The following is a 141275-nucleotide window of genomic DNA, read 5'->3' on the forward strand; positions in this document are numbered from 1 at the left end:
CTACAAGGAGCTGGAGAGATGGTTGTTCTTCAGGAGGATCCAGGTTTTAAATTCCCAGCACTTACCTAGTGGCTCATGAGGGGCTAGTGACTCCAGTTCCAGGGAATCTGACACCCTCTTCTGGTCTCTTTGGGCACTGCAATGACATGCTGCAAAGAAATACATGCAGGCAAAACACTGTGCATAAACCAATAAAGAAATAAATATTACTATTTACAAATAAAACCAAACAAAACAGTCAGCTTTCTATGTGCCATTGCAAACTGTTTGAAATGAAATTTAAATAAACCCAGTTCTGCCTGGTCTTCTCTTTCTCCTCAACAGCACACCACCAATGATGGAGACATCGTCCCTTACTGAGCTCCCTCTGGCCAGTCCCAAGTGCAGCTCACTTATGAGATGGTCTGGGAAGGCAAAGGTGTCCTCCTCTGCTGGACGCCATCCTTCTCACCCAACTCCTAACACCCCTAAGACCATTCCTCTGTGGTTACCATCAAAAGTTGCCAAATTGGAGCTGGTTCATCGGTTACCAGCACTGGTTGCTCTTCCAAAGGTCCCGAGTTCAATTTCCAGCAACCACATGGTAGCTCACAACCATCTATACTCTCTACTGCCCTCTTCTGGCCTGCAGGTAGAGCGCGTGCGCGTGCACGCACGCACGCGCGCACACACACACACACACACACACATTTTTTTTTTAATTTTTTTTTCTCTGTCTGAGACAGGGTTTCTCAGTGTAGCTATTGCTGTCCTGGAACTTGCTCTGTAGACCAGGCTGGGCTTGAACTCAAAGAGATCCACCTGCATTTGCTTCTGAGTGCTAGGATTAAAGGTGTGCACCATTACCACCCAGCAATAAATAAAATCTTTAAAAAAAAAAAGATGTTTAAAAAAAAGTTGTCAAATTGTCTATAGCTCCTTCCTTCAGAAGCTGGAGTCTGGCTGGGCATGGTGGTGCATGCTTTTAATCCCAGCACTTGGGAGGCAGAAGCAGGCAGTTTGAGGCCAGCCTGGTGTACAAAGCGAGTCTAGGAACAGCCAAGGCTACATACACAGAGAAACCCTGTCTCAAAAAACAAAAAACAAAACAAAACAAAAAGAAAAAAAAAAAACAACCCCCCCCAAAAAAAAAACCCCAAAGAAACAACAACCAAAAAAAAGAAGTTGGGGTCTGGGTGGGCAGCGGTGGTACATGACTTTAATTCCAGCACTCTGGAGTTATATGCAGACAGATCTTTGTGAGTTCAAGGCCAGCTGGTCTACAGAGAGCTGTAGTGCTACACAGAGAAACCCTGTGTTTCTTCAACATGGAGAAAACCTTGAAACTCCTCCACCCCCTCCCGTCCCGCTCCCCCCCAAAAAAAGGAAGGAAAGAAGGAAGGAAGATGAGTCCCAGCCACTGGGAGAGTGAAGATGAGCAAGTGCTGTTGAGTGTGGGGAAAAACAGAGTGCTCACATGTCACTGTGGGAATGTAGAACTGTGGGGAAAAAAACACTCAGGCCTTCTCAGAAAGCTAAACACAGTTCCCATGTGACTCAGAGGTTCCACTCTGAGGGATATAAGAAGCAAGAGAAATGAAAACTTGTGTCCACATTAAAAATGTGCACATGAATGCTCTTAGCAACACTGTTTAGCCAGAGCTCCAAAACAGACACAACACAAATGTCCTCTGGATGACGAATGAATAAATACACAATGATCTGTACCGGAAAGGAATATTACTCAGCCATAAAAAGGAATAAACAAGCTGGGCGTGGTGGCGCACGCCTTTAGTCCCAGCACTCGGGAGGCAGAGGCAGGCGGATTGCTGTGAGTTCGAGGCCAGCCTGGTCTACAAAGTGAGTCCAGGATGGCCAAGGCTACACAGAGAAACCCTGTCTCGAAAAACCAAAAAAAAAAAAAGAATAAACAATGCAAGGACGAGACACCACGGATGAATGTTGAGATGCTGTACTGACTGAAAGAAGCCACGTATGAAAGGTTAGCTGTTTGTCTGATTCCACTCACATGAGAAATGGGGCGGGGGTGGGGCAATGGCTTGGAAACACTTGTAATTCATTGTGTCTGCTAAGAGGGCCTTAAACCCCATAGTCTCCTGCCTTGACTCCCTGCTCTGCAATTGCAGGTATCCAGGACGGTGCCAGGCTCCATCCATCATATCTTTTCAAATAATGAACAGTTTGGTGTTCGTCAGTGTGTACATACAGTTTCACAATGCTTTCATCACCCCCAGAAGATGTGCCTTTAGCAGTGCCCTTCTTCCTTTGCTCTGAAATCTTACTGGCCCCCAACTTATAGACTAATCTGCTCTCTGTCTTCAAAGACTTGCTTCTTCTAGATGTTTCATATAATTGAGTCCTCGAGTGGACAGTGCAGCCTTTGAGTCTGGCTTCTTTCACTGCTAGTTCATGTCAGGGGAGCAGTAGGCCACAGGGTCACATCCCTAGTCCCAGCACTGGCAAAAGTGGAGTTCAAGGCCAGCCTGGTCTACAAAGTAATACCAGGACAGACAGAGCTACATGGAGAAACCCTGTCTTGAAGAACAAGCTGGGCGTGGTGGCGCACGCCTTTAATCCCAGCACTTGGGAGGCAGAGGCAGGGGGATCACTGTGAGTTCGAGGCCAGCCTGGTCTACAAAAGCGAGTCCAGGACAGCCAAGGCTACACAGAGAAACCCTGTCTCCAAAAAAAAAAGAGAAAGATACAGTGTTGTGTAAGCTTTATCTCAAAAATGTTTTAATTCAACGTCTAACATAAGGAATGACACTTATTACATCTTAGGTACCAGCTTCAAATTGCCGAAAATTCAAACCACCCAACACCCACCCCCCAAACTCTTGATCAAGAGCTTTTCCGGCAAAGACAGGCTCTCTCCTCTCTTCACAGCACGCTATGACAGACACAAAGGACCGTGTGCACCTCGCTGTGATGCTGCTCGCGGCTCTGCAGGCGATGGCTGCCAAGGCTCCGCTCACTGGCCAGGCCCCGAAAGACTCTTGTTCATGAACTGTCTCTTGACAAAGCAAGTCCACCACTGTCAAAGGCACAAGACAGAGCAGATGCTCACGGTCAGAGCACAAAGCACCCTCAAGGGCAGGCCAGCAATCCAGCCGCTGTATGACAAACAATGGTGTCTAAACAGCCTGGTGTCTTACATTAAACTCAAAGGCGACCCCAGCAGAGCAGGTACATGTGTTTGTCTGGCTCTCCAGGGGCGTGAGGCTTGCATGCACCCAGGAGGAAGGTGTGTGAGGCAGACACATGGGCAGTAAATACCCGTGGGCTGGAGAACTGAAGCCGGAGGCAGGAGGAGCTAAGGTCACCCATGGCTACACAGCCAGTTCAGGCCTAGCATGGGCCACCGTTCCAACCCCCACCACCCAGGGGTCCTGCCATGCACTGAACACACACAGAGACTGCTCGCTGTGCCTGTTCTCTGCAATAGAGCCACCACTGACGTGGCATTCACAGTGTACTCTGGGTGTGGGTAACTGGGGGCAGTTCAGAGCCCACAGAGGCTGCACACAGGTCATATACAAATACCATGGCATTATACAGAAGGGGCCAACACCTACAGACTGTGGATCCGTGGCTAACGGCATGAGAACACATCTCACATATACACCTGCTCACGGCTGGAATCTGTGACTGAGTATGGGGGACCGCGAACTCTGCCTAGCTGATGCCTAGCTGAGTCTTCCAGGCCAGGCAGAAATGAAGGCTTTTGGATGTAAACGTCAGTAGTTTAAAAGGCAACAGGGCAAAGGGCTCGGCTCCAATTAAACAGGCAGAGGAGGGTACCTCACCTTGCTGGGCTTATCATTCTGAGGGTCAAAAACTTTCTCACAGAGCCTCAGTCCAGTCTCTTGCCTGAGCTGCTGTAGGTACGCCCGCATCACTTCTGAAACACAGAGAAATCCATATGTCAGGAGGAGCTCTGCTAAAGCCGGCCCTGCTTGCACATTGGCAAGTGTCTGTATACATTCAGACAGCCTAGAAAAAGAAAGGACAGCCAGACGGGTTTCTTTTCATATTCATTTAGCTGCGTGTGTGCCCACGTGCGCGCTATTTCTTTCCTCCCACCATGTGGATCCCAGGGCTCAAACTCAGACTGGCAGGCTTGGAAGCAAGCCTTTCCCAGCAGACTCAGAATGCTTTTTTGGTTTGTTTGTTTATCGATACAGGGTTTCTCTGTGTAGTCTTGGCTGTCCTGGACTCGCTTTGTAGACCAGGCTGGCCTTGAACTCACATCAATCTGCCTGCCTCTGCCTCCCAAGTGCTGGGATTAAAGACATGTGCCACCATGCCCGGCCAGGATGGTTTTCTAAGTGCATTCATTTGGTTCAACAGTATCTGCATCTTACACTTGCTAGCAAGCTCTCTTGTGAAAGCCAGACAACAGGCGTGTGCTGAGCACCGCACCACCCATCTGAGCACCACGTAAGCGGCACGGGGAGAAAGAGCTGTGCACTAGGGCCAAAGCTCGACCCTCCAGCACGCACATGAAGGCAGCTCCAGCACAGTGGCTGGCCTGTAAGCCCAGCCCTTACAACCTGGCCAGTTAGACTTGCTCAGTGAGTGAGCCCCAGGCTCACTGACAGAGCCTGCCTGGGTATGCAATGTGGAGGATGACCAAAGACCTGACATTGGCCTCTGGCCTCCACGCATGCATGCTCACAAGCACATTCACCCCACACCCACCTGCTCACCACACCATAGACAAAAAAAAAAAAAAAAAAACAAAACAAATACCAACGCAGGCAAGAAAAAGCATGGGTAGAAAGTAAGTTGGAGACACTGGACATGACATGCGGGCAGAACCTTGTAATCTCAGCACCTAATGGGGCTGAGGCAGGAGGATCATGAGTTCAAGACCAGCCTAGACGACAGAGAAAGACGACGTCTAAAAAACAAACAAAAAACCATAAACCAACACCAAGAAAAAGACAGAGACAGATGGAGACACACACACACACACACACACACAGGCACGCACGCTCATGTTCATGAGCACAGTCCTGTTCTCACCATCCTCCTGTTTGTTTGCAGGTTTGGCATAAATGGCATTGAGAGGAAAGCCAGGCTCTCCAGGAATGGGGAAGTTCGTGATTCCTAGTGTGTACATTTCCTTCTCGCCTTGGCTCTTGGAATTGCACTAAAATCAAATCAAGGACACAGTTGATAAGAAAGAAAGAGTAATTTCTAGAGTGCACCCTTTCAGTGCAGGGAGCTGTCGGCAGTGGAGTGGGGTTTTGCGAGCGCCCTTCTGCCCTTCTGCAGCAGCTGAGCTTGCAGCCCTGTTCAAACACTGCTTCAAGGAATCAGACCAGAGAGAAACTACTGCAATGGCGTCCAGTAATTAAACACTGAACACCAAACCTGCCACGAAGGCACATGTTTCTCTTCATACATGCACACAATAATATTTTTGACACGGAGTCTTACTACATAGCCTTGACTGGCCACCTCCCCCAGCCCCTCCTCCCCAGCTCAAGACAGGGTTTCTCTGTGTAGCCTTGGCTGTCCTGGACTCTCTTTGTAGACCAGGCTGGCCTCGAACTCACAGAGATCCGTCTTCCTCTGCCTCCGGAGTGCTGGGGCTAAAGGCGTGCGCCACCACATGGGGACCTACAGTACGATCTTTCTAGTTGAATTCTGAGGCAGTGATGAACTGGAACACATTTCAAAACCAGCTCTTTGGAATATATGAGGACGGTGGCCTTTACGTGGGGAGACACTAACACCTGACGAAATGCCCAACTGTTGTCAGGGGATAAAGGAGGCTCTGGTCTTCACACGCACAACACCTCATAGCTCTCTGCCTTCATGTCAGTCCCCTGTGGGTTCAGAGACCCGCAGCAGAGAGACCTTTAGCCTGTCCTCGGGTCTTGGCAGACCCAGGTGGCTGCTCGGATAACCTATCTCTGTTGTGTGAAGAGCCACGTCTCGTTACCTTTTGGAGTTTCTTCAGACACTCAGAAATGTAGAGCGTGATGTAGATCAAAGTCCTGTCCGCTTCATTCTGCAAGGCAAAAGAAAACAACAAGATGGCCATGTGAGATGGACCCTCAGAGCGTCTCTGCCTCAGTTACCTGCTGGCAACCGCAGGGTGCTCGCTTTCTCCAAACCAGCTGAGTGGCTGCCCTGGCCGACAGCCCCTTCCTCACGCCCGTGTAAGGTGGAAAACAGTGGGGATGACCACAAAGGGGCTCATTTTTAAAAACCTTTTTCCCTTGAGTGTCTCTGAGAACAGGCACATCCCTTCCTTGGCAGTGGAAGAGGTCACTTCACATGTGACTAGTTCTGGGAGAGCACTATGGGTCCAAAGGAGAGTCTAAAGATGGTGGGTGACTACTGATCACAAGTGGCCTGTCCTCCAGGCCCAGCCTTACAGCTACACTCAGAAAAAAGGTTATGCATGCCTCCACACTCTGAGATAGGGTCTCTGTTACACACCCCTGCTTGGCCTCTAATTCATGGACAGTCCTCCAGCCTCTGGCTATCGACCTTGTCCCTGTCACACTCTCACCAACACAGCACAGGCTGGCTGTTAGCTACAGAAACGCTGTTCAGCGCTGGTTAGAGTACGTGTCCTGTAGAATCCTGGTATCCCAGAGTCGAGCACAGAGGACGAAGGCACATGGCTCACTCAACACTGTCACGAGCCTTCCTCGCCCGTCTTTGTGCCTGGCTTGCCACAGCAGCCAGGAGAGGTTGGTTTTGTGCAGCAAGGCTATCTTCTCTCCCTGTGAGCACCCTCCTCAAGGGAGGGGGAGGGAGGAAGCAGTCTCAGAAAGGACCAGGCACTCACTTTTCCCTCCCTCCCTCCCGCCCAGGCCCACCACACAGCAGTGCCAGTGAGCACCCCTGAAATTCTTGGGGCCAGAAGTGTTACAGACGTTGGAGTGCTCTGTACTTAAGAATATCTGCACAGACTCCACTGGTAAGCACCCCGATTTTGAAACACCCCAAAATCCAGTCTGTACTTTAGGACTCTAGAACACTTCAGGTTTGATTTGAGAGTGGGGGAGGGAGGGTATTGTTTTTATTTTTACTATTATTTGGGGTGGGGGCATGTTGAGACAGAGTTTCTCTGTGTAGCCTTGTCTATTCTGGACTGGCTTTGTAGACCAGGCTGGCCTCCAACTCAAGGGGGTCTATCTGTCTCTGCCTCCCGAGTGCTGAGATTAAAGCTGTGTGCCACCATGCCCAGCCTACAATGAATAATCTTGAAGAAGAAGGAGAAGGAGGAGGAGAGGAGGAAGAAGAGGAAGAGAAGAAAAGAGAGAAAAAGAAAGAAAGAAAGAAAGAAAGAAAGAAAGAAAGAAAGGAAGAAAATAAAAAGGAAACCAACAGCATTTCTCCTCCGGCTTTGTTCTCAAATTCTACAATCACACTCATCTCAGTTCATTTAACCCTCACAGCAACCCTGACTTCAAGGCGGATTTTTAGCCCGTCTGAAAACTAAGCATTCCCCGGAAATTACCTTGATTTCATAGTTCTTGAAGAAGACGTTGGCCTTGAAGTAATAGATGGCTTCATCCACAATATCTGTGTCTTTTGCTAAAGAGGAAACAAAGGCAGAGCCCATTACCGAAGCCAAACCGCACACCCAGAGCTGGGAGGACAGGTCTCCAGGTGTAACTATCACACGACTGCATAAAGTAAAACATGGCAGCGCTGCGGAGACTGCGCTGCTGCTGTTAGGAGCACTGGCAGCTCTTGCAGAGAACCTGGGGGTCTGACACCTCTTCTGGCCTCCGAGGGGAGGGCAGCAGGCAGCACATGCTGCATTTATGTAGTGCTGGGCAGTGGTGGAGCACACTTTTTAATCACAGCACTCAGCAGAAAGAGACAAATGGATCTCTGTGAGTTCCAGGACAGCCAGGGACACACAGAGAAACCCTGTCTCAAGCACGCAAACCAACAAACAAACAAAACAGAAATACAAATAAATACAAAATAAACCTTAAAAAAAAAAGGGGCTACTAAAATACAGTTTTCAAAACTATTTCTAAAAAAGGAGATGGTTTTTTTTAGTTTTACTATTTCTTTAAAAATCATGTGTTCATTAAAAAAGAAATTCAATCAATTAAAAAACAGATTGCCAACTTAAGTCCTATTACTCAGAAGAAACTATTATTGTTATTCAGAGTCCATTTAAGACATCAATGTAGGCTGGGCGGTGGTGGCGCACACTTTTAATCCCAGCACTTGGGAGGCAGAGGCAGGGGGACTGCTGTGAGTTCCAGGCCAGCCTGGTCTACAAAGCGGGCCCGGGATAGGCAAGGCTACACAGGGAATCCCTGTCCAAAAAAAAAAAAAAAAGACATCAATGCATTTACAGAAACGAACTGAGACACAGGCTAGCTTCTTCTTTTAAAAAACAAACAAAACCCTTGCATGTGTGTCTATGTGCATGCCACACGTGTGCACATGCCCACAGGGGTCAGAAGAGGGCAGAGGGCATCAGATCCCTTGCAGCTGGAGTCACAAATGGCTGTGAGGCCAATGTGGGTGCTGCGAACTGACCTCTGACCGCTGGAAAAGCAGGAAGTACTCTTAACCACTGAGCCATTGCTTTAACTCAGCAACATTTGACAAAGTGTTCTGAAGGGTAAAGAAGTATTCAGTGGGGGCTGGAGAGATGGCTCAGGAGTTAAGAGCACTGGCAGCTCTTCCAAAGGTCCTGGGTTCAATCCCCAGCAACCACGTGGCTCATAATAATCTATAATGAGGTCTGGTGCCCTCTTCTGGTGTGCAGGTGTACATGCAGGCAGAGCACGATATATAATAAATAAATCTTTTTAAAAAAGTATTCAGTAGAATTTTATTTGAACCCACATACTGCAATATTAGGGGAACATCTGGGGTTCAGATACCTTTTTTCTTTTTACAAAAACTGAGGCTTAAATACAGCATGTTCTAAGTGGCCACAAACCGAGGAAAGCCAGAAGCACCCTGTGACAGCGCAGATCTCATTACACAATGCCTTTGGCAAGCTGCTCGTCTCTCTTTTTCATTTTGAAAGGTCAGACTTTCTTTCTGGGTTTGATATACAGCAGCTGGCTGCAACAGCGACACCAAAGCCTCTTGTCCTGGGCTGCCAAGGTTCTCACGTTGTGCACCGCAGAGCCCTGAGGCCACAGCCCTGGACAACTCGTCACACCCTAGCCGGCTGCTCTGCTGAGGGATCCCAACTCTAGCCTCCTGTTCTCTGCATTCTACTCCCAAGAAAAGGAAATTTCTCCCGGGCATCTGAGAGGAGACAGCTGCAGAGCGGGGCCTGGAGCATAGCTTGAAGGCAGGGCCTCACACACACAGGCCTTATCACAGGGCCGTCCTTCTGCCCCGGAATCCAGCTCATCTGTGCTAAGACACTCAGCTCCCAGCAGGCACGCATTCCTACAGTTCCGGCCCCTCCGGGAAGAGGAGCAGCCATTCCTCCTTTGCTCAGTTCCTCAGGGCTTCCTTCTTCCCTGAGGAGTCAAGGATTGTGGAGGTGGTTGGAGTCTTCATCTTCCGGTGCAATATGTTTTTATAACCACGTAACACAGGGCTTGTCGGCCAACCTTCTTTTTCTCTGGGCTGTAACTTTTTAGTATTGCTGTTCTCCTCGGCTCTCTTTTTCCATCTGTTCCTTTTTCTCAGAATCAAGTAAAAACTGGTGATTCGCCAAATCGACTGAGTTTGTTTATGTTTCAACCAGTGTTGAAAACAAATTCATTTAAGAGGAAGTCAAGTCAAATCGTCTGGCAGAGGAAGGGCAAGCGGAAGGGGACACAGGTGGGAATTGTCACTGTGGTCTTGGGAACCGAGAAAGGAGCTCAGGTCAGACACTGCAGGGTCGGGGTGCAGTGTCTGCCACAGCAGAAATGACACTGTTGGCGGGCTATCTCAAGACGTGTCACTGTCTGAGGAGGGGCTTCCGGATAATGAAAAAGGGCCTCAGAAATCAAATGGGGCTAGAGTGCAGCTGAGGGCAGTGTGGGCATTTCACAAACAACAGCAAACAAACAGCTAATAAATGTGTGTAACCACAAAATTCTCAGACCAGACTGGGAAACAAAACTGAGACCAAATTTCAAAAAATCAGCCAGGTGTGGTGGCGCACGCCTTTAATCCCAGCACTCGGGAGGCAGAGGCAGGTAGATTGATGTGAGTTCAAGGCTAGCTTGGTCTACAAAGCCAGTCCAAGACAGCCAAGGCTACACAGAGAAACCCTGTCTCGAAAAACCAAAACAACAACAACAACAACAAAACCCGAACCCAAAAACCAACCAACCAACCAACAACAACAAAAAGCAGGGCTGGGGAGATGACTCAGTGGTTGAGAGCACTGTCTGCTTTTCCAGAAGCTTCTCTGAGTGAGCATGTATACACATATCACACACGTACAATAAAAACGAATAGATTTTTAAAATATTAAAACAAAACAAAACAAACAAAAAAACCCTTGAAAACTTAAGCATGGTCTTCAAAAAGCCTCAACAAATGTTAGAGCATGTAGGGACAGGGGAAGCCTCGTCAGTAATAGTCAAAGTCAAATTAAAATGGTCATTAGCTTGGAGGTTCCTCAATAATTAAAAATGGAGTTACCATATGATGCAGCTATTTACTCCTGGGCATCTACTCAGAGGACTCCTGTCCTGACAGACATAGTTACAGACGCCCGTTCACTGCTACTTTGTGACAGCAAGGACATGGAGCCCAGCTAGTTGTCCAGACAAGACATAGTCACATACAAAATGGAGTCTCATTCGGCCGTAAATGGAAATGAGATCGTGGAATGTGCAGGAAAGTGGGTGGACTTGCAAAGTAAACAGTAACCAAGGTGGTCCAAACTCAAAGGGGAGCATGTTCTCCCCACACCAGGATCCTAGCCCGGGGCACACTCCTGTAAGCAGGTGTAAGTGGGTACAGTGTTAACAGCCACAGAGGAGACCAGAAACAGTAGCCTCAGGTGACAAGGAAGGACAGAATGCAGGTGAAAGGAGGAGAGGACATACAGCTATTCTTCCTATTTTCAACTCTGTCCACAGAAGAAGTGCAAAACACTATGTGAAGCTTCACAGCTTCAAATGGCCGCTCGGACCACAGAGAAATTCACAGAGATGGGCAGAGGTTAGGACTAGGCAAGAGTCTGAGTGGTTTCCTTAAATCAGCTGGTTTTTTGGTTTTCTTAAAGAAAGAAAAAAAGAAAGAAAGAAAGAAAGAAGAAAACAAAACAAGCCACCACCATGAAAAACAAACAAGTTAAAAAAACAAGCAAACAACAAAAACAAACCACTAAGAAAGCAAAGAAACAAAATTCAGAAAAACAAAAGCAAGAATAGAAATAAACAGTGCTTCAAAGCACATGGCAGAGCTAAGATTGAAGTGTGGGGGCACATGGTAGTGCAAGTGTGGGTGCCCTTAAAACCTCAGTTATAGAGCTGGGCATGGTAGAGCATGCCTTTAATCCCAGCACTAGGGAGGCAGAGGCAGGTGGATCAAAAGCAAATCCGGAACAGCCAAGATAACAGAGAAACCCTGTCTTAAAAAAAGCAAAAAACAACAACAACAACAACAAAACCCCTCAGTTATAGCGAGGTGCAGTGTACGCTTTTAATCCCAACACTCAGGGATGCAGAGGCAGGTGGATCTCTGTGCGTTCCAGGCCAGCCTGGTCTACAAAGCGAGCCCAGGAAAGCCAGGGTTATTACACAGAGAAACTCTGTCTTGAAAAACTACCACCACCAACAAAAAAACCCCTCAGTTCTATTATGTAAACATGTTTCTGTTTTAATCCCAGGCATGGGGTATGCAGCTGCGTTAGACTGTGCACAGCAGCAGACTATTTGCCTTGTCTAGACTCTGAGAGGGGTGTGAACTTTGCCAGTTTAATTCTGAAGACTCTGAAGAAGGAATAAATGCTAGAGCCAAGAGAGTGGAAGAAGGCTGCTGCTGCTCCCCTCCTCTGCTGCTTCTCCCCTCCTCTACTGCTTCTCCCCTCCGCTGCTGCTGCTCCCTTCCTTTGCTGCTGCCCCCCTCCTCTGCTGCTGCCCCCCTCCTCTGCTGCTTCTCCCCTCTGCTGCTGCTGCTCCCCTCCGCTGCTGCTGCTCCCCTCCTCTGCTGCTTCTCCCCTCCGCTGCTGCTGCTCTCCCTTCCTTTGCTGCTGCTCCCCTCCGCTGCTGCTTCTCCCCTCCGCTGCTGCTGCTCCCCTCTGCTGCTGCTGTTGCAGTTTGATGAGATGTTGAAGATATCCTAAAACGAAGACTGGACTTGCCCCAAGGAACCCGGACCCTACCCAGCAGGAGGTAGCTAAAGAGAATTACGCCCCCTGCCCCCACCAACACTCTTTCTCTCTTACCTAGTGTCGGGGTGTTGGAAGGGAGGTAGAGATATAAGAAACCCAAACAAAATAGATCGAAACACAGGCCTGCAGCACATGCCTGTTATCCCAACACTGGGGAAGCAGGCAGGAGGATCACCACGAGTTGAGGCTAGCTTGGTTTGACCTCCAGGCCCATCAGGCGCTCAAAGGGAGATTTTCTTCTCACACATTGGGGTTTGGTAAGAAATTGATGAAAGGTTGTAGAGACAGCTCGGGGGGGGGGTGGGGGGAGCACTTGCAGAGAACGCTCAACCACCTGAGTTAGGATCCATGGGGACTCATGTAAAAAGCAGAAGTGGTCTATCACCATCTTCTCACCCCAGTTCTGTGCTGTGGCACACGAGGATCCTCACACACAAGCATCACTCATCATCAAAAGCAAGTGACCTTTTTTTTTTTTTTTTTTTGGTTTTTCAAGACAGGGTTTCTCTGTGTAGCCTTGGCCATGCTGGACTCACTTTGTAGACCAGGCTGGCCTCGAACTCACAGCGATCCACCTGCCTCTGCCTCCCGAGTGCTGGGATTAAAGGTGTGCGCCACCACGCCCGGCTGGCAAGTGACTTTTTAAGTTGACAAAAGAAGTGATAGCTCCGGTGGGGAAAGGGTCATTTTCCTTCTGCTTTTGGAGATGGGTTTCACTGTTGCTCTGGCTGCAGCCGCCTCCTATCTGGGCTTCCGGGGTACAGCACCGTGCCCACATAATGCTTTCTGTTGCTTATGTTTTTCTAGCTTGAAGACAGAAGAAGGCACGGGACCTGCCCCTCAGCCTGAAATGACTGACAGTGACTGTGGGGACTGTGGCCGGAATAAAACACATTTCCTCTTTCAGCGCACCCGAATATCCCGGAGGAGTTAGACGTGAGAATACAGTTTCCTGTGGAGTACAGGAGGCGGCGGCTGTGATGCTGACAGCCGTAAAGCAGACCACGCAGCAGAGTGAAAGCCACCCAAGCCAAGCTCTCCCCTGCTTTCAGGTCTGCTGGACGCTTTGAACACAAACAAAAGAATGTTGAGACTTACTCTCTCGAGGGGCAGGTCCTTTGAACTGGCTTCTGATGGGCAACAGTGCCATGTTGCCGATGAGCTTGGTGTCCGGGTCCATGAGAGAAGAATGGTAAGCCTGTAGCAGCAAGCAAGGGAGCAGAGAGAACAAGTGTGTCACCAAGGGACAAGGCCAGTCCTCCTAAGGATAACACTCCAGACCAGCTCTGGGAAGAGAGGGCTGGCAGCAATGGGGAGCTAGCTCCTGACTCAAGAAAACAAACTGAGCCGGGCGTGGTGGAGCATGCCTTTAATCCCAGCACTCGGGAAGCAGAGGCAGGAGGATCTCTGTGAACTTCAGGTCAGCCTGGTCTACAAAGTGAGTCCAGGACACCCAAGGCTACACAGAGAAACCCTGTCTTGAAAAACAAAAACAACAAACAAACAAACAAAAGCAACCAACCAGTAGATTCTGAGACATCTTGTGAGCTGGCTGATAAGCACAGCCACTGCCCCAAACTAAACTGGACACACAAAACAAAGGCAGTTAGTACCCACCACACCATTTTTTAAAAATTACATTTTACTACTGTCTATCTTCTTTTTGTTTTGACTTTTCAAGACAGGGTCTCACATGCAGCCTTGGCTGTCCTGGAACTTACTCTGTAGACCAGGCTGGCTTGATCCATTGTATGTTCTCATTCTCATGCATATGAGAATATAGATGTGTATGTGTGTGTGTGTGTATGTATGTATGTATGTATGTATGTATGTGTATAAAAAAACACATGTTTTTCAAGACAGGGTTCTTTTTCTATTACTATTTTGTGTGTGTCTCTATGAATCTGGGTGCACATCTGCAGAGGTCAGAAGTCAGCGTGCGGTGACTTCAATTGCTTCCCCACCTTTACATCTGAGGCAGGGGCTCCCACTGAACCTGAAGCTCACCAACTGGTTAGCTGGCCGGGAAGCCCCAGACCCCCTCCTGTCTCTGCCCCCCTAGCAGTAGGTTCAGCCGGACGGAGGCTCCACCACGGCTGGCTACTTTTGTGGAGTCTGGGATGGAACTCAAGTCCTCGTGCCTGGGTGGCAAGCACATTACCAACTGAAGTGCACCCCGGCACCTGCCCTTTCTGCCACAGGGTCTCACCAAGCTGACCTCAAGCTCATGGACATCTGCCTGTCTCTGCCTCCTGGGAATATATCCTTAGCTAGGAATGTGGTGTGGAGGGAAGTGCTTCCTCCGGTTTTGCATTCAGTGGCCTGAAGCAAGCAGCTGGCAGGAACTTCCCACTAGAGTCCACACAGAACAGGCTTCCCATCCTCCAGCCAGCCAGGACCCAAGCCCTAGTTTTGAAAGCTACAACTTCCTGTAGTCCCGTCTCCAATCAAAACAGCATGGTTCTACCTCGAGTCAATTCCCTTCAACCCCCACAGGTGTCACGTAGCCCAGGCTGGCCTCTCACTTGCTATGTAGGTAAGGGTGACTTTGAACTTCTTTTCTTTCTTTCTTTTTTTTTTCCTCTTTCTTTCTTTCTTTCTTTTTTAAGTTTTCTGAGACAGGGTTTTTCTGTGTAATAGCCCTGGCTGTCCTGGAACTCACTTCTGTAGACCAGGCTGGCCTCAAACTCAGAGATCCTCCTACCTCTGCCTCTCAAGTGCTGGGATTAAAAGTGTGCGCCACCACCGCCTGGCGACTTTGAACCTCTTATCCTCCTGCGTGGGATGACAAGTCTGGATAACCACAGTTATTGGTGATCAAACCTAGGGCTCCAGGCAGCTAGGCAAGTCCTCTCCCGACTAAGCTCTCCCCCAATTCCCACTAGCCTGTTTCTAAACTTGTAAAATGAGTCAGATACGCAACACTGCTTGTGAGTAGGTACGAGCTGCAGGAGAGGGAACATCGCATTGACAAGCAACTTCATATGCTGGTCCCTAGGTTTGTTTTCTGTGTCTCCTGTGAACAAAACATTCATCCAATGATTGCTCAGCGCCTTTTTCTGTGCAACATAGAATGAGTGACAGTGTTAATTCTTTCTTTAAAAAAAAATTTATTATGTGCCTGCATGTACACGTGCATGCCAGAAGAGGGCACCAGATCTCATTCTAGATGGTTGTGAACCACCTTGTAGTTGCTGAGAACTGAACTCACGACCTCTGAGCCATCTCTTCAGCACCGCCCCCCTACCCCCGCCGAGGTCTTTTTCTCTCTTTCTTTAAAACAAAACAAAACAAAACAAAACATTTATTTATTTATGTATATGAGTGCTCTGTTTTCATGCACACCAGAAAAGGACTATCAGATTCCATTACAGATGGTTGTGAGCCACCATGTGGTTGCTGGGAATTAAGCTCACTACCTCTGGAAGAGCAGCCAGTGCTCTTAAACCCGGAGCCATCTCTCCAGCCCCGGAGGTCTCTTTCTTACGTGCTTTCCACTTTTACTTTTGAGACATGGATCCTCAGGGATCTCTATACCTTCTCAGCTCTAGAATTACAGACAGGCGCTGCCTCCTTGAATGTTTGTTTACTCAATCAAGTGCTAGGCATCCAAACTCAGGTCCGCACGCTTGTGCACTAAACACCTTACACACTTAGACCTGGCTATTTTTTGTGGCAGTGTTTCTTAGTGAAACCAGAACAGGTGCTGATTTTTGGCTAGACTGGCTGGCCAATGGGCCCAGAGGTTTTGCCTCCCCAGGGCTAGGATCATAAACAGGTGCTGCTGCGCCTCCCCAGGTCCCCACTTCTTGTATAACAAGCACTTTCCCCAGCCTTCCCTATCCCTCCCCCTTTTATTTGGACATAAGCTTTACAGCTATGTAGCCCAAGTTGGCCTAGAACTCACTACATAGCCCGCTTGAGGCTGACATTTGCAATCCTCCTCCCTCTGCCTCCAAGTGTGGGGATGAGAGACAAGTGCCACCATAGGAGGCTATTGTCATCCATCTACTGTCTTCATGGCATTTGTTAAGATCTGAAACTACTTCCTATTTATATTTACACGGTTATTGTCTACCGGTTAAGATGTAAGCTTCTTGAGTGGGCCTTAGTCGTTGCTGTTAACAGTACCGGCTTGACACTTCAGTTCCAAGGCGGACTTCATTCAAGCATCCTTTAACTAATCTACAAAACGGAACCCGTGATGGAGACTGGCGGTCAGATGTTAAGGTCTACCAGACCATCATTTATTTCCTCCCACTCAAATGCACACGAAAAAGGAAACTCCTGGAAACGAGCGCTTACTCGGTGATCTGGGAGTAGGGATTTGTCTCAGAGGGGGTCTGCCATGGAAGTGAAGTCTGACAGGCGATGAGCAGCAGGCAGACCCACTCCCTGAGGCGGAGGAGGAAGTGGAAGTGACAAGGGGGAGAAAAAAAGGAGAAGCGGACCCTAGCTTTAAAAATAAATTTAAAAGCCTTAGTTCTTAGCTTCGAGACACTAGAGTAGGATCAGGAACACTACCGGACTAGGGGGAAAGCAGCGGGGCGAGGAAGGGAGCCGTGGCCGGAGGCAAACGGCTAGAGAGCAGGGCGGAGGTTTCGTCTTTCTCCCCGGCCTTCTAGCCTGGGCCTGCCGCCTGTCCTCAAGCCTCCACCCCGCTCGCCACCGCCTTCGGAGCTCGAAATCTTACCGGCATTTTGGCGCTGTCGGTATTCGATTCAGAGAAGCAGAACCCAGCCAAAGCCCAGCGTTTCCTGTGAACGAGCCTGGGTGGAGTGGGCGGAAGTGAGCCGGAAGAGGCGGGCGAAGCGAAGCGACGCACTTCCGGCCTGCGCTGACCGGAAGGTACGCCAGGGGGCGCTCGAGTGTGGTACATCGCTTTCAGAGGTTAATAATCTGCGCCCCCGACCCCCCTGTTTTTTCCTCATTTCCTTACTTTAGTTTCGAATCCAATACCACTCAGTTCCCTGGTTTACCCTTCTGCCCTGTCTAGTTTTTCATTCCTACTGCAGTGCATGTAGGGAAGTCAGCTTCACTTTCCAACATAGGGGTCTAGGGATGAACTCAGGTCTCGGAAACTTACCGAGTTATCTCGGGGCCCTTATTTTTTCTGAGAAAGACATGTTAAGTTCAGGCTGTCCTCAAACTATGTATGTATGTATGCATGTATGTATGTATGTATGTATGTATGTATGTATATATGTATGTATGTATATCCATATGTATGTGGATATGAATTTATGATCCATCTGCCTCCGCTTGTATTCTGGCATTACAGGTGTGTGCCCACCACTCCTGTGTTTTTGTTTAGTTTTATGACGCCTACTTTCGGTGTCCCTGTCTTCCTTGTCATATTAAGATAGTCAGGGACCACTATAGGGTAAAGGGCAGAAAACTTCTGGGCCTACGCCTTGGCCTGTCACCCACTAAGTGTGTATCATATATCGCCCCTACTCTTTCAGCAAGGTGTGGTGTCCGTCTTCCCCTACCATGGAAAGGACTAGTAGCCATGAAACCCCAGTGGTGCTTTGTTTTTCTTTCTTGGTTTTTCCAGACAGGGTTCTCTGCGTAGCCCTGGCTGTCCTGGGATTCACTCTGTAGACCTGTCCTTGAACTCAGAGATCCGCCTGCCTCTGTCTCCCAAGTGTTTGGATCAAAGGTGTGCACCACCACATCTGGTTCAGCCAACCATTTTATGTTTTTGAAACAAGGTATTAACTAAGTAACCCAGGCTGCTCTCCCCACAAGTTTGTAGCACCATTCTTTGTGTAGTAACAGCTGAGGAAACAGGTCCTGGGTCTGAATCTCAGTTCTAACATGAGAAGCTGTGTGATTCTGGGCAAGCTAATTCACTTCTCTGCTTCTGTTGTTCTTAAGTTTGGAGACCACAGTATTTACCTTGTTTAGCCAGGCTGAAACAAGCTACAAGAAAAGTGTTTAGAATCTGCATGTCTAGAGTACATATTTAATTACTTGGTGTGTGCAAGCTTGTCTGGAGGTCAGAAGGCAACTTTTGGGACGTGGTTCTCTCCTTCTGCCACGTGGGTTCCAGGGATGGAGTACAGGTTGTCAGGTGTGGCACAGGGGCCTGGACCTGCTGAGCCAGCCTGCCTGCCCACACACCTGGAATGTAACAGCTCTTTATTAGAAAGCAGGTGCCTTGAGAACCAACCAAGTTCACTTCTTCTGAGTCCTGCAGACTGGAGTCCCTCCTCTGTCTCTAGACTCACAGAACCTTTTAGAGAGGTTTTCTCTCATCAATAGACTGAGGTAGGCCCCATGTTACTTCTCCATTCCTCTTTCACGGTCGGCGTGGGCAGACAGCACTTCAGTCCACCGGAGTGTGTGTAAGGATCCCCATTCTATAGAACCCATTTGTGCGTTATGTCCGCCTCCCCTGAGATGGTCAAGCCCCCAATCCAGTGAGGACAACAGATTTGTTCCCCTCAGACCCCGCCCCTGCCACACGTGCTGGATTTTCTGAAAGGCAAACCAAGATGAAGTTATAGAAATAAACCCTCCTCGAAAAGGGACTGTTCCTAAAAACATGTTCACTGGGAGCCCAGAGACAAGGATGTTTTCAGTCTTCCCATACTCCTAGGCCACAGAAGCTCACCAGGCAGCCCAGCACATTCTCACACCAGGTCTTTGGAGCACAGCTCAACCAGTCATGGTACAGACACACTTGACTCTTCCCCTGAGCCTTGGCCTCCAGCCACCAGAGACTACAGATTCAAAGAGGGCCTCATGATGGGCAGCGATGGTGCACATCTTTAATCACAGCACTTGGGAGGCAGAGGCACGTAGATCTCCCATTAGTTCCAGGCTGGCCTGGTCTACAGAGTGAGTTCAAGGACAGCTAAGTCTACACAGAGAAACCTTGTCTCAAAAAAAAAAAAAAAAAAAAAGGAGCAGGGATGGAGAGAGATGGCTCAGTGGTTAAGAGCATTGTCTGCCTTCCAGAGGACCAGAGTTCAATTCCCAGCAACCACATGGTGGCTCATAACCATCTATAATGAGATCTGGTGCTCTCTCTTCTGGTGCACAGGCATACATGTAGGCAGAACACTGTATGTGTAATAAATCAATCAATCTTAAAATTAAAATTAAAAAAAAAAAAAAAAAAAAAAGAAGGCCTCACTTGGTTTTAATGAAAATGGATCAAATGCAACACTACAGGCCAACACTGTCAGCAGGCAGATTGGTCACCAAATAACCAGAGGAGCCTTGGGCTTTGTTGCAAGGATTCAACAAAAGAAGTTATGTAAAATGCTCTGTAACGTAATGTCTAAGGACCACCAGAGCCTGGCCTTTCAGGGACACCGAAGCTAAACCTTCCAGCTGGCTGCTTCCTGCTGCAATGGAGTCTGAAAAGCTGGACACAACTCAATGTATCAGTTAAAAAGAAAAAGCATTTCTTCTGCTTTAGGATATGCAAGCTTTTAAATTCTCAGAGACAACAAACAAAACAGATTTGGGTTTTTTAATTTTGTTTTCTTTTTGAGACACGGTTTCTCTGTGTAGCCTTGGTTGGGTTGTGTCAAACTCATCTGCCTGCCTCTGCCTCCCAAATGCTGGAATTACAGGTGAGCGCCACCACGCCCGGCTTGTTTTCTTTTTGAAACAGGGTCTTACTACATAACCCAGACTGGCCTGGTCTCATGACAATACTCTGACCGCAACCTCCCGAATGCTGGACTACAGGTATGAGCTACCATGTTCATAGATACATACTAGACTGCTAACCAGTTCTTCTGGAATGTGTATTTCAAAATATGCCTGGAGGGCTGGAGAGATGATTCAGCAAGAGCACTGGCTGCTCTTCCAGAGAACCCCAGTTCAATTGCCAGCACCCACATGGCAGCTCACAGCTGTCTGTAACCCCAACATCTGACACCCTCACACAGACATACACGCAGGCAAAACACATGAAATAAATGCACATGAAATCAAAATAAATAATTTTTTAAAATCTGCCTTGGAAACAAGAGTGTAAAGAGGACCTGTTTCTTTTCCATACAGACATTTCTATATACATATCTCAAAACACAGTTTTAATTTTTGTTTTGCTTTGGTTTTTCGAGACAGGGTCTCTCTGTGTAGCCTTGGCTGTCCTAGACTTGCTTTGTAGACCAGGCTGGCCTTGAACTCACAGTGATCCGCCTGCCTCTACCTCCCGAGTGCTGGGATTAAAGGCGTGAGCCACCACGCCCGGCCAGTTTTAATTTTTAGTATATAAATAATACACGTTTGCTTTGGGAACATAAGATTTACATACTTTTCTTCCTTTTTTTTTCATTTGGATTTATATAGATACATATTTTTGTTAGAATAATTTTTACTTTTCTAAAAATAAACAAACAAGTCAAAAGACAAAAATGCAATCACAAAAATGAAGTCGTAGACTGGCCCTGACTGTACACACACAGTGATATGTGTGTGGGGGACGGTGATCTACGTTATATACAAGTCTTTGTGCATTACTTTCTACTTTGATTTTTTAAAAATCCAAAATGATGCTGTCAGAACCAAATCTCCTCTTGAAAGAGCAGCAGCTTCAGAGCTCAGCAATAATCCGGGCTCCCTCCCTCCCTCCTCCCTGAGAGTCCCATTGTCACATCCTCAGGGAGAAGGCCACTTTGTCACCTCGGGAACAAGCAGGATGGTACCTTTGTAGTCAACCTCACTCATTCTGCCGTTCTTGAAAATATTCATCAAACATGGTGGAAGCCTCTTCTTCATGTTCCTAACAGAGGAAACACAGAACAGAGAATGCATCCTGTCCTCTCGGGAGACCCCAGGGCGTTCACACGTGGGATCCCAGGTTACCTTGGGTTCCTTAAACTCCAAGTCCTCCCCGTACTGGATGGCGACGTCGATGTGCTGCAGCACGATGTTCATGCTCTCCTCGTCTGACTGATCGTACGGCAGAAAGCGAACCATGCTGTAGTCATCGATCTACGAGTGTGGTTTCAGGGAAGGGTGACTCTTAGGGTCAGCACACGGTTTCCATCTGTGCGTGTGCAGTGTTTTTCTTTTAAAGATTTATTATTTATTATGTATATAGCGTTCTGCCTGCATGCATGCCTGCACTTGAGAAGAGAGCACCAGATCTCATTATAGATGGCTGTGAGCCACCATGTGGTTGCTGGGAATTGAACTCAGGACCTTTTAGAAGAACAAACAATGCTCTTAACCTCTGAGCCATCTCTCCAGCCCTCCATCTGTGTTTTATAATCATTTATACTTCTCATTTAAAAATACACGTGTGCCAGGCACAGTTGTACATGCCTGTAATCCCAGCATTCTGGGAGGCAGAGATAGGCAGAACTCTGTGAGTTCAAGGCCCGCCTGATTACAAAGTGAGTCCAGAACAGCCATGGCAATACAGAGAAGCCCTGTCTCAAAAAACAAAACAAACAAAACGAAACAAAAATATACAGGCTGGAGCTGGGTGGTGGTGGCACATGCCTTTAATCCCAGTACTCAGTGGGAAGGCAGAGTCAGGAGAAAGATCTCCATGAGTTCAAGGTCAGCCTGGTCTACAGAAGGAGTACACAACAGCCAGGGCTACACAGAGAAACCCTGTTTCAAAAAACCAAAATAGGAGCTGGAGAGAGATCGCTCAGCAGTTAAGAGCACTGGCTGCTCTTCTAGAGGTCCTGAGTTCAATTCTCACCAACCACAGAGTAGCTCACAACCATCTATACTGGGAACTGATGCTCTCTTCTGGCGTACAGGTGTACATGTGGATAGAGCACTCATATACATAGATAAATAAATAAATAAAAATAAAATCTAAAAAAAAAAAAGTAAATAAAATAAAAACCAAAACAAAACAAAATAAAGCAAAAAAGAAGAAAATGTGCTGGGTTGGCGGGATGGCTTGGGCTAAGGTGCTTGCTACACAGCTAACCCGAGCTTGCTCCTTAGAATCCACATGATGGTAGGAGGATCAAGTCCTGCCGACTCTCTTCCTGGCACACACACGTGCAAGTGTGGCATGCACACATGAATAAGTAAATGTAAAAAGCAAGTAAGCAAGCACTCACTCACATGCACTGGACTGGGAAAGGGAGCGCTTGAGACAGACAGGGCAGATCTGGCTGACCTCCCTGACCCGCTGGCACACAGCTGGTTGCTATGTAACCTGAAGCTGTTTCACTGGTTTCTGTCCTAATTCCATTCACCTGAAGTGGTGACAGTGTCACAACACTGAGCTGTCACACAGCCTGAACTAAGTCAAGTCCCTCCCCATCCTTCTGCGGTCTGTAGGGAACAGAGCTGATTGCGTTGCCCCCACAGGTGGACGCTTACCAGCCCACATACAGCGTTCGTCAGCTTCTTGAATTTCTGGCTTCTTAGGTCACCTGTTGAATCCTCTAGCAGCGAGTACATGTCTGGATCCAGGAACCTTGAGGTGAGAAGGCAGACAGTGAGAGGAGGACATGGGGAGAGGCTGACACCGCAGAGCCTGTCTCAGTGGGGCAGGAGGCTCGTCCTGCATAGTGCTCTGCTGAGGCCAGACACCCTGAACTCACTTCTCAATTTCCTTCTTGGCTTTCTTACTCAGCAGGTCCATCTTCGTCATGATGTTAACTTGTGGGATTTCTAGAGAAATCATGGCGCTCAAGGCTGCCAGGATGCCAGAAATAAACTGGAGAAGGAAGGAGAGGGAAAAGATGAGTTATTGTCAACAAGGGCTTGCTGACTCCCTGGAAAGATACAGTGGGAAGATGCTCACTAAAAAATATGGCATAGGTTGGGCATAGTGGCGCACACCTTTAATCCCAGCACTCGGGAGGCAGAGGCAGGTGGACCTCTGTGAGTTCAGGCCAGCCTCGTCTACAAAGTGAGTCCAGGACATCCAGGGCTACACAGAGAAACCCTGTCTCAAGAAAGAAAGAAAGAAAGAAAGGAAAGAAAGAAAGAAAGAAAGAAAGAAAGAAAGAAAGAAAGAAAAAAAAGACAGAGACCAAGTCTCAAAGGGGAGAAGGAAAGATGTGACCTCATCTACATGACCAAAGGGGCGTGGCAAGCCTCTAATCCCAGCTGAGCAGATGGAGAGCAAGCCTCTAGGACAGCCTTTGCTACACAGAAAGACTCTGTCCCAGATCCATCAATGAATCACTTGATATACACTGATCACATTTCTTGGTTTTGACCACAATATTAACCTCCTTACCCACAAAAACCCCTCAGGACCATTAATGAGAAAACAGAGTCTAACTACTAAACCAGACAAAAGGTCCTCAGAAAATTAAAAACATTCTGTTTATTTTAATCTTTATATTTGAGATACTCTGCCACTTTGTAGCCTAAGCTGGCCTTGAACTTGCAGCAACCCCCCTGCTTCAGCCGCCTGAGATAAATGGAAGAGCCTAAGAAAATGTTCAGACTCTCACAGAATGAGCAGAGACTGCCAGTTGTTTCTACCCAGGACTGAAAGGTCTACAAGAGATCAAGAGATGCCTCTCAGACCTTGAACGACTCCACCATGAACTGAGAATCAACAAGGAACACTCCGCACACTCGGAACTCCCACTGTTCAAGCTGCTGGACCAGCTGCTTCATCACGGGCAGATGGGTGTACAGCTCAATCTGACCTGCAGGGGGAGCACCAGACCGGCAGTCAGGACCGTAGTTACAGCACAAGCAGGATGCTCTGGAGACTAAAGGGGGAAGGGGCACACAGTGCGGGCATGGCTAGTGTGTGTGAAGCCCTCAGATGCCCCAGGACAAAAGAGAAGGAGAGAGATCCTGCAAATACAAGCAGGTGTTTGTTATGTATTGTCTGTGGTGCTTTGTACACGCTAGACAAGGTCAGACCCTGCATCATGTTTTTGTTTTTTTTCTTTTTCTTTTTGTTTTTTCCTACATTTCCCTGAGTGTTGTTTTGATTTATGCTGTCTGTATATCATGTTCCTGTAGGCCGTGTCAGAGCTCAAGTTACTGAAGTTGTAAGCCACTCAGCATAGGTGTTGGGGACCAAACCTGGGTCCTCTGGAAAAGCAGCCACCTCTCCATGCCCCGCACTCAGCTGTTAAGCGGGGCATTACAGATACCCAGGACAGTCCTAACACCTGAGGCACAGTCACTACGGGGACACCAAGCAGACTATTTTTACCCTTCCATTTTTGCCAGTGCTAGGGCTGGAGGTGTGATCCCGTGGCAGACTGCTGCCCTGACATGAACTAGCCCAGGGTGCAAGCCTCTGCACAGAAAAACAAAAAGCCAAGTGCAAAGGGGCGTGCATCTTGAAAATATTCACACCCATTATCTTCTCCTCCCCATCTCTCTCACACACAGTTTCTGTGGGAATCTATGTGTTTACTTAAAATCCAGTGAAGGCCGCAGATGAGCAAGGCTCCTCAGGTTCCTGTCCGGCTCACACCTCGCCTTCCAAAGCTGGGTGGCGCTGCCTGCACCTTAGGTCTCACTTCGTGACACCTCTGCTCACTGTGCCACAGCCCCCCGACACCCAGCCTGCCTGAGGCCCTTCTTTCTGCACAGCTCCCTCAATTTTGCCCAACAGCCTAGTTTAAAGGACAACTCATCAGCTGCCTCCTAAACCTTTCTTCTGCACGACAGTCTGTGTTCCTTCTGAGGGTCACCTGTCACAAATATTAATCATCAGGTGACGGTTTATCCTGCCTGCTTGCCACTAGACCTTAAACTCCATGGCCCGGGCCCTTCATTCTCAAGGCTGGTCTCAGTAAGCACCTGGTAAACGCAAGGGATTAACTGGAAGCGACTGGGCTGCTCAGTGCAGCTGTTCACTACTTCCCCACAAGGACACAACCGTCGCAGCTTCAGGGCAGACAGCACATTCAAATCGCTGATGTACCTGGACAGTCAAAAAGGATGTAATCGTCCTCAACATGGCCCAGACAGTTCTCCAGCCAGTCAAAGTTGTTGGCAAAATACTCCATGCAGAACACCAATCCTCCATTGGGACCAAACCGCAGAGAATCGTCCTCCATCACATCGTCCACCTCGATCAGTTCCCGGATGTCTGGAGAGCCAGGCAGGGACCAGAATGAGTATCCACTTGGGAAACTTATCCTCTCTAATAGTAATTACCACCACATGAAGGGAAGAGGGCTCAGTGACTAAGAGTGTTTGGTGCGCGAGCATGAGGGCCTGAGCAGGAATCTCCAGCACCTGTGTCTGTGTGAAAAGCCAGGCATGGCCGCATGTCTGTAAAGGCAGTGAGTGGAAAAAGCAGGGGCTGTGGACTGTCTCCAGGCTCAGTCAGAGACCCTGTGTCAAAGGTGGAGCGAGAACAAGACACGTGATTGAGCATTTCTGCAGAGATGCTACACACTATGAAACTAGCAGACATAAAAAGGGGAGCGGAGCTGGGTGTGGTAGCGCACGCCTTTAATCCCAGCACTCTGGAGGTAGAGGCAGGTGGATCTTTGTGAGTTCGAGGCCAGCCTGGTCTACAAAGTGAGTCTAGGACAGCCAAGGTTACACAGAGAAACCTTGTCTCGGAAAAACCAGAAAAAAAAAAAGTGGCCCAATATAAAAAGGGGAGCGGAAACCTTGTTGTTTGTTTTGGTTTGCTTCAAGACAGGGTTTTTCTATGTAATAGAGCCCTGACTGCCTTGGAACTCACTCTGTAGACCAGGCTGGCCTGGAACTCACACAGATCCTCTTGCTTCTGCCTCCTGCATCCTAGGGTTAACCGGGTTCACTGCCTCACCCAGACTGGAGGGGAAGTTCTTTAAGCACTGCTACAAAATAACCTCCTAGGTGTATCATTAAGTAAAAAATCCAAGGCACAGAACTTCCTGTCAGAGCTGCGTGTGCTGAGGAAACAAGCTGGTGTGATGGTTCACACCTACAATCTTAGCTCTTGGGAGAGTGAAAAAAGAGGATCTATATAGTTAGGTCCTGTTTCAAGGCAAAAACCACAACAAAACACAGCAGTCCACTAGGAACACAGTGTACACACTCAGGCTGGATTTTAGATACATAAGTTGCTTATGGAGGATCACATCAGAACACATTGTACATACTCAGGCATGATTGCTAAACCATGACTCAGGAGATTTTTCGGCATACTTCCTCCTTTTGTTGGTCACAATTTGAACCATTCAGCTATGTATTACCTATATCAAGAAGTGACCTGCCGGGCTGGAGAGATGGCTCAGCCGTTAAAGGCTAGGCTCACAACCATAAATATAAGAGTTCGGTTCCCAGCACCCACAGCTGTCTCTTCAGCCATCAAAAAAAGAAAAAAGAAAAAAAAAAAAAAAAAAAAGAAGTGAGTTGCTGAGCGTGATGGCATAGGTCTTTAATCCCAGCACTTGGCAGCCAGAGGCAAGTGAATTCGAGGCCAGCCTGGTCTACAAAAGTAAGTCTAGGACAGCCAAGGCTACACAGAGAAACCCTGTCTCGAAAAACCTAAAACAAACAAAAAAACCAAGTAAGCTAAAATGACACCAACTGTCATCTCTTGATAACCCAAGAAGCCAGTTAACTCCCAACCCTTTCTATGAGTAGGAGGTGGAGATGGGAGCACTCACCCTGGGGTGGAAGGATGGAAACTGCAAGACTTAGCCTACAGAGAGTATTAAATATCCTGCATACAGATGGTTCTCATTCATTATGAAAATCAAAATATAATCGGGGCTGGGCTGCAGTCTCATGCGGTTCCCTCCTGGGTTCTGTGAGGCCCTAGGTCCTTCCAGTACATTTTTACACTTAAGGAAGCTTTTCACCCACACGACCGACCCTGAAGCAACAGCCTGCCTTTGTCAAGAGGGATGAGAAGCCGGCTCCCATCGCCTCCTCAGCCTGTACCCCCACTCCACACTCTCCTCCTGACCACACCCTTGGCTCATGTCTGCAATCCCAGCAATCAAAAAGGTAGAGGCCTTTAACCCTACTGCATAGGAACCATCTTACCACAGACTCAGAGTAAGCAACAAGCTGGGCGTGGTGGCGCACGCCTTTAATCCCAGCATTTGGGATGCAGAAGCAGGTGGATCGATGTGAGTTCAAGGCCAGCCTGGTCTACAAAGTGAGTCCAGGACAGCCAAAATAACACAGAGGAACCCTGTCTCGGAAAACTAAAACCATCACACACACAAAAAAAGAATAAGCAACAAAGGGACAACAGGGAAGGGCACAGAGGCAGGAGCCCACTCACCTTTAAGTCTCACAGCGAAGACAAAAAAACAAAAAGGATGCCATCACACCCTTACCCAGAAACACCCAGCACCAAATGACCTTGGGCTTCATTATACTCATCATGAAACCTGGGCTGAGCAGCGGCTTTCGGTGCCTCCTGAGCTTCACTGTGCCTGAAGAAGGTGGCTCGGCAGGACTTACCAGCCATCACAGGGTAGCTGAAGTGCTCTGCTGCTGGGTCCAGGTTGACCACCTGGACAGAGCGACTGAGGGCTTCACAGTGCTGAACCATGGTAGAACAGTAGGTGCTCTGTAACAAGATGGCGAAGTCAGCGCACAGGGTGGACCAGTGCCAACCTCCACACCCCCGGAGACTGCTCCACTCTCTGGGCCAGTGTCAGTTCAGGCCAACGCTGCACCTTCAGGAAAAGCACTGGGAGCCGGGTGTGGTGGTGCACACCTTTAATTCCAGCACTCTGGAGGCAGAGGCGGGCGTGAGATCGCTGTGAGTTCAAGGCCAGCCTGGTCTACAAAGCCAGTCCAGGACAGCTAAGGCTATATACAGAGAAACCCTGTTTTGAAAAACCAGAAGGAAAAGAAAAGAAAAAAGCAGCACTGGGAAGGAAGTGAAAAGAGGGCTACAGATCAAGGCGTGGCCTGGGCTCAGGAACCGCCCGCAAAGTCCAAAACTTGACTCACACGATAGAAATCGCCTCCCCCATGCTTCTCTGTTGGCACACTGTTCTCTCTATCTGGGACAACCCCTCCACGCATCAGGATGCACCGTGAGTGACAGGCCAGCTGTGTACCTTCCCAAACAGATGAGTCACATGGGCACCTCTGGTACTCAGAACAAAGTGTTTAGTAAATACCAAAGTGTCACAACTCTGGGAATTCCTCAAGCTTCATGTGTGAGCATTATCTTTGCCTTTTCCACTGTGGTTAGCGTCCCTAATAGTACCCCCTTAATATGTATTTACAAGGAAACTACTGTCTCACAGTTAAAAACAGAAACCAGCGTTGGTGGTCACTCGGGAGGCAGAGGCAGGCAGATCTCTGTGAGTTCGAGGCCAGCCTGGTTTACAAAGTGAGTCCAGGACAGCCAGGGCTACACAAAGAAACCCTGCCAAGGGGGTGGGGTGGGGGGAAGCCTAGTCTCCTGGCTGGGACTAGTGACACACACCTTTAATCTCAACACTTGAGGGGAGGCAGATCTCTGAGCTCCAACCTAGACAGTATTCATGAGTTCCAGCCCAGTTAAGAGCTAGTCAGACTGTTTTAGAAACAAATACACAACAACAAAACACCTTACAGCCAAAATAAAAGCAAAACCAAAACCAAAACCACCCTACGGCCCAAGCCGGGCCCGGTTTCGTGCCTGTAATCCCAGCACTGTGGGAGGCAGAGGTAGGTGCAGGTGGATCTCTGCGTTCCAGGCCAGCCTGGCCTACAAAGTGAGTATAGGACAGTCAAAGCTACAGAGAGAAACCCTGTTTCAAAAAACAAAACAAAACTACAACACTGATGCCACACCCACTCCACTAGAGTCTGTGTGACATGCAACCTTATCGGCTCAGAGGATGCTCTGACATCGATCAGGTGATGGGCAACCAGATTCGCAAGGGTCCCTGGCAGAAGCCCAGGTATTTGTTGAGACGAGCATCCCGAGTCCTGGGTGTAGAGAGCCTGGTTATTGGCCTACTTTTGTTTTTCCGCCTTCCTTGCTCTATAATCACTCACGCATTCTTATTAAGTCCACCTCCAGGGCAAGGCCGTTCTTACCCTCTGAACATCTCAGTAACTGAGAAACCTGATGTGAGTCCATCGGGAAATGAACCAACGGTGGCCGTGGATGAAGTAGTTCCGCAGAAAGCTGAACGTCTCATATTAAAAAGTACCAGAAGCATGACTGTAAATGAAACTACACCTTGGGGGTGAAGGTGTTTGTGCAGTTGATACAGAAAGAAAATGCGACTGTGCAGGAGGCGCTTGACAAATGGCAACAGCTGGGGTATAGGCTAAAGAATTCTAGGAAGAGAAGGCATATCCAGGAATGTGAGGTTAGCGAGGAGAGTGAAGCAGTCCTGGGAGTTCCCAGTCAAACAGAAAATGGGACAACTTAGGACTGGATTGAAGGGAAATGGTGGCAGAGACGCAAATACAGAGGACCCTAGCTCTAAGAACCACTCCCTACCCTCCATTACCATATATAGGAGTGTATGGTGAGGATTTAACACGACGGGTTACTAAGGATGGTAAAAAGATAAGATATTAGGACCTGAGTCCCTGGGAAAGAATCTTGAGGGCCAGACCTCCATGGTGCACTTTAACTGCAGCAGAGAAAAAAGACGTAATTGCACAACTCACCAAGGTGGTAGTAAAGTATGGCACCCCGTGGGATTGTTTTGGCTTACAATGTATGGGAGTACCAGAAATATTAAGATGTGTAAAAGAATATAACAACTTTATCTAAGTATGGGCTGCAGATGTGCAGACTTGTACTTCTCTCATGGGTAAAAACTGTTAATAATAACATGTCTGAAAAAAGAGCCAGCTTCGCCTAGCTGACTGCGAATTCTAAGAAAAGCTCATGCCACCTTGTGAGGTGATTAACCGCAGTCTGTCTCTGGCCCTTGTGCATAGCCAGAGAAGAGGACCTTGTTGTACTTTTAGTTTCTGATTATTGCTGTACTTTGCACTTTGTAGCCTGATCTGTATCTCTTAAACTGTGGTTTGTAGCTAGCAGAAGGTCCTGTCATGACTGTATAAACCACTGAGCTCAAGTAAAGATTTTGACAACAGCATTGAACCTCCCTTGTGTTCGTGTCTGTCTGTCGCGCCGAATCCGTCCCCACCTGATATCTTAGGACCCTTGCTCTCCACGGCTAGAAGCCCCCTCGGTGGTCCGTGACACACTGACTACCCCCACCCCCCACACACAAGCAAAGAAAACCTGCCATGCACAGGACTGGAGAGACAGACGGCTGAGCACTGAAGAGTACTTGCTGCTCTTACAGAAGACCTGAGTTTTCTGCAAGTGGCACCCTCTTCTGATCTTTTTGAGCATTGCACACAAGTGAGACACACACACACGAAACCCACATCCCAACATTCCATCCACCTCCCGGTGTTAGAATGGAACCCAAGGTCCAAGTTTGCGAGGTACAGTGGGGGAAAAGACCCCATTTTTTGTGGGTGTATGGCAGAGGGCCTGTTCTAGAATTAGGCAAAAACAGAATCAAATTGTGGCGAGAACTAACCGTATGGTTCTGAAAATAAAATTAACCTTCCTGTGTCTTGTTTTCTTTAATCTGTGGAACGGGTCTAGATAGGACCAAGCTGACGCAGTGGTTATGAAAAACACCTGGGAAGACTAGGGGAGTTTCCCGAAGCAAAAATAAGTTTTTAAAAGTAAGTTTTGTGTGTGGGTACGTACACATCGGTGCACTGTTCGTGGAGTGCTGGAGTCACAGCTCTGTGCCGGTGCTAGGGTCAGAACTCAAGTCCTCCGGAAGCGCCGAACAAGCTCTTAAACGCTCAGCCCCTCACCGTAGCCTCACAGTATTAAAGCTGCCATAGCTCCCCCACAAAGACTATACAGGCAGAGAGCGGAAGCGAATTACCCAGGGTTCCCCGGGGCCCCAGCCGCCCACGAACTGCAGTTCCTCGAGCCTCACCTTCCCGCTACCTGCGGGGCCCATGACCAGCTGCGCATACCGAGGCATGCCGGCCGGCTGTCGGTGCGCTCACTGCAGTCCGCCACACTCCCTTCAGCGTCCCTTCGCGCGACGCCCACTGAGATCCGGGGACATGGGTGCGAACCAATCGCAGCTCAGATCACTTGTCTGTTCCTGGTAGTTCCTGCACCTCGGGCTACGGAGCGTCTCAAGGGTCAAATCACTTGTGGAACGCGTACTGAGAAAACAAAACGAGAGGGCGGGGGCAGGAGTTCACGCATGCGCAGAGAGAGAGAGAGAGAGAGAGCGCTGCGGGCGGTTGTCGGTTGGTGCACAGGCAGAGGCGGTTGCCTGGGCGATAACGGATCGCGCGGATAACGCTCGGAGCCCCTGGACCGGTGCACTGGTTCTTGGGTTTGACTCATAGGGTGACACCCCAAGATCTGCAGATCCGTTGAGGGTCTGGAATACTGAGGTGGGAGGCACTTGTGCTTTAGGGGGCGTGTGCATGGCCTCGCCCTGACGCGTCCCGGTCACTGAGAGATGCCCAGGGGCGGAAGCCTCGTCACCTGAGGTCTCCTCCTCCCCGGCTCTAGCTCTCGGGTTGTTCTCTGCACCATCCCGGAGCCGCTCGGGCAGGGTCGGAGGATCGAGCGGGAGGCCGGGGCCTCACACGGGTGTGACGCAGGTGTGCGGACGACGGGATGCCGGGCCACTGCCCGGGACCCGCGGAGCCGTCCGCGTTGGCCGGGACGGAAGGCGGCGACGGGTGAGGCCCGGGAACCCCAGCCGAGGAGGCGCGAGGGAGGACGGGGCTGCCGAGGGGAAGGGCTTGCGAGGCGACCTCGGAGCTCCACAGCGACGGCCGCCCGCTCGCGCTTTCTGCCCTGGAGAGGGCGCTGCGAACCCCGCGGAGAGCGGAGGAGGACCCGGCCTCCTGGGGCCACCAAGCCAGTCCCTGCGAGGTTGGCTGCCTCTCTGTCAGACGGGGCTGCGGGCCAGCGAGACAGCTGGTCATGGCTTGTTTGGCGGGTTGGTTTCCTGTTGCACGCACAGGTAGTTGAGGCTGGCTTTGAACTCGTCCTCCTGTCTCCACGTCCAGAGTGCCAGGATGGCTGGTGTGGACCACCGACCCTGACCTGGGAAGGGTTTAACTATTTGATAGATGGCGAGCACAGTTGACACCTCGTGTCACAGCTGGAGGCCACGCTGCCTTCTCCCCCCTCCTTGCCGTCTTAAAATCAAGAGCAGTTTGATGATTGGGATTCAACTAGGTCCACAACTATGACTCTTGGTGAATCCGTGGCCATGAAGTAAATACATGTTTATTAAATATATATTTACATTAAACGTACATTTTACCCAGACGTGGTGGCGCACGCCTTTAATCCCAGCACTCGGGAGGCAGAGGCAGGCGGATCGCTGTGAGTTCGAGGCCAGCCTGGTCTACAAAGTGAGTCCAGGATGGCCAAGGCTACACAGAGAAACCCTGTCTCGAAAAACCAAAAAAAAAAAAAAAAAAAAAAAAAAAAAAAGAATTAGACTGGGAAGCTATGAAAATCATACCAAATTTAAGTCCTTTCTAGTAAACATGGGGCTGGGGATCCGGCTTAGTGGTAGAGCATTGCCCAGCATCTGTGAGCCTGGGTTCCATCTCCTCGTAACACACACTTATACTTCGTCCTAGTAGAAAAACCTGAGCACTCGCTTAGAAAAAGCTTAGGTTCACTCTCCTTATAGCCAAGTTGGAGGAGAAAACTTTGAAGACGTTGATAAGAACAGGGAAAGTACAGAGCACATGAAGCTGTCGTTAGACGCGGGCTCTTTAGTGGCTGTCAGGCTGCAGGTTACATCTACACATGTGCTTTTCTAACAGATCAGCTGGTCACCCTTATCACCAGAGTTCCAAAGGCACTGGGGAGCAGCGCGCCGCAGGTAATGCAGGTACATTACAGACTTGAAAGTGCCAGTTTACCTGTAACTCATTAAACAAAAAAAAAGACTTTGTTTTTGTTATTGGTTTGGTTGTTGTTGTTTTTCGAGACAGGGTTTCTCTGTGTAGCCCTGGCTGCCTTGAAGCTCACTCGGTAGACCAGACTGGCCTCGAACACATAGAGATCTGCCTGCCTCTGCATCCAATTGCTGAGATGACCATCGCCCAGCTAACAATGGACTTTTAACAATAGGCTCAAAGGGCTGGCAAGATGGCACAGCAGGTAAGGGCAGCTGTTGTCAAGCTGGACGTCCTGAGTTCAGTTCCCCCAGGACCCACATGGTAGAAGAGCTGACTCTTTGGAGTTGTCCTCTGACTTCATCATGATTGCCAGTTACACCACATACACACACACATATAAAAAGACTTTACTAGATTAAACATGCTTTGGACATGCTAGAGAGCTACTCAGTTCAAGACCAGCCTGGTCTTCAAGGTGAGTCCAGGACAGCCAAGGCTACACAGAGAGAGTCCAGAAATAACATGGATTGGAAAGCGTAGCGCATACTTGTCATTTACACATGGACTAAAGAGGGAAATCCCTGCATGAACAACTTCAAAACCTTAGCTGTTTCATAGGGAACATTTTCAGAATACCTCTTTTCTGATGAAGTTAAGAGAAAATAAAATAAGCCCTTAAAAGCCTCTTACTAAGCTGGGTGTGGTGGCGCATGCCTCTAATCCCAGCACTTGGGAGGCAGAGGCAGGTGGATTGCTGTGAATTTGAGGCCAGCCTGGTCTACAAAGCAAGTCCAGAACAGCCAAGGCTACACAGAGAAACCCTGTCTCAAGCCCCCACCCACCCACCCCCCTGCAAAAAAAAAAAAAGCCTCTAATTTTGCAGGGTAGGAGGTAGAGTTTACTGGCCTTGGTGGCATGGGGGGTGGTGTGCACACAAGTGCTCACGAGATACCAAAGGACAACTTGAGGAGTCTTCTCTCATTCCGTTTACAGTCCAGGGGCTGATCTCAGATTGCCAGACTTATTGGACAAAGCCTTTACCATCTTGTCAGGCCTGTACCTCATTTGCATTTGCACAGAACTGCTGATGGATGACACTGAGCATCTTTTTATGTGAGACACTTCATTCAATTCTGGATGTTTGTGTGCTCTAAATGTATGGGCTCTCAAAAGTTTACACATGCTCTCAAATTTTAACTGATTTAAGATACTCCTACAACTGCTTCAGGATAATCACTGGTAGTCATAAATATATATTATTAATGATCTTTGTCTACAGATAGAATCAAAGAGGGACACAGAGTGTACTCACACATTGCCAAGCTGCAGCAGTTATGGAAGACTACTCAAATCCAAACAATTCACATTCCTAAGTCAATGACAGATGCATCTTTTCTAAAGGTAAGACCAGAATTCAAAATAAAATTTTAATTATAGTTGTGTGTGTAGAGGTCAGAGGACAACTTGTGGGAACTAGTTCTCTCCTTCTACCGTGTGCATCCTAGGGGTCAAACTCACTCAGGCTGTCAGTCTTGGCAGCAAAGCCCTTTTGCTTGCTGAGCCATGTTACCAGCCCCTGAAATGTTTCTGGAGGATGCTGAATATTAGCCCTGGGGCCTCATACATGCTGAGCAAGCTCAGCTACCAAGCTGATTGTGATTGAAGATAAACTACTTAGATAGAACTTAAGGCTCTGCAGACCACATGGCGAACCTACCACACTGTCAGGGAGTCCATGAAGGCAGCCTCCTGCAGAGCGGTGGTCATCTGACACTGTGGAGCCTGTCCACTTCCTTTTTCTATTTAGCTCTTTCTTTTGGATACTGGCCCAAGCCTAAGTATGCTTTCCCCGGCACTCTAAGCTTTCTCACTGTATCTTTGACATGGCTTTTTCTTCATCACCCTCCTGGGCCTATTGGATATAGTTCTTTTAAAACAGAAGTACACTTGGTCAAAATTAGAGGAACTTAGTATGGTGGGACACACTTGTAATCCCAGTGTTCAGGAGATGGAGGCAGGAGGACCAGCAGTTCAGGATCATTTTCAACTATATATCAAGTTCAAGGCCAGCCTGGGATATATGAGACCCTGCTTCAGAAAAAAAATCGGGCTGAGAAGATGGCTCAGTGGTTAAGCACACTCCGCTCTTGCAGAGCACCCATGTCAGGTGGCTCAAAAGGACCTTTAACTCCAGCTTCAGGGAATTGGGCACCATTTTCTGGACTCGGTGGGCACCTGTACTTGTGCACACACCTACACATAGACACATAATTTTAAAGAATCTAGGTTGGAAACTAATAGCATGTTCCTCAGAGATAGATACGCTTCTGCTTCTGGAAAAGGTGTTTCCTTAGTTGAGACAGAGTAAACGAAGCTGCTTTCGGGTACCATGTTACACCTCAAAAATCACAGAAGGTAAGATCAGGGGAGATGGCTCTGCTAGTAAAGGCGCATGACATCAAGCCTGAACCTGGCTTGGATTCCTGGGATTCACATGGTGGTACAAGAACCAAAAACTGCCAGTTGTGCCTCCGACCTCCGTGTGCACACATACACACACACACTAAATAAGAGCACGACGTCCAGCTTGAGAAGGTGGGGGGACTAAAGCATACAACAGAGAGCAGAGCCCCTTTCCTAGTTCTAGGTTCTTCCTTCATGGAACTTGTGTCTTTGGGTCTTGAAGCTCAAACAACATCTGAATTACTAGGGGTGGTAGCTAGAGCCATTTGCATGTTTTAATACGTGTCCATTTCCTTTTTTGGCCAAGTTGAGATAGCTGAATTTCGAGAACCACACAGATGAAGGGAGACAGCCCTCACACCTGTCCTTTCAGTTAAAAGCTGACCTGTGGTCTACAGTGGAGGGGGAAGGGGGGAGTGAGGGGGGTGGGGAGGGTCTCTATGGCCACCAAGGCCAGTAGAATGTTAGTCTGAGAGATAAGGAAGTTCAGTTCAATACAACTCAGTATTTGGTGTTGGTTTAAACACTGCATCTGACCTCAAGTAGTTTATTTCAGGCATATGTAAGCACAAACACAATTTGGGAAAAAGTTTCCTGGTGATAATTAACTCAGTACCATATGCACAGGAAAGCTTAAGACATGACTACATCAAAGCTCTTTGTCAAGTAGAAGATAGGTACTATAAATTAACGAGGAAGGTGTTTTCTTGATAAGAGTCTGGGGAGGATCTGGTGTTTCCTGGCCACACAGATACCGCAAAGGTCACTAGGCTGTTAATCACAGCTTATAAATATATGTCTTAGAAGAGATGACCTGTGTGCTTGACATTCCTGGTTCTCCGTGCTTTTCTGTGAGCACAAGGACCTACATGCCTCCCCTACACTCTAGCAGTCAATAAACCCATCATTCTGTCTTTCAGAATTCAGAACTCACCTCAAACCAGAAGCGCTACCTGTGCAACATTGTGAAGATCTGTAACTCCAGCTACTTGAGGACCTTAATAAAGAGACAGTACATGCATTTGTTTCATCATAGCTCACAAAAGCCAGGCAGGTTCATTTCCACTTGGCTTCTTGTCAATTCTCGGGAGAAGTGAGAGGGTTTCCTAACAGGTGATTTGTGTCCCAGGTGTCCTCACTCATCACAGAAGCCATATCAGCTCTCACTACTCACAGAACCAGCCTTCCCCCTGCACTACATGTCGACACCATCTGGAGAGAGGAGACTCTGTGAGCACTGCAGCTGCAACACCCGAGATGATCATACATTCCCTTTGGCGACCGCTGAGACACAAAGAAGGGTCTGTTTGAGTTTAAGAAGGAAACTCCCCAGTTCTCTGTGCAGGGACCCTCCTGATATTAAAACCTCCATTTCCTACTGTGTTCACTCTGCTAAACTCAGATGCGGGAAGCCTCTTCTTTACTGAGATGAGTGGGATATGACACTTCAGGGAGATTGAGTTTCTGTGACAAGATTTGTCTCAAACTCATGGTAATCCTTTTGCCTTAGCTTCTTATATGCCAGCAGCGCAGGTATACCACCACACCCAGCCGTACTACTATTTTTCACAGTATAGTTTATTGATTTGTAAACATTTCTGGATCAGGACAAGATGGTTCAGCAGTTAAAAGTATTTGCTATGCAAGACCAACAACCTGTGCTTGACCTGGTAGAAAAGATTCCCCAAAGCTGTCCTCTGACCTCCACACATGCACCATAGTACACACCCCCATATTCGAACACACAGGGTTTCTCTGTATTAGCTATGTCTGTCCCGGAACTCCACTGTAGACCATGCTCACAAAGATCTGCCTGCCTCTGCCTCTGGAGTGCTGGAATTAAAGGCGTGTTCATAATCATCTATATTGAGATCTGATGACCTCTTTTGGCCCACTGGCTCATATGCAGGCAGAATAGCGTATAACAATTTTTTTTTTTTTTTAAATTCTGGGCTAGGGGTGGTGGCATACACCTTTAATCCCAGCACTCAAGAGGCAGCAGTCAGATTGACAAGAGTTTGAGACAGCTTGGACTACAAAAGCAAATCCAGGACAGCCAAGGCCACACAGAGAAAACCCTGTCTTGAAAAATAAAACAAACAAATGGTGGGTCAGCTAGAGATAGATTGCTCTTCTCATTTAAATTCCAAAGGATGCAAAAGCCTCCATAAGTATGTCATGCTTCTGAGAGGGAAGTACTAGACAGCCAGGAGGAAGGGGAGAAAAGCCATCAACAGGTGTGTGGCATAAGCCTGTACTCCCATGACTGGGACGATCAGGAGTTTCAGGGCATCCTGGTCTACTTAGTGAATTTGAGGCAAGCTTAGGCTACATGAGATTATGTCTCAAAAAACAAAACCCACAACTTAAAGCTGGGCGTGGTGGCGCACACCTTTAATCCTAGCACTTGGGAGGCAGAGGCAGGTGGATCTCTGAGTTCAAGGCCAGCCTAGTCTACAAAGCGAGTCCAGGACAGCCAAGACTACATAGAGAAACCCTGTCTTGAAAAGCAAAACAAAACCCCACAGCTTAGCTTCAGTAGCCGTTGTGTGATAATAGTGCTGCGTTTCACAGCTAACAGATCACAGGACACTCGGGAATGAAGGGTCTGGTAATGCCAGCAGCCAGTAAAAAGAATCATATATTCAAGTTTGACAGCAGTGTTCACTTTGCTGTCTGCAATTAAAATATTTCCCTTTATCACAGGTTAAAAATTGGATATGCATCTAAAACAAGATGCAAGTCACTGAAGATTTGTAGAAGATCAAGCATGTTCTTGCTACCAGGTAAATGTGGAATTAAACAGGCAGGTGCACACAGACACACACATGAAGTTATAAAGGATTGTTTTTGAAACAAGGTCTCATGTAGCCCAGGCCGACCTAGAACTGATTCTTTTGCCTCTACCTCCAAGTACTAGTATTGTAGGTGGGCAGGATTACCACACCCGCACTACACTTTTGAACACTTTGCTTAAAAAATACTAGCCCAAATACAGTCATTTTAATTATGTCTTGATTAAAAATGTTAAGTGTGGTGAGCTTTATTGTTCAAGTAAAAACTCATCTTGTGGCACGTGACATTAAGTCCCAGCACAGAAGCAGAGAATCTGTGAGTTCCTGGGCAGTCTGCTCTACACTGCAAATCCATCCAACACCATCAGAGCTACACAGAAACACCCTACTCAAAACCAAAACTAAACATGAAATAGCTTGTGCTTCTACTCAGAATTCAGTACTCCAGAGAGTGAGATACAAATTTGTCCTTTCTTCCTAAGCTAGGTAGGTATGTGCCCTAGTCCTTCAGAGTCTGTTGTTGGTTTTGTTTTAGCAGAGTCTCAGAGATCTCTAGCACAGACTTAATAACCAAGTGCTGGGATTAGAGGCTTGTGCATTACACCTGCTTCAGAAGGGTTTAGTAGATGCCTGCCAAGCATGGGCTAAATCCAATCCCAAGACTTACGGGAAAGGGCAGGGAGATGGTTAACTCTGGTCTAAAAAGGCTTGGGAGACCCTAGCAGAGGAAACACTGCTGAGGTCCTCAAGCCACAAGGAAGAACTAAAGGACATGGGACACTGAAGATGTAACTGACTACTTCAACCCCTCACTCCCTCAACCATGACTGAAAATCAATGGGAATAGAGCGTGCTAAGCAGTAGCTGCTACAATCCAGTGCTGAGACTATGTGAGAAAGAGCCTAGGGGAGGTGGGGGTGGTGATGTAAATTGAGAACAGCAGGGGGTTTTGTCTTTGCTAAAGGCTTAATCTGGGTTCTTTGACATTTGTGCTTAGCGTTTTATTTCCAGCCATGTGTGTTGTGCACACCTTAAATCCCAGCACTCAAGGTCCAAAGGCAAGAAGTGGATCTCAGGGAGTTGGAGGTCAGCCTGGTCTGACATCTCAAGTTCCAAGTCAGCCAGAGCTACAAAGTAAGACCCTATCTCAAAAAAATACGTGAATGAGGCTGGAGATGGAGAGATGGCTCAGTGGTTAAGAGCACCAACTGCTCTTCCAGAGCCTCCATTCAATTCCCAGCATCTACCACTCCAGTGCCAGGAGATCTGATGCCCTCTTCTGCCCTCTGTGGCAGGCAAAATACCCATACACATAAAAAATTAAAAAGTAAAAGAATTTTATTTCCAAAACACATTATAAATGCTTATCTTCCCTTTAGTTTCTTCAAATGATTATCAACCATGCACAAATGAAGAAACAAAGGAAGAGGATCTACTGAATAAATGCATGCAGTCTATGTCCATTCAAGAACAGGGCACATCTCACATCAACCTGCCAGTCTAGTCCTCTATACCAGGTGCAACTATCAGCTCACATCCAGATGCTGTGCCAGAGGCGGACAAGGAAGAGTTGGGAACCATGTATGGGGCAGTGCTAGTCGCCAGTTTGTCACTTTGGTGATTGAGAAATTTACAACAGCCTTCTTTATCCAATATGCTTTTGTGTACCAATGATAACTGTGTAATGTATGCTTGTTTCTAGCTATGAACAATAAAAATTTTACTTGTCACATAAAACTGAATTTTTGGAAAAAAAATTTATGTGCATTGGTGCTTGTATGTATGAATGTAAGTGCAAAGTGTTGGAACTCCTGGAGCTGGAGTTACAGACAGTTGTGAGCCACCATATGGATGTGGGAATTGAACCTGGGGCCTCTGGAAGAGCAGCCAGTGCTCTTAACTGCTGAGCCATCTCTCCAGCCCCGATTTTTTTCTTTTAAATCTGGCAAATATATTATTCCTTCTTTTAGTTATAATTACTTCTATCATAGTAATAGTTGAATATTCCATGAGGTTTTTCTTGATTAAATTAGGAAAACTGAAAAAATATTTCCATAAGATAGCATTTGTAGGTCTCAACTTGCAAAGTAGGTTGCTAATAGTTGCCCTTAAATATAAATTAAAAACCTATGGATAAGATAGGCATGGTCGTATGTGCCTTTAATTCTAGCACTTAGGAGACAAAGACAGCTTTCTTGAGTTCAGGACAGCCTGATTTACACTGTGAATTCCAGGTAAGCCAAGTTGAGACCTTATCTCAAAAAGCAGTGTGACAACATGCAGCAAGGCTTAAGAATCACTGCTAAAGCTGGGTGCAACAATCCCAGCATTCAGGGATGAAGAGGCAGGCAGATCTGAGTTTGAGGCCAGCCTGGTCTACAAAGCAAGTCCAGGACATTTCAAAACTCTGTTAAATAAATAAATAAAAATAAAAAGAACCACTGCTAAGCCAGGCATGGTGGCGCTTGACTTTGATCCCAGCACTCAAGGCAGAGGTAGGTGGCTTGCTTTGAGTTCCAGGCCAGCCTGGTCTACAACGCAAGTCAGGGCAGCCAGGGCTACACTGCTGATATATTGTCAGCATGGCACAGGGCTTAGAAGCTGGGAAATAGATCTCATGTTTGACACTGTGCCATAACCGTCCTGCCTAGGCCTTCTGATGCAAGGACTACAGGCATGTGCCAGCATGCCACTGCATGCCTTCACTCTAGCAGTGTTCTCTGCCTTCCTAATGTTGTGACCCTTTAATGCAGTTCCTCATGTTGTGGTGATCCCCAATCATAAAATTATTTGCATTGCTGGCTGAGTGTGGTGGCACACACACCTTTAATCCCAGCACTCAGGAGGCAGAGGCAGGTGGATCTCTATGAGTTCAACGACAGCCTGGTCTACAAAGCAAGTCCAGGACAGCCAGGACTACAAGAGAAACCCTGTCTTCAAAAACCAAAAACCAAAGCCAAAAACCAACCAAACAAAAATTATCTACATTGCTATTTTATAACTGTAATTTTGCTAAGCATGAATTATAATTTATCTGTTTTCCAATGGTCTCAGTCAACCCCTGTAAAAGGGTTTTGTGACCTCCCCCACCCCCAAGGAGTCATTACCCACACGTTGAGAACCACCTCTGCAGCTGCATTTGGTTTTTCATTTTTATGTTAATGTGTTTGTTTGGTTTTTGTTTGTTTGTTTGTTTTGAGACGTGGTCTCCCTGTGTAGCTTTGGCTGGCCCAGTACTGACAGTGTAGACCAGACTGGTATATAATTTTGTTTGTTTTTTGAGACAGGGTTTCTCTGTGCAGCCCTGGCTGTCCTGGACTCGCTTTGTAGACCAGGCTGGCCTCAAACAGATTTGCCTGCCTCTGTCTCCCAAGTGCTAGGATTAAAGGCGTGCACCACCATGGCCAGCTCTGGTATACAACTCTTAAGAGTTCTACCTGCCACTGCCTTTTGAGTGCTAAGATTTCAAGTCTATGGTTTTTAAATTAAGCACAGGTTTTCAAGAAAGTCTAAATGAAGGTAGACATTTATTACCAGAGAAGAGAAAACATACACAGAACGTCTGGATTATTTCTCTTCAAGCACTAGTTTTGTAATGAAGTCCAAATTCCAACTAGGAAGATATTTATAAGGGTAGATTTACCACGGGCCCTGTGTGTGGAAGACTTCTCTCAAAAGAACCCATGGACTGCAAACTCAATTATTCTTATAGTTTACAAGAAGCTTAGTGCAACTAGGTATTAACAGAGAAGACTTTTAGTGCAAAATATTATAAAGGTGATACAACGGAGTGCCTCTTAATTGTTTAATTATTTGATTCGAACAAGGAAATGAAAACAAACAGAAAAACAAAAAATGATCAAGACAGGCCTGGCTTTAAGATTTTTTATACTCAATTCGTTCTACTTTCACGTCATCTCCAATTAGCTGATAAACATAAGTGACCACTGTAGAAGCCTGGATATCCATCAGCACAAATGATGGAATAATATTTCTGGAAGAAAAATAAACAATGTTAGAGTTTTATCCTAAAGCAACATCACTATAAGTTTCAATTCAAGATATTGAACACAAGGAGAAATCTGATTGCTAACTGCACACTGAAAACAACAGTAGCTGTACGGTGGTGGCACACACCCTTAATCCCAGCACTTGGGGAGGCAGAGGCAGGTGGATCTCAGTGAGTTCGAGGCCAGCCTGGTCTGCAAAGTAAATTTTAGGATAGCCAGAGAAACCCTGTCTCAAAAAAGAACAGCAATAAAAAAGATTACTGATACAGACTTATTTATTTATTCTGTTTTTTTTTTTTTCTTTGAGATATAGAGTCTCACTATGTAGCCCTAGCTGGCCTTGAACTCAGAGATTTACTACCTGCCTCTTCTTCTGGAATGCTGGGATTGAAGGTATGTACCACCATGCCAGATCTTATTTAAATGTTGTATTTTTCATTCTCTCTTTTTTGTTTTTCAAGACAGGGTTTCTGTATGTAATAGCCCTGGCTGTTTTGGAACTGTGATTGTAGACAAAGCTGGCCTCTCAAATTTACAGAGATCCACCTGCCTCTGCCTCCCAAGTGCTGGGATTAAAGTGGTAAGCCACCATGACCAGCTAATGTTGTATTTTTCTTTATAAAATGTCACACATGCAGCTACTACTTTTCTAAAGCTCTAGGTGCCTAACTTGTGGTACTTACGTTTCCAAGGCATTGTATGCCCCAGTGGCAGAACCTGGGTTAATGTAGAATTTGTTTTCATGCTCAAATGCTTCAAATTTGTGTGTGTGTCCTGAGATAAGGATGTCCACGTCAAACTGCCTCTGAAGCAGTGCTAAGCTAGCCATGTCTCCCCACGGGATAACTTGGTGTCCATGGATCAGACCAATCTTGAACTGTCCCACAGTCACAACCTTCTGTTCTGGGTAGTTCAGGTTCTAATATAGAAAAGGGGCAGCAAGAAAACACGTATTTCAGATGGCATAAAACTCTACTTGTTAAATATTCAATGCTGCATAGGTGTCTTCACACAGCACCTTACAACAAACGCACTTTAAACTGCTTTCCTCAGCCTGTGATGCTGCAATGGTGCTTAAAGCACAATTCAGCTGATATAAACTGGAGGCTATCAAGAAATCACTTTATTGAGGTAATTTCTATACAATATGGGTTCTTCAGGGCAGAATAATTATTCCTGGGCTGGTGAGATGGCTCAGCAGGTAAAGATGCTTGCCACCATGCCTGGATTCTATCCTTGGGTCCCACACTGTAAAGAAAGAGGAAACTGACTTCATGGAGCTGTTGTCCTTTGATCTTCACAGAAGCACTGTGGCACTCGCGCATGGATGCACAACTACTATAATAAACCATTTAAGAGCCAGCAGTGGTTACACACACTTTTAACCCCTGCACTCAGGAGGCAGAGACAGGTGAATTTCTCTGAGTTCAAGGCCAGCCTGGTCTACAAATCGAGGTCCACACAGCCAGGGCTGTTACAGAGAAACTGTCTCGAAAAACAACCAACCAACCAACCAACAACAAAAAAAAAAACAAATTTAGAGTAATTATCCCTTAAACTTGGGATTTTTACAACTTAAAGCACAGAATCTATAAGCTGGGACTGACAAGTTATATCCCAGGCTTTTATGGTTATGATACCCATTTTACGGATGAAGTGGCTAAGTTACAGCCGGGCGGTGGTGGCGCACGCCTTTAATCCCAGCACTGGGAAGGCAGAGGCAGGAGGATCACTGTGAGTTCCAGGCCAGCCTGGTCTACAGAGTGAGTTCTAGGACGGCTAGAGCTGTTACACAAAGAAACCCTGTCTTGGGGGGAAAAAAAAAAGTAAGGTACAAACAAGCTGCGATAACTTGCCCAAGGTTATATACCAATAAAATGGCTGTTAGATTCAAATCCTGTCTACATGGCACTAAAAGTCTGTGCATTTAGCAAATTAGGAATAAATTTTTAGCTTTTCTAATTAAACTTTTTGACACAAATAGAAAAACCTTAATATAGTTATATATTTTTTGGGGGGCGGTGGTGGTTTCGAGACAGGGTTTCTCTGTGTATCCTTGGCTGTCCTGGACTCACTTTATAGAACAGGTTGGCCTAGAACTCACAGAGATCCCCCTACCTCTGCCTCCCAAGTGCTGGCATTAAAGGCATGCACCACCACCACCCTGCTAGACTTATATTCTAATTAACAAGTAAGCTGCTGCCAGCACTCAGGAGACAGAGGCAGGTGGATCTGTAAATTCAAGGCCAGCCTGGTCTAAGAGTGAGTTCTAGGACAGTCAGAACTATACAGAGAAACCCTGTCTTGGTCAGAACTATACAGAGAAACCCTGTCTTGGAAAAACAAAAAATAAACAACAACAAAAAATCCCACCAAAAACAAAAGACAAAAACAAAAAAATCCAAACCAAAAACAAGTTGGCTGTTCTTTCCTAGCTTGCATTACCAAGTCTTCATGGTTTACCCCAAATCGTTTTTAGATCTGCTAAATAAGAACACTGTATGTTCATTTTGTTTGGTATAAAGAAACTCTTTGGGATTTTTTTAAAGATTCTTTGGCAATAAGACAGGTTAACTCCTGGCAACATTCAACCTACCTCAAAGTTGATGAGCATCAAAGAATCTCCCTTAGAGATGGCTTGAAATTTGGCAAACAAGCCATTAGGCAAAATGTACTTGTTTCTGCCACAGACAGAATTCTGCCTAAAAATAGGCAAGCTTGGATGTAGGCAGAGTCGATGGCCAAATTCTGCCAAGACAGGGTAAGCAAGTCCTCAATAGTTCCTGCCTCACAAATATGTCTGTCAGATATGTTGGGTCAGAAGGCTGAAGATGATGCTCCAACATTATAGAGAGTTTTGGGGGACTGTTCAGGCAGAAAACTGTCTCTGTCAGTTTTCCATTTTTGAAGCTACTAACCTATACTTTTGGTTCACTCAGGTAATTAAGTTTTATTCCTTCTCAAGTCTCTGATGGGGTTGAAGACCAGATAGTTTAGTCTTATAATTAAGCTTAATTCTTTAAGGGTTTAAAATGTTTTTAGGTCTAGATAGATGTTTTAAGTTAACAGAGATGAGATATGATATTGATTTTCATTCATAATTTTAGACTCACCAAGATAGGAAAGATGTTTACTTCAAGTTTGCCAAATACAAATAGCCAAATCACTATGAATGTAACATTTATATAATTCCTGATTGCTTCATGGTTCTTCCTACTGGATGTAGTTTATTTTATTTATGTGTAATATAAATTGTGTGTGTGTGTGTGTGTGTGTGTGTATGTATATATAAATATAATTTAAAAAAGAAACGGGTTTTTTGATCTTTATATTTTTATTTTGTCTCAGTATCAATTCATGTGTGCACCTGGGCCATTGTACACACATCCTAGAGTCAGGCCTCTCCTTCAACCATGTGTGTCCTGGGGATCAAACCAGGTCATCAGCGCCTTTACCCACTGAGCCACCTCAATGGCCCTAAACCCTTTGAAAACATCAACCAAATTAAATAATTTTTTGAAAAGCTTATGATTCCAAGAAGCACAAGGTAATTTATTCACATTGTAATCAGGTCTGTTTCGTGAATTATTCAATTCCAATCATATTTATTGAGGGTCAGAAGAAAAGTACCATATTTTCCAGCATATAAGACCACACACTAGGCATGTAAGATGACCCCCAACTTTCCAGTTAAAATATAGAAAATATTCGTCATATAAGACTACCCTTTTTCCAATGTATACTCTGTGCAGCAGACTTGGATGAAGGAGAGGTAAACATGTTTTTTGTTATAATCCCAAGAGGAACACACTTGTCAGAGAACAGGTGATGTTAATCCACCAGAAGACAAACCACCACCTGTGGGAGCTTGATTGTGACCAGCTGAAAAACATATGGACAGACTCTGGGAGGAAATAAATATATATAGGCCCAAAACAGGAGAGGGAGCTTTTTGGAGAGACTTGGGATAGTTCTGGCTGTTCATCACTCCATTTTGGGACACTCCTAGAGAGAACTGCTCAAGGGAACGCTTCGGGGCTGCAGGCGCTGGCTGCTCCAGGTGCCAGCAGAATCATTCCTCAGAACTGATATCTTACGGTTTCATTCTTGTGGTTTTTGTTTTGTTTTGTTTTGTTTTTTTGTTTTCTTTCCGAGACAGAGTTTCTCTGTGTAGCCTTGACTGTCCTGGACTCATTTTGTAGTCCAGGCTGGCCTCGAACTCACAGCGATCCACCTGCCTCTGCCTCCCGAGTGCTGGGATTAAAGGTGCACACCACCACGCCCGGCTCCATTCTTGTGTTCTTCAATCTCCTTTTCCTACTGTTTAGGTTAGTTGGGTTATAAATGAGGCACTCTTGGTTTATAAGTTCATAATAAAATATAATTGTTAAGAAAATTGAGCCAGCCAGGTGTAGTGGTGCACGCCTTTAATCCCAACACTTGGAAGCAGAGGTAGGTGGATCTCTGTGAGTTTGAGGCCAGCCTGGTCTACAATGTGAGTCCAGGACAGCCAAGGCTACATAGAGAAACCCTGTCTCGAAAAACCAAAAAAAAAAAAAAGACAACCCCGACTTTAGCACAGATTTTTCAGGGTGTGGGGGGTGTTAAAAAGTCATCTTATATGCTGAAAAATATGGTAACTTGTCAAGAATCACATTATTTAATAGCTGAAATTTAAGAACTCTTAGCTTTTCCCTGTTCTAGGAAGGGTGAATTTGATAGAGCCAGCTGGCATGGAATTCACTTTGTATCTTCAGGCTATGCATATAAGGTATATAGGAATGAAAAACAAATGACTTTGGTGTTTAGATCTGGCTCTTAGCCCTAATAATTCATTATATATGTGCAAATGTCTCCAAGTCTGAGGATGCCTAAGTCAAGAACTTATCGCAGCAAAGTAATGAATACTGCACCTGTAATTTTATACTTGGGAAACAAATAATTGTGATGTTGAGGATTGAACCCAGCACCATGCATGCTTAGACGAGTGTTCTACCTCTGGATGTCTAGTTCCTAGAATAAGTTTTCAAAGGGGCAGGGGAGGAAGAATGGAAAAACTCGAGTCTAAAGGATAAAGTTTATGCACTTGGGAGGCAGAGGCAGGAGGATCGCTGTGAGTTCGAGGCCAGCCTGGTCTACAAAGTGAATCCAGTACAGCCAAGGCTACACAGAGAAACCCTGTCTTGAAAAACCAAAAAAAAAAAAAAAAAGATAAAGTTTATGCTAAGCAGTAAGAAAGAGTAGAGGATGGTTAGGAAAGAACAAAGGCACCTCATCAAAGTCTCCTCTTACGATGTGGACATCACCAGCCAGAGTCTTGAGGTAGTCATAGCTCTCCTTGGTGCAGAGGTTCCCAGTGCAAAGAATGTGCTGGATCTTTCCCGGCACCAGGAGTTTTTTGAATTTAGCCGGCAGGCTGTTGCAGCGGTGTGGAATGTGCAGGTCTCCTAACACCAACACCAACTTTTGGGTGTCAGGGAGGAACAAACACAGCATTAGACATGATGTCAAACATGACCCTCCCATGATTACCCCTAAGCCCATCAGAGACTCCAGAGCCCAAGAGAGCAGAAGGTACCCATATGGTTCCTATCCTGGGTTGACAAACACATGATACTATCTATGTCTGCTCTCAGACAACCTTATCTTGGATATCAAAAGTTATGCTATTTACCAATAAAAATAGAAATAAAATCAAGTAGTCTAAAATGAATACTTAAACTCTGAGTGTGGTGGCAGATGCTTTTAATGCCAGCACTAGGGAGCAGAAGCAAGAGGGCCACTGTAAGCGCAAGGCCCGTCTAGTCTATATAGCAAGTTATAGGTCAGCCACAGCTACATAAAGAGATTCTGTCTCAGAAAAAGTAAAAAATAAAAAATATTGACAGGAAAAAAAATATATATTGATTTAGGGCTGGAGAAATGACTCAGTGGTTAAGAACAGTGGCTGTTCTTACAAAGTACCCAAGTTCAATTCCCAGCAACCACATGGCAGATCACAAGCAACCACATGGCAGATCACAAGCGTCTGGAACTCCAGTTCCAGAGAATCTGCAACACTTGCATAAATATGCAAGCAGAACACCAATGCACATAAAAATAAATCCTAAAAAATACTGACTTAGAAACCTATAAATTACATCAAATAAAATGAAAACTGCAAAATGAACAATATACTGCTAGAATCTATAGCATTTGAAGAATGGGCAGAGTAATTCTTATTTCTGCAACTATAATATAAAACCTATTTAACTTTAAAAAGGATTGGGTGTTTTTGTTTTTCTTTTCTTTTTTGGTTTTTCCAGACAGGGTTTCACTGTGTAGCCTTGACTATCCTGTGCACTTCCTTTGTAGACCAGGCTGGCCTCGAACTCACAGTGATCTGCCTGCCTCTGCCTCCCGAGTGCTAGGATTAAAAGCGTGAGCCACCACACCTGGCTTGTTTTTTGTTTTTCAAAACAGGTTTTCTCTGTGTAATAGTATCCTAGATATCCTGGACTCACTTTGTAGACCAGGCTGACTTCAAACAGATCTGCCTGCCTTTGCCTCCCAAGTGCTAGCATTAAATGTGTGCCACAGCCAGCATTTTAAAAAGCATTGTTAAAGAAAATTATCAGAAATGAAATAATATTGGCCTAGAGAGATGGTTCAATGGTTGCACTATGTGCTCTTGCTGAGGTCCCAGGTTCAGTTCCCAGCACCCACAAGGCAGCTAAAAAACCATCTAGTTCTAGTGGATGTGATGCCTTCTTCTGACCTCCTCAGGTACTGCATGCATGTGCTGTAATGCAACCTAATACAGCAGCACATGCAAGCAAAACATACTTTTCCCCCCAAATTGAATAATATGGCTCGGTATGGTGGTACACACCTTTAATCCCAGAACTCAGGATGCAGAGGCAGAAAGATCTCTATGAGTTTGAGGTCAACTGGTCTAAAAATAGAGCTCCAGGCCAGCCTAAGATAACAATGAGACATTGTCTCAAAAAGGAGAAAGAGGGAAGGAGGGAGGAAGGGAAGGAGGGAGAGAAAGGAAGAGGGAGAAAGACAGACAGACACAGAGAGAGGGGGGGATGAGAATATATATATGAATGAATATGTTGGGTATAGTGGTTCATGCTTATAAACCCAGCACTTGGGAAGCCAAGACAGGAAGACTACTAGTTCAAGGCCAACCTGGGCTACATGGCAATCAAGTTCTAGTTCTAGGCCAGCCTATGCTGCAAAGTGAAACTATCCCACAGACAACACACACACACACACACACACACACACACACACACACACACACACGTATGTATGTATGTATGTTTATACATAAATCCAAAAATGAAATAATAGGGAAAGGATTACTTTTATAGTTTATGTTAAAAACTTTTTTGAAGAAAACTAGCCCAGATTTAACTGACTTTGTTACTTCAAATGTCTGGCAGATGTTCCAAGGCACATCTATCCTTTAGAATCTCAATAGATGCAATGTACATCTGACTTACAAGTTTTGCTATCTTTACTTTCTTTCACTAGAAACCATCACTGTTATAGCTGTATTACCTGGATAAAACTGCTCCTTCCATCCCCTTGGTCGAGTTTGGAAACGTAAACAATGACACTTTCACAGTCATCCACGTGCATTAGAGAAGGAGAGCAAAAAGCTGGTAAATGAGGTAGGAGCTTAGCAGGATGGAGCTGAGCATTGCCACAAAAAATATCAAAGAATTAAAAAGCCAATCATGGGCCTAGAGAGATGGCTAGGGGTTAAGAGCACTAGTTGCTCTCCCAGAGGAACTCAGTTCAATTCCCAGCAACCACATAGTGGCTCACAACCACTTAAGTTGAGATCTGGTGCCCTCTTCTGACATGCAGGCAGAATACTATGTACATGATAAATAAAGAAAAAAAAAAAAAAAAAAGCCGATCCTAGGACAGGCATAGTGGCCTACACCTTTAATCCCAGCGCTAGGGAGGAAGAGGCAGTCAGATCTCTTTGAGTTCAGAACCAGCCCAGTCTATATGGCAAGTTCCCTATTGGGATGAGAGTGGGGCGGTGGTGACGGGTGGAGCCACTCCTATGATATGTTAAACTAAAAAATGTCATGGTTGAAAAAAAATAAACCGACGGAATATTGTTTAAGGATTCATTTAAGCCAGGCGCGGTAGCACATGCCTGTAACCCCAGCCCTTGGGAGGCAGAGGCCAGCCTGGTCTACAAAGAGAGTCCAGGACAGCCAAGACTACACAGAGAAACCCTGTCTCGAAAAACAAAGAAAAAACTAAAAAAAGTTCATTCAAAGGGAGCAGGGCACAGTGGCACATGCCTGTAATACTAGCACTTGGGAGGCAGGGGCAAGCGGATGTCTGAGTTGGAGGGCAGCCTCGTCTACAAAGGGAGTCTATGACAGCCAAAGCTACCCAGAGAAACCCCTGTCTTGACAAAACAAAACAACAAGAGCAACAGAAGAGATTTCCCATGTTGATTAGTATGAGCACACCTTAAAGCATTTTCCTCATACAGACTTCCCTTTCAGCAGTGCATACACTCCTTAACTGGTTTTCAAGGCATGACTATCCCTGAACAGTATCAAAGAAAGCATTACATGTTTAATATTATAAAGCAAACAGTTTTTGCCACGAAAATGTTTTAAAAATTTTAATTTAGCCAGGCATGGTGGTGCACGCCTTTAATCCCAGCACTCAGGAGGCAGAGGCAGATGAATGACTGTGAGTTCAGGGCCAGCCTGGTCTACAAAGTGAGTCTAAAACACCCAAGGCTTCACAGAGAAACCCTGTCTCAGAAAAAAATTAATTAAGTAGTTAATCTGACAGCTGTGGAGTAGCTCAGTGGTTACAAGAACGGTCTGCCCTTCCGGAGGATCCAGGTTTGATTCCCGCACATGGTGGCTCACAACTGTCTGTAACTTCAATACCAGGGGATCTGGTGCCCTGTTGTGGTCTTGGAGGGAAGTACAAAGACGGGCATGCAAACATATCCACATTAAAAAACTAATTAAAATTTTTAATTAAAATGTAAAATCAGGGGCTGAAGAAATGGGTCGGAGGTTAAGAGCACTGGCTGCTCTTCCAAAGGTCCTGAGTTCAATTCCCTGCAACCACATGGTCGCTCACAACCGACTATAATGAGGTCAGGTGCCCTCTTCTGGTGTACATGCAAGCAGAACACTGTATACATAATAAATAAATCTTTTAAAAAATTTGAAAATCAATCCAAAACAAAAATGTGGCTGAGTGGTGCACGCCTTTAATATCAGCATTTGAGAGGCCTGTGAGTTCTAGGCCAGGCTGATCTACAGAGTGAGTTCCAGGACAGCCATTAATACAGACAGACGCTGTCTCAAAAAAACAAAAAACAAAACAAAAAACCCAAAATGTATGAAATGCAAATAATTACTAAAATAAGCTTGATTCATCTCACAACAAAATTAAAATGATTGAGCTGGGCATGGTGGTGCATGCCAGCACGGGATAGGTAGAGGCAGGGGGATCTCTGTGAGTTAAAGGTTGCCTGGTCTACAAAGTGAGTCCAGGACAAGCAAGGCTACACAGAGAAACCTTGTCTCGAAAAAAACTAAATAAGAAATTAAAATAAAAATGATTGCAAAGAAAAGGAACTGTTATGAAGACACAGTAGCTGAAGTAATAGGTGACAAATGAGCACACTTTGGGGGGAAACCCTTCAAAGCTAAAACCACTACAAAGTATCCAGTCTCAATTAATAGACAAGTACCCTGACACAGAACAATCTTCACTTTAGAGGGGGATCCTTTCAGATTTGGGTTGAAGAACAGAGTTATTGTGGGATGCTGACATTTGAGGAAAAGGAAAAGAGGAAAAAAAATCTCTGTATTAAAAAAAAAAAAGAACTCTGAATCCGTAAGAGGGTGTTATGTCTAACTCAGGTTGAAAAACTCAGGGCTAGAAATGAATTGTTGGGTCAGAGTGTATCCTAAGGAACACTAGTGAGACAAGCCCTGTCAGCATGACTGAAGACTTAATTCTAGGAGGTGCCATCAATAGCCTTGACTGTCAATATGTGAACTGTGACTGGATGGAGTATCAAGGCTGCACCTCAGGACATAATCCTATGGTTTTCTGCGATGGTGTCATGAGAAACGGTTACAGGACACACATCAGGAGTGCCTGTGTCTAAATTCCACAGCAACAAGTCAGGTTAAGACAAACAGTAGAGGCAGTGCAGGATCTGGAAACTGAAGTCATGTTAAATTCATATAAAGAAACAACCCAAACAAAGCATGGGGGTTGGTTCCTTCCTATTTGACAGAGCTGGGGAGGGTGAGAAACCCAGTTATCAGCCACCCAACCACCATGGTTAGTAGGAGCGGAGAGAAACTTACTCTGTGCCCAGCCTTAGTGGAATGAAGAAGTTGATTGCAGACAGGGAATGAAAAAAAAAAAAAGGGGCGAAACATGACCAATGTTAAAAGAAAGCAACAAAAGTTAAAAGGAAATAAAAAGAAAAACCCATACCAAATATGCAAAATTCGTTAATCATTTCTGAATGTTATGGAAGAAGTGTTAAAAAATCAGCTGTGATGAAAATAATGCCACAAGAACCACTCTACTTTTAAACACAGGACACACACACACACACACAGCAAATCTGACTGTCAATGTCATTCTACATTTTTCTGATCTTGCTTTCCACATTGACTCCTGTCACCATATTTATCATTCTGTTTACTCTTCATAAGACTAGATATTTATAATTTGAAGAATTCATCATGAATAGATTGCAGCTAGTATTTTCTGGTTCCTGGGGTCTTGTTATCTCTGGATACATGGATATATAAATGTTTTTATCTTCGAGGTTCTGGTAGTGAGAAATCATGCTCCGGAGTAAGGTATTATTATCTGCTAGAGAAGCCATTACTAGCACAAGTGCATTATCAAGTGATGAAAATGTCAAGGAAAGATCAAGACAAAAGAAACCAACACACACTGAGTGTGGTGGCACACTCCTTTGGTGCCAGCACTAGGGAGACAGAGGCAGGCAGATCTCTGTGAATCCAGGCCAGCCAGCTTTACACTATACTAACCTGACTTAGCCCGGTAGAGATTGCTCAGCAATTAAAAGTCTTTGCTTATCTTGTAAAAGACCCGGATTTGGTTCCCCATACCCACATGGCACTTCACAACTGCCTGCAACCCCAGTTCAGGGGGGATGCCTAGCCCTCTGGTCTCCAGTGGCACCTGTATGTGTAAACTCAGGCAGAGGCATACATGCACAAGAATTAAAAATAAAATTGTAAAGAAATGTGATGCACAGCAGGGCAACTACCCTGACACGTTGTGTTCACCTCTCAGAAACATGAATATGGAATCCTAGCAGCAACCTCTTCTCCCCTGGAAAGTGTCTCCAAAAGTGGCGTAGATTAACTAGTCTACTTTAAACTGGAGTCCGTTTAGACGCAAAAATCCGGCACTCTTAAGCATCCATCTTTGGACCTCTTACAAAGCCGCCGTTTTCAAAGGTCGTTTGCACAAGCCTAATCTCTGTGAAAGCGCAACGCGCGCCCATCAGAGAGGTGCCTTCACTTTACCGTCCATCAGCACAAACGGCAAAGATAAACGGAAACCCTCGACAAACTTTAGGGAGCAAAAGGTGCCCTTCAAATAACTGATCGCGGGGACGTGTCTGCTCCGTAGCTGATTTCATACAGAAAGGTCGTAGGCTCGGCAATCTATTGGGGGGGCGGGGGGGGGGGAAGTGCTGATGCAGACCGGGGAAGCTAAAGCTCTCCAAACAACTCGCACATCTTCGCAGACTTTCAACGGTTCCCACGAGATCGCTCTAAGGGGTCTCAGCGGCCACAGGACACAAGCCCCCGAGTGGCCAGAGCAGCGGCTACTGCGCGTTCTGCACCGAGGCCGGCTGTCCCGGAGGGAGACGTGGGCCTCCCCGGGCAGCAGCGAGCCGATCTCGTGACAGCACGAGCGGCCGGGTCCGCCTCGCACGCACGCCCTCTGGCCGCCGGGGTGAGGGGCGACGCCAGGCCCGGCCGCACCCTTGGCCAGCCGCGCTCCTCCCGGCCCTCCACCGCGGCCTTCCGCGGCTCGGGCCTCGCCCGCGCTCGTCCCAGCCTCCCGGATCCTCCTCGTCCCCCGCACCCTCGAGGCCACAGCATCACGGCCCGACCCGCGTCGCTGCCGCCGCCGCCGCCGCTGCCGCCGCTCACCATCCTGTCACCGGGCTCCGTTCAGTCACCACGAACGCCGCCGCCCTCTTCCTCAGGCTCCTCGGTGACCCGCCCACCTCTTCCGCCAACCAATGAGACGCGAGGTTTGCACCAGACTCTGCTACGGGGGCCCGTAAGGGTCTCTCCCCGTCAGAAAGCAAAACGGGTGTTGTGAGAAAAATTCTCGCGGGTAGAGCAAGTGCGGCCTACATCCGGGCAACTGCGGCCGGCGCGCTTCCACCCGCCATGCCTGTTATCCCGGTAGCAATGCTGAAGTGCGAGATGACGGGCGGTGAGGTGAAAGGTGGAGCGGACATTCTCGCATTGTTGCTTAGAAGAGGAAAAGCCTAGCATCCGTGAAGTGTCTCCATGCCTTCTTACGGTTCCTCTGCCATCCTTCGCCATGACTGAGGAAGCGAAGCCTGGCCGTAGCGCCCCTCACGAGGGCCCTGCTGGGCTTCGAATAGCATGGCCAGTCTGTTTTATTTATGCCTAGTATTTAATTTGGTGACCATGAGATGAATTGTGGCATTGGCCTTAGTCTCAGACTGATGAAGGCTGTTGTGGTGAGAAGTTGAGGAGAGAGTAATACTTGACCAGCAAAAGTTTTATTTGGGGCCGGGCGTGGTGGCGCACGCCTTTATCCCAAGCACTCGGGAGGCAGAGGCAGGCAGATCTCTGTGAGTACAAGGCCAGCCTGGTCTACAAAAGCAAGTCCAGGACAGCCAGGACTGCTACACAGAAACCCTGTTTCAAAAAAACCTTTTTAAAAAGTTTTATTTATTTATTTATTTATTTATTTATTTATTTATTTATTTGGAGCCCAGGGAAAACACCCTGCCCTTTATTCGAGATTCTGCCAGAGAACTTTGTTTTTTTGTTTTGTTTTGTTTTGTTTTTTTAAGATTTATTTATTATTATGTATACAGTGTTCTGTCTGCATGTACACCTGCAGGCCAGAAGAGGGCACCAGATCTCATTATAGATGGTTGTGAGCCACCATGTGGTTGCTGGGAATTGAACTCAGGGCCTTTGGAAGAGGCAGCCTGTGCTCTTAACCTCTGAGCCACCTCTGCAGCCCTATTTTTGTATTTTTAGTGTATGATCTTGAACAAGCTACTATATGACTTTGAAGCCAGTTTTCCTCAATTGGAAAATGACACAGATATTAACACCTTCGTCGACAGTGTGCTATACGCATGGAAAAAAATACATGTCATGAGCTCAGTAATTAGAAGGGTGATATGGGGAACTACATTGTGCATAGCCTTATAAAAGAGAATGATTGGGCTGGGGACAGAGTTTCTGAGTGGACAGACAGCTTGCCTGGCACGTACAAGGCCCTAGGTTTCACCCCCTTACAGAGGACGAGAGAACCCAAAAAGAAAATGAATGAAAGCATTAGCACAGAAATTGGTTTGCCGGGGAAATAACTTTGTTGAATTTTATATCGCTGTAGATTTACTGTGTTTTTACTATGTGTGTAAAGGGTATTACACAGTACTCCTTGATGGACAAAATGTTGTGTGGATCAGCTTAATAATTGAGCTCTCAAGTGTAGCCTGAGCTTTGTTCTACCCTAAACCTAAAAGTCAAACGTTAACGGGAAATCATCATTCAGATCTACTCAGAAAAAAAGGGATTTCTTTTTTCTGTTTTGTTTTGTTTTGTTTTGTTTTGTTTTTTTCTTTTTTGAGACAGGGTTTCTCTGTGTAGCCTTGGCTGTCCTGGACTCGCTTTGTAGACCAGGCTGGCCTCGAATTCACAGCAATCCGCCTGCCTCTGCTTCCGGAGTGCTGGGATTAAAAGGCGTGCGCCACCGCGCCCAGCTCAAAAAAGGGATTTCAAACCAGTGGCTCCAGCTTAGTGGCATCACGTAGGTTTGGCCACTTTGTGGTGAGTTCCTGTCATGGTGCCTCCTCTCACAGTGATGCACTTGGCTAGAACTTGACAGAGCCTCCAGGTTGAGATCACTGTGGCCTAACCCGATCATACTGGAAGCCAAGATGCTGGCTGCTTGTTGTATATAGCCCATGAATCAAAGGGAGCCGGTAGCTGGTTAGTTTCCAGCCTCTGCCCAAGAAGCCGAGAGTGGATGGTAGAGCCAGGTTGAAGAAGATGGTACGGAATAGGCTTGAAATTTGGGTAGGATGGTTCCCAACGATTCCCAGATACCTGTGCTTTGGTGGATGGGGAGTCTCTGCAGCACCAAAGACCCCTCTTTCCGTCTCTGGCAGTCTGACCCATAGGGCAGTAACAACGAGCTCAACCACAGAATCACTGGAAGAATTTGACAGGCGTGGTTAAGTTGGTCAGTTGACCACAGTGTCCTTTCAGTTTTCCTCTGAGTCCTGAGCATGCAGAAGTAGTCTTGGGATTGTCTTTAGTGCTGCGAAGGAGCATGAACAGAACCTTTCTTTTCTTCTGCAGTATTCGGGAAAGCAATACAAACTCTGTCACGAGTGAGTGATCACCTCTGGCTAGACCCATCTGAGAAAGGTGTAAGTAAGTCCAGTGAAAGGGCAGGTATAGCTGGGCATGGTGGCGCACGCCTTTAATCCCAGCACTTGGGAGGCAGAGGCAGGCAGATCACTGTGAGTTCGAGGCCAGCCTGGTCTACAAAGGGAGTCCAGGACTGTTACACAGAGAGACCTTATCTTGAAAAAAAAAACCAGTTGGAGGCATGCATTCCTAGAATGGCTGAATTGAGTGATAACTTCTCCCCTTGGACAAGGTATGAGGTGATCAGTCACACAAGGCTCTTTTCTACCACTTTCCACTCTTCTTCGTACATTGGCGTTATGGTCACCGTGGACACTGACAGTTTTACAGTTTCAGAGCTTAATAGTATAGATTTTGTAAATGGGTGTTCAATATAGATACAGTGTGTAGGTGACCATGTGCAAATTCAACACACATGGTTTCATTTGAATATATTTGTGGCCTTAAATGCATAATAGAATTAATTCAGGATAGAAGTTGGTTTTCTCTGAAACAGCTCACTGATGTTTTCCAGCTTGCTCTGAGAGCTGTGAATTCTTGTCACTCAACATATGGCTATGTCCTGTTCTCATCTGTGTTTTTTCAACATTATCAATGGTCACCCTCAGCCACGACGATCGATTCTGGCATACCACTGAATTTAAATTGCAGATTGGCAATAAAGGTAAAAACAGTTGGTGTTCTCTTAGAGGGGAGAAATGCCAGTTGTGTAGGGCATAACAGCTATACTGTACTTAATCATCTGACTACCATTCACAAACACATGGGCTTTTCCTCTGTTGGGTTTTAAAAGCTAATGGGACAGCCAGACTAAGTGTGTTTGTTGTTTACAATGTGTTTGTGTTGCAGTCAATTCTGCCAATCTTTAGATGCCTGAATTATCTCGAAAGAAGTGTAGAGAGGTGCAAGATAGTCAGCAAGTCGGATCAGGGCAAAGTCGTCATTCAGTTCTTCTGCAGGCACGGTAGGTGCAGCTGAGAGCCGCGTGTCTCTCAGTAGTCCTTTCTTTTTTTCTTTTTCTTTTTCTTTCTTTTTTTTCTTTTTTCTTTTTTTTTTTTTTTTTTTTTTTTGGTTTTTTGAGACAGAGTTTCTCTGTGTAGCCTTGGTCGTCTTGGACTTACTTTGTAGACCAGGCTGGCCTCGAACTCACAGCGATCCGCCTACCTCTGCCTCCCTAGTGCTGGGATTAAAGGCGTGCACCACCACACCCGGCTTTTTTCTTTCTTTTTTTTTAACACATACATTTATATTATTACACATAAATAAAATAAACTACATACAGCAGGAAGAACCACGAGACAATCAGGAATTATATAAATGTTGCATTCATAGTGATGTGGCCATTTGTACTTGGCAAACTTGAAGTAAACATCCTTCCTATCTTGTTGAGTCTAAAATTCTGAATGAAAATCATTATCTATCATATCTCTATTAACTTAGAACATCTATATAGATCTCAAAACATCTTAACCTGTAGCCAACTAAGTTGAGTTATAAGACTAAACTATCTGGTCTTCAACCCCATCAGAGACTTGAGAAGGAATAAAACTTAGTTACCTGAGTGAACCGGAAATTCAGGTTAGCAGATTCTTAGTATTTCTATGCATACAGTCTGCAAACTGACTGTGAAGTGGGGTATGTACAGGTCTGGAGCATGGCAGCTGTGGCAGCTGTGGTCTTTGCAGGTGTACTGTAAGGTGGCCCCTGTTACTTTCTCAGGCCTTCACGGCACACGCTTGTCCGCATGCGAAACAAAGCAGCTTTTAAAAATGTCCAACTGGGGAGATGAGTCAGTCAGCCTTGCAAGGAAGTGATCCACTGTCCAGCTAGCCTAGCCTACCTGATTGACGAGCTTGAGACCAGTGAGAGGCTCCATTTTAAGGGAAAACAACAACAATGAAAGCTGGTAGACAGTCCCCAAGGAATGACACCTAAGATTGTGCTCTGGTCTCACACACCACCCACCCCACGATAGCACACAGGGCATATGTATGTCCCCTACACTAGCACACAGGGCATATGTATGTCCCCTACACTAGCACACAGGACATATGTATGTCCCCTACACTAGCACACAGGACATATGTATGTCCCCTACTCAAATGTTCAACTGAATCTCCGTTGGTTTTCCTAGCTGGATGTAACAGCACCCATCTCTGAACCTATCAAGTGGCTGAGGCAACAGGGTCATGAATTTGCAGCCAGTGCAGCTATACAGCCAGTTCCAGGCTCTCAGCTATGTAGTGAGAGCCCGGCTCAGAGCACTTAATCCACACCTGGGACAGTGGCCCGCATCTGCTGTGTTCAGGAATGGTCTGATGGAAGGTGGGACCCTTCCATTCACTTCCATGAGATGTTAGAATCATAGTTCTTAGTTTTGACTTACATTTATCTTAGAGTAATTTTTATTTTAGTGCGTATTTATAATCCTTAGAGTTTTCTCTAAAATATAATGGTGTAGCACTATTACTCTTTGAATCTAAATCCATGTAACAGCAAACCATGTGCTGAGAGCATACTTGGGAGGATGGCAAGGCTGACTGTCACAAGTTCTGTCCCTCTGCTTGTGAGCTCTGTGGAGAATGTGAGCTCCAGGAGCCTTCCCTCTCTGCTGTGTACACTGGGTGACTCTGTCCTCATGCCCCAGGCTTCTGGGAAGAAACAGTGAGGTTCCACAGGAACAGGCCAGGGCAACAGAGACAGACCCTCAGCAAACTTGCTCTTCAGTTATGTTCAAGTACAAGTGTTTCTTCCTGCAGTTTCTACAGAGCATGGTCAGTACAGCTCATCTTTGTGACTCCTTTAGCTAAGCTCTACTTTGCGTAACTTAATATTTCCTCAGCAAGCTTAGATCCTTCATAACCTCAGTTTACCATTCCAGCTTCTTCTATATTGCTATTAAAGCTCCTAAGATTGTCCCTCTGTGGTCGCCATCAAAAGTTGCCAATTTTATTTTTTTATTTTTGTTTTTTCAAGACAGGGTCTCTTTTTATTTTAAAGATTTATTTATTTATTTATTATGTATACAGTGCACATAAGATCACATTATAGATGGTTGTGAACCACCATGTGGTTGCTGGGAATTGAACTCAGGACTTCTGGAAAAGCAATCAGTGCTCTTAACTGCTGAACCACCTCTCCAGCCCCTTTTATTTATTTATTTATTCATTTATTTATTTTTGGTGCCAAATTATCAGTAGCCCCTCACTTTAAAAAGTTGGAGTCTGGCTGGGTGGTGCTGGTGCATGCCTTTAATTACAGCACTTGAGGCAGAGGCAGGCAGAGGGCAGACTGGTCTACAGAGTGAGTTCCAGGACAGCCAAGGCTACATGGTGAAACCCTGTTTGGAAAAACAAAACAAAAAGTTGGGGTCTGAACCCAGTGTGATAGTGCATATCTTTAATCCCAGCCCTTGGGAGGCAGAGGCAGGCAGATTGCTGGGAGTTCGAGGCCAGCCTGGTCTACAAAGGGTGCCCAGGTCAGCCAGGGCTAAAACAGAGAAACTCTGTCTCAGAAAAACAAAACAAAAAGGAAAAAGAGAAACAAAACAAACCGTTGAAGGTCTGTCTCCTTACTTTGACATCAACAGTGGTTTGCATAGGTTCCTAGCCTAGGCCCCCAAGACCTGGCTGCTTCAACAGTGCCTCAGAGCTTCTCTCCTGGCAGGGAACAAGCCAGGGCTGGACTTGTGGGATAGACCACATGGCCTCGGGCACCCTCGTTGCTCCCACTGAGGCTCTTTGCAATGAGCCCACCCCAGATGATCCTCCACGTCTAAGCCTAGGCTAGACCTCAAGAACCACTCAATAAACTCAGGAGGAGCCAGGAGTGATGGCAACCACCTTTAATCCCAGCACTCAGGAAGCAGAGGCAGGAGGATCTCTGTCAGTTCGAGGCCAGCCAGATCTACAGAGTAAGTCCAGGACAGCCAGGACTATTAAACAGAGAAACCCTGTCTCAAAAAACCAAAAATGAAAAATAAATAAATAAACAAACAAACTCAGGAGGAATAACATGTGTTAGCTGTTACAAGGAACTCGATTTCTGAGTGGTTTGTTACATAGCCAAATTAAGAAAAGTGGATAATACACAAATGTGCATATTTATTAGGTTAATAATTGCTGGTTGCAGTGGTGCACACTCAGCACTCAGAGGCAAAGGCAGGTTTACTAATGTTTGAGGCCAACCTGCCTACATAGTGAGTTTCTAGCCAGCCAGGGCTATTGATAAAACCCTAGTAGTGAATCTTTGCTATTCAGTAAAACGAGGCAAGTGTCAAGTTTTATTTATTTATTTGAGATGAGGCCTGACTAGCTTTGCTGGCCATAGAACTCCATGTAGATTAGGCTGGCCTTGAATTTACAGAGATCTACCTGGCTCTGCCTCCTGAGTGCTAGGATTAAAGGTGTGTACCACCATGCCTGGAAGTTTTTAAAGAATATTTATATATTTTTTGTTGTTGTTGTTGTGAGCCTAGCCTTTAATGGCTGAGCCATCTCTCTCCAGCTCAGAATTGAAAAAAAAAAAAAAGTGTGTGTGTGTACATTTAGTGTGGTTCAAACTAAAGCCATCATACTTGGTGGCAAAGTTTTTTGTGTTGTTGTTGTTGTTTGAGACAGGATGCCTGGTGCACAGGGTTCTAGAGACCCTGGTACTGGAGTTACAAACAGTTGTAAGCTGTCTGAGGGTGCTGGGAACTGAAGGATGGTCCTCAGCAAGAACATCAGGTGCTCTTCGCCATCTCTCCAGCCCCTGAAACAGCAAGCATTTAGGACAGGAATACTTGGCCTGTATTTGCTATTTCTCCTAAAGCAAAAATAAATCACAGACAGGATTTAGAGGTCTGACTGCCTAACGTCCTATAAAGAAAGGCTAGTCCTGAATAAAGTATCTAAAGAGAGGCTTGAAATCTATAACCTGTCTTGCCAGTTAGTGTTTCCCACACATTTAAGATGCTTCTTTTCAGGGACTGGAGACATAGCTAAATTTGCAGAGTGCCTGTCTGTCATGCAAGAAGTCCCGGGTGTGATTGCCAGCACTTGAGCATCGTGGTGCATGCCTGTGGTCCTCGCACTTGGGAAGCAGAGGCAGGAGGATCAGGAGTGCAAGATTTGAGACCACTGGGCTGGGTGAGGCCTGTCTGTCTAGTTTGCCCAGAGGATGTGGTGTGTTGCTCCTTGTCCACTAGGGGGCAACAACACATTTCATAATTAAGGCCACATTCTACTTCAGGCTGTGTGCACCTGCCACACAGGAAACATTACTTTAATTTTATTGCTTTAATTTAGCTGTAAAAGGCAGGCTTTTAAAGCCTGTTCATTTTGCACTTACAGTTATTAAGAGGTTGCTTTGTTCTCTTTAAGGCATTAAAAGAACTCACAATGTGTATTTCCAAGACAGCCAGCCCTTGAAAATCCTCTTTGAAAAGAGTTTGTGTGCGAACATCCTGATGATTAAACCCAGGTAAAGGGTCTCCTGACGCCTCCTTCTCTTCTGAACACAGCGTTCTCAGGCAGTGAACAGCTCACTTGGAGCTTTTCTTTACTTTATAAGATTATTTTTAAGTCAGCACACACAGTGCTGGGTTTCTTTATGGCATGGCATGCTGTGTACATTGTACTTTGGTCACACTCTGTTGCCCTCTCTTGCCCCCACATCCTCCTAGAGCTTTCTGACCAGTTATTCTTTCTAAAAAGGCTAACAATGACTTAAAGCAATCACTGACATTGTCACAAAGAAACTTTGAGAAAGACAGGTAGGTGACAGCTGCTTAGAGGAGGCAAGATGGCCACCAGGAGCTCTGAAATACCTCCCTGTGGCTTTACACTTCGAGTCCAGCCCAAGGAGAAAATCTGTTGGGCTACTTTACATCTATACACCTTCTGTTTTGAGCCGTAGAACACACAGCTTGAGGACATTTGAACACTTTATGCAAATTTGTTTTCTTACTCCGTTGTTTCCTAGGTAATGGGTGAGCCATGTTTGTCAACGGCAGGCGCTCAATCATTTGCTTCAGTTGCAGTATTGGCTGTTTATTCCCATGACTCTGGAGCAAGGTGTATTTTATCTTACTGGCTTTGTAAATTACAAAAGGAATCTTTGTTCCCCACAACTCATCCAAATGCACTGCAGAATGGCAAGGGTGTGACTCTGGCCCTCTGCAGCTCTCTTAGCAGTCTGGTGACCCTGCCTACAGCACATGCCAGTGTGTGAATGCACATGCTGCTGCACATGTATAGAGGTCAGAGGACAGCATGCAGGCATTCTCTCCTACCACACGGGGCCTGAGCATGGAAGGAGCGCAGGTCATCATGCTGGCAAACAAGCCCTTCACCTGCTGAGCCTTTTTTCTGGTTCTAAACTTGCCTTGAAACTAAGCTACTGTGAGGAACTTTTGATATCAGTTCACTGACATAAATCTGATTTTTTTCTTTGTTTGTTTGTTGAGACAGGGTTTCTCTGTGTAGCCTTGGCTGGCCTGGACTCACTCTGTATACCAGGCTGGCCTCGAACTCACAGGGATCCACCTGCCTCTGCCTCCCGAGTGCTGAGATTAAGGGCGTGTGCCACCACATCAATCTGATTTTGAGTAGTTGCTTTTCTCTTTGCATTGTGTGTCTGAGCTAAAATCTCCTACTGATTACCTTACAGGGGAACATTTAAGTAGCTTCCCCAGTTTTGCTGCCGGAAACAACCCTGTATAGTACACAGAATAGGTCTGTTAGCTAGTGCTGTGGAGCACATTCTCCCCAAATGTAGAGCCTTCATAAGTCAGGCACTTATTACTCTGTTGAAATAGCTGGGCCTTAAGTGGACGTTGCTGGATCAAGGTCTCTCCTGCGTTTGAAGACAGGTAGCACTAGAACTGTGATATCACTGGAGGCTCACCTTGGGGAGGCACTGCAGAACTCACTAATAAGGCTGCTGGAAGCTCAGGAAGATCCATTCCTGAAAGTTTTCACAAAGCCGGAAGCCTCAGGCCTTTTCCAGTCTGGCATCAGAATCACCACCCCGTAGCTCCTGCTGTTTTCTCTCAGAAATAAGTCTAAGCCCAACTCACACTCAAGTACAGGGAAGTGGATCGTTAGGACCATGGTACAGGCTGCCCAACAGAGTCCTGAAAATGGAGGTAGTAGGTCAGGGGCTGATAAACACTTTACATTCCTGTGAATTCTGTCAACTCATTCACCATCCGAATACTGTCACTTCCCATTGTCACTAGCACATGAGTTCTTCTAAGTAGAGAACATGATAAATCTTTGTATAATACATACATACATACATACATACATACATATACATACATATAAAACATACATACATAAATATATTATGTATACAGTGCTCTCCCTGCATGTACACCTGCACGCCAGAAGAGGGCACCAGATCTCAAGACCCATCATGTGGTTGCTGGGAAGAACAGACAGCGCTCTTCACCTCTGAGCCATCTCTCCAGCCTGACAAAATAAATATTACAAATTTTGACAGCAGTATAAGTAAAATTGTTGCATTTTCATTGTTAATAATGGGTCTAAGAAGGCTAGGCATGGTGGTGCTGCTTTTATTTCAGCACTCAGGAGGCAGAGGCAGGCAGATCACTGTGAGTCTAGTACAGGCAAGGCTATACAGAGAAACCCTGTCTTGGAAAACCAAAAAAAAAAAAAAAAAAAAAAGTGGGGCGGGGGGCTGATAATTTTATGTTTAGTTAGTTTTTCTTTTTTTCTTTTCTTTCTTTCTTTTTTTTTTTTTTTTTTTTGGTTTTTCGAGACAGGGTTTCTCTGTGTAACCTTGGCTGTCCTGGACTCACTTTGTAGACCAGGCTGGCCTCGAACTCACAGCGATCTGCCTGCCTCTGCCTCCTGAGTGCTGAGATTAAAGGCATGCGCCACCACGCCCGGCTTAGTTAGTTTTTCTTTGTTTGCTTGCTTGTTTTTAAATTTTTTAAGCCAGGGCTTCTAAGTATAGCCTTGGCTGTCCTGGACTCATTTTGTAGACCAGGCTGGCCTTGAACTTACAGTGATCTACCTGCCTCTTGCCTCCCTGAGTGCTGGGATCATGGGCATCTGCCAGTGTGTCCAGCTGACAGTTTTGGTTTGGTTTGGTTTTTCTGGGTTTTTTTAAAGACCCTTTTGAGACAGGGTCTCATACCTGAAGTGAGAACTTAAAAGCCTCCACCAAGTTTATTTGGTATCTTCTGGGCTGGGGTGTAACAAAGGGACAGAACTCTTACCTAACATGTACAAGTCTCTGGCTTTGATACCTATAAACACAAAAGAAAGAAAAAAAGTTACTTCAAGTTCCAGCACAGGAGAAGCTGAGACAAAAGTATTATGAAAGGCGGGCAGGCGCGGTGGCGCACGCCTTTAATCCCAGCACTCGGGAGGCAGAGGCTAGTGCATTGCTGTGCGTTTGAGGCCAGCCTGGTCTACAAAGTGAGTCCAGGACAGGCAAGGCTACACAGAGAAACCCTGTCTCAAAAAACCAAAAGAAAGAAAAAGCATTATGAGCTCAGGGCCAGCCTGCGTTGCGTAGCAAGGCTCTGGCTCAGAGCAAGATTTTGGCATTTATATAACACCTTCCCTTTAAACAAGAGAGAAGTCCCCAGATGAACTTGATAGTTGTTCCTGGTGTTCTGGCATCAAGATGCCCTGCTAACTATTGTCTAGCACCAGGCTAACAACGGAGACAACACACATCCTAAGAATGTCATTTTTATCTAACAACTCCTCAAGTGCAAAAGGACGGCAGAACTTGCCATTTCTCTTCGTTTTGTTACAGTGCAATTTTATTTTATTTTAATTTAAAATGCTGTACTTTATATTTTTATAAGATTTGCTTATTTCTGTATATGAATGCTCTATCTGCATGTATACCTGCAATAACCATTTCATAATTAAAGGTGGTCTATATAACAAGTTGAGTTCCAGGACTCCATAAATAGACCCTGTCTCAAATAAATAAAAAAACAAATAAGTTTAATTTGGCTTACAGTTTCACTGGCTTAGAGTCCACCACGAGAGCAGGAATAGCTGAGATCTCATATATCAAAACTGCAGGTAAGAGGCAAAGAGAAAACTAACTGCAAATGGCACCTTCCTTCTGAAAGTCAGAGCCTACCCCCAATGGTACACCTCCTCCAATAAGGCCACACCTCCTAATCCTTCCCAAACAGTTCCATCAGCTGAGGGCCAAGTGTTCAGGTGCCCAAGGCTTACAGGGGCCATCTCAATTAAAGCCACCACACGAGTGTCTAGCTTAGTTCATCCTCAGCTGTGTCTGAGCAGCTCATCTTCTACTGTCCCCTTTCTGGCCTGGAGCCAGAATGGAAGGCACCATCTGCCCCAGTGTTCTGCTCACACCGCAGCCGCTGCACGTTTTCTAAAGCGGTTCTGACATTTCACATGCCCTTGATTCTGAGCTCTCTTAGTTGGCCTGCAAAGGAAGATAAAATTTAAAAATACAATAAGAAAGAAGGTAGGCTTTTGGAGGCAGTTTCCTCAGTAGTAAACAGGCCTGTTTATTTCCAGATTCGAGACTCGAATAGCAGTAAGGTTATTGCTGTTTCCACCTCACATCGGTGCCTTTCATCACATTTCACAGACTGCTGGCCGAGGCCGTTTCTCTTCTAACATCAGGCCAGGAGGAAGTCACCTTCTCTGCTACTCCAGGCAGCTTGTGCCTCAAGAGTTCAAGTGGGGAATCACTGGGTAAGGCTGACATCTGCCTTGTGCCAGGCTGGGATGGAAGGTACCTCCTGCTTCTTCCACCTGAGAAGTGGCAAGCCGTAGAAAAATGGCAAAATCGATGTACAAGCCTGGGAAATTTATACGATTCACATTTGAAGTGTATGGCTTTGAATTTTCAGCTCACTTTAAAATTAAGAGGGGTTGTGAAGAAAAAATATTTTCATGTAAGGACTGGCTTTCTGTGGTTCTCCTTCCCTCTTGCCCTGCCTTCCATTCTTTTTTTGTTTTGTTTAATTTTTTTTTGTTTGTTTTTTGAGACAAGGTCCCTCTGTGTAGCCTTGGCTGTCCTGGACCCGCTTTGTAGACCAGGCTGGCCTCGAACTCACAGCGGTCCACCTGCCTCTGCCTCTGGAATGCTGGGATTAAAGGCGTGTGCCACCACCGCCCGGCTTCTAGTTTTTTTGTTTTTTTGTAAGGCAGGGTCTCATTATGTAGCTAGGGTGGCTTAGAACTCACAGTTCTTGTGCCTCAGCCTCCAGGAGCTGGATCGCAGGCTTCCTCTGCTATGCTCAGCTCAGGTAAGGTTTCAAAAGCCGCTCACCTCTTACTGTCCTAAGAGACCAGCAGTCTGACTGAGAGGAGCTTTGACTACATATGAAGAAAAGATGCCTTGGAGTTAGAGCTTTACAGTAGCCCAGATGGCAAGCACAAAGGGCAACATGTGAACACTCCCGAAATCTAAGTCAGTTCCCCCAAGGCTGTGTAGAAGGGAATTTTGGTGTTGAGATCTTGAAAGGGGACTGCTTTGGGCCACCTTGCTCTATGCAGTGCCTTCACCAGGGATCTTCTGCTCCCTGTGACTGAGGTAGAAAAGAGCTGTGTGGTTATCTTGTTGTGTTGCCGACCTGTGGTGGGCTTCGTGCCCAAGGCCGTGCACATGCACACTAGATGAGCATTTACTGCTGAGCTGTGTGCTAGGTCAGGAGCTGTGGTATTTAAGGTGAAAAGCCAGCAGGTGAAGGGCTCACATGGGGTCCAGCGCCTGTGGTGTTTCCCTAGTCTGCCTTGGGGATCACTTGGTCTTCAGAGCCAGCCTGGGAGGCAGGTGTACTTACCGACATGAATAGTGGAAGCACAGAGGGGCCATGTGGCTTGCCTGGGTCACATTTCATAAGTAGTCACCCGTGAGCCTAGTGTGTAGACATGTGGGCTCCAGGGGATGGCTCCATACCAGTGTAATGGCTTCCCTGGGGTCTGCAACTCAGGAGAGCATGGCATGGAAAAGGTACACATGGCTGGTGAAAGGGTCTGGCTGGCTAGAGGTGGCTGTTCAGTAGCCCATGAGCATTGCCCAAGAAGAGCTTTCTAATGAGTGGCTACAGCTATTGGTTGGTTTTATTTGTTTGTTTTATTTTGTTTTTCCAAGACAGGCATGCACCACCGTGCCTGGCAGCTACAGCTGTCATTGACTGGCCACCATCTAGTCGTGTTGTTGAGTTTGCTCTGCTATGACACAAGATATGGGATGAGCCTTCTTGTTGAGGTTCTGTAAAGCATCTTCTTCCATACTTAAGGCTGCACGCCCCAGGAGCCTGGGTGAAGCATCGCAGCACTAAGACATGTTAAAAGGCGTCTTCTCTGTGTGAATACACCTCTCTCCAAAGCCCCCTGTATTATGGGCATCTACCAAATCAGTCTTTTTGTTTCTTTGTTTTGATACAGGGTCTCAATATTTAGGCCTGGCTGGCCTAGAGCGTCCAGCCCACCAAAGCAGTTTTGTAATGTGAAGCTCAAAATACCGACATAAAGATAAATGTATTGCTACAGCCAATGTAGTCAGGGACTGACAATAAATGTTGGAGAGGGACCAGGCAGGTGTGGTGGCACGCGTCTTTAATCCCAGCACTTGGGAAGCAGAAGCACTGTGAGTTCGAGGCCAGCCTGGTCTACAAAGAGAATTCAAGGACAGACAAGGCTACACAGAGAAACTCTGTCCCTGGGGGGGAAAAAAAAAAAGACAGTAGTGGACTTGGGAGACAGAGACAGGCAAATCTCTAAGTTCAAGACTAGTCTAGTCTATAGAGCAAGTTCCAGAACAGCCAGGGCTACAAAGAGAAACCCTGTCTCAATCAAACAAACAAGCAGAATTACCATGAACCAGCTATTTCACTCCTGGGCATAAACCCAAAGGACTCCATACTCTACTAGAGATATTTGCACCCAGTATTTATTCACTAAAGCAAAAAACAAAACACACACACACACACACACACACACGGGAACAAACTTAGTTGTTCATCAGTAGATGAATGGATAATGAAAATCTGGTACATATTTAGCTTTACAGAAAAATGAAATCACAAAATTTGAAGGAAAATGGATGGACTTAGACTCTATAATATTGAGAGTAAGCCAATCACAGAGGGAAAAAACACATGTTCTCCCTCATATGTGGATTCTATAACATTTACATGTATATGTAAACAAAAAATATGTGGGTACAATATAACATGTAAAAAGGAAAACAAGAAAGGGTGATGTTAGGTGTGGAGGAGGGATGGATAAAGGAAAAGGACATGGGTCAGGAGAGAGGATGAAATGCTAATTGTTTTCTAGCTTATCCTTTGTGGGTATCTGTGTGTGTGTATGTGTGTGTGTGTGTGTGTGTGTGTGTGTGTTGGATAAGTGTAATTGACAGTAAAGTCAGAAGGCCAGGGTGGAGCTCCTCAGCCTCAGAATGGCCGTTCCCACGGTATAGAAGCTCACTGTGATGAGTGGACTTGGGGTCTGGGCCCCTCATATTCTCTTGAAAAGGCAGCTTTACTATGCCATAACTCACAGGTAGTCACTTAGTATCCTTGTGGGTGTGCAACCACCATTATAATCAGCCTTGGGGGAACTGACTTAGGTTTCGGGAGTGTTCACATGTTGCTCTGTGTGCTTGCCATCTGGGCTACTGTAAAGCTCTAACTCCAAGGCATCTTTTCTTCATATGTAGTCAAAGCTCCTCTCAGTCAGACTGCTGGTCTCTTAGGGCAGTAAGAGGTGAGCGGCTTTTGAAACCTTACCTGAGCTGAGCATAGCAGAGGAAGCCTGCGATCCAGCTCCTGGAGGCTGAGGCACAAGAACTGTGAGTTCTAAGCCACCCTAGCTACATAATGAGACCCTGCCTTACAAAAAAACAAAAAAAAAACTAGAAGCCGGGCGGTGGTGGCGCACGCCTTTAATCCCAGCATTCCAGAGGCAGAGGCAGGTGGATCGCTGTGAGTTCGAGGCCAGCCTGGTCTACAAAGCGGGTCCAGGACAGCCAAGGCTACACAGAGAGACCTTGTCTCAAAAAACAAAACAAAACAAAACAAAAAAGAATGGAAGGCAGGGCAAGAGGGAAGGGTTTCTCTGTGTAGCCTTGGCTGACCTGGGACAGCCCTTTTTTACCCCTCAGGACTCTGTAGGCTAATGGGACTAAGCTGGGTGGTTGTCACCTGGGGACTCCCCAGCTGTGGCTACACAATGGCTAGCCGGAAGCCCCTGAAGATCTGAAGGCAGCATGCGGGCTATGCTGGCTGCTAGAAATGGCTTGGCACAGGCGGTGCACTGGCTTTGCCTTTTCCTGTTAATTAGAGCAGGCACAGGGCTGCCCAGACCCAAGGGGCAGACTGCACCTTAAACTCCTCCACCTTTAAGGCAGAAGGAAGATTCCCTGGCTGACTAACTTGCAGTTACGTGTTTGTGCTGAACGCTAGCTCACGCCTCTGTTTTCATCTTTATTTTCCTACATGGAACAGATTTAACCAGCTCTGTGTACAGTGAGATGTCTTTTGGCCCAGAAGAGTTTGACTTCTTTCAGGTTGGATTTGATACTGAAATAACATTTTGTTTTAAAGAACTGAAGGTAAGCAAATACTACTGTGAGAGTCAGAGCCAGTTTTTCACTAGTCCTTTTAAAGGAATGATTGCCACTTTCTTCTCCTCTCCCTGCAGGGAATCCTCACCTTCTCAGAAGTGATGCACGCTCCTATAGCCATATACTTTGACTTCCCTGGGAAGTAGGTCCCTGAGAACTCTGAATTTGTCCCTTTCATTTTGTTACCATAACAAAAGCCTTGGGAGCACGGACTTCCTCAACTGTATTAGCAACATTCATCAAACTAAATGTTTGAAAGATGCCATAACATGGTGCTTTATAATTGGTAATTTGGCCAGATGTGGTAGCACATGTCTGTAGTCCTGGCACGTGGGTGGTTGAGGCAGCAAGACCAAAAGTTCAAGGCTAGCTTAGGCCACACAGTGTTTGAGACCAGCAAGTGCTACTAGACCTTGCCTCAAAAAAGCAAAATTAAGAATCGGACATGGTAACACAGGAGGCCTATAATCCTAGCACTCGGGAGGCAGAGGCAGGTGGATTTATGTGAGTTCAAGGCCAGCCTGGTCTATAGAGTAAGTTCAGGACAGCAAGGGCTATAACACAGAGAAAAGCTGTCTTGAAAAACCAAAAAAGGAAGGCTAGAGAGATGGCTCAGAGGTTAAGAGCACTGCCTGTTCTTCCAAAGGTCCTGAGTTCAATTCCCAGCAACTACATGGTGGTTCACAACCATCTATAATGAGATCTTGTGCCCTCTTCTGGCTTGCAGGTGTACATTCAGACAAAACATTGTATACAAAATAAATAAATAAAATATTTAAAAAAAAAAAAAAAGAAAAAAGAAGTAATTTGGCCCAGGCAGTGGTAGTGCATGCCTTTAATACCAGCATTTGGGAAGTAGAGGCAGGCAGATCCTGAGTTTTAGCCTAGCCTGGTCTATAGGGCAAGTTCCAGGATAGCCAGGGCTACACAGAGAAACCTTGTTTTGAAAAACCAAAGTAATAATAAAATAAAATAATAATAATTTGGAAAAATAATAATTTGGTACTTTGACTAAGAGAGATAATTCTGCAACGTGAAACATTTGACTGGTTGCTGACAAGATTGTCTAATTAGGAAGCTATGCATGGTTTAAGCATGTGAACTGGGTGTGAACCTTTAATGGAGTTCCCAGCTAAGACCAAATCAGATCAGCTTCCTGTGGATGCTAAGGACTTCCCTGCTCTCGGTCTGCCGACCTGTGGAAATACTGAAGGAGCGCCTGCTTATGCTCTTTCCTTGTCCTCGCTGTTGTGTTCCTAACAGCTGATAAAAATGGGTGTGGTTTGTCCTTCTAGACCGGTTGTTTTGAGCATTGAAGACATGCTCTTGGAGGCGAACTTCACCTTGGCCACATTAGCGGATTACCCAAGTAGATTGTCTTCACCACAGTCGCTGTGTCTTTCCCAGACACGAAGGTGAGGCTGGAGCCGTTTTTCTTTTTTAATATTTGTGGGATGGCACATGTGCCACCACATGCCTGGGAGGTCAGAGGTCAGCCTTGGGAGTTAGTCCTTGCCTACCACTTTGCCTGACACTAGGCATCTTGCCATTCACAGTTGCAGGTGGATAGCCTGTGGACTGGGGCTTCTCCTGCCATCACTGAATCCGACCCCACATGGGTTCTGAAGGTCCAGACTTGGGCCCTCACACTTGTATAGTGGGCGCTTAAGCCTTTGTGTTGAAACAATTGAATCAAATACTAGACCAGTGTTACCACAACTGGCTCACTGTTACCTTTTTAAAGAGCAGGATCATAGGACATAGGTCATTTTGTATCCTGTTCTCTCCATGACATATATATTGCAAACATGTTCATATCATGATTTATGATTTGAAAACATGCATTTTCATGTAGGTAAAGATGCTGGCCACTGAGCCTGATGACCTGAGTTCGATTCCTGGGACTCACATGATGGAAGGAAAAAACAACTCTTAGGAGTTGTCCTCTGATGTCCACACACACGCCTGAGAATGCATGTGCATGTTCATGCCTGCCATGGCACACATGCAGTCGGGATCCCAGGGACCAAAGCCAGATCGTAGGGTTGGCGGCAAGTGGCCTTTCCTACTGAGCCGTCCTGCAGGCGCACACTGAACTGTTTCATGTAGTCCTATCTTAGTTATCTTTCTTTCTTTCTTTCTTTCTTTTTTTTTTTTAAAGATTTTTATGTGTATTGGTTTTCTGCCTCCATGTCTGTGTGAGGGTGTCAGATCCCCTGGAACTAGAGTTATAGACACTTGTGAGCTGCCATGTGGGTTTGGGGAATCAAACCTAGGTCCTCTGGAAGAGCAGCCAGTGTTCTTAGCAGTTGAGCCATCTTTCCATCCCCCCTTGGTTATTTTTCTATTGCTGTGATAAAACAACACAACTAAGACAACTTACAAAAGAAAGTGTTTAATTGGGCTTATGCTTTCAGAGGGTTAGAGTCCACATGGTGGAGCAAAGGCATAGCAGCAGAACAGCTGAGAGGTCACATCTTGATCCACAAACAGGAAACAGTGCACTGGGGATGGTGGGAGGCTTTTGAAGCCTCCAGGCCACTCCTGTGACATGCCTCCCCCAGCAAGGCCACACTTCCTGATCCTTCCCAAACAGTTCTACCAACTGAGGACCAAGCACTCAAACACCAGAGTCATTAGGGGCTGTTGTCATTCAAACAACCACAGATCCTGTCAGCACAATCCATGTCTATTCTCTGCTGGCTTGCTGGACTCAGGTCTATCTAGGGCATTTCTAGACAACTGTGTGTGTTATTCTTAATTCTCAACAAGTGCTTAGTAGATGGCTTCCTCTTCTTCCTCCTCTTTCTCCTCCTCCTCTTTTGTTTTTTTGTTTTTGTTTTTGTTTTGTTTTTGAGACAGGGTTTCTCTGTTACACAGAGCCCTGGCTGTCCTGGACTCACTTTGTAGACCAGGCTGGCCTCAAACTCACAGAGATCCGCCTGTGTCCATCTCCCAAGTGCTGGGATTAAAGGTGTGCGCCACCATATCCAGCTCTACTGACTTCTTACTCCACAGCTGTCCGTGTCATCTCACTTTATTCTCTTAGTAACATGAAATGTATTTCCCAGTAAACAATTCCATATAATCCCTCTTAATACCCCAGGTCAGACTCCACACAGTCAGATGCTCAGGTGGGTAAAAGCCAAGCCAGCCAGGCCCCAGAGAGCATCTCTCGAGCAGCACCCAAAAGGCTGTTTCCCAAGGATCCTCCAGACAGCAATTCTGCAGCAGAGACCAAGAGAGCCTGCATCAGCCAGGATGACATCTCTGAAGTCCCTGAAACTATTGTCAGTGACATGGAGGAAGGGCCAGGCCCTTCACCCCTCAGAAAGGTAAGGGAGCAATGCTGAGGTTGGCCAGCGCAGCCCACTTCTCAGCATCTGCTTTGATGTAGTCCTGGCCTAGCCACCTTATTTCATGAAGATTATTTCTTTCAAATATATTACATACTTTGAGCAAAATCATCCCTTCTACCCTCCTCTTCCTCCAGCCTCCCCCTGCTCCCTCCTGCTAGTCTCCCTTCCCTCAAGCCTCCCTTCTGCCTTCACCTTTGTATGTATTGAATATGTTCATATTTATCACATTATGTATCTGTATAGGTATGATCCACAAGTAAGTGAAAACATGTAATATTCATTTTTCTGAATCCAGCTTTACTTATTTCATGATGATATCTATTTATATTCATTCTTTAGCAAATGATGTCATTTCATTTTATGACTAGAATTTTTACATTTTTATTTTATGTACATTGGTGTTTTGCCTGCATGTGTGTCTATGTGAGAATGTTGAATCTTGGAGTTACAGTTGTGAGCTGCCATGTGAGTGCTGGGGATTGAACCCAGGTCCTCTGGAAGAGAATTCAGTGCTCTTAACTACTGAGCCATCTCTCCAGCCCCCTGAATAAAATTCCATTGCACACCAGTTTCTCTATGCACTGCTGATGGACAGATAAGGCGGCTACTGTAAAATAATCCAGTAAGAAATGGATGTGCAAAGGGGAGGGGAGAAGAGGGCAGGGAGGGTAATAAACTCGTCCTTAAAAAAGAAAAAAAGAAAAAGAAATGGGTGTGCGTCTCTTGGAGTGTGTTAAGAGTCCTATAGTTGTACCCAGAAGTGACACAGCTGGGGCAGTCATATGGTGGTAGACATTTCTAGGGCTTTTGTTTGTTCTGGTGAGAGTCTTTGGTGTAGCTCAAGCTGGCCCTGAGCTCCTTATGAAGCCAAGGATGGCCTTAAGCTCGTGTTTGTCTCTCCATGTGCTATGACTACAGGCATATGCCTCCACCCCTGGCTCTTTTTTGGTGTTCAGACAGGGTCCTTCGCAATCCTCACTGGCCCTGAACTATGTAGTCAAGGATAGTGGCACACACATGCATACACACACACACACACACACACACACACACACACACACACACACACACATTTTTGGGTTTTTTTGGTTTTTCAAGACAGGGCTTTTTTGTGTCCTGGACTCACTCTGTAGACCAGGCTGGCCTTGAACTCACAGAGATCCGCCTGTTTCTGCCTCCCAAGTGCTAGGATTAAAGGCGTGCGCCACCACCGTGCTACACAGAGAAATCTTTTAAAAAGAGACTCAGCAATTTGAGTTGTATGTTTGCCCATGCTGTCCTTTACTATGTGGGGCCTGGAGTCCAGGTTTTGCTCCCTGAGCTGGTTCACTGACCTTCTATCTTAACTTTTTGAGACAAGGTCTCAGTGAACCTGAAGTTTATTCCTTCAGCTGTGGTGGCTGGCCAATGAGCTTACGGGCAGGCCTGCTCCACCCCAGCCCTGGGGTACCAGACAGGTGATATTATGCTAGTGCTGGGGTCCAAACCCCTGCAGGTTCTCAAGCTTGTGCACCAAGCACTTTGTTTTCTTTAACAAATAAGCAGCTGCACATATTTTCTTACATAAACACTGCTTTCCAGCTGCTCTCTGCACTTAACAGAAAACACTGCTGTCCGCACAACTACAATGTTGTCTTCCTTGTAAGGTACCCACTCTATGTGGCTTTTTGTATTCCCCTAGTAGTTTGTAATTATAAAAGGTGTCACAAGCACTTGGGAGGCAGAGGCAGGAGGATCTCTGTGCTCAGGGCCAGTCTGGTCTACACAGTTCCAGGCCAACAAGGGTATTTTGTGAAGCCTTGCCTTAAAATAGTAAAAAGCTCCAAGAACAAATTGGGTCACACGTACATCTGTTATTAGAGGTGAGGCCTTAGGTAAGTTCCTCCTCAAAGTGTGATAAGGAACAAGTGTGTGCAGATGTTGAGGCCTGCTGCAGCAGTAACAGTCTCCAAGTCTACAAATGGCACGTAATGACAAACTTATAGTTCAGAAGCCTTTGTCTGTTTTTCTTTGAAAGTGTTTTATGTATATGTGTTGGCCATGCATGCGTGTGTCACGTGGGTACCTGGTGCACAGAGATAAAGAGTTGCGTCTGTGTGAGCAGGAGTTACTGGTGGTTGTAATCCCTGTGTGGGTGCTTGGAGCCGAGCCTGTGTGGGTGCTGGGAGCTGAGCCTGGCCTCTGCAAGAGCATCCGGTACTCTGAACCACAGTCATCTCTCTTGTTGTCTTTTTATTGTTGAGGCAGGGTCTCTCTCTGGGTCCTTGGCTGTCTTAGAACTCGTTGTGTAGCCCAGGTTGGCCTCAAATTCATAGGTCCACTTGCTCTTTAGCTCTGAAATTAAAGCCTTTTTGCTTTTATGTGTATATGTGTCTGCGTGTGTGTGTGTGCACATGCAATGCCTAGACATCAGAAGGTATCAGATGCCCTGGACTTACCGGCAGTGGTAAGCCACCCAACTTGGGTGACGGAACTCACGTTGTAAGAGCATGTAACTGCTGAGCAACGTCTCCACTCTCTCAGTATGGTTTTAATTTGCGTTTCTCTGATTGTGAGTGGAGTAATGGAAACCAAACTTGGGTCTCACTGAAGAACAAGTGCTCTTAACAGCCGCAGTCTGCAACCCTGTCCCCTTCGCACGTGCTCACTGAATCCACAGGCTTGTTTGCCACCATGTGTGATGTTTGCTGTACTCACCTACGTGTCTTACATTGGGGTTTTCTTTTTTGTAGTTTTAGTTTTTTGTTTTAGCTGTGCAAAGCTTTTTTTTCTTTACATAGTAAAAATTTTTTAATTTCAAATGATTTTGAGTTAATTAGAAAGCTTTCCCTACACCAGTGACATCCACGTCTTTCCTCTTATGCTTACTTGCTGAGCCGTCTGGAGTCTCTCTTCATGTATGCTGTAAATTATGGGTCTAACTTTCCTTGCAGCCACCCTAGACACCGTTAAAATTATAGCCTGCCTTTGCCCACGGCTCTGGTGTCTCCTAAGTCATGCTATAAACTTGGTAACCTTGTGCCAGTCTCTTGACTTGCTGTGGTTGCCCGTTAGTCTCGTCCTTATTCACTGCCACTTCAGCAGTGGCTTCCAGCTTGGTGGGCTAGTGGCTTTTTGCAGACTTTTTATTTTTTCTGTGAGTATTCACTTGTAATTTAAACTTTAGTAGCAACTCACCCATCTCCATAAAAAGTGTCTGCTGGTGTCTCAATTATTTTACACTTAACTTTGCAAAGCACTGTTATGCTGTTGTATTAGCCACCTGTAATCAGGTGATATTTTTCTCTTTAAGCCCACTTGTATCTTTTAGGACTGTTTTAGAACTTAGACTTTTTAAAGATCTGCCTGCCTCTGCTTCCAGAGTGCTGGGGTTAAAAGTGTGGGCCACCATGCCCAACTGCTCAACTGTCTTCTTGATCTTGTTAGGTTCTTCCACCACAGTTACTGTCATGTGGAAATGGCCTTATTTCCTCCTCAGTGCCAGTAGTTGAGCTCTCGTGCCCACTGATCCTAAGTTACTGCCAGAGCTGGGCATTCTTATCTTGGTAGAAAGGTGTGCTACAGTATTGTTTTCTTAATGTGTGTCTGTCTGAGTAGTGTGCCCATGGAAGCCAGAAGTTATTGGGTACCCAGCATGCATCCTGGAGACTGAACTTGGGTCTATGAAAGCAGCACACACTCTTAAACCCTGAGCCATCTCCCCAGCCCTTTGTATTGCTTTGCTCATGCTTATGTGCCTCACAGCCCACAGTGACCCATGGCCAGCAGAAAACTGGCCCTCTCGCCTTCCTTTGCTTTGTGGTGCTGGAGACAGAGCCCAGGTCTCTGGCACGTTAGCAGAGTGCCCTACCACCGAGCCACAGCCCAGCTTTCTTCCTCTGTGTGTGTGTGCATCATCCCTGCTTGACCCAGGAAGGGCTGTTGGCCAGCCAGATTTTAAGCCCAGGTAAACAGCAGGAGCAAGAGCAGGTGGGACTAGGACTCACCCCTAAGCAAAGTCAGACAATGCTCAAACACTAAAATAAGCCTGAATTCTGCAGCCTCAGAGGATGGGTGAACACTACTGAAAGCTACTGCACTGGGCCAAATAGCTGGACAGAAGAGGCTCCCCCCATCATTTCTCTAGCTTCAGGGACCTTGACCTTGCTCAAGGCGAGACTCTTAAGAGGCAATACTGCTTCTAGCTAAGGCAGGTGGGCTCTTTAACTGGTGACCACAGATGTAGCTGCAGGAACAGCACAAATGTGCTCTCTAGCTCCAATGATCACCGTGTGAACTGGTGAGCTAAGCATCAGGGTGTCACTTGGCCTGCTCCTTTCAGTTTCTGCCAGGGCCAGAGTCTGGGACCTTCTTGTGCTCTTAGGCTCATAAGTCCCCTTCTTCTATCGCCCAAGCCACACAGTCAGGTTTTTAGCCTACCTGGCTGACAGCATCAGCTTTGCAACCTGTTCTCATCACTACTTACCTGTGTGAAGGGGGTTCTGGGTTTAATCTGTGGTGGGGTCTATTGTCCTGCTCACCACAGCTAAGCTGGGCAACTGCAATGAGGGATATCAAAAGCTGCACAAGGCATCTTCTCTCTGACTAGCTCATGCCATCTGCTACAGGAGGCTGGTTCAGGCACAGGACTTGTTCCCAGGAGGTGCTGAGGTCAGCAGCTTAAGACAGGGTAGGAAGGAGATGAGTACAGAGTGGTGCTTCTCTGTGACAAAGGAAGGGCAGCGGCTGGAGAGGGCAAGAGGGCAGAGGACCGGACATCTCAGCATCAGCAACATCAGTGCTCTCCTTCAGCAGTGCAGAGGGCTGGGAGTCAGCTTCAATGGGGGCAGGGAGCCAGCTACCGACCCCCCCTTTGACTGCAGAAGACTCCTTGCCTCTCCCAGTCCTGGTGAACTTTTTTTGTAGTTCCAGGAGAGGTCACAATGGACTGCCATTCACAAAGGTCCTGTCTGACGGTGGCTCTAGGTGTGTTGAACAGATATGGTGTCCACAACTGACCACCATCAAAGACAGCGACAGCTCTTAGCCCCATTCTCAAAGATGCCGCCTGCCTGGGCCTTCAGTGTGCAGGCTTTGTCTTCAGAATAAACTGCAAGCTTTTTTCTCTTCTAGTTTTCCTGCTTGTTCTTTGGAGCAGTTTCTTCTGAACAGCAAGAACATGTTGGCCACCCCTTGGACAGCCTGGCAATGGCAAGTGACAGTGAAGAGGACGTGAGTGGATGAGTGTCCACGGGCTGATGCTCAGTGACAGCTTCACTGGGTGTTGGGCCTGGCTCCCTGAACACGGTGTCTCTGCTTTTCCCAGTATCTTGGTACACTATTTGCGGGGACAGAGCTGGCAGCACAGGAATGAGCTGTCAGGGTTTAGACACCACAGTTTATTCTACAGCTTTGACATGTCCTCTGCCAGTCCCCAAGGCATTTCCTCAGCACTGTACCTGACTGCAGACAGTGGCCATGCAGGCCTCCTTATGCAATGACCTGGCAGGTTTTGTTTATTGTTTTTTCAGACTAGAAAAAAGGTGATGAATTAAAAAAAAAAAAAAAAAAAAAAAAAAAAAAAAAAAAAAAAACCATACAGTTAATCTTTCACTTTGTGGTCATTTTACATATTATATAATTGTGTTTCCCAACCTTCGGTTGCTCTGGTTCCTGCATGCTATGTAGTAGGGTGCAGAGAGCATGCAGTGAAGACAAGTATGTGTGAGTCATCAGCACACGCAGCAGCCCCTGAGCTCGGCCTGCAGTGGAATGAGGTAAGCAGGAGACAAAAGCCTGTCCATTGCTCCTCTCAGATCTAGCTGCTTACCTGCACAAACAGATTAAAATCCCTGGCACAAAAGCAAGGTTATGTAATGTCTTAAGGTGTGCGACTCTCTCCCCCAAACCTGTTTACAGTCAAGTACAAGCCAATAAAGGGGCCTTTGGCAACATCTTATTGCTAAGTCTTTGGAAAAACCATCAAGCCATAAGAAAATGCCCATCAGCAGGCTACTGTACTGCAGACTCTGAGAAACTACAAGTGCTTCCTAAGTGGGTTAGCAGGCTTCAGAAGCTGAGCAGGGTTCTAGCTGAAACCGTCAGGGCTGCCCACAGTACCTAATAAAAACCCAACTTCACCCTGGGATAGTTCTTAGTGACTGAAAATGGGCTCAACAAGCTGCCTGTGGAAGCTGGCAATGCCACCGCCTCAGCACTGTCCTCTTGCTGCAGACACAGCATCTAGGAATCTCATGTTTACACTGCTAACTGGATTACGGACATTTCTAACCAACATAGGTGGCTGCAGAGCGCCTCTCTAGGTCTCCCTGCTGAGGACGAGGCCTGCTTCATGAACCTGCACGGCTTTCAAAGCACCTTGGTTAGCAGTAGCCTGGGTGCAGCCCTACTCTATACAAGACACTGGCACTGTTATGCGAGAAGCACTCAGGGCTTGGAAATTCCAGCAGAGCACAAGGTGGGCTAATGTGCCTGTGTGAACACGTGTGTGTTGTTGGGATGGAATCTAAAGCCTTGCACATACTAGGGCACAGTGCTCTGCCACCAAGCCCCAGCCCTCACAGCAGCCTTTTTGGTAGCTTTAGTCAGTACTGTCCTGAAGGCACAATGCTCCAGATGGGGGGGGGGGGAGAACCTCTATTTTACACTCAATTGTCAGTCCATTCTGGTAAATTTTTGAGGAAGGTAAGTAGCTATTGATAAACAGCCATGCCAGTTCAAATGGTAAAGCACAGAGGACACAGCTCTGCAGGGCTAGCCCCGTTAGGTAGACCTAAGAGCCTTGGGGTTGAAGACATGATAGAGACAGCAATGCCGAACACTGAGGTCTTAGTTCTTGACCATTCAAACCAGAGGAGTGGTGATTAGTATAAATACTATATTTATTAAATATCTTTACAGTTTATTTAAATGTATTTACAGAACTATTCCTGCATAAGTTACACTTCAGACATCAATTCAGGCCATTGCCTCTTGTAGGACAAACAATGATAGTCTCAACAGAAAACGCAGCTCTTAGTATACACAGACTCAGATTTGCTTCTTCATTTAGTTGTCTTTGCCGCAAACTACCTGCTAACAGTTACATTTTGACATGGACACTGCTTTTTGAGAAGTTCAACTTTGTGATAAATTTAGTTTTTTGAAAGGAATGGAATCCAAATGTCTTGTTTTGTATGCAGATTTTTTTTTGGAATAGCAGAATTTTTTAAAATGCAAAAATGTGACAGTCTCCAGAGAAACTGAATGCTGCAACTTTCCCAAAAGAGAGCTGGTGTTCAGTGACAAGGAGCCATGGACCTATCCAAAAGTACAAACACTCACAGCCCTAGCCAACCCTGCCAGCCACCTCCAGAGCACTCGGGACAGCAGCCCTGTGGTGTCCATCTGCTGGCTGCTCTACCCAGAACAAGGGCAGCAGCAGAAGAGGGTACTCTCCTGCCTCAGAAAGCTCATACCCAGTCTCTACTCCAGACACAGCCCAAACCAGACACACACACACACACCTGGAATGGATTCTTTGTGAGTTAGTAGCCTATCGACCAAGTCAAGCACGTACTGTAACTCAGGACAAAGAACTTGTTTTCACTCTCATTTCGTTCAGCTTTTAAGAGCCCAGGGACTCTAGCTACTTCCTCTCCATTTGGTAATCTTACATTTGTTGTGCGCAGGCAGCTTAAGTTCATAGGAAGAAATAAGGTTCTGATATGTTTAGAGTGCACATTTTTAAAACAGAACAAAATAAAAATTTCAAGCATGTGATAAAAATAGTGATTTTTTATATAATACAGTATTGCTTTATAAATATAGATGGAAAAGCTATAAACTTTACTGGTCTTTGGTGCATCCAGAGGGATAAATAATTTGCCATTTGTAAATTAAAACCCAAATTTTCTCTTTTGTTATAAAAGTTCACTCCGTGAGACAAATGAGTGCTTCCATTGCTTGATTTAAAATACAACACACACGCACACCTGGTTCCAAATTGGACCTAGCAAGGGGTGTGTGACAAGAGCCCCTGGCCGTGGGGAGTGCGAGGCAGCACTCATTCTGTCTAATCGTTGACAGTGACAAAATTAAGCATGTAACAAAAAGGACAGGGGAGAAGCAAAGGGAATATGTGATGTCACTAGTCCATGCGCCAGGCCCAAAGTAATTTTCACTCTGAATCTCGACGCCTGCCCTGTCCATTTCTATCACTGCTCAGAAAAGTGAGTTGTCTAAAAGTAAGTTGTATAAAACACACCAATCTACTTTTACAGATTGCTTGATGGGCTAAATGAGAGCAGAAAAAGCCAGTGACTCAACCAGCTGTGCTCTAAGCAGGAATTAAATGTCGGCATTGGAAAATTAATGCAAAATATATCCAGATTGTAAGGCTACAATACCTCTGACCAAAAACTAATCACAAACCACACAGAAGAGTGGGAGTAGTCAGTCCTAGAGTCTCACACCCCGTCTGGATGCAACCTTACTGCTTTAAACACAGACACTGCAAAGAGTTTGTGCAAAATAAATACCCACCTCGTGCCCCTCAGGCTCCGGGATCAACAGAGCACGACATCTCCTTATTCCAGTCTCTCCATACCCGGCCCTGCAGCTCCTCACCACAGAACTCAGTGTTGTCAGGTTAGGGTAGTTAAGGCATTTTGACATGTAATTACAGGTGATTCAAAATAGGAATCTAACATTATGCCAATTTAGGAATAGTAGATAAATTACTGAACAGCTTACAAATGAGTAACTCATTCTTATAAATGAAATGCCTGTTACAAGCATGATGCACTGAGATAGAGCAATGACATGTACATGGTACATGGTAAACAATTTAAATAAAACAAGAGACAACTACTCAAATATACAAACTCACAGATAAAATCTTTTTAAAAACAAGTTGAGGTAACCTCAAACACAAGTTCAATGCAGTAACCAGGGAGCCAGTGTCTCCTGCAGAGGAAGGGCTGTGTGGCTGCTCATGTGATTTTCACACCAACATCACCTGACTTACACAGAAAACACAGCTTTAACTTAAGGGTTTCTAAGTATACATGTTTTCTACCACCAAGTTAATGAAGGAAAAGAACGGACCCAAAAAATATGTATCTTTACAGCAGTCAGTTGTACATAAACCTTAAAAATAAGTTTGCGCTGGCAGGTAATGGGGAGGTCTGAGGAGGACGTTGCCTACTGCAAATGGCTATTAGAACTGTAAACATTAAGCTAGACTCAGAGCCCCACCCTCAGCTGGGGTCACTGCAGATGTCAGGTCATCACTAGCTTTCCTGTGGGCTCTGGGAGCTGCAGCCACTGCGCTGTCACCTTGAGGACACAACGCAGGTGGGGCATGCTCTAAGGGTGGGAGGCTCCTGAGGGAAAGAGTAAGGCTGTCCACAGCCAACCCCATTTCAGGCTGCAGCTACATACTCTGGCCCAGAAGGCCCATGGCATCCTCATGGGCAGAGCGGACGGCTTCAGCCATGGCATTTGATTCCCAGGCTTTGAGGAGTTTTGAGCTCTTGTGTAGTATTTCCATTAATAGATTTTGGTAAGGAGTATCCTCCCCTGTCCCTCCTGTGACCTGGATAAACCAGTAAATTGCCACAGCCTCAATCACAGGAACACAAGTAAGCATCTTTAAAAAGCACAAGATATTTGCATCCACACAACAAAAATTCTCTTCAAATTTGTAACCAAAACATAAGCTGCTGGGGTTGAGATGTCATAATCCAGCGCAGGATTGGAGCAGGACTGTGGGCTCCTGGGAAACGGGCTTATACAGAAAACACAAAGCCACACTGCGCTGTGGGACACGGGACTTCTCCTGGGACGATGCATGTGCTCTCTGGTAGATGGGTCACTATTTACTACTTGTTCAATGTTAACATCTCTTACACACTGAAATTTTGAATTCACTTTACCAACATTACTTATTTTCAAAACTTCAACTGCTTTCGAAAAGTAAAAGGCTTTGAACACCTCCAGAAGAAGAGAGCCGTCACCTCACTTCTCTTGGAGGTCACCAGCAGGTCCGGGCTAGTGGATGACAGTAGTGGTTCTCAACAAGGATCTCAACGGGTCTCAAACATGGGCCAGAGCATCCGTCATTGGCCACTGAGATCAGTGGCAAAGAAATGTGGTCCTGCCAGCAGGATCAGCACACATGGCAGGGGAGAGGGGGGGCAGGGCAAAGGCAGGAGTCGCCAGCGTGACCAATCAGTCTGTGTACTCAGCCACTATTGAGAGGAGGACAGTGATGTCGTCTGGTTTTCCACCTAAAGCACAAATGAAACTCATTAGTATGCTTGAAGGAAACGTCAAGCCCAAAAACATGGCCCAGGAAAGTACAGTAGGGACAAGCTCAGATCTGAGTGGGTCTGACTGGCCAGTGCACCAGAGTTAAAGCTGCAAGCTCCAAGTTTGGGGAGATCAGGAGTTCAAGGTCATTCTCAGCTACACAGAGTTCAGGCCCAGCCTATGTTACATATAGCGTCCCCAAAAGCTAAAATAAAGACAAACAAGGTCTAGTTAAACAGCACCAAGCCAGGCACGGTGGTGTGCACCTACAGTCTCAGTACTTGGTGGGCTGAGGCAGGAGGATCATCACGTAATTGAGGCCAGCTTGAGTTATCTAAAACCTTGTTTCGGGGCTAGAAAGATGGCTCAGGGGTTAAAAGCACTGACTGCTCTTCTAGAGGTCCTGAGTTCAATTTCCAGCAACTATTTGGTGGCTCATGATCATCTATAATGTAACGTGATACCCTCTTCTTGTGTGCAGGTGTACAGGCAGAGTACTGTACACATAATAAAAAAATAAATCTTTTAAAAATAAATAAATAAATAAATAAATAAAATAAGACTTTGTTTCAAAGAAACAAAAACAAATAAATAATTGAACTGAAGCTTAAAGCAACCCCAAACCCATCCTGCTGCTTACCCCACAAATGGCTGCAGAGGGCACACAGCAACATGTCAGTGCAGTGAGACAGCTGGCAGGACAGCTCCAGCCCAGTACTGCCCTAATTTGGACAAACGTGTCCAGTGTTTGGAAACTAGGAACAGCCTGTACTCTAATCTGCCAAGCAGCTATGGCACGTGCTTTTCTCTACTTTAACATTTCCTGAGCTTAGATGTGCTCCGCATGCCATAATGTTACAGTAGCAAAGAGTCCTGATACCAGTGTCATCCAGCTAGGACGGGCCGAAGTGGATAGAAAGACACCATAGTCAAGGGCAATGTCATCCAGTGTCCCTCTGCAGACTGTCATCCACTCGAGGGGCAGGGTGTTAAGCTGCTGGGAATGGGGTCCAGGGTCAGCAGGCAATGGTGGAGCAAAGCGCTTCAGGTTCCACCTGGATCTCAGCCAGGCAAGGTCAGTTCTGAAGGGCAACTCTGAGGAGAATCGAGCGACACACACTGGCTGCCACCTTCCCGACCTTGCTGAGAGAGGAAGGACACCCACATATTCTCACTGGAGCTCAGAATCCTCCAGAGACTGCTTACCTCTCACATTTAATCCATTATCACATGCAAACTGTGCAAAAGGTGACATATAATTTGGGTCATAGGCCAGCTCGTGCGCTTGCTCAGCAATGCTTCTTGCAGTCCGCTGTATACTCTCATAATTTGAATTCTAAAATGAAAGGATGGAGTTATTTTTAACACGATGCCTCATGTGAGTTCTGCGTACGAGAACACTTCGTGCAGACAGCACCGTAAGGCAGCCTAACACTTAAGTTTTATTCTAGTGGAGACAGGGCACCAGGGAGCAAGGCCACTAGAGCCCTGCCTGAGAAAGCTTTTTGTTGAAATGGCTCCAGATCTTCAATTTGGATTATTTTTCTTAAGATTTCCATTTGGAAATTGTAAAGTATTCTTGCTAGAATTGGACAGTCTGAAAAGGTGGGTCCTGGCCACGTTTTCATGGTGCCTCAGAAGTCCCCATGTTTGGAACACACCTAGCCATCTATATTTGCTTTGCAAGTAAGAGGCACCTGCTGGCTATGCTGAGAGTGTCCTTCAGGCTTGGCCGTGCGTTCTTTGCTGTCCTCACTGCCTCCACTTCCGCATCTATAAACTGGGCACAGGAGGACAAGGCCTCCATCAGCCCTGACTTCAAAGGTTCTAAGTCTTTCAGTCTAATGTCAGCCAGCAGAGGGCCAGGGCAGCTGGAGACATGGCTCCAGAGGTGAGCAGTGGCTGCTCTCGCAGAGGACCCAGGTTTGGCTCCTCGCATCCACATAACTGTTCCATCAGTTCCAGGGGAACCTCTTCTTTCCTCCACAGGCACCAGGCATACGTTCATACACATAAGATTAAAAAAATGAATTTATACAGAAATTAAATTAAAAGCCAACAGGGGCCTTCCCTAGCCAACCTCAGGCAGCAGCCGCCTGTATTTCTGTCCCTTTTCACTTGCTACCAGCCTACACTTTGTATTCATCTCTTTACCAGCCACTCTCCTCTAGACTGTAAGCCCCGGAGGGCAGGGCCTGTGTGCTTACCACTCCATGTGAGCACCTCAGGCCAGGCATGGTGTGAGGACTCCCTTCCCATGGTTTTGGGCAAAACCTTTCCGACTTCCCATTTTACAGACGCAGAACGACTGTAGCTTAGACAGTAGAAGAAATGCCCATGCCAGGATGGTGAGGACTGGACTAGAAGGGCAGTTTCTGCCAGGCAATACTTTCACAGGGCTAAGGGAATCTGGGAAGCCCAACTTCTGGCCCTGCCACCTTCCGTGGGAGAAGCCAAATGCTCCTTCCTTCCCTGCAGCTCTGGCCACATCCAGACCCTTGCTGCCTGGACTGCTTCTGGTCTAACTCTTTCTGACCTTCCAGCCTCCCCAGTTGTGGGTGTGTGATTAACATTAAAAGGGGAGAAGAATAAGCAAGTGCATAAAACACCAGGAAAAACACAAGAACACCCTTGACTCCTGCCGAAGCAGCCTATGGAGGAGGGGCTTATGCATGTTTGCATTTGGAATCGCCTGGAATATTACACCCATTATTTCTCCAAAGTCCAAAATTAGTCCTTTCCAAGCCAACAAAGGGACAATGCAATGGGCTCAATAAAGTGTGGCTGCACAGAGAGCACAGCGCCCGGGGCCACCTGCTAAGCCGGCTCCGAGTTCATTACCTTCAGTTTTTTCAGCTCCTGAAGGATCATATAGTCAGGCATGTTGTCAAAAAGCCCATCTGTTGCCGTCAGGATAATGTCTCCTAACTGGACGTCGAAAGATGTGCTATCAGCAGCGTCAGGGCTGTGGTAAGGACAAAGGGGACAGCAAGGTGACGGAAGTGATGTAGATTGGTGGTACAATGTAGTGAGGCTTTTAAAATGGCATCAACCAGAGCAGAGGTGAGCTAGTACAATGGCTCAGCAGTCAAGGGCGACTGCCACCAAACCTGTTGACTTTAGTTCTCCATCCAAAGAGCCCCCACGTAGAATCGAGAGAACTGGAACCTCCACACCCTGCCAAGGCATGAATCCTACCTTTCAACACAAAGTCACATTAAAATGCCAATCTGGAAAAATGAATTAGCTCAAGGTATCATCTGTATGCTTCAAGGGCTTAGCAAAAGCCAAGTAAAGCTTAGTCCAGGCAGTGACACTAGTCACGTGACATGGCTTACTAGGCAGGCTCTCTCCTAGGCCAGGTCTAACTTCGGCTTTTGTGAAATAATGTTCTCCTGTCTGGTCTGCAGCCTCAACTCCTAGCCTCCCATGCACCCCTTCTGGCTCTGGGGAGGCTGGGCACCCAGAGAGGCTTTAGCACAGACAAGGACTGTGTATCTCCTGTCCTGTTCAAGTGTGCATGTTGTGTAGAACTTCAGGAAGTATGTTAAATAACTCACTGCAAAAACAGAACAACCCTCCTAACTGGGAGACACTCTTCTACTCTGTAATGAGGAAGGAGACACACAGAGACATCTGAGCTCAGAGCATCAATCCACAGAGAACCAGCCCCAGAGCCTCCAGAGAATGTGTGGCTGCAGCAGGGGCAGAGAGAGACTGCTTATCTTTTGGTTTTTTTCAGCACAATTCTTTCTGTTTTGGAGAGAAGATCTCAACATGCAGCCTAGGTGGGACTTGCACTCATAGTCCTCCTGCCTCAGCCTCCTGGATGCTGGGATAACAGGTGTGTGCCACCAGGCCCAATCTGGGTACAACTTTTCAAGAAAGAGATGGCAGATGTTTCTGCTGACAAAGCCTGAAGGAAACCGATCTAACACTGGGGAGAGGCAGCAGGAGGTCACAACCCGATGAGGCACCCTCACTGCCTCCTAGCCTGAAAGGGAGGGCAGGCAGAGCAGACAGCTACTAATCTGCCTGAACCCATGGTTAGAAATAACAGTAAAAAGTCCTCAGACACTGACCAAGAGAGGAGCCAGAACACCCCAGGCTTAACAGAAACCCCACACTTGTGTAAGTGGTGAAATAGAAAACACAGAGTAAGCTTTGTACACGCCCGAGCGCTACACAGTGTCCTGAGCAAACCCTGGCTCAGCCTCACATGGCTGAGGGAAGGAGGCAGCACACATCTATATAGAAGAGTGACAACTAGGGACATGCACCAGGAAGAGAAAACCACCACCATACTGGTGGAAGCTGCATTAGTTCCTTCTGCAAAAATCAAGACAAACATGCAAGACTCTAGCCTGCCATCTTTGCAAGCGCATCAGGTTCCAGAAGTGCAGAATAATGACCAGGTTGGCACAGGGGCTGTTTTATGCTGAGGTTTTCTTTCCCCACGAGTGGCCTTTGCCATTCTGCCTGTGAAAGCCTCACTACCATTGGACAGCCTGTGCTCTGCTAACACTCCCACCCACGAGCTTGGTGTTCCGCCAGCTGCAGCTCTGCCCATTCTGACTGAACACACTGTGCCGCTGGAAACTCTCAACTGACTGAAACATGAGCCACAGTCACATGCTGGCGAGCTGGGCTCCACAGGCGGCCACCTCCACCTCACATCAGGCCAGCAGACTGTGCCACTAGCCTGCCCACCCAAATCTTGCTTGGGCATCTGGTACTCAGTACCCAAAGGAGGCAGCAGTCAGTGAGTAAAAGGAAGCACCATGATCCGGAAGCTGTCAGCTGAGCTTGGTATCCACTGAGGCCTTCACTCTAAATGGCTACGGCTACTGATTCCTCAGCTCACTCAATAGCACAGGAAAGCTGGCTCAGTGAGACAGCGTAGGGATGGCACCTGCTGCCAAACCTGACACCTGAGATGGATACCAGGCACCCCCATGCTAGAAGGAAAGAAGTAACCTGCACACCTGTGCCATGACACACGCAGACCTCCAAACACACAAACAGATGTTTTTAAAACACAGCAATGTCTGCTCAGGTGCTCTCTCACTAAAAGCGACTACCGACCCAAGAACTCACGGAAACCTCCCTCTCTCAGCAGCAACGATCTCGTTTCTTTTAAGACCAGGTCTTGCTATATATAGCCCAGGCTAACCTCAAACTGGTAATCCTCCTGCCTTAGGCTACCAAGTGCCAGGATTACAGGTGCAAGCCCCATGCCTACCTAGCAAGCAGATTATTTAAATGGACAATACCAAATACCTAATGATATAATATCCTCATTCCAAAATCAAAGATAGCAGAAATACCTGTTTTATGTTAGTTTGGCCTTAAGATCTGATTCACTAGGAGATAATATGTAGAAAAGAAGAAAAGAGACAAAAAGAATATCTGCTGGGCGTCTCTTAGCGCCCACTCAGGGGTTGCCGGTGAGCATGAGCAAAGTGTGGTCCAAACCTTTGCCTTAGTCTAGTCTAAGAGAAAAGCAACTAAAAATTAATTTTAAAGTGTTCCAGTTGTTTTAAAAGGTTCCTGGAAGTTTAAAAATAAACTAAAAGACATTAGCAACCAGCGAGAAAAAGAGGACATCCTAGTGACCCCATTAGGAATGGAAGCAGGCCTGGCCCATTCTCCTCTGTTGGGTGCATGTGTGAAGAGGGTCTCTGACGCCTGTCTGTCAGGGCCACCTGGGAAATATGTGCAAAACCTGCACAGGCAGAGGCCCCTGAGCAACTCAGCTCCTGGTGCAGTCAACACCCCTGCACTCACAGTGTGCTGCTGCATTGAAAATGCAAACAGAAAGCTGGGGTGGCCTTTGCGTACACTTTCAGGTGACTGTTTATGGAGCCACTTGGCTCGGTTGTGATTCCCACTTTGATTTAAACCCCTCACAAAGGCCCCCCTGGCCGGCCCTGTGGGCAGGCGGCTTCTCACAAGGAAGGGAGAAGAGGGAAGTGTAGGTAACTACTTCCTGCTCTGGGGAAGGGCGGCAAGGTTACCTGTCACTCAGGACGACCCCCTCAGCTTCAGGGGGAGCGATGGAGAGCTGGAATGGAGTGTTGAAGTAATGCTGCTGCTCGTCAGATCTGTGCACGACTTCACCGCCCCGGACCACCAGGAAGCCTGAGTCACCCAGGTTTGCCGTGTGCAGGCGGTGGCTACTTCTGTCCAGCACCACGATGCAGGCTGTGCTGCTACCTACGAACGACATGGGCATCCACTCACTGTCTCCCCTGAGCTGCTGCCCGCCATCACTCCGCTCCAGGGAGCAGGAGCGGCCTTGTTTGCCCTACCCCCCCAACCCCCAAGAATGGGGACAACAACCTGAGCACGGCTGCTGTGTGGAGGACAAGAGGTGTGGGAGCAGAGCAAGCAAGCCAGCGAGGTGCACACTCTTCCTCCTGTAGACATGGACTGTCAGACCCCCAAGCAGATCACTGCGTTTTGATAGAGTACAGGCACAATACAGTACGATACAGAACAAGTGTACTGCACCTGACACTTTCCTGCAGTCGTGGCAGCAAGACTCCACTCAACTCCCCTAATGTTTAAGACAGGGACATGACCAGCCTCCTAAACCAGACGGCCCTCTGCTGAAGCCACAAAGCACTTTCTGGAGTGATGACTCACTGTGAGGTCACACCAGGCTCACAAGTGGCTTGCAGATCAACCTGTCTACTTTTCAGAGACTGGTGAACAGAAGGACAAGGCCACCTTCCCAGCAGCCACCAAGCCCTCCTTGCAAACACTGCTGCACAAGTCCCACAGTCCCTGCCTGGCTGACTGCAGCAAAAACCTCACCTGTCTCCATCAGAAGAATACACAGCTCACCAAGAAACAAACGGAACATGCCTGTGTGTGTGGAACACTGGCAGCCGGTTCTCTGAGATTACCCAGGAGAACCATAAATAAGATAACACAGGGCTGGCCAGAGTGCAGGGAACCCACTCCTGGGAGACACTGGGCAAATTAATCTTTCTAAGAAGTCATATAAGAAAATTGTGAGAGATGCAAGTCAGACTGCCCAGGAGCTGAAGAACCAGGACTGAGCTCCACGTCCCCACCTGTGCCACTAGGGCAGGCAGCAGCTCAGTGACAGAGGCTTGGCTAGCCCGACCACAGTCCTGTGCGCAGCCTCTGACATCACACAGTTAAGCACGAACTGCCACTTGGAAGCTCTGTGGCGCAGCTCTGTGCTCAGCTCCCTCGTTCACAGAAATAGGACTAAGAGTGAACCCCTCACCAAGACCCATGAGGAGAAAACCAGTTAAGTTTTGACAAATGCTTAAAGTGGAGTTATCCAATGACAGCCACTAGGAGAATGTGTTGAAGAATATACTTGGAAAGGGAAGATAAGTGAAATAAGTAGATTAAACCCTAGTCTTGGGGAACTGGAGAGAAGGCTCAGTGGTTAAAATTACTGGCTGCTCATCCAAAGGATCCAGGTTCGATTCCCAGCACGCACGTGGCGGCTCACAACCATCTGTAACTCCAGTTCCAGGGGACCCATCTAACGCCCTCTTCTGGCCTCTGTGGATATACATATACTCAGGCACACACATATTCACAAAAGATAAATAAATTAAATTAAAACAAACAAACAAACAAACAGTATTGGCTTAAGATGCAGCTCAGTTACTTGAGCGCTGAGCATGCACCAAATCCTGTGGTCAGTCACCAATGTCACGTAAACCAGATGTGGTGGCCCAAAACTATGACCCTAACACTCAGGAGGTAAATGCAGAAGGCTGAGAAATTTAAGGTCATCGTCGGCCACACTGAGTCTGAAGCCAGCTTAGGCTGTATGAAATGCTGTGTGGTTTTTTTTTTTTTTTTTTTTTTTTTTTAAAGCTAAAGCAAGCCAGCTGGCTGTGGAGACACTCAGTTAGTTAATCCCAGGGCACTGTTTTCAGGCCACTCAGCCTCTCTCAGCCCGAGTCTCTTCCTAGCCAGCTGTGGTAAGGAGTTCCTATGTGCTTGCCTCAGCAGGTGTGTGAGCGGAGCACACTCAAAGCCATGTGCCCCCTATCCTGTGCACAGACACAAGAGGGGAAACAGGAGCAGAGAGACTGACAGTCGTCGTTCTCTGGGCGGGATTCTGGACATGAAAATGCCTAATTTAATGTATAAAATTAATATAAGCATCTTTCATCATTAATATCCAGCAATTCAGCTTTGCTGCTATCTGAAGCAGACTGACTCAAAGTGACTTTGACATGCCTTTGGTGCCTACAAAAGGGAAAATGTGGGTGCTACAACCAGCCAGGGATACTGTCAGAACCTGTTCCATGGCTTGTGCAGAGTCAGCTTTCCTTCCTAAAGCCTCGAACTATTCCTCATTACAAAACAGCCACACAAATGTCTCTGGAAGCTGGTGCAATTAAATCTTGAGAGTGAGAAACGACACAGCCTTGGAGCTGCTCCTTGGGAAACACCTCTGATGACTCACTGTGACAACCTCAGGCCACCATATCTCGCCCCTGTGGAATCAAAATGGTCCTTGTGACTGAAGGGGCTTTCACAGACAAAGCAGGAATGAAGAATGAAGGCAGGTGCAGCCCGGGTGCTTACGCTCCTCCCCTCTGCAGTGACCCCAGCACTTGTGGGAGAGGGGGTGCTGAAGATGAGGGCCAGATGCTCAGGGGGCTGGCCCACATCAGCCCGGGCAAATCCCCCAGGTGAAAGTGGAATTATTGTTAGCACTCAGCCAACTAACCTTATTAGGTCTGACCTTTCTTTTGTGGTCCTGGGGACTGAGGGGAACTAGATCCGTGCTCCTCCACCACGGTGTTAGAGCCCAGCTAGAAAGCCTGAAAATCACTATGTAGACCAGGCTGGTCTCAAACTCAGAGAGAGACCTTTTAGGCAGCAAAACAGCAGAGCACTCTAAACTGTAACTGGCTGCCCTGTGCCCTATGCCCACTGGGGTTGGGGAAGTGGTGCCCACAGAACATGCTGGAAACCGTCTAGCCTGTTTTGCACTCACAGGCTAAGGGACTCACCCACAGACACACAGCTCTGATCGAGGTACTAGAACAGAACCTAAAATGTCCCACTGACCCAAGGCCAAGAGGGGCAGGGGGCCAGCCCAGTAAAGGCCCTGCCAGCCTGTACCCAGCTTCAGGACCCGAGTGCTGCAGAGAGAGAACCTACTCCAGGAGGTTAACCTCTGACCTCCACAAACATGCTATGGCATATGTGACCCCCACACACAAAATAAACAAACAAAATGTAATAATAAGAGGAGGCCAGGGGACTGCTGAGACTTCAGGTGAAGTGTTTGCTGTCAAAGCTGACCACCTGAGTCTGATCCATGAGAAAGGAAAAGACAGACTCCCTTGAGTCATCCATGCATGCGCACACATACACTAATAATAATAAAAGAAAAACTTTACAAGAAAAGCAGCACTATGCTGAAGCTGGGAGAGCTCTCAGCAGGAGGCAGAAGGAAGTGAGCAGTGAGAAAGGGGCCTCTGTGAAGAAGGGCTCAAACTGAAAGCAAGGGACCTCTTATGCCACTGAACAGAAACTCACTTTAATTGTAGGTGCGAATTAATCCCAGCACTCGGGAGGCAGAGGCAGGCGGATTTCTGTGAGTTCGAGGCCAGCCTGGTCTACAAAGTGAGTCCAGGACAGCCAAGGCTACACAGAAAAACCAACCCCCCAAAGAACAAAACAAAACAAAAAAAAAGTAGGTGTGAAAAAGGAAGGGCTCTACTTACTAGAAGGGTTCTGGCAATTATGAACAACAGGCAAGCAGGTGGGGTGGCACAGGCCTATAATCCTTTAATCCCAGCATTTAGGAGGCAGAGGCAGCATGTCTCTGAGTTCAAGGCCAGCCTGAACTACTGGTAAACTCTTGTTTGCTCAGCCATTAGAGGGCACAGTGAGGAGGAGGTGCAGCCGTCTACTCACCCAGCAAAGGTACTTTGTTTTGCAGCAACTCGCAGTAGCTGGTGGTGAGGATCCCAACAGGGTTGCTGGGGACGAAGCGCCCTTCTTTTACCAACCGCTCACACGTTCGCATCAAAGTCCCTGAGAACTGAGACGGGTCCACTCCGTAGTCTCTCCACCCTCCAACGCCATCTGCAACTCCTGAAAGAGAGAAAGTGCTCTTAAAACCACTGCTGACCGAGAACATAGCTCAGTGGCAGGGCTCCTGCCGCTCATGCACAACGTCCTCAGTTCAGTCCCCAGTACTGCCAAAAACAACAAGAAGCCACGGTCGGTCACCAACTTGCCAGCAGCTCTTCCTCCGCCTCTCCCTAACAGCTCACCCTCATGCTGGGCAGCTAGTGCGCGTGCTCACCCAGCCTCACTGGGAACACCACCGCACAGACACAACTCTGCTTAGTGTTTATGAGGAACGACGGTGCCCGCTACAGGGTTAACACCAGTGTAGCTCTTCACAGGTCCACAGGCTGCTGCTGAGTGCAGAGTCTGCTCAACATTCCTTTTAGCACCAGGAAACTGATGCTCAGTCAACAGAATGTAGACGTCAGTGTTGTCCCATCTCCCATCTCACCCCTTGCAAAACACGTTTCATACTCTTTCCAAAGTTAAAATCAATTTCTGCCTACTGGCTTTAGAAAATAGAAAAATGTTAGATGTACACATGACTAAGGTTTTACATATGGCTTTTCTGAAAGGACCTGTAGGAGATACTAACAGTTGTTGTCTTAGAAATAAGGGACTGACAGAAATTAACGAAAGAGTGTCTAGGACAGGCTCTCCACCTTCGTGGGGCTGAATGACCCTTTCCCAGGGACTGCCTCACACCATCGGAAAATGCATATATTTATATTATGATTCAGGATGGTAGCAAACGTACAATTATGAAGAAGCAACAAAAGTAATCTTATGGTTTGGGGTCACCCAACACGAAGAAGGTCGAGAAACACTGCTCTTGGGGGTAACTGGGGGTGCAGGTCAGCAGAAAAAGCACCTGCCTAGCATGTGTAACCCATTGGGTTCAATCCCCAGCACCACAAAAATAAATATCATACTAGTTGATATTATTTGAATGTTATCTTTACCAAAGCATGCACCACGGCTTTATCTTATTTTGTGCTCTTATACGTGCACACGTGTGTGGAGACCAGAGGTCAGCAACTTCCACCTTAGCATCACCATTTCAATCTATTGTTCTGTGTGTACACACGGCATGTAAGGAATGTGTGCCACAGTGCTCATGTGGAGATTAAGGGACAAACTTGCTAGGGTGGTTTTCTCTATCCACCTTATGTGGCTCCTGCAACTCTAGGTCACCAGGCTCGCACACGGACCAGCTTTCTTGACCTGTGGGGCCACCTTGCTAGCCCTCCACTTTTATCTAGAGACAGTATGTCTCACTTTACCTTGAGCTCACTGACTTGGCTAGAGCCACTGGCAGGGAGGCCCGGGAAGCCTCCTCGCCCTCCCCCAGCGCTGCAATTAGACTTTGATGTGGGCACTAGGACCAAACTCAGGTTTTCATGCTTATACAGGGGCAGTTTACCATTAATCAATGCACTCATCTCCCTAGCTCCCAAGATTTTTTTTTTTAATCTAGGGGGGTGGGCAGACAAGATGACCCAGTTGATAATGGCCAAGCAGAATTTGATCCCTAGGACCTACATGTAAGGAGAGAAAACTGTCATGAGTTGTCCTTTGACCACATGTTACATGCTGCTTCATAAACATGCCTAGACACACACACACACACACACACACACACACACACACACACACACACACAAACGGTAGTGCATACTCATAATCCCAGCACTTGGGAGGTGGAAAACCAAGAAGGCCAACTTCACTTAGATTGCAAATTGGAGGCCAGTCTGGGCAACACACACACACACACACACACACACACACACACACACACACACACAGGGGGTGGGAACAGGCTTGTTTACCTATTTCGTACTTAATTATTTACTTATTTGTATTGTAAGGCTTAAGCACTCTACCAACTAGCTCCATCCCTGGGCCAAACTCAACACTTCTGAGTATGAAATACCCCTCCCCGCACTGCACTTACAATTTTGTACATTCAACTTTCACAGGCATCTTCAAAGAACGAACTTGAACAAAACTGGCTTAACATGACGGACACAGCAAACTTTCTCCAATGGCGGTGGTTATCGGCAGAATGAAATACATCCAAGGAAGTTAAAGGAAAGGGAAGGAAGACAGCTACAGCAGTGGCTTCCACTCTGTGTGACCACCAGCAAGCCAAACATCTCTTTGGAGCAATTCCAAACCAGCTGATGGGGTGGTATTAAGCCTGGCATCTGTTTCAAAATAACTGGAGGTGGCCGTGGGGGCGCCGGAGGAGAGAGGAAGTCAAGCCTGGTCATGAACAGAGAGCTGTTGAAACTGCATGAGAGCTGCCCTCGCCCTCTATCTTGATATACTGGGAAATTTCCACATCACCAAGTTTAAATAAGATGATGGCAACACTGACAAAGTTTTAAAAAGCTACCTTTGTGCCTGCTGCTGCGTGGAACATGCATTTCAGTGTGAGCAGCCAGGTGAGGTCTGCAGTTATGGGAACCATGGACTTGGCAGCAGGCAAGAGCCACCAGAGACTCCTCACAGGAGCCAACAGCTTCATCCCCATCTTCACACATGTGTGCGAGGCAGGGAGGGATGTTTAGGCCACTCTTCTGAAGCGTTCTTACCTCACAGGGCTTAATGTAACAATTTATGTTAACTCACAGAACCCCAATCACAGCAGGAGGGGGACACACACCATCTGATGATGACTCATGAATTCTCTGTGGCCTGCTCAGGGAAAGAATCTGTTCTTAGCCAGGCTCTGGTCCAACAACCACAATTAACTTAAATAACAAATCAGCGAGTTGAGTGACCCAACAGTCCTTCCTCACCAGCCAGGCTTCTCCCGGAGCAGCAGCACCTTTCAGCTATCTGTTGCCTTCGGCGGACAAGGCTCCCAGGCAAAATGCCATGGGCTCAATCTCTTGAGGGGAAAAAGAAACTCAACAGTGCTTCAGCTTTCCAATAAAACCACAGAGGAGAAAAGCTTAGTTTGCATCTAGGAATCTCTCACCAATGTACAGGGGAAGAGGTGGGGGCAGGGCCAGAACCAACCAAGAACCAGAACCCCCTGCACCACATGTATACTCCAAACCTCAGACCACACAGAAAAGGCAAGCCAAGCCTGAGGCAAAGCTGTTATTCAAAATGCATGTATAAAAAGCGAAACCCACCAAGATGTCAGCACAGTATTTACCAAGAGCAGCAGCGGGGTCACAGTGCACTGTAGCCCTGTGTGCCCACACTAGGAACCCCCGCTGAAGCCCTAGCATGAATGGGGACTGTTACAGGCCACTGAAGGAAGGAAGCAGGCCTTTGGAAGTGGCACTCGTGGGCTGTGCATTGTAGGAGGTGCATTGTGGGCTGTCCCTAGAGAGTCCTCTAACTTTCAGAGAGAAGGGCATGGGAAGGGACCTGTCCCCACCCGACGACTGAGTGTGCAGAGATCTGCCTGCTATGAAATATAAGTCTGGATTACAAAACACTGAGTGCCAGCAACAAGAACACTGCACAGCACCCATAGAAGTTTGCTACTGAATATGCAGCAGATGTTTTCAGGTCTAATATGTTAATTAAATGTATTAAGTAAAATTAACTGCATTGCATTTATTGAGTTTTATTACATTTTTTAATGGGAGAGAGAGAGGAGAGACATGGGCATGCCAAAGTGTGTGTATGTGTCAGTCAGAAGACAAAATGTGGCAGTCTGTGTTTCCTTCCTCCATGTGTGTCCCAAGAACCAAGCTTAAGCCATGAGACTGGGAGATAGGCACCTTTACCTTCGGGGCCATCTTTCCCGCCCTCTGTCTCCACTGTTTTCCCCAAAGTCTGATCATTTATTTGTGACTCTTAAAGACTGACTTTGAACTGGATTCAGAAGTAGAAGCGCTCAGTGAGGACAGCCTACATCTCTTGGTGGTCTGTTCCTGGCAGTTTTCTTTCACTTCCTTTATTCTCTTGGCCAAAAGACATTCTGTGGCCTCCTCGCTTTCCTTGGTGCATTGTTTCTTCAGAGCAACATGACGGCGTTTGTGTTGCGGGGCATGCGGAGTAAGATGTTGAGTCTTGGGTCCTGGCTTTTCACCTTCTTTCTTCTCGCAACATGCTGGCGACATCATCTCCTTTAGAGACTGAAAGCTTTCAGATTCTGCTGGCTCTTCTGGGCCCCAACTGCTAGGGCACAGTAGTCTCTGTCAGTCCAGGAATATCTTCCTCTCTACTTATGTTTTATAGTAACCAAGTTGAGAACACTTAAATTGGCACCCGCAATGCATCTGCAAACAAACGAGCTTCCGCTCTCCAGTTCTCCTCGGTCCGTTACAAGAACTCCCTTCACTCAGCAGCCAGAGCACTCTGCCCTGGGTCAAGACACCTTGTGTCGCGGGAAAACTGTTGTTCCCACCACTGCTTCAGAGTACATAGCCTTCCTCTCTTCAGCCAGGGCATCAGGGGCTACGCCAGTGGCCACGTGAAACTTGTGCACCTCTCCCCCTGCACACTAGTGATTGTACTAAAGATGCAAGCTAAACGCTCTCCCTCCGTGGCTTTAGTGGAGAGCTGAGTGTTGTTGAGCTTCTTTTTCCCCTCAAGACACTGAGCCTGTGGTGTTTTGCCTGGGATCCTTGTCCGCTGAAGGCAACAGGTACCTGAAAGGTTGTGCTCCGGCCCTGATGAGGAAGACTGTCCAGCCACTCATACCACAGTGTCCATATGAAACATAGGCTCGTCGTCTGGTTCCATGAGTTTCGGATAGCCAATGGGAAGGAGACGTTCAGCTTCATTTTGACACAGCTGACGCCATGGCCTAGGAGGAGCCATGAAAAAGAGTTTCTTTCTATTGTTGTTTTCTTTCTTTCTTTCTTTCTTTTTTTTAAAGATTTATTTATTAATATGTACACAGTTCTCTACCTGCAGGCCAGAAGAGGGCAGCAGATCACATTATGGACGGTTGTGAGCCACCACATGATTACTGGGAACTGAACTCAGGACCTCTAGGAAGAATAGGCAGTGCTCTTAACCTCTGAGCCCCTTTTCTTTTCTTTTGTTTTCTTTTCTTTTTGAGACAAGGTTTCTCTCTGCAGGCCTGGCTGTCCTAGAACTAACTCATTATGTAGATAGACTAGGCTGGCCTTGAACTCAGAGAAATCCTCCTGCCTCTGTTGGGATTAAAGGTGTAGGAGGCACCACCACAGCCAAGCAAGCTCCATTTAAAAACAAAAACAAAAACAAAAACAGATTTACTCGATGTTGCCAGGCCAGTGTCAAATTCCCAGGCTCAAGCAATGCTCCTGCCTCAGGCTTTACAATAGAAGGACTATGGCTGTGTGGCACCCAGCTCCTTTACTCTTTGAATATAACTTGCCACTGGACAGTGCTACTGTACACAACAGAAAGCAATCAGGGTTCCTGAATAGTAAAGACATGGGCAAAGCTATTATTTTGTAAATACAATCCTCAGAGAAGGTGCAAAAAGAATGGGCTGGAGAAGGCAAAAATGCAGAGCTCGGTATAAGGTGTTAAGACTTTGGGCTCCTTTCCCCTGGCTGCAGGCTAGAACAGACAATTTTGCTGAACAGGCAATCGCTGAAAGAAATTAAAGAGGTAACCGCTGAAACCCACATCAGCACATTCTGCATCAATAGGTTTCTGGAGTTTGTTTTGTTTGTTTTTTGAGACAGGGTCTATGTAGTCCTGGCTGTCTGAGAACTTGCTGTGTAAGCCAGGCCAGCCTTGAACTCACAGAGATCTTCCTGGTTCTGCCTCCCAAGTGCTGGGATTAACGCATACATACATGGACTAGCATACCCAGCCTGTACCAGTGTGCTTCTGGACTTGAGACACAAGAGTGTTAATTAGAAGGGCATGGCCACGCCAGTCAAGATCCCAACCTTTCCTGGGATGTGTGTTTAAGCTCCAGGGTCAGCAGGCATCCTTATGCAAGTGTCTGCATGAAGCCAGGAACTGAGCAGAATGTGATGATCAGATATGGCTGGGGAGAGGCGCAGGGAAGTAAAGGGTTAAAGGGTTGCAGAAGTGTGCACTCAAAGTGACTTTATTTTAGGAATGAGAATCCTAGCCTAGTGGCTCACCTATGGACAACTGACTGAGTTCAAGGAACCACCATGGACCCAGTCTGTCATCTAATAGGCTGAGTTACAGTGAAAATAGCCTTTAGCCAGGCATGGTGGTGCACGCCTTTAATCCCAGCATTCGGGAGACAGAGGCAGGTGGATCGCTGTGAGTTCAAGGCCAGCCTGGTCTATAAAGCAAGTCCAGGACAGCCAGGGCTACACAGAGAGACCCTGTCTTGGGGGGGGGGGGGAGCCTTTAATGCCACCTGGAGAGTGAGCATGGAATGCAGAAGCTGTCTTTAATTCACCGTAATCATCTTATGTCTCCAGGGGTGACGTTCCGTGAGCACACACTCAGCTAGCTTTAGTGCGTCCTTTGACCCCAAATCCAACTACAACTATTATTAGATTAAGATAATGGTTACATATCAGAAGAGCTGAGCGAAAGCCTGAGAAGAGACTACAGAGCACAGGAAGTCCTCCTGTTACAGCACTGTTCTGAGTGGGAAATGACCAACTACAAACTACTCACAGCATTAGACTCGTGTTTGGGGTTTAAAGACAGGGTCTTTCTCTGTACCTGAGGCTGGCCTTGAACATGAAGCAATCCTCCTTTCTGGCCTGACCTGCTGGAGATTACAGAAAGGAACCACTTATAAGACCCAGATCTTAGAAGGTTTTTTGTTTTGTTTTCAAGACAGGGTTTCTCTGTGTAGCCTTGGCTATCCTGGAACTTACTCTATAGACCAGGCTGGCCTCAAACTCAGAGATCTGCCTGCCTCTGCCTCCTGCGTGCTGGGATTAAAGGTATGTGCCACCACTGCCCTGCTCAGATCTTAGATGTTTTAAAAAATGTAGTGTTAAGTTTTCCACCCACTGGGGCTGGAGAGATGATGGCTCAGCGGTTAAGAGCACTGGCTGCTCTTCCAAACGTCCTGAGTTCAATTCCCAGCAACCACATGGTGGCTCACAACCATCTATAGTGAGATCTGGTGCCCTCTTCTGGTGTGCATGTGTACTTGCAGACAGAACACTGTATTCTTAATAAATAAATCTTAAAAAAAAAAAGTTTTCCACCCACTGATTTCCTAAAGCAATTAAAATGAAGCAAAGCCAAGTCGGCCCAGCCTCTGCCTCTCATTACTCAGAGGTGTCCACTGTGAACACTCCTTTCTTGGAGCCCCTCCCACCCTCAGGAGTTCTTTCTCTTGCTCTAATTAATTACTTTTATAAGTAGAATTCTAAGTAACAATTTTCATATTTAAAATTAGCACGATTCTACCTTTGCCAGAGTTACAACCATATAAAAATGGTGCTGGAGGGCTGGGATGGCGTTCAACAACACAGTGCAAGTTCAGCATGCCTGTGCCCTGGGCTCAGTCCTCAGCAACAGGCAAAGCTTTGCATTAATTTCATATAATAGTTTTGTTCTAGGCAAAAGTCCAGAGAAGACAGGTTTGGTAAATAAACTCAAACTGTGGCACTTTAAAGCCTATCTCCCCAGCTGCTCAAGCTACTTAACTGTGATGGTGCAGAAGGCAGACAGATCTGGGAAGGCTTCTGAACTAAGCTGCCATTAGTGTTGAGTGTCTCCAACAGTGCCTGCACTCCCAGCCACAGCAGGCTCATGTTAAGAGCGCTTTTCTTTTTTAATGGGTGTGTGTGTGTGTGTGTGTGTGTGTGTGTGTGTGTGTGTGTGTGTGTGTGTGTGTGTGTACACACGTTGCTAGTGCCACATGAGGAGTCCAGAAGACGGTGTGAGATTCCTTTGGAGCTAGAGTTAATAGGTGGTGGTGAGGAGGAGCCACTCAACACGGATTCTGGGAACCGAACCTGAGCCCTTTGCAAGAGTGATACATGCTCGTAACCTCGAAGCTGTCTCTCTAGCCCCACAACTGCTCTTCTGAACCCCCCCTTCTCTATTTATTTATTTATTATGTATACAGTGCTCTGTCTGCACATACACCTGCAGGCCAGAAGAGGGCATCCGATCACACTATAGATGGTTGTGAGCCACCATGTGGTTGCTGGGAATTGAACTCAGGACCTCTGGAGGAGCAGCCAGTGCTCTTAACCTCTGAGCCATCTCTCCAGCACCCTGAATCCCTCTCTTACACACAGCTCCCAGACTGGCCTGCAATTATTTATAAGATGCTTCTGGACAATGACGCCTAGAGAACACTGCACTCCAGCTCTAATATAAACCCCAGGGAGGGAAACATGCCACTTCTCCTTCATCACAACACAGGCGATGGCAAAACTGCAAATAGTATGCAGCATCACCCCAGGGAGCGTGTCTCATTGACAAGGGAGCCTCACACTCCAGTAAAACAAGCTGCTTCTCAGGACTGGTTTTCCGTCAGTGAGACATCTCAGGTGGCTTGAATGGGAGTACCTGTTATGGAGGGCAGGGCTCTAGCTGGACCCTAAGAGCTGAGTAACAGACAGCAGGGCCTCACAGGCAGGGCCCATCTACTGAGACAGCGCCTAGCGCTGTTTCTCCAAGTCTACAGCCCCTCTCTGTAGAGACCCAGGCTCTCATCTACCACTGCAACCCTGACAACACGAAGACCATCAGATGAAAATGAGGTCTAAGCACACAGTTGATTCTGTATCAATAGGAACAGGTCATATTTACACCAACATTTCTGAATACTCCCCTGTGACTCAGGACTGGAAAATGTGTCTGCAAGTGATTTATCCCAAAGGCAATGGGGAAAAAAATCAGATTACTTTAAAAAAAAAAAGAAAAAAGAAAGGAAGCTATTCCATTGTCAAGCTGCTGCACAGTATGGTGTGCTCTGACTAAGCCCTCAGTCCTCTGGAGGAGAAATTACAGGGATTACAACGTTCTGCCTGCCTTAACAGGCTAGGAATTCCCTTTGCACGAAGCTTCCCCAGAGCAACCACCCTGCATTAACCACAGAGAAACCTGTGTGTCTCCACTCCAGAGACTGAGTCTCCATCAAGCTCTCCAGGTCTCTAAACAGAGCATCTAAGATCAGGATGAAGGACAGACAAGAAGAAAGTGTGTCGATCCTGTAAGAAACCCATACTTGCTCTGCCAAAGAGATGGACTGTCCAGGGCAACAGTTAAGACCTAAGCAGGAGCAAAACGGTCCATTTCAGGTTTCAGATTTGGGGGAGCACCTATCTCTTATTTATTTACTTTGTTTGTTTGTTTGTGTGAGTCATGATTTCTCTGTGTAACAGCCCGGGCTGTCCTGGGCTGCTTTGTAGACGCCCTCTCCTCCTATTTCTTATTAGCTCAGCAAACAGGAGACTACTTAGTAGTCATGCTAAAGAGCATGCACATGCAACACACACACACACACACACACACACACCCCTACCTTTATTATTTTGGTTAGCTGTCTAGTCTTTAAAAGCAGTAAGAGGTGCTGAGAAGAGGGTTAGGAAACAGTGTGAAGATAAACATGTATAACTTCTCCCCCCCCCACTGTGTGTGTGTGTGTATATGTGTGTGTATGTGTGTGTGTATGTGTGTGTGTATGTGTGTGTGTGTGTGTGTGTGTATGTATGTGTATGTATGTGTGTGTATGTGTGTGTATGTATGTGTGTGTATGTGTGTGTATGTATGTGTGTGTATGTATGTGTGTGTGTGTATGTGTGTATGTGTGTGTGTGTGTGTGTGTGTGTGTGTGTAGGCACGAGGTTGATGCAGTGTGCCTTCCTCTATTACTCCCCACCTTATTTCTTAAGGGTCTTGTGTTCTTGTTCTCTCTCTCCTCCCCACCCCCACTCGGGTTTCTCTGTGTAGCCATGCTGTCCTGGAACTCACTTTGTAGACCAGGCTGCCCTTGAACTCACAGAAATCTGCCTCCCTCTGCCTCCCTTCGTGGTAGGATTAAAGACGTGTGCTACCTGGCTGGCTTGTTCTCTAACTTTAGCCTGCCATAACCAGTAACTTAAACTCCAGGAGGATGTGACTTCTCTGGTCTCAGAGGACATCTGTACTCTCCCATGCATACTCTCTCACATACACACACATATCAAAATAATAAAATTAAATCTTAAAAAAAAAAAAAAAAAGCAGCTGGGTGTGGGGGCGCATGCCTTTAATCTCAGCACTTGGAAGGCAGAGGCAGGTGGATCTCTGTAAAGCCAGACCTGGATGGATGGATGGAGGACAGTCACTTTGTAGACTAGGATGGCCTCGAACTCACAGAGATCCACCTGTTTCTGCCTCCCGAGTGCTGCCACCACACTTGGCCTTCCAAAAAAAAAAATTTTTTTTTTAAAGATCTTTATTTTATTTATCTGTGATATCTACCTATGCTACATATAAACGGGTGTTTTTAGGGGCCAGATGGTAGGATCCCTTACTGTTACAGGCAGCTGTAAGCCTGATGTGGGTGCTGGCAACAGAACTCAGATCCTCTGCAAAAGCAGTGAAGTGCTCTTAAGCACTGATCTCAACTTGATACAGCCAAAACCATCTGAGAGGAGGGTATGTTGATTAAGAAAATGCCTCCATGGAAGTCAGACCTGGGCCAGGTGATGGCAGTGCAAGCCTTTGATCCCAGCATTCTGGAGGCAAAAGCAGGTAAGATCTCTCTGAGTTTGAAGACAGCTTGGTCTATGGAATGAGTTCTAGGAGAGCCAGGGTTACACAGAAAAAAAAACTGTCTCAAAAAAAGCAGAAAAAGAAAAAAAGCAACAACAAAACAAACAACAAAAAACAATAATAGGAAGTTAGGAGGGAAGGAAAAGGCCTCCATAAGCTCCAGTTGGTTTTTTGCTTTTTGGTTTTTGTCTTTCAAGACAGTGTTTCTCTATGTTGCCTTGGCTGTCCTGGACTCTCTGTAGACCAGACTGGCCTCGAACTCACAGCGATCTACCTGTCTCTGCCTCCCTGAGTGCTAGGATTACAAGTGTGGGCCACTGCATGCAGCTCAGGGCTTTTTTTTTTTTAAATTAGTGGTTGATGGGGGCGGGGGCTGTCCAGCCATTGTGGTAGTACCATCCCTGGGCTGGTGGCCCTGGGTTCTGTAAGAGAGCTAGCAGAGCAAGGCATGAGGAAGCAGGCTAGAAAGCAGCACCCCTCCATGGCCTCTGCATCAGCTCCTGCCTCCAGGTTCCTGCCCTGTTTGAGTTTCTGTCCTGACTTCCTTCAGTGATGATCAGTGATGTGGAAGTGTGAGCCTTTCCTCCCCAGGGTGTTTCGGTCCTGGGGTTTCAACACAACAATAGTAACCCCAACTGAGGCACCATCTCTCCCCATCCTTTATTCACTGTGTGTTGTTTGTGTGCATTTGTGTGGGCGAATGCTACAGCCCTAGGAAGGTCAGAGGGCACCCTGTAAAAATCAGCTCTCTTCTTCCACCAGGTGAAGAAGGATAGAGCTCAGGTTATCAGGCTTGGCAGCAGGCTCCTTTACTTGCTGAGCCATCTCTCCAGCCCCAACTAATTTCTCTCTTTCTTTCATGTCCTATACTTTCAAGATTTTTAATAATAATCATGGTTTTTGGATAAAGGAAAGTATGTAAATGCAGTTAGAACTGTATCTTATGCTATAGTCAACACTGGAATTATAAAGCGCATTCATCAACATGCAAGGCACTGTTGAAAACACAGCTAAAGGGATTTAGACTTGTAAGAGCTCTGCCTATGGAACTTATAGTAAAGCAGTTACTGCTGTGCTTGGGTGGAAGGTTAAGAGATTTAGGATAAATTACTGTAGCACATCAAATTAGATATAAACCAGAATGATATTATAAAATAATATAAAGTTTTAAAAAGCAGAACGCAGCAGTGGTGGTCTATTGGTATAACTCTAGCACTGAGGGAGTTGAAAACAGGAGGATCAGGAGTTCAAGGCTAACCTGGGCTACATGAGACCTTGCCTCAAAAAAACAAAACTAAGCCAGGCGTGGTGGCGCATGCCTTTTTTATAAATCCCAGCACTCGGGAGGCAGAGGCAGACGATGTCTGTGAATTTGAGACCAGCCTGGTCTACAGAGTGAGTCTAGGACAGCCAAGGCTACACAGAGAAACCCTATCTCAGGAAAACAAAAAACAAAACAAAAAAACTGAAACAAATTCTAAATAGATTGTATACCTAATGGAAGGTATGGGACAGTGTCTGAAACTTGAGCTGGAGGGATGCTGATGAGTTCCCTGCTGTCTTCACCAAGAAGGATAAAGAACAAAGCACAAGTCAGAAGGCTGAGAGAGGCAGAGTCCCACGTGCAGAAACTTAGCCTCCAGGTAAATACCTCCTGCCCGCATGCCAAGAACCTCTCACCATGAGTCAGTCCCAACAACGAGGCACAGGAGACCAGGCACTCAGGAGATCTCCTGGAGGAAAAAGCAGACCTGCCGCCACCAAGGTCAACACAAGGCTCTTATTTGTCTCAATCAAGGGGCTTTGTCCTACTATTCGCTCAAATATAGCTGACACCTGCACAGTATTCAGACTCAGCAAAAACTACCTCCATGAAAGAAGTTTCTACCAGATTCCCTTAAGCATCAGTACACTGGGCCTGGGCAGGCTCTGAGGCAGATCTGAGCAACTCCAGCTGAAACTGAGACTAAGCCACGTGTCCAGAACCAGCCTCAGCACCTTCACTCACAGGTGAGAGGCTTGCACCCTGACCGTCTGAGGACAGCAGTGTACTCCATTCACCTGTCACAGTGCAAGTTCACGGAAGCCTACTGGATATCGTGGTGCATACTTGTAACCCCAGTACTTAGAGGTGGGGAGGCAAAGGATCACTTACACATTCAAGGTCCTGCTTGGCTTCATAGGAGTTCAAGGTCAACCTGGGGTATGTCACATTTTGTCTCAAACAAACAAAAACATCAACAGGGGTGGGGATGGATGAGGCTCAGAGGCAGAGCACTCTGAAGCATGGCAAGGCTTAGGGCCTGCAGCACAGCCAAAATAGATTTTATTTTTTTTTTTTTTTTTTTTTTTTTTTTTTTTTTTTTGGTTTTTTCGAGACAGGGTTTCTCTGTGTAGCCTTGGCCATCCTGGACTCACTTTGTAGACCAGGCTGGCCTCGAACTCACAGCGATCCGCCTGCCTCTGCCTCCCGAGTGCTGGGATTAAAGGCGTGCGCCACCACGCCCGGCTTCAAAATAGATTTTAAAAAGGAACAACCATGGCTCAGTGGCTAGGAGCACTGTCTGCCCTTCTAGAAGACCAGTTGATCCCCAGAACCCACATGGTGGCTCCCAACTGTCTATAATTCCAACCCCAGAAGATCTAATACCTTCTTCTGGCCTACGTGGGCACCAGACACAGATGTACACACAGGAAATACCCATGCACGTAAAGTAGTCATAAAGAAAAGAAAGGAGCCATCAAGCAGTAGCGCGAGGCTGGCACAGTCTACGGCGAGCAGGGAGTGTCTGGAGGTTTTCTGACTCCTGTTTGTAAGCCACCAGCTTTCCAGACACTGGTCTGTGGTCACAACCAAAAGACAATGTTCACTTACAGATAACGTATAAAAGATGAGTGAGAGGACCATTTTGGCTCTCCAGTCAACTCCCCAAGCCTGTCATTCAATAGCTCATTAAACATTCAACAGTGACATTTGCAAGTACTAAGGAAGAAGCATTTATTTGTCTACAAAAACACAAAGGAATAGAAAGGTGCGCCTGCACTTGGAAGAAATGAACTGGCTTTTCTCCAGAAGCAACTTCATTTAACAAGCATCTCCTCGGCACAGGCTGCCTACCGTGTAGGGCTTCTGTTTTAAATAGGAATTTTAGACAGTGAGCAATAGACAAAGGGCTAGCCTTTTCCTTCAGTCACTGTGATAGCCTCAATGGCTGCTAATATCTTCTCACCCCCAGTGGCTGGCCCAGCAGTTCCCAAGCCTTACTGCAGGCTGAGATGTCCCTCAGAGTCCTGGTGTTCTATGCCAGCACAGGACAGGTGCCCCTCATAGGTGTTGCTGTCTCAGCACTAGGCACAACACAAGCGCAGAGATTCTGCCCCCAAAGGCCATTAAGCAAGCCCACTTTTCATTCCCAAACTTGGTCATTCCCCTTACATGTTCCAGCCTGTCACAAGCAGCCCTCAGCCTGCACTTGCAGAATAGAAACTCTGTGAACCTACTGGATGCATATCTAGCTCCCACCCCTCCCTCCCTCCCTCCTCTGTGTCGTGTGTCACTCAGTTCTGGTGATTCTATCTGCACATCTGCAGCCTGGCTCCTTCCAACTGCCCTGCATACAGCCAGCCTTGTGGGGGTCAGCTCTTTCAGCAGCTCCTTCTGTGGTTACCGCTGCCATGTCTGTGTGCCCCAGTAGACAAAGCCCTTCCGTGCATAGGCCACCTTTACTTGCTTGGATATGTAAACGCATACTTTAGCACACACAAGGCACTAGTGATGCTGCTTGCTGACTCTGGACCTCCAAATCACGCTGCCAGAATAAGGAGCTCAGGCAAGAAACTCCTGAGAAGGCACGAGGTGAACAAGCCCAGCCAACCTGTTTCCACACAGCTTTGTGGCATCGGCTCCCATCAAGTACCCCTTGGCCTTGTCACATGGCACGGGTATATTTTCAGAGACGTGTCAACAAAGACTCAGGAGAGTAAAAACGTTTTTGGCGACTTAGCTAAGATATTGAAAAGCTTTTCTACACTAATCAGTTTTGAATTTGAAACACACAGCACCAAGAAAGCCACAGTGCCCTGTGAATGGGACATCCCTGATGAGACCTCATTTCACGGGAAAATTCTGAGACCTATTACCCACTTAACGGCCAAAGCTCAAGTCCAGGTTTAGGGAACAGCTCAAGCCTGACCCAGAGCTGCTGTCCAAACACTGAAGTGAAAACACAGGCGCTTTTCTGTTTGCCTCATTCAGCGCAGCCAACCTTCAGCAGCTACCTCAAACGATGATGTGCAGTGACTCTGAGAAGCCAGAAAATGAAAACGTGCTAGGTGACGGCAGCTTTGAAAGGTCAAAACAAGAGGTCAACAAAACAGTCTGTACGTTCCGGGACCTGCCACAACACATTCTGTGGGTCACTTTGTGGACCCTGGGAAAGCGGCAGTCTCTTATCAGTCCTTGCGATTCACATCAAGAACAGATACAAGTCGTGGACAGCCTGGTAAACTCATACATGTTAAGTGTGATACCCTCTAGGCTGACATGACGCTTACTGGAGAAAGGGCTCCACAGCACCTAGGTAAGCACAAAGCATGCACCCTTACTGGAGAGTTCTCAGGGGCTACGTGCAGCAGGGTCTTTGCACACTCCTGGCTGCTGCTGCAGAGGTCCTCAAGGTGTCAACCCTAAGGTGCTATTCCAAATAAAGAGTAACCTCAGCCGGGCGTGGTGGCGCACACCTTTAATCCCAGCACTCGGGAGGCAGAGGCAGGCGAATCGCTGTGAGTTCGAGGCCAGCCTGGTCTACAAAGTGAGTCCAGGATGGCCAAGGCTACACAGAGAGACCCTGTCTCGAAAAACCAAAAAAAAAAAAAAAAAAGAGTAACCTCACTGTTACTTTATAGCAGGAAATGGGGTAAAAACAATAAAAAAATAATAAAAGTAGAGGGCTTCAGTACATAATGCAGATGTGATAAACTCTGCTCAGTCTGTACAGAAAACACCTACATCAAACACATGGCATGAACTATAAGGTAACAACACTGCCCAACAGTGTGCAACGACCAGAGGGAGCTGTGCTGATTGCAGCCGAGGTATGCACCACAGGTGTTTTACACAGGAGTCTTACGAGCAGCTGTTATTTTACGCGCACAAAACAGAAGCACTCATTTAAAAGCACTAGACAGCGCAACTGAGCTGTAGGTACAGGCTAACGTCAACACTAACAGCACCAAACAAACCTACTGACTGATCAACTTTACCGCCGAGGAAACACAGGAGGTGACACGAGAGTGCGATTGTGTCTAGAGCGGCACAGATTTCAAGAGAGCCACATAACTACTCTGCCATCTCCAGAGCCACTTTCAGGAGAGGCAGCTGACTCCTCAGCCAGGTAAAGATCTTGGTGCATAAGAAACAAAGTGAGGGCCTTACTCCTTAGACAAAGGACCTGTTTCCTCCTCCAGTCTACTGCCAAATCCTCACTTGGGATCTGGTTGTTTGTTTGTTTGTTTGTTTGTTTGTTTGAGACAGGGTTTCTCTGTGTAGCCTTGGCTGTCCTGGACCTCTCTTTGTAGACCAGGCTGGCCTCATACTCAGAGATCCATCTGCCTCTGCCTCCCGAGTGCTGGGATTAAGGGCGTGTGCCACCATGCCTGGCCCCACTTGGAATCTTACAGAAGCACTCAGTACCTCTTTTCTTTCCTAACCATCTACAACTAAACTGAGAGGGTTGTGCCAAAGGCCAGTTCAAGTCCAAATGACTGGTAGCTTTCCTGTTCTCAGCTTTGTGTCCTCTGCAGCCTTTGCAAGACTTAGGATTGATTTTAGGAACTTTCAGCATTAAGGACACGAAGCCCAGGTTCCCAAATGTTCCTAACAGCAGCTCTGCACTAGATGCCACTTCTCAAAGAGATGGAACTTAACACAGTTGTGAAAGATAAATTCAATAGGCACATTATTTTCAGCTGACTGAAGTCCCATGTTGTTAGAAATAAAATTCTGTGAACTTATTTTCCCAAAGCATTTCCCTGTGAAGTCTAAATCCCATGACCTACGTGCAGCCTTAGAAAAGACATGGGAGAACTACATAAAGAGCGGTGGCATTCGGCCTGAAGATGACACGTGCCTGACCTACCAGAGGACATGGTTGTAGGTCACATTCTGACCTGGTGTAGTGTTCCTGAGCACCAAGTCCACCTGGAGACTGCTACAGCCATTCAGATTACCCACTACCCAGTTGAGTGATACCACCCTAAAGTTCAAAGGACAGCCTCCCACACCCAACAGGAACCCACCTGCACCCTACATTTTCCTGAGATTTAACAAGCCTTTGTAAATACCTAAAATAGTATAAGCACTCACACCTCTAAAATCTAATGGTTTACTCTACAGAAAGATCCATCCAGAGCCCTCTAGAGAGAGACAGACACTAATGCCTTGAGCAAAGAGCTGAAAGTCAGGACGGCTGGGCTGAGCCCCAAGTCTCCATATTTCAAACTGGTAAACAGAAAAGGTAGCTGAAGGCAATGGCTGAAAGTGAAGGTGCCTCCTAAGTACCTTACACAAGGTTAAGTCACCCACAAGCAGGGCGGGGAGGTGCCGAGCACAGCGAGCAGCAAACATCCTCTCCATCAACCCTGTCATCTTCAGAGCCACACGGCAGCTAGTCAGCCCTCAACAGCCCTTTCTGCAAGTCCATACTGCTCACACTTTCTCAGTAGTTCATGCTTTTCTTTTTCTCTTCTCATTCTGTAGCCCCTGGCTGTCCTGGAACTCACTCTGTACACCAGGCTGGCCTTGGACTCACAGAGATCTGCCGGCCTCTGCCTCCCGAGTGCTGGCTGGAACTCACTCTACACAGATCTGCCAGCCTGTGCCTCTCAAGCGCTGAGATTACTAAACCCAGCTGCTGGTTATCTCTTGAAAATACCGAGATGACTTATCTCAGAACGTACATATTTAAATACTGCAATTTAATTTAATTAATTTATTTATTTTTGGTTTCTCAAGACAGAGTTTCTCTGTGTAATAGAGCTCTGGCTGTCCTGGACTCGCTCTGTAGAGCAGGCTGGCCTTGAACTCACAGAGATCCTCCTACCTCTGCTTCCCAAGTGCTGGGATTACAGGCACGCGCCATCACACCCAGCTTTAAAGATAATTTTCTTTATATAAAGTGATTATATAATCAAGATCAAGTTATATCAATTTATCCTATGTCCAAGTAATTCCACTCTCAGGTATAGACCTGAAAAGATTAAAAACACTGAGCTGAAGAGATGGCTCAGTCGTTAAAGGCTGGGCTCACAACCAAAAATATAAAAACACAAGTGCATAGCCAAACATGGTGGCACGTGTCTGTAAGCACAGCACTTTAAGAAATCAAAGCAGGAGAACTGCTGAGAGTTCAAGGCAAGCCTTGGCTATGTAGTGAATGCCCACACACACTTCAAAATAAAGTATAACACCTGCTCACACAAAAGCTTCTATAGAAATATGGCAAACATTATTCACAATGGCCAGTATGTGAAAACACCCACTCATACCAACAAATGGACCAACGGAATGTGGTATATCCCTGAAATGGAACCTTATGCAGCCTTGATAAAGGATTCAGTATTGACACATTCTCTGGCCTCAACTTTGAAAATAGGCTAAGAGAAAGGAAACGGCATGAAAGACTACATAGTCTTAGGGTTCCACTTACACAAACACCCCGAACAGGCAAATCCAGAGAATCCACAAGCTGCTACAAGGACTGGGAAACACCCACAAGTGGGGAGCAACTGCAATGGACAGTGTTTTTTTGAAGCGGGGGGTTGTTCTGGACTCAAGAGTGTAGGGAAGGCTGTACAACCTTGTGAATTTTTAAAAAAGATTATTTATTTATTATTATGTATACAGTGCTCTGCAGGCCAGAAGAGGGCATTAGATCACATTATAGATGGTTGTGAGCCATCATGCGGTTGCTGGGAATTGAACTCGGGACCTCTGGAACAGCAGTTGGTGTGCTTAACCTCTGAGCCATTTCTCCAGCCCAACCTTGTGAATTTTCAAACTGAGTATGCATTGCATTTTTAAAGGGTGCCATGTCATATCATGCGACTTTGCAACTCAGTTTTGGCTTCTTTTTTTGACATGAACTATGGAGCTAGAGTGTGGAGGTCAGAGGGCAGCTTGAGGGAGTCAGTTTTCTCCTTATGTCATGTAGGATCTGGGGCTCAAACTCAGGTGACTGGACTTGGTGGCAAGCACCTTTACCAGCTGAGCTGTCTTCCAAGCACTACAGCTCAGCTTAAAACAACAAAAGGCTCAAGGTCATCAACAGGTAGATTTGTCTTCCTGACTAAAACGGGCATGGTGGCACCTGCCTATAATCCCAGCACTCAGGGAGGCAGAGGCAGATGGATCGCTGTGAGTTCAAGGCCAGCCTGGTCTACAAAGCAAGTCTAGGACAGCCAGGGCCGTTACACAGAAAAACCCTGTCTTGAAAAACCAAAAAAAAAAAAAAAAAAAAAAAAAAGAGCTGGGCAGTTGTAGCGTCCGCCTTTAATCCCAGCACTCTAGGGGCAGAAGCAGACAGATACCAGTGAATTCGAGGCCAGCCTGATCTACAGAGGAAAACTTCTTTAAAAAGATTGCTTTGGTTATTAGGCTGGGGAGGTAGCTCAGCCATTAGGAGCACTGGCTGCTCTTCCAGAGGATCCAGGGTCAATCTCCAGCACCCACCCACATGGCAGTCACAACTGTCTGTAACTCCTGTTCCAGGGGATCTGGTCCCTTCACTCGTGCCGGAAAAACACTAAAGTACATAAAATAATTGTTTAAAAAAAAGGTCTGGCTGTTAGAAAGAAAGAAAATCCCGACTATGAGATGAGACTGATGTCCCGAAAGGACAGGACCAGAGATTCCAGAGAGGACTCCTTGAGCCGCTGGCGTCAGTGCGCTCCCCCAGTGACTACTTACGTAAAAGTACAGCTCAGACACAAGCGTCTGCCAAGTTTATCAGGCTTATCAAGACTGGAAAGGTCAGCCAGACGAGGTGGCGCACACCTGTAATTCCAGCACTCAGGGAGGCAGAGGCAGATAGTTCTCTGTGAGTTTGAGGCCAGCCTGGTCTACAAAGCAGCCCAGGACAGCCAAGGCTACACAGAGAAACTTTGTCAAAACAAACAACACCAACAAAAGACTGGAAAGGCCAAAATGGACCTAACCTATGTACCTAATTCAGTTCCTCATCTGATCTTTACACATTAAAGTTCAGAAGCCAGGCGTGGTTACACACACCTTTAATCTCAGAGCTCAGGAGGCAGAGGCAGGCAGATTTCTTCTAAGTTTGAAACCAGCCTAGCCTATGTCAGCCGTGGGTATATAGAGTGAGGCCGTCTCAAAACCAAAACCAGTGTTAGAAAGATGATGGTTCAGTAGCCAAGAGCCTTGAAAACACCGTACACAATAGCTGCCCTTATGGAGGACCAGGGCTTGACTTCCAGTCCTCACATGGCACCTCACAACCTTTCAGAATTCTAGTTCCAGGGACTCCAATGCCCATGAGGGCACCAGTCATGCATGTGGTACATACATGCAGGCAAACACCCACACACAGAAATTAAATATTTTAAAAATATTTTTAAAAATTAAAACACATATACACAAACACAAACAGTACCACCACCACCCGCCCCCAAAGAATATTTTTAAGACTGGCAAGACTCATAGAAACACTTCAGAATTCTGGCCCAATAAAAACTCAAAACCAAAGGCTAAAGTAGAAAACTGTTTTATTTTCATGTGTTAGTTCCAAGTTAAACCAAGCTTAAACAAACATCCCTTGGCTTTTAAAGAATGGCTTCACAGCTCAATCTTTAGAGGCCAGAATTTATATGGCACAGACTATGCCTGCCATTTTCAAATAAATGCTTTCTGTAAGCTGTGTTTAGCATGCAGGGGAGTTTTTGTTGCTTTTCAGTTATGAGTCAGAGAGAATAAAGCAATTATAAACACATTCATATTCTCTCTCTTGTCCCCTCCCTCCACCCCTCCAGGCATGACAGAGAAGCCTGTCTTTGCCAGTAACTAGCGGTGCTTTGAAGTCACCTAAGCATCTGAAGGCCTCTGTCTGCTTGTCACCAAAACATGGAAGAAATGAACCTGAAGGTTTTGAAGTCTTACATTCTCAACAGCCTTTTGATGCTGCTGTGGTGGATGGGGACTGGGAGCACTCTGATGACATCAGGTGGCTTTCATGGAAGGCATAGCATGCAAAGTGGCAAAGCTCCAGGCTGAGCCTCAGGGAGGAAGGAACAAGCAAAGTCCACGAAGCTCGTGCACATGTGGGCTTCTGCTGGCCCAATAAAGAGAATGAGCCCCAGCCAATTTTCCATGGGATGGGAGTGGTGCCTGGTCTCACCACACCCTCCACAGCCAGTTTTTCCTAAAAGAAATCCAATGGGGACAGTAACAGTGTGAGGCATCAAGTACTCTTCATCATGACTAACAGCAGAGTTCAGGTGATTTATCTATTTATTTATTTATTGTTTTGGGTTTTTGGTGTTGTGTGAGACAGTTTCCCTGTGTAGGCCTGGCTGCCCCAGAACTCAGAGATGCACCTGCCTGCACCTCCCAAGTGACGAGATTAAAGACATGTACCACTACACCCTGCCAATTTCAATTCTTAAAAAAATCAAACTAATAATTTATTTCTCATGCAAGAAGAAACTCCCTTTCATTCCTAACAGTTGAGAAGCCCATAGTGTGTGACCAAACTGCAGAGATATCTATCAAGACCGAGTCTCAGTTTGGAGACAAGATCTCACAATGTACATCAAGCTAGCCTCAACTCACAGAGATCTGCCTTAATGTAATTCAGCTTATAGCTCCTATCAGTCCAGGCACCATCTGGTGAACTGGTTCATGGCTGCCAAGAATCAAATGAGGCCAAGTTAGGAAGTTGTTTCAGGTGACTCCCATGATGGCTTACCAGAAGCTCCTCCACAACAGGACGGTCCTGGAGAACCTGTCCCTCACTGCTCCCGTGCCCACTCCCCCATTTGCAGGTGTGTGTGCGTATGATCTTTGTCAATTCTGCCTGACCTCTTCTTGGTCACATAAGCAGCCGTGCGTGTGGCTGTCCTATGGCATTCCTTGTAAGAGAAGGAGCTGGAGATCTCCGCCAAACACTCAAGTGTGTGCCTTAGGTGGCACACGGTCAGCTACCTGGCAGTGAAGGCTGGAGGGTCTGTGCAAGCCTGCCTCTGTGCTTTCCTCTCTGGAAAGGTCCCTTCCACAGCCAGGGATCCTACTACAGCCAGTGAACCAAGGTAATTTAAGAACTGAGTGCTCAGCTGGCCTTGGTGGAGCACACCTGCATAATCCCAGCTCTGGAGAGGCAGAGGCAGGCGGATATCTGAGTTCAAGGTCAGCCTGGCCTACAAATTGAGTACAGGACAGCCAAGGCTACACAGAGAAACCCTGTCTCGAAAAAACAAATACTCAATGCTAGATTCAAACCAGAAGAAATCTACTGACGGTATCTGTGGCGATGCCATAGGAATGCATGTTCTAAGGGACAACAGGAAAGTGTGACTGGCTCAGCCTGAAGGTCTGACAACCCACTTCTTTCACTTTCTCCAGATAAGGAACGGCAGACTCTTAGAGAGTCCACCCAAGACCACAACTCACAGAGGCACTAAATTGCAAAACTTAACCTCAAACTAGACATGGTTTCTGCTAGAATGCAAGAGCATAAAATTATGTTTGTGCTTTTTCAGGAAGGGTCTGACCAGTATCTCCCATATCCCTGTAACTAACTATGCCACAATACCAAGACAGCAGCATGTTAAAAATTCAGCACAGGGATTTACTACGTTCAGATACAGTGGTCCCCATTCTCCTTGGCAGATACATTCAAGGCCCCTAGTGGATGCCTGAACCTCAGAGTACTGCCTTCTAAGTTCTTTTTCAGATACATATGTACCTATGATAAAGTGTCATCTATAAATTAGGTACAGTAAGATAGTTAACAATGCTTGTTAATACAAAACATATTGCAATAAAAATTATACAAATTAGTACCCTCCATCTTCAGTTGATCTGATAAGGAAGATGACTACTCAGTGACTAACGCAGAAGGATACAACTAATAACAAGCAGACCTGACTAGGCATAGCAAGCTCACCAGTAGTCCTAGCACTCCCAAGATTCAGGAGGCTTAGGCAAGATTTTTTTTGGGGGGGGGGTTGTTTTTTCAAGATAGGGAATCTCTGTGTAGCCTTGGGGTGTCTTGGAAATCCCTCTGTAAACCAGGCTGGCCTCTAAGTCAGATATCTGCCTGCCTCTGTCACCCGAGTGCTGGGATTAAAAGTATGCCACCACTGCCTGGCCTGCAAGAGGGTTTCTTGAGACCAGAGTTCATGCCATCCTGAGCAATATGGCAAGATCCTGCCTCAAAACAAACAGTAACAAGAAGACCTCTGGGTAGATGTACAAGATTCTGTCTCACTACCCAGAATGGCAGGCAATTTGAAACCTAGGAATGGTTTACTCCAGGAATTTAAATTTGATATTCTCAGACTTCAGGTCTAGAAACCATTATACTCCCAAATTATGAATCAAACCACAGGTTTCTCACAAAAACAAATAAGAACTGTCTTATAGTCAACTTTATAAAACACCTTCACTGGCTCAGTATCTCTCAATCTGTTTAAATGACTACTATTCCGACACCTTTTTTGAAGAAAGGCCTCCTGCACGTTGGCGGGAAGCAGCCTACACTGGCCTACCCACAGCTGACAGTAACTTTAAAGGCAGCACACATCATCAAGCGAGGTGCCGCTTAGGTGACTTGCAGAAGCAGCTAACGGCAGCCTCTCAAAAAAAAAAAAAAAAAGACCTAGTGGAGACAGACTTCATGTGAATTTGTGTAATTTCAAACTTAACCTAGGGAGGCTCTCTGACAGGTCAGCATTGCTAGCGCTGTCTAAATACTAAAAGAATTTTCTCAGCATAGGTAACGGGGTCATTCATCAATTAAATGAGAACCACATTCTCAGTGTCTCGTTTACAAAAGTGACAGAACCAAAACTTAGAAGATTATTCTGCTATCTGGCTTAAAAATAACGCCACGAGCTGGGAGTTACGGCACACACCTGTATCCTCAGCACTTGGAAGGCTGGAGGCAGGAGGCTCAGGAGTTCAAGCATGGCCTCCACCGCACATTAAGTGGGCTACAGAAAGACAATGTCTTCAAAAACTTTTAAAAGGAAGCAATTACTATCACAAAGACTACTATTTGCTCCAACGTCAAATTTTGTCTCAGCATATGAAACTTTAAGTAACCAAAAACTCAATGTCACCGGAGAAGTGAAACCAAAGTGACATTTGAACCTAGAGCCAATGACAGTATGTCCTTCAATTTCAAAGGAAGAGCTTTGTGAACTGAAAGGACTTTAATGGCATATACAAAATCTCCAAGGGCACATTCTAGGTAAAGTTTCTGATAGCTGTGCACTGTTTAGCCCTTCGGACAGTTCTGTCTCCTCTCTCCAAAGGTGTAACTGGGATAGGTCTTAGGAGGCACCTGTGGCCTACAAAGCTGTGACCGAGTCTCAAAGCTTTTTTGGCTGCAGCCTACAAGCAGGTCCGGCCATTCTATTTTGGGTCAAGGAGACCTTCTGCCACCCCAAGTGACCTCAAGTAGGCAAGTTCGATTTGGGAGAAAGCACTGCTAGAATTTCTAACCGGCCAGCAGTCCACCCCCCAACCCCAGCCCCTCCTCCCGAAAAGAATGGAAATCAGGGATCCGAACAGGCAGCGAGCGAGGGGGGGAAAAAAACCACCGCGGCAGGGCTTTGGGTTCCCGCCGTCAGTCTTCGGTCTGCTCCAGATCCCGCAGCTGGGGCCGGGCCGGGGCATCAGGAGCTCGCCAAGAAGCAGGGATTCCCGGGGTGCACAGAGGGAGGAGGGAGCGAGGCAAAGCGAGGTTAGCAGCCTGCAGGTGTCGCCCAGCGAGGAGGACGAGGTCGCGTGGGGGCTGTGACTAATAAGAGTGCGGCTCTGCACCGGGACAGACTGGACACATTCCCAAGGCGGTGACCTTGGGCACGTGGCTCCACCACTCTGGCCCTCAGTTTCCCCCATTTATAAAGTGCGGGGATCCTGAAGCAGAAAACGTGTCTTGGGGTGCCTGGCGGGTCGCCGCGCTCAGCGGAGGAAGCAGGGAAGCCTCGCATTCCGGAGTCCCCAGGAGGCGGACCTGGGGCCGGGGGACTCACCCAGCACGTCGGCCGAGCGGTGGCGGGCCACGAAACACGCGTCGTCCCCGTAGCACGCGCCCTTCTTGAGCAGGCCCTTACGGAAGTCCTTGCCGAAGCCGCAGCCCGCCGTCACCAGCCCGTAGTCGCCGCCGCCGCCGCCGCCCGCCCTGGGGTCGGTCTGCGACAGGCCGCCGAGCACGGCGCGGGCCACCAGCCGCCCGTACGACAAGACCGAGAACATCGCCGCCGCCAGCCCCACGAGGAGGCGCGGGGCCCGGGACGGCAGAGGACGCCGAGGCCCGGAACCGGCTCTCTCCTCAGCCGCAGCAGCGCCGCCGGGGCGTTCCTCAAGGCGGCGCGCACTGGCCGCCTCCGCCCTCGCCCGTCGCACGGAGCCTCGCAAACGCTGCGCCGCACGCACAGGAGCCAGAGCGAGGTCAGAGCTGGCGGTTCCTCCGTCTTAGCCAAACTGGGATCCCGGCTGCAGCCGCTACCGCCGCCGCCGCCATCTTCCGCTCCACTAGCGTGTTCCGGGCCGCGCCGGCAGCGCCGCCCCTTCTTCAGCCCCGCCCCGGTCCCACCCCCTATTCGTGGCTCTGTTCCAAGCCCCGCCCCTTTGGGCTCGCAGCCTTATGTAGTCACTGGAACAGAACGCGTGCAAAGAGTGTGGGCGCAGTGTCTGCTGGGAATTGTAGTTCAGCAGTTGTAGTCGCTTTGGACTTGGCTGCCTGCGGTCAAGGATTTGGATTTCCTGGAGGACCGTAAATTTTTTTTTTTTTTTTCGAGACAGGGTTTCTCTGTGTAGCCTTGGCTGTCCCGAACTCACAGCGATCCGCCTGCCTCTGCCTCCCGAGTGCTGGGATTAAAGGCGTGCGCTACGACCGCCCGGCTCCGTAAATTATTGAGAATGACCGATAGACTGGGATTTTGGGGAGTGGATAAGGGCAGGGGTTTCTCCTCCCTTTTTTCTCCCCATCCTTTTGTTCCCTCTTTTCTGATTTTCTGAGATAGAGTCTCATAGAGCCCAGGCTGACCTCAAACTGAGTGTCACCACGGTTGGCCTTGAACTCCTGATCTCCTTGCCTACAACTTGCCAAGTGCTGGGATTACAAATTGTGTGCCACTATACCCAGTTTAACAGTTTCCTTCACACACACACACACACACACACACACACACACACACCATTCCTTTACATAACTATAAGAAACCGAGATTGGTGTTCTATACAATAATATAGAATATAGTATAGTACATATACTATATGCAATGAGAAACAGCAATACACAAACCCAACATTTCCATAATTAATGTACCCTAAAAGCCCCATGTCTAGGCAGCACACACCTTTAATCCTAGCACTTGGGAGGCAGAGGCAGACGGATCTCTCTGAGTTCAAGGCCAGCCTAGTCTACAAAGAGAGTTCCAGGACAGCCAGGGCTATAACACAGAGGAACCCTGTCTGGAAAAAAAAAAAAAAGAAAAAGAAAACTCCATGTCTCTACCTAGCCAAACAGGTCTTTTCCCTACCTGTGATTTGGAGGCCTTCAGAAACTCTGGTGGGGAAAAAAAAAACTCTAGTGGGCTGAAAACTAAAGACAACTAGGCCCCTTTTTTCTGCCACTGCTTCTGCCTCTTCTCAAGAGTCATGCCTTGGCAGAAAAAAAAAAAAGGGTCAGGAATGATGGCACATATCTTTAATCCCCCGCCCTTATCCACGCCCGGCCAATAGTTATTTTTAAGATGGGATCTCCTGTGACCGAGGCTGACCTTGAACTTTCTAGATTTATTTATTATCGTGTATACAGTGTTCTGTCTGCATGTGCACCTGCATGCCAGAAGAGGGCACCAGATCAGATTATAGGTGGGTGTGAGCCACCATGTGGTTGCTGGGAATTGAACTCAGAATCTCTGGAAGAGCAGGTGGCACTCTTAACCACTGAGCCATCTCTCCAGCCCGACCTTGAACTTTCTATCTAGCCAAGGCTGACCTTGAACTCACTCCTGATCCTCCTGCCTCCACATGCCACTTGCTGGGCATTATAGGCACACACTAGCATGCCCAGGTTAGCTCATATATGATGTGTGCATGAATATATAGACATTCAGGTTTCTTGCCCTAGCTGACTGGCCTGCCACAAACCCAGCTGTCCCAATACCCTTGTCATTATTCTTCATTCTACCAACTAGGATGTAATTCCATCTGAGGGGCCTGTGTTTCCTGTTGTGTTCCCAGACCATCATGAGTATTTAACTACAGTTCAGGTTGGGGCGGGGGGGGTTAGAGGTCAATCGGCCCCCTGCTGTCAGCCTTTAATGTAATGTCTGGCACACAGGAGGGGGAGCTGGTCTGCTGGGTAAAAGAAAGGACAATGGACGTGAAATCATACATAATAAAAGGGCGGAAGGAAAAGGTTGCATAGATGGAATTCACAAACGATAGAACCACCGGTCTTTAGTAATCCAGTGTGGAATAATGTTTAGCTTATTGTTTACAAGTGTGTGTGTGTGTGTGTGTGTGTGTGTGTGCATGATGGGAATAGAGGCATGCCATAGTGCAAGAGTGAGGTTAAAGGACCATTATCAGGAGTCAGCTCTCTTCTTCCAGCTTTACCTGGGGTCTATGGACCAAATTCAGGTTTCCAGGACTGCACAGGAAGTGCCTGGGCCTGGGCCTGCCCTGTAAGTGTTAATTGTAACATAAGAAGAGCTCATCCAGGAATAGTCGCCTTTTTCTGGATTCACTTCATACAGGATTCCAGCTACTTTGGAGATTCCCATTTAATGTTCCTTTGTGTGTGTGTGTGTGTGTGTGTGTGTGTGTGTGTGTGTGTGTGTGTTTAATATACCTAGAGCCCTGCCAACTAAGCACACATCAGTATGTCACCCTAATTGCTCTCATCCTTAAACACTTTTGCGGTTCACAGTGTGCCAAGCCCAAGCTTCTAAAACTCAAAGGTTTCCATAAGACTCGAGCCTGAGAAATCACTTCCTGTAGTGAGTGAGATGCGGCAAGACATACAACGAAAAGGAAGTTGACTTTTGGGATAAAAAGGAAAGCGTTCACACCTTCTCCTGTGTGTGTGTGTGTGTGTGTGTGTGTGTGTGTGTGTGTGTGTGTACATATATGTGTGTATTACAGGAATTGGTGCCTGTCCAGAAGAGGGGGTGGCGCCTCTCTGGAATCCTCAGCTTGGCATTTCCGTCTCTGCCAACTGCGCTAAAGGTTGTTCTTTAAACCACGCACACCACTAGCCAGTTCCAGCCAGCCTGTCAGGTAATCCTACCCCAAGGACAAGCTTTTTAAAGATGGAATGTCAACCCCTGTTCCTTGCCTTGTCCAACTCCAGAGGACCAATCAAACTTATTTTCAAGGCATGTATAATTACCCAATTTCCGTGTCAGTCAGGAGAACCGGTTAGATTGGGCCAGAGGGAGCACAGGTGGCTCACTTGCCTGGCATTTGCAGTAACCTATGTCCTCAGTAAGCCAGCAACCTCTGTCGGGGCGGGGCTGCTGCAGATCTCAGTGTGCTGACTTTGGGTGTCACGTGCCTTGAGCTTCCAGCCACTGAGATTTCTGCTCCGTGAGGCATGTGGCAAACAGTCCTTTGTCAAAGCTCCTGTGTGCCTTTTTTCGTCCCCCTCCCATGGGCACCAGCCGTGAGAGTGGTGGGGGTTGGGGAGTAAGGTGTAAGGGGGGGGCAGGGGGGGCAGTGAAGGGAGAGAGCAAAGAAGAGGTTCGCAGGAGTCACTGCTTCTAGCCAGGGGAGAGGACTTCACAAAATACCTTTCTCAGCCTCCCTAAGGAGGAAAATCCAGATTTGACATTTTGCTGGACTTGAGAAACCCTGAGTTTTCCTCCTTAGCCGAGTTACATTCCTAGCACTTCAAGGATTCTTCGGAGGTCAGTTGCTGCTTTCAGAGGCCAAGAAGTAGTGAAAATACCATCCGGGCTCTTGGGGCACCTCGATGGCATTAGGAAATAGCTTTGCATGGGGATTGCCACGGCCTTAGCTGCTAAAAAAAAAGAAAAAAGAAAAGAGGCATGTATTTTCTAACGAGAACTTCCTGGCAGACCAGGCGAAAGATCTCTTCTGATTTCTTTTTTGCTAGCCTAAGGAAAAGGAACACTGGTCGTTAATTGGTCCTAAGGTTTCTCAATGTTGATACTATTGACATTTTGGGACACAGTATGTCTTTTCTGGAGAGGTTGTCCTCGGCACCAGAGGTGACTTGGCAGCATCCCTGGCTTCTACTCACTAGATGCTGGTAGCACCCTGCCACTCTCTGGGCAGGGAGTGGGGGAGGGTGGGAGTGGGGGAGAGGGGTTGCAGAGGGGGAGGTTGGGGGGGTGGGAGTGTGAGGGGCAAGGGGGTGTGGGGACACTGAAAACGTCTCAGCTGTTTCCAGATACCTGCTTGGACATACAACCACTCTTGGTTTAGAACCAGGGAGTTAGGGCAACACCCAACAAGCGAACAGAAACAGTTGCCAAGTCTCTGAAGGAAGGAGGTTAACACTGAGGGAGTGGAGAGAAAAAAGCAACAGCCATCGGCCAAGTAAAGGAGGTGGAATGAGGAAGGAGAAGTTAGCGCAAATGGTGGGGGGGGGGGCACATGAAAAGGTGGCATTCTAGGGGCTTGGGCTCAACAGATAGTGTACCACATGTGAGGCCCCAGGTCTGATTCCCAGCACCCATAAATCAAGTACACTTGTGTTCTCTGCTCTCAGGAGGTGGAACAGGTCCTGGAGTGACTTCTTTCTGAAAGAAGACAAAATAACCAGGCAGGGGCTGGAGAGATGGCTCAGAGGTTAAGAGCACTGGCTGCTCTTCCAAAGGTCCTGAGTTCAATTACCAGCAACCACATGGTGGCTCATAACCATCTATAACGAGATCTGGTGCCCTCTTCTGGCCTGCAGGTGTACATGCAGACAGAACACTGTATACATAAAAATAAATCTTTTTCTTTTCTTTTCTTTTCTTTTTTTTAAGGAAAGCAAAGCATGACTGAGGAAAAACAAACTTTCTAGTGTGGCTTGAAATCAAGCCCAGGATTTAAAAGAGGACCAAGAGAGACTGGCGTCTTTTTTTAAGATTTATTTATTGAGCCGGGCATTGGGGTGCATGCCTTTAATCCCAGCACTAGGGAGACAGAGGCAGATGGATCACTGTGAGTTCGAGGACAGCCTGGTCTACAAAGCGAGTCCAGGACAGCCAGGGCTACACAGAGAGACCCTGTCTCCAAAAACCAAAATTAAGTCTTTAATAGCCATTGACTAGTAGACTGTAATGAAAATTTCATGGAGTGTGAATTATATCTCAACTAAAAGGGTCACCCCTGCCAGTCTGGGAGCACATAATGCTCACCCAGGTACCACGGCATGCTTCATTTATTTACTTTCCTGCTTACTTAATGGCGCTTGGGAGACTCAAGCAGGCTAAACGCGATGTTTAATGTTGAGGGCCAACTTGCTGGGATCCAGACTTACCTAGGAGACAAACTTCTGGGCGTGAGGGATTTCTAGACTGGGTTAATTAGGTGGAAAGATCCACCCTAAACGAGTGACACCGGTCTATTGGACTTGGTTCCCACACAATAAAAAGAAGGCCCCCCCAAAAAAAACTTAAAAAAAATTTTTTAATTTAAAAAAGTCAGGCCGGTGGCTGAGCACTATGTTCATCTCCCTCTGCTTCCTGACTGCAGATGTCAGGATTCACGGCTCCTACCACGGGAATTCAGGGATTGAATTCAGATCCTTAGGTCTGACCTGCTGAGCCATCGCCGGCCTCTCCCTATGGATACAACGTGACCACCTGCCTCAAGCTCCTTCCACCATATGTTCACTCGCCATCATGGACCCTACCCTCAGACTGTGAACCCAAACTAACCCTTTCTTGCTTGCGTCCACGCAGCATCATCAAGCATGGAAAACAGTAATACACCAAGCAAGTGTTGTCCTGGCTGGGCTACATCCCCAGTCCCAAGCCCCTCCCCCCCCTTTTTGAAACAAGGTTTTGCTGAGTTCCCCAGGCTGCCTTGAAATCCACAGTCCTCCTGCCCGAGCCTCCTGAGTAAGTGTCTGGCATCGCTAGACCTGGCTACCAAATGCTTTTACTGTCCCAGCTAAAAGTAGTGAAAACGGGTGGTTAAGCCGGAGCAGGACAACGTCATGGACCAAGCACGCACCATGCGCTTTGCACCTCTGATGAGATATTGAAACCATTCAACATTTAGGGGGCGCCTTTAGGTCAGCGCCCACTCTCACTCTTGAAAATAGTTCACTGCCACCTATAACAAACTGTTTTCTGTGCTAAATAAAATGATAAACCTGCCAGCCAGGTGTGGTGGCGCACGCCTTTAATCCCAGCACTTGGGGAGGCAGAGGCAGGCAGATCGCTATGAGTTCCAGGCCAGCCTGGTCTACAAAGGGAGTCCAGGACAGTCAAGGCTACACAGAGAAACTCTGTCTCAGGAAAAAAAAAAAAAAAAAAAAAGATAAACCAGCCAATAAAAGAGTCCTGTCCCTTCTGCTATTATTAATATTTCTTTTCTTCAGTGTTTGGGCAACATGGAAGTTCCACAAGAGCAGGGACCTGTACCCATTCTGTCCCTGCCTTGCCGCACTGTATCTCAAGGGGCCTGGGGAATGCCTGCTATGTAACAGACACTGAGTAAACACCTAAGGACAAACCAGGCTGGGTAAAAGAACCTTTGAGGGCACACAGAACAAGAAACCTGGTTTACAGCTGAGGAAAGGGAGTGAACAGAAGTTTATCCCTCCCTGTCTTGGAGGCTCTTGTTTGTAACTCAGGAGGCAGAGGCAGGTGGATCTCTGTGAATCTGAATCTATATAGAATCCATATAGAAAGTTCCAGGCCAGCCAGGGCTACAGAGTGACTTTGTTTTGTTTTCTTTTGTTTTAGAAAAGAAAGAGGCTGGAGAGATGGCTCAGTGGTTAGGAGAACTGGCTAGTCTCCAGAGGTCCTAAGTTCAGTTCCCTGCAACCACATGGTTCATCTGTAGTGGAATCTGATCCCCTCTTCTGATGTGCCATGAAAGCAGAGCACTCATATACATGAAATAAATAAATACATCTTTAAAAAATAGTTTCAAGGAAAGCTGATCATGGTGGCACACTTCTTTAATTCCAGGCAGAGGCACGTGGATCTCTGAGTTCCAGGCCAGTCTGATCTTCAAGGATACACAGAGAAAGCCTATCCTGAAAAGTAAATTACAATTAAAAAGTAAACAAAACCTTTAAAACTCCCCATAAAAAGCCAATGGGTATTTGGTCCTGCTTCCCTGAACTGGAGACCTGGAGAGGTTCCTTTTATGTTTAAAAAAAATAAGAAAATAAGCTTTTTTTTTTTCCTGGTTCTTTCCGCTGTGAGGTCTCCAGCGCCAAGTGCCCGTGGCCATGCCTTGGAAATTTGAAGAAATCAAGGACTTTCTGCTCACAGCCTGGCGGAAGGATGCCAAAGCTGTCAAGACCAAGAAGAACAAAGATAATGTGAAGTCCAAGGTTCGCTGCAGCAGGTACCTCTATACCCCGCTCATCACAGACAAGGAGAAAGCGGAGAAGCTGAAGCAGTCTCTGTCCCTGGTTTGCCAGTGAAAGAGCTGAAGTGACCCAGTTCTCTGCATTGACTATTAAAAACCCTGGAAAGTCAAAAAAGAAAAAAGAAAAAAGAAAAAAAGAAAAGTAAAGAAGATGCCAGTTAACATCATATATGGAGGGTTTTTTTTTTTAAAGATTTATTTATTATGTATACTGTGTTCTGCCTGCATGTACACCTGCAGGCCAGAAGAGGGCACCAGATCTCATTATAGATGGTTGTGAGCCACCATGTGGTTGCTGGGAATTGAACTCATAACCTTTGGAAGAGCAGGCAGTGCTCTTAACCTCTGAGTCATCTCTCCAGCCCTATACGGAGGTTTATTATATGAACATGGGGAGAGAAAAAAAAAAGGGGGAGGGATATCTCAGAGAGAGAGGGACAGAGACAGAGACAGAGGAAGGGAGAAAGAGAGAGAGGAGGGAGAGATGAGAGAGAAAGGGGGTAAAAGGGAGGGGTGAGGTAGGTCTGTCCTTTTATATACTGGGCAGGGCCACGCCCCCATAGCAGGTGGACAATGACATCACAGGAAGGTGGACTGAGTCAGAATCTTATAACATTCCTCCCTTTTCCTATCATTAAAAAATGAGGAACGTTAGATTGTTTTTATGTAAGATAAATTAAAACATATACATGTAGGTTCATTGGAAACAGCTTTTGGCTGCCACTTAAGGGGAAAAGAGAGACAGAAAAAAGCAATAGCAACAAAATATCCAGATGATGTGGTGAAGGGGAAGGGAAAGCTGCCCTGAAAGTTGAGGTAGAGGGCAGGCTGTGCCAGCCACGGCCTGCAGCAGATAGGGACTGAGGAGTGCTGGGGGAACCTGGAGCTGTCTGTCCCGGGGCTGGAGCACACCATTTCAGCCTTCGTCAATGGATAAGGGGTGAAGTAATGTCTTTGCTTCCTGCTGACAGTAGGGCGGCGGCAGGGGGTTAAAAGGCTGAAATGTTGGCCAGGTCCTGGAAGAGCAGGCTGTTGTACCTGTTGTCTAGGGTCTGAGAACACCCATGGCTAGGAGGGGCAATGCAGGTCCAGCTGACACGATCTATGAGGTTGGACCGGAGCAACTGTGGGACTAGTGTTCCCTTTTCGGCTGCATCTGAAACAGGTCCTGGCGGAGCTGGCTCAGGCTGCACCCTGGCGGGAGTAAAACTGTTCCCAAGCCTCTGCTGATGCTAATATGTCTATAATTTATCTCCCCTTATGAACTTAAAAGGATTCTTTTTTTCTTTTTCTTTTTGGTTTTTCGAGACAGGATTTCTCTGTATGGTCCTGGCTGTCCTAGACTCACTCTGTAGATCAGGCTGGCCTCGAACTCAGAGCGATCTGCCTGCCTCTGCCTCCCAAGTGCTAGAATTAAAAGGATTCTTGTTAAGTTACAGAAATCCATCTCTCAGGTCAAATGGAATCCAAGTAAGTACCACCAATCAACAGCCTACGTTTCTCACCCAGTGCCTATCACATAAAGTGGGATTCCTTGCCCTCCCTCCCCCTGCCCCCCATCACCTTTACTGGTTTTAGGACTCTCCTCTCCCTAACCACCCAATTGCCACCTTTCTGCACCCAGCACCCGCTGAATTCCCCATATGGGCCACCAATTTTTTTTTTTTTTTGGTTTTTCGAGACAGGGTTTCTCTGTGTAGCCTTGGCCATCCTGGACTCACTTTGTAGACCAGGCTGGCCTCGAATTTACAGCAATCCGCCTGCCTCTGCCTCCCAAGTGCTGGGATTAAAGGCGTGCGCCACCACGCCCGGCTCTGGGCCACCAATTGTATGTTTTAAGAAATAAGAAAACAAGATGCCAGGCAACAGATACTACATGGAGGGTTAGCATGTGAGCATGGTGAGGGGAGAGAGAGGGGAGGGGTACCCCAGAGAGAGAGGAAGAGAAAGAAGAAGGGAGAGAGAAGAGAGAGAAAGGGAGTTAGAGAGAGGGGCGAGGTGGGTCTGTCCTTTTATATACTGGGCAGGGCCACGCCCCCACGCCTCCACCCACCCTCACCAACCCCCACCCTCCTCCACCCCTCCCCTACCCACAACCCCCCCCCCACCTCCGTGGCAGGTGAGCAATGACATCACAGGTAGGCGACTTAAGCAGAAGCCTAACAGTGTCTCCAGGAAGCTAGTGGCCAGGAAGGAACTAAGCACTTTCTGTTCTCTGTAGTTGGCTCCTATTGCTTTGCTGGGATGGAGAGGTCATGTTCCTCACTCCCCCATCCCCCGACTCCCCCACTCCCCACAAACCCATTACCACCTCTGAATTCTCTGATAATAGAATTTTGTTCTCTTGGGAAAAAAATAGTCCACCATCCCCGACACTTGGGTACTTGGACTGACACAGTGAAGCTGGATAGATGGCTCAGATGGCAAGCATGAAGTCCTAAGTTCGGATCCCAGCACCTACATAAAAAGTCAGGCTCAGTGGTTGCGCCCCAGCAATCCCAGTGCAGGTGAGGCAGAGGCAGGAGGATCCCTGACAAGCACCTGGCTCAGTGAATGATAAGACACCTGATGTTGACTTCTGGTCTCTGTACACATAGATATGCAAGTGCATGTGGGAAGCTGTGCACACATACTCAGGAATATGTCAACTCATACACAAGGTGGAGACATGACCCATCTGTGGCCAATCAGAGCATCATAGTCTCTTGGTCATAGTCATTGTTTGAAAGAGGAAGCACCTAACTAGCGTCAAACCGATGAGACTGCTTTTGAGAGTGTGTACAAAGTAGGCAGAATCGATGCCCTTTACCACTCCTGAGCAAGTGAGATGCAGGCTTGGGACTCTGAGGGCTGTCACCTCGGCTCCTTGGAAAGGATCGTCTGTGACATTCATTGAAGCCCCTCAAAATCCCAGCCTCACACAAGGAAGGATCAATCACAATCGCAGGAGGTCCAACCCCCTTGGACGTAAGCCTCCGGCTTTGACTTTGCAAAACAAAGCGGCCTGAGAAACACACCACGTGACCGGCTTCCATGGCTACCATAACAGAGTCAAGAACAAAGTTCCTACAACAAAGGCGGCTGAGCAGAAAGAGCTTCTCTGCTTATTTGCATAGAGGAGAGGGAGCAGGTGCCTCTCAGCCAAGAAATGAGAAGCTCTTTCCTTTTCCCTCTACCAGTTTAATACTGTGTGGATCCCAGGAGTCAAACTCAAGGTATCAGGCTTGGCAGCAAGCACCCTGGCTTGCTAAGCCATCTCACAGCCCTGCCTTCCCTCACACCTTTTTGCTTGGTGCTGGGGACTGAACTCATGGCCTCCTGAAAGCTAGGCAAACACTGCCCCTGTGCTGCCCTTCTGCCTCAAAATAAATGAATTACTTAAAAACTTGAAATTTAGCCGGACGGGGTAGCCCACGCCTTTAATTCCAGCACTCCAGAGGCAGAGGCAGGCGGATCTTTGTAAATTCGAGGCCAGCCTGGTCTACAAAGGGAGTCCAGGGCAGCCACGGCTACACAAAGAAACCCTGTCTCAAAACTCTCCAAAATAAAACAACAATAATAATATAAAACAAAAAAACTTGAAATTTAAGATATGAAAAGGGTCAGCCGGGCAGTGGCTGTGGCAGCTTACACAATACCAGCACTCAGTGAGACGAAGGCAGGCAGATCACTGTGAGTTCCAGGTCAGCCTGGTCTACAGAGTAAGTTCCAAGCTACACAGAGAAACCCTGTCTCAAAAAAAAGAAAAGAAAAAAGAAAAGAAGACAAGTGAACATATGATTCTTTTTTCTTTCTTTCTTTCTTTTTTTTTTTTTTGAGACAGTTTCTCTGTGTAGCCTTGGCTGTCCTGGACTTACTTTGTAGACCAGGCTGGCCTCCAACTCACTGGGATCTGCCTGCCTCTGCCTCTCGAGTGCTGGGATTAAAGGCGTGCACACCACCACCCGGCTGAACATCTGATTCTTTTCATGTAAGAGACTGTTTCTTGTCCTTGGACACGAAGCAGAAAATAAAAACCCAAAAGCCAAGCTGAGAGTGGAATGGGAGACGCTGAGGGGCCTGAAAACCTCAGGCAAGCGGAAGGAGGCTAGCGCCAGAAACCTAGGAGGACTGGGTTACTCTGGGGGCGGAAATGCTCCTGTCACCTGCCAGGACAAAGCCAGGAGCTGAGAGAACAGCTGTAAGGCTGGAGAAACAGATGTTCAGGCTGGAACGCCCTGGCAGGCTTGAGACTGAAGGAAGCTCCTCAAGGCACTCTGAGGGGTTTTAAGAGGGAAAAAAGACCCACAAGTTTAGGAAACCCAAGAAAAGATGAGGTAACTGTTTAAGTCAGTGGAAGAAAATAGTATTACTTTTTTTCTTTTCCCCTTGGTGGTTTAGGATTAGTATTCCTCTGGAAAGATCTAAGCTGGAAGCTGGGTTTTGTGGCTCACGCCTTCAGTTCTACTCCCTGGAGGATTTAAGGAGGAGGATCCAAAGTTCAAGGCCAGAGCTAGGAAATGGCTCAGCAGAGAAAGGCACTGCCTGCCTCCACCTTTGAGTGCTGGGATTAAAGGTGTGCACCTCCATGCTGGGATAGTTATGTTGGTCTATGTGGGCATGTGCAAGTGAGCACAGTGCCTGTGAAGACCAGAGGAGGTGTTGGATTCCACAGAGGTGGAGTTACAGGTGGTTGTAAGCTGCCTGATGTGGGTGCCAGAAGGTGAATTGCGCCTTCTGTAAGAGCGCTATGTGCTCTTAACCGGTGAACCACCTCTCCTACCCACCATTTTCCCTTAGCAGACACAAGCTTCCATAAGGAAACAGGCAACAAATATAGTGATACACACACACACACACACACACACACACACACACACACACACACATTCTTCTAAGCCTCTGTTTATTCACTTGAAATAGGATTTTTTTTTGACATAGGATCTTAGTATGTAACCTTGGGTCACCTTGAACTCCCTATGTGGACCAGGCTGACCTCTAATTTATAGACATCTGCCTGCCTCTGCCTCCCACGTAGAAGACACAGTTAGACCTGGCTTGAAGGCATGAACCACCATGCCTGCCCCAAGCCATTTTAATCCAAGCATTGGGATGCCTGCTGACCTGAGTTCAATCCTTGGACCCTCCAAGTTGTCCTCTGGTCTCCATATCTGTACTATGGCACACGTATACACACAGCCACGCACACAGGTTTTTTTCATGAAGTACAAAGCTAACCTAAGCTACATAGTATCAAAACAAAATGGAGTTCATTTGCTCCCTGACTTCATTCGCAAATCCCACACACTGAAGAAGAAACAAAGGAAAAAGAAAATAAATTCCAAGCAGTAAAAATTGAATCCTTTCTTATTTAAATTCTTTTATCTTTTGTGTGTGTATGTGTGTGTGTGTGTGTGTGTGTGTGTGTGTGTGTGTGTGTGTGTGTGTGTGAGAGAGAGAGAGACAGAGAGAGAGAGAGAGAGAGAGAGAGAGAGATGCGTGTGGGGGGTCAGAGGACCACTATGTGGGGTTGGTTCTCTCTCACCTTTATGTGGATCCCAGGGATGCAACTCCCATTATGAAGCATGTCTGGCAAGTGCATCCCTGTTAGCCATCTCACTGTTCTTCTATTTACAAAATGTATTGTGCCAGGCATGGTAGTGCGTGCTTTTAATCCCAGCACTCGGGAGGCAGAGGCAGGCAGATCATTGTGAGTTCGAGGCCAGCCTGGTCTATAAAGTGAGTCTAGGACAGCCCAAGACCACACAGAGAAACCCTGCTGGAAAAACAACAACAACAACAAAATTTTTTTTAAAGGCCTGGAGAGATGGCTCAGCGGTTAGGAGCACTGACTGCTCTTCCAGAGGTCCTGAGTTCAGTTCTCAGCAACCACATGGTGGCTCACAACCATCTATAATGTGATCTAATGCCCTCTTCTGGCCTGCAGGTGTACATGCACACAGAGCACTGTATACATAATAATAAATAAATATATCAAAAAAATTTATTGTTTATCACATTCATCCACTTAGTGGTTGTTCAAATGTGCATTCACATGTGAATGAGTTTCTGTGTTTCTGTGTGTTGTCAGTTTTCTCTTTCTACCATATAGGGGTCAGGAATTGAATTCAGGACATGAGGCTTGTACGTCAAGTGTCTTAAGCTACTGAGCAATCTTGCTGACCCACAAATTGTTTTGTGTGACCAGATTTCACTAAATAGCCCTGGTTCAGGCTTAGAATTCTTTATAAAGACTGGGTGGGCCTCAAGCTCACAGAGAGCTGCCTGCCCCCAGCTCCCAAGTGCTTGACTAAAAGATATGCGCGCCACCACATCTAGCATAACTATTTTCCTAACATTTATTTATTATTTGGCATGTATACATGCCACATCGTTGTGTGTAGAAGTCAGAAGATATCTTGAGGCAGTGGGCTCTCTCCTTCCATTTTTCTGTTTTCTCTTTTGTTTTTCCAGACAGACTTTCCCTGGAACGGCCCTGGCTATCCTGGACTCACTTTGTAGACCAGGCTGGCCTCGAACTCAAGAATATCCACCTGCCTCTCACTCCAGAGTGCTGGGATTAAAGGTGTGTGCCACCACGGGCAGGTTCCTTCCATCTTTGTATGGGTTCCAGGGACTGAACTCAAGTCTTATCAAGCTTTGGAGCAGGCACCTTTTACCCACTGAGCCATCCCACCAGCCCTACTCTTTTGTTTTGGAAGTTGAAACCTCAGGACTGGGCATGTGGCTCTGTAGGAGAGCACTTATCTATCATGTGTCAGTCCTTGTTTCAAGCCCCAGTCCCTACCCTGACCCCAGTACACTGTAAAAGAGGAGAAAGAAAGAGTGGAAGAAAGACAAGAGCTGTCTTGGACTAGACCAGGCTGGCCTCGAACTCACAGAGATCCGCTTGCCTCTGCCTCCCAAGTGCTGGGATTAAAGATGTGCGTCACCACACCTGGCTTAAAAACAATTCTTTTTTGTTTTTAATTATTTTTTTATTTTTTAATAAACAATATCAATTCTTTTGGAATTTTATTTCTATGCATACAAGAGTTTGCCTGCAACTGCATGCATGTCGTACCCAGAGAGGTCAGGATCTCCTAGACTCCCTTGTATTGCAATTACAGATGGATGTGAGCTACCATGTGAGTACTGGGAACTAAACCACTGAGGCATGTCTCCAGCGTGTTTGGCTTTCTTTTTCTTTTTCTTCTTTCTTTCTTTTTTCTTTTAAAGATTTTATTTATTTATTATTTATACAGTATTCTGTCTACATGTGTGCCAGCAGGCCAGAAGGAGGCACCAGATCGCACAATAGATGGTTGTGAGCCACCATGTCACTGCTGGGAACTGAACTCAGGACTTTTGGGAGAACAGACAGTGCTTTTAACCTCTGAGCCATCTCCCTGGCTCTCTTTTTCTTTTCTTTTCTTTCTTTCGTTCTCTCTCTTTTCTTTTCTTTCTTTCTTTTTTTTTTTTTTTTTTTTTTTTTTTGGTTTTGGTTTTTCGAGACAGGGTCTCTCTGTGTAGCCTTGGCCATCCTGGACTCACTTTGTAGACCAGGCTGGCCTTGAACTCACAGCGATCCGCCTGCCTCTGCCTCCGGAGTGCTGGGATTAAAGGCCTGCACCGCCACGCCCGGCTTCTTTTCTTTTTTTTTTAAAGCAGGGTCTCACTCTGTATCCCAAACTGGCTTGTAACTCACTACATAGCCCTGGCTAGGCTCAAACTCACAGCAATCCTCATCTCAGCATCCCGAATGCTGGAAGAGAAAATATTCATAGAGCATTCAACCAAGAAAGACTTCATCTCCAGGGCCGGGTGAGGCGGCTCCGGGCTAACAGATCTCACTGCTCTTTCAGAAAAGCCACGTTCAGTTCCCAGCACTCGTATCAGTAACCAGCTCCAGGCCTCAGGCATGAGTGCACAGAGAACGAATTCATATCTAGAACACACAAATAACTGCACATTCCTAAAAAGTAACAACAACAAAAACGCTCACAAGGCAACTAGAAAAAGAAAATCCTTGTATCCAATAAATAGGAAGAGAGACCCACTCCCAAGGAGCCCATAGGGAGATGCCTGCAGTTCAGGGGCTAGCCCCGGCAGCCCGGGGGAGAACTCTTAACTTTGAACCTCGACCTCGGTGAAGCTCGGAGGATAGAAACTGAGGAGAAGGCTGCACAGCTCGAGGACCCCAGTTTGAGTCTCAGAGCCTACATGGTCTAAGCCAGCCGCCTAGATGGGGTGTGAGTGGTGTTGTAATCCCTGAGACAGGCGGAATCCTCGGCGGCTCCGGCCAGGCAGCCTAGCCTGCTTGGCAAGCGCCCAGGTCAATGAGAGGGCCTGACTCAAAAACCAAGATGGACAGTGCCTGAGCAATAAAAACAAAGGCTAACCACGCACAAATACTGAGAGCAACAACCAGCCTTCCGATATCCTAGACAAAACTGGGCATGTTGACTCATGCCTGTAACCGCAACACCCAGGAGGCTGAGGCAGGAGGATTGCTGAGAGTTTGAGGCTGGCCTGGACTATCTAGTGTCCTGTAGCAGTTTTCTCCAAGATTAAACCTTCTGTTTTGGAGGGAAACTCCTTAAAACACAGGATGTTAAATATTAAGTAAAATAACATGAAATTTAAGACAGGATTTTTTTTTTTTTTTTTTTTTTTTTTTTGGAAGGGGGGTTCGGTATGTGAAACAACAGGAGAATCTAAGCTGAAACATTTCACCCTACAGGGAACTCATTAAGACAGAAACTAGGGGGCTGGAGAGATGGCTCAGAGGCTAAGAGCACTGTCTGCTCTTCCAAAGGTCCTGAGTTCAATTCCCAGCAACCACATGGTGGCTCACAACCGTCTAGAATGAGATCTGGTGCCTTCTTCTGGTGGGCAGGCACACATGCGGGCAGAATATTGTGTAAATAATAAATAAATCTTAAAAAAAAAAAAGAGAGACAGGAACTAAACAACTCAAAAGAGCTTTAGAAAGTCCCTAGAACTGACCAGACTCAGTAGGCTCCTCCCCATCCCAAGCATATAGAAGCAGGAAGGAGTTTGGAGTCACTGAAGAACAAGTTTCTAGTCTTTTGAGCTGCCTATAGGCTGTGCAGAGTGCTTCAGGGTCCCAGCTTTTGCGAGTTGTCACCCATGCTGGGGTGGGCTTTGGTGACGTAGCTGTCTTTGAGTCACTTCTGCTCCTGTTAAGTAACCCTTCTCCCAGATTCCTGTAAATAGCCCCAATAAAACTAATTGGTTCACCAAGTTGGACTTGGGTCTGTGATTGGTTCCCTCCCAACCTAGGGTGATGAGGTGTTCCGGCTGCCATTGGTCCCCTCCCTCCTTAGGGTGAGTAGATGTTTATTCACATATCCCCAGGAAGAGTCTCACAGGATACTGTCTCCAAGTAGGGGTGGCTGGGTGTGAGGGTGCCAGAAGATCAATGCTAAAATGCGGAAGTAAACCTTGGTGAAGTTGGGCAGGATGAAGGGACTTCTCCCATAGGTCATTCGGGGGACACAGAAAGAATCTGCCCTATTTGAGACCACGGGGAGAAGTCACTTGGTTTTCCTCTCGGTCCCTGCCTCTGTTCCCACCACCCAGAGTTCTTTCACATCCACGTCAGTGGCACCTGAGAGAAATCCTCAAATCCCTTTTTCCTTTACTTCCCTCTCCCGTAGTTCTTTGTCAGTCTGCTAATTACTAGGGACAACAGAGGAGTGAGAAGCCAGAACGTCAAAAAGGAAAGCGTGACTCTCTCTCAAACGCACTTCAGGAAGTAATCAGCTTGCCAAAGACCAAACGACTCATGTGGTGAAGCTGGGAGGCGTGGTGGTGAAGACCTTTGATCCCAGTACTGTGAGTCTGAGGCCAGCCTCGTCTACATGTGAGTTCCAGGCTAGCCAGTGCTACATAGTGTTAGCACACACGTGATCCTGATGAGCTGCCCTCGGGAACATAGCAACTGCTTAGGTCATCACCTGCCACCACCAGGTGCCAGGTGTTTGCTGGGCCATCCCAGCTCTCACTCACTCTCTGTTTCCGGAGCTCTCCTCCCTCCCTTTCCTGTCCTCTGAGCACCCTTCTCTTCTCTGCCCTCATGGCTCTATTCCCACCTAGTCTGCCCGCCTGCATGGCTCGCTCATGGCCTCTATTCCTTCTTCAGACCCTCCTACTCCTTCCCCCCAGTAACCCCCCTTTATACCAGATCTGTTGCATGTTGTAATTTCTCAGGGGGCACACCTTGGCATGGGCCCACCATGGTACCACTGCCAACCCCCTCCGCCGCCACAGCATCATTCAATATTGTAACAGTGAGACCCTGTCTCTAAAACAAAACAAAAAGCTGGTAAAGCCACTTCAGAGAGCAATCTGAGGAAGCTGAACACTTAGCGCTAACAGATACCAAATTTATTAATCTCTGGTAGAGTAATAAAGGCTTTAGCCGAGCGTGGTGGCGCAACCCTTTATTCCCAGCACTCGGGAGGCAGAGGCAGGCAGATCGCTGTGAGTTCGAGGCCAGCCTGGTCTACAAAGTGAGTCCAGGACAGCAGCCAAGGCTACGCAGAGAGACCCTGTCTCGAAAAACAAACAAACCAACAAAGAAAAAGAAAAAGAAATAAATAAAAAATAAAGGCTTTAAATCTTTTGGATTTTGGGTTTTGTTTCTGCCCCCCAGCCCTTGAGAAAGTATTCAAAACTCTCCCAGATGAGACTCAACCTTATACCAGGCAGGGCGAGGACTGTCACCTCTCTCTAGGAGATAGTTTGGCTTAGAATCCTGGCAGCTTTTCTCAGTGTTCTCTCTAACCTGCAATTCCTGTATGTTCATATGTATCTGCCCCTCTCCCCTCACTGCCATCTCTTTACGCTGGTAACAAGCTCAATGTCTTCTGGCATCTCAACACTTCCCACTAAAGGTGGAGCTCATGAAATCTTATTGACTTCTTCCTTAGCTTGTTTGGGTTTGCTGTGTTTTTACAATTTAGGGTTTTTATTTGTTTTTTTTAAGACAAGATGTCCGGTAGTTCAGGCTGCCTCGAACTCACTATGAAACAGGGATAGACTTTGAACTCCCAGTTGTTTTGTCTCCACCTCCCAAATGCTGGGGTCACAGTTATGGGTCAACATGTACAGCTGAACCTCTTTTAATCCCAGGTATGGTGGCGCATGCCTTAATCCCAGCACTCGGGAGGCAGAGGCAGGCGGATCGCTGTGAGTTCAAGGCTAGCCTGGTCTACAAAGTGAGTCCAGGACAGCCAAGGCTACACAGAGAAATCCTCATCCCTTCATTTTTTTTTTCTCAGCCTTTCCATCTGTCCAGTCAAATCTGCAATCTTTTCCAAAAGGATAGAACTTACTGACCCTTTCGGCTTTTCCATGTCATTAGCCTTTCTTTTAATCCTTCTAAGCATGAAATATTGTAATAAAAGGACAATGAAAAAAAAACAGAGAATTCCCTCTAAGTATAAGGCAGGAAAGAGTTTTGCAACAGCAGTTGCAACTTTGCTGATACCCTGAAACAGCATTTCTATACCTTCGAATACTGACTCTTCCTCCATACCCTTAGGGACTGTGGAACCCATTGGGCCCCACGTTGGGCGCCAGATGTTGACTCTGTTTCTTAGCAATTAAACTTTATTATACAACCCAACTAGCTTATACAAGAAGGAATAAAGGTTAAAGAGACAAAAGAGTGAACCTTCCGGTAGCCGTTCCACGGGACAGGTCCTTAGGTGTCTCTCTGGCCTGCATGCTGGTCCAGCTGGTCCGCTGCTCTCACGCACTCTCGCCCAGCTGACTTTGTTATTCTCTCTTCCCCAACTGCTTGAGTCACGTGGGAAGAACCGGCTCCTTCTCCCGGTGAGGGTCCATTAGAAAGACAATAGTCCAGGTGGGGTTCCCAGGTCTGCTTCCTAAATTCCAGACCCAGGATGGCTCCACTCAGTCTGTCACAAGGTATTCATGGGGTGCCCCAAGGGTAAAGCCCGCCAAGACTGCTCCCACCTGTGACAAGGCTTATACTTTCCCACATAGATTTGTTTGTTTTGGTTTTTCGAGACAAGGTTTCTCTGTGTAGCCTTGGCTGCCCTGAACTAACTTTGTAGACCAGCCTGGCCTCAAACTCATAGAGATCCACCTGCCTCTGCCTCCCGAGTGTTGGGATTAAAGGTATGCACCACCCAACTGCCTGGCAGTGTGTATGCATGTGTGTGTGTGTGTGTGTGTGTGTGTGTGTGTGTGTGTGTGTGCGCGCGCGAGCTCGGGTGCATGTCTATGGGTGCATGTGCGCACACACGCTTCTGTGTGTGTGTGTGTGTGTGTGTGTGTGTGTGTGTGTGTGATTTCTGAGGGAGAACCCCAGTTAAGGCTCTGCCTCAAACAATGCTCAACTGAATGATTTTCTGGGAAACCCTTCAACTTCTCTGGGAGAATATTCTAGACCCCTTTCCCACAGTAAGTTCTAAATGTCTGTATTCTGGGGTGTGTGGGGACTGTGTATGGTGGTCATGGGATACCTTGCAGGAGTCAGTTCTTATATTTATGGTTGTGAGCCTAGCCTTTAACGGCTGAGCCATCTCTCCAGCCCGCGGGATTCAGTTCTTGATTTCCTCCTTGTGGGTCCAAGGTTGTCAAGCTTAGTAAAAAGCACTTTTACCCACTGGGCCATTTCCCAGACCATAAGCATCATCTTGACTACTGTAGTCTCACTGGTTCTCCACACCTAGTAGGTGCTCAGTTAACATTCACTGAATAAACAGGAGCCAATATAAATAAACAAAAATAAAGGCTTTTCTTCTCCACACAGTCTGTGCCTAGAGACGAGCAGTTTTAATGACAAACACTGCCACCTACAGGCAGAAGGTGGGACTGTAATGTTCAGAGCAGCAAAGTTCGGAACCCAGTTTATTTCAAGGCAATATTAGATTTTCTTTAGTGTTTTTTGTGGATTCCTGAGCCTGTCTCTTCCATCTGTGGATTCTACCCTTTCTCCAGTAATATTTTCAAGCTTATTGAGCACTTACTCAAGTGGCTAGTGCCATGCCACCCCCATTCTACCAATGTCACCTTTATAGAGATCTAAGCACACAGAATATATCCACAGTTACATAACTAGTGGTAGGTGGCAGGGTTAGGGGGGTTGAACCCAAGCACTGCTCTGAATGTGACTGTGTGCCACATGTGTGCAATGCCCATGGAGGCCAGAAGACGGCGACAGAGTATCTAGTGCTGGAGTTAAAGACAGTATTGAGCCACCCAACAGTGAGTGCTGGGAGCTAAATTTGAGTTCTACCTGTAAGGAAATCAGAGGACAACTTAGCGAAGTTGAGTCTCTCTTTTCACCACGTGGGTCCCAGAGATCAAGCTCAGGTTATCGGGTGTGCCTGTACCCAAGGAGCCATCATCAGGAGTGCTCTCCCCACCCCCATTCGTGTGTGTGTGTGTGTGTGTGTGTGTGTGTGTGTGTGTGTGTGTATGGTGGGTTTGTTAGTTTTGAGGTAAAGCTGGCCTCAAACACAGAGACCCACCTGCCTCTGCCTCTCACCCTGAATGCTGGCATTAAAGGACTGTGCCACCATGCCTGGTCTGTGATTGATTTTTAACATATTCTTAAAGGCAGTTTAGATTCATAGCAAAACCAAACGGGAAGGTAGAGAGAGATTTTCCCAAGCACCCCTCCTTTTCATCTTGCTTCTGCCTCTCCAGGCCTGATGTAGAGATGCCCCCTAAAACACAGAAACATGGCAGACAAGTCCACGGTTGCTACTCCTACGATGATGACGAAGGGACCGAAAAGCGGTACCTGCACAGAGGATGAGGGGGAAGCTGGCTCGTCAGATAGGAACAATGGTCGGACTGAGTGACCCAGCCGGAGCTGATGAACCCCAGAAATAATCATCGGGCTGAGACTGGGACCCAAACCAAGTAATTCAGGGCCATAAAGAACATCAGGAGCCAACATGTTATCCAGTCTTGTTCTTTTTTTCTAATATATATATTTTTTTTGAAACAAGGTCTCTCTGTGTAGCCTTGGCTGTCCTAGACTTGCTTTGTAGGCCAGGCTGGCCTCAAACTCACAGAGATCCGCCTGCCTCTGCCTCCCAAGTGCTGGGATTAAAGGCATGCACCACCACGCCCAGTCTCTCTCTAATTTGTAAAGAACTTTGTTTGTGTCTTAGGGTTTCTACTGCTGTGAAGAGGCATCATGACCACTGCAACCCTGATAAAGGAAGACATTTATTTGGGGCTGGCTTACAGTTCAGAGGTGTGACCCATGATCGCCATATGTGGCAGGAAGCATGGCGGCGCACAGGCAGACACTGTGCTGGAGAGGTAGCTGAGAGTTCGCCATCTGGATCCGAAGCTAGCAGAAGTGCCCTGTGCACCACTGAGCCTGGGCTTGAGCATCTGAGACTCCACAGCCTGGCCCCGCAGTGACAGAGTTCCTCCAACA

General features: G+C 46.9%; 7 protein-coding genes across 7 annotated transcripts; 3 read left to right on the forward strand and 4 right to left on the reverse strand.

The window, feature by feature from the left end:
* Positions 1–2890: 2890 nt before the first annotated feature.
* Positions 2891–17118, reverse strand: Arpc3 (actin related protein 2/3 complex subunit 3). The gene is made up of 7 exons (XM_051161552.1): positions 16992–17118; positions 13397–13496; positions 7487–7563; positions 5954–6022; positions 5029–5155; positions 3807–3901; positions 2891–3034 (listed from the first exon to the last, which is right to left on the reverse strand). Exons 1-7 carry the CDS (start codon positions 16995–16997, stop codon positions 2972–2974), a joined length of 537 nt encoding a protein of 178 aa, XP_051017509.1. The 5' UTR covers positions 16998–17118; the 3' UTR covers positions 2891–2971.
* A 3853-nt stretch (positions 17119–20971) lies between these two features.
* On the reverse strand, positions 20972–31279 carry Gpn3 (GPN-loop GTPase 3). The gene is made up of 8 exons (XM_051161553.1): positions 31120–31279; positions 27644–27752; positions 25149–25316; positions 23783–23907; positions 22843–22958; positions 22619–22715; positions 21131–21259; positions 20972–21047 (listed from the first exon to the last, which is right to left on the reverse strand). Exons 1-8 carry the CDS (start codon positions 31165–31167, stop codon positions 20985–20987), a joined length of 855 nt encoding a protein of 284 aa, XP_051017510.1. The 5' UTR covers positions 31168–31279; the 3' UTR covers positions 20972–20984.
* Positions 31280–31720: 441 nt separating this feature from the next.
* Fam216a (family with sequence similarity 216 member A) lies at positions 31721–39835 on the forward strand. The gene is made up of 7 exons (XM_051161554.1): positions 31721–31888; positions 32996–33054; positions 34353–34474; positions 36457–36586; positions 36666–36837; positions 38243–38322; positions 39711–39835. The coding sequence occupies exons 1-7, from the start codon at positions 31824–31826 to the stop codon at positions 39833–39835; spliced, it is 753 nt and encodes a 250-aa protein (XP_051017511.1). The 5' UTR covers positions 31721–31823.
* A 2258-nt stretch (positions 39836–42093) lies between these two features.
* On the reverse strand, positions 42094–54666 carry Vps29 (VPS29 retromer complex component). Its single transcript, XM_051161555.1, has 4 exons — positions 54554–54666; positions 47613–47804; positions 43025–43260; positions 42094–42325 (listed from the first exon to the last, which is right to left on the reverse strand). The coding sequence occupies exons 1-4, from the start codon at positions 54554–54556 to the stop codon at positions 42208–42210; spliced, it is 549 nt and encodes a 182-aa protein (XP_051017512.1). The 5' UTR covers positions 54557–54666; the 3' UTR covers positions 42094–42207.
* Positions 54667–54765: 99 nt separating this feature from the next.
* Positions 54766–79318, forward strand: Rad9b (RAD9 checkpoint clamp component B). Its single transcript, XM_051161556.1, has 11 exons — positions 54766–54857; positions 56984–57054; positions 57570–57719; positions 57905–58019; positions 62419–62518; positions 66656–66762; positions 70527–70633; positions 70723–70787; positions 71941–72060; positions 73752–73980; positions 79117–79318. Exons 1-11 carry the CDS (start codon positions 54800–54802, stop codon positions 79225–79227), a joined length of 1233 nt encoding a protein of 410 aa, XP_051017513.1. The 5' UTR covers positions 54766–54799; the 3' UTR covers positions 79228–79318.
* A 2709-nt stretch (positions 79319–82027) lies between these two features.
* On the reverse strand, positions 82028–119780 carry Pptc7 (protein phosphatase targeting COQ7). The gene is made up of 6 exons (XM_051161557.1): positions 119293–119780; positions 94231–94410; positions 90315–90513; positions 87139–87262; positions 85504–85633; positions 82028–84275 (listed from the first exon to the last, which is right to left on the reverse strand). The coding sequence occupies exons 1-6, from the start codon at positions 119513–119515 to the stop codon at positions 84217–84219; spliced, it is 915 nt and encodes a 304-aa protein (XP_051017514.1). The 5' UTR covers positions 119516–119780; the 3' UTR covers positions 82028–84216.
* A 6915-nt stretch (positions 119781–126695) lies between these two features.
* Positions 126696–126893, forward strand: LOC127203412 (60S ribosomal protein L38-like). The gene has a single exon (XM_051162173.1). The coding sequence runs from the start codon at positions 126696–126698 to the stop codon at positions 126891–126893; it is 198 nt and encodes a 65-aa protein (XP_051018130.1).
* The last annotated feature ends 14382 nt before the right edge of the window (positions 126894–141275 follow it).

Source organism: Acomys russatus, chromosome 19, assembly GCF_903995435.1.
Source record: "Acomys russatus chromosome 19, mAcoRus1.1, whole genome shotgun sequence".
NCBI classification, from domain to species: domain Eukaryota; kingdom Metazoa; phylum Chordata; class Mammalia; order Rodentia; family Muridae; genus Acomys; species Acomys russatus.

Excerpts from the sequence above, each read along its gene's own strand:
- Gpn3 (XM_051161553.1), bottom strand. The coding sequence starts at position 31,167 with ATGCCTCGGTATGCGCAGCTGGTCATGGGCCCCGCAGGTAGCGGGAAG. Across the intron at positions 27,753-31,119 it reads GCCCCGCAGGTAGCGGGAAG|AGCACCTACTGTTCTACCAT; the intron begins GTGAGGCTCGAG and ends ATCTTGTTACAG. Across the intron at positions 22,716-22,842 it reads GCCAAGAAGGAAATTGAGAA|GTTCCTGGATCCAGACATGT; the intron begins GTGAGTTCAGGG and ends TCTCACCTCAAG.
- LOC127203412 (XM_051162173.1), top strand. The coding sequence starts at position 126,696 with ATGCCTTGGAAATTTGAAGAAATCAAGGACTTTCTGCTCACAGCCTGG.
- Pptc7 (XM_051161557.1), bottom strand. The coding sequence starts at position 119,515 with ATGTTCTCGGTCTTGTCGTACGGGCGGCTGGTGGCCCGCGCCGTGCTC. Across the intron at positions 90,514-94,230 it reads AAACAAAGTACCTTTGCTGG|GTAGCAGCACAGCCTGCATC; the intron begins GTGAGTAGACGG and ends TGTCGTTCGTAG. Across the intron at positions 84,276-85,503 it reads TAATGGATTAAATGTGAGAG|GTGGAAAACCAGACGACATC; the intron begins GTAAGCAGTCTC and ends TTTGTGCTTTAG.
- Arpc3 (XM_051161552.1), bottom strand. Across the intron at positions 7,564-13,396 it reads AGGACCTGCCCCTCGAGAGA|CAAAAGACACAGATATTGTG; the intron begins GTAAGTCTCAAC and ends TTTCCTCTTTAG. Across the intron at positions 3,902-5,028 it reads TGCAAACAAACAGGAGGATG|AAGTGATGCGGGCGTACCTA; the intron begins GTGAGAACAGGA and ends TCTGTGTTTCAG.
- Vps29 (XM_051161555.1), bottom strand. Across the intron at positions 43,261-47,612 it reads TAAGAGGAGACTTTGATGAG|AACCTGAACTACCCAGAACA; the intron begins GTGCCTTTGTTC and ends TTTCTATATTAG. Across the intron at positions 42,326-43,024 it reads GCATACAATGCCTTGGAAAC|AAATATTATTCCATCATTTG; the intron begins GTAAGTACCACA and ends TTTTTCTTCCAG.
- Rad9b (XM_051161556.1), top strand. The coding sequence starts at position 54,800 with ATGCCTGTTATCCCGGTAGCAATGCTGAAGTGCGAGATGACGGGCGGT. Across the intron at positions 62,519-66,655 it reads ATCCTGATGATTAAACCCAG|ACTGCTGGCCGAGGCCGTTT; the intron begins GTAAAGGGTCTC and ends CACATTTCACAG. Across the intron at positions 70,634-70,722 it reads TTTGTTTTAAAGAACTGAAG|GGAATCCTCACCTTCTCAGA; the intron begins GTAAGCAAATAC and ends CTCTCCCTGCAG.
- Fam216a (XM_051161554.1), top strand. The coding sequence starts at position 31,824 with ATGCCGGGCCACTGCCCGGGACCCGCGGAGCCGTCCGCGTTGGCCGGG. Across the intron at positions 34,475-36,456 it reads CAGATGCATCTTTTCTAAAG|AATTCAGAACTCACCTCAAA; the intron begins GTAAGACCAGAA and ends TCTGTCTTTCAG. Across the intron at positions 36,838-38,242 it reads CCGCTGAGACACAAAGAAGG|GTTAAAAATTGGATATGCAT; the intron begins GTCTGTTTGAGT and ends CCTTTATCACAG.